The sequence below is a fragment of the Carettochelys insculpta genome, chromosome 4 (assembly GCF_033958435.1).
Source record: "Carettochelys insculpta isolate YL-2023 chromosome 4, ASM3395843v1, whole genome shotgun sequence".
In the NCBI taxonomy this organism is placed as follows: Eukaryota; Metazoa; Chordata; order Testudines; family Carettochelyidae; genus Carettochelys; species Carettochelys insculpta.
In genome coordinates, this window is record NC_134140.1 from 111,204,507 (window position 1) to 111,348,685 (window position 144,179).

At 42.6% G+C, this 144,179-nt stretch overlaps 1 protein-coding gene across 2 annotated transcripts; it reads right to left on the bottom strand.

Annotated features, from left to right (window-relative positions):
• Nucleotides 1–206: 206 nt before the first annotated feature.
• Nucleotides 207–97,905, bottom strand: TET2 (tet methylcytosine dioxygenase 2). Of its 2 annotated transcripts, XM_074993491.1 has the most exons (11): nucleotides 97,641–97,905; nucleotides 90,546–90,602; nucleotides 34,334–37,688; nucleotides 31,592–31,682; nucleotides 22,142–22,235; nucleotides 20,350–20,558; nucleotides 18,749–18,899; nucleotides 16,207–16,296; nucleotides 13,329–13,466; nucleotides 12,080–12,440; nucleotides 207–4,983 (listed from the first exon to the last, which is right to left on the bottom strand). In XM_074993491.1, the coding sequence occupies exons 3-11, from the start codon at nucleotides 37,641–37,643 to the stop codon at nucleotides 3,584–3,586; spliced, it is 5,844 nt and encodes a 1,947-aa protein (XP_074849592.1). In that variant the 5' UTR covers nucleotides 37,644–37,688; nucleotides 90,546–90,602; nucleotides 97,641–97,905; the 3' UTR covers nucleotides 207–3,583. The 2 variants fall into 2 exon arrangements, with proteins under 2 accessions (XP_074849592.1, XP_074849591.1); XM_074993490.1 differs by lacking the exon at nucleotides 90,546–90,602.
• Between the last annotated feature and the right edge of the window lie 46,274 nt (nucleotides 97,906–144,179).

The following is a 144,179-nucleotide window of genomic DNA, read 5'->3' on the forward strand; positions in this document are numbered from 1 at the left end:
TGATGTTCCCCCACTTAGCTGCATTTAATGCTAACTTCTCCAAATTGCGCATCCATTTTTATTTGGTTTCTTCAAATCCTTTTCAGTTTACTGACCTTTTCCTTGACCTCAGGAAACCAGAATTGTATACACACTATTGTTGGCTGTATGTGCTTGGTAAAAATTATTCATCATGAAACATGAGTTTTTGTAAGACAGACTTTGAGTGCATTAAATAAATATAAATTTTATTAAAAACACCCACATCTCAGAGTTATCAGGAATGATATAATAATAAACAGCTTTCAAATAACCTGCATTCATTACATTACAATACTTACAGTATTTATAACCATCCTCAGATTTTTATAGACTTATCAAACATTTCATGAAAATGAGGGAAACTAAAGTTTTTTTTTTTAAAAAAGGGAACAATGTAAGCATGGAAAACACACAGAGAAGTTCATTACCTTAGTGTCAAACTGCTAAAGTTTCCTACACAAGTTAACCACTAGCTTTATATGTGAACTTTATACCACTGTGCGTCAATCAAGATGAAAAATTCATTCAAGTAAAGTTGACACTACTCAAAAGCATCTTCAAGTATGGCTATAGTCAACCTGATAATCCTATACACAAAATTTTATGTCTGCTTTTTCATCCATTCTGAGGCAAGGTTCTGTACACCAAAAATTACAGTTCAGTTATTTACAATAATTGAATCCCCAACTAAGCCTTCTGCTATTGTTTGCTAGCAGTTTGGCAAATGACAGTAAATGGTATATAATCAAACTTCAACTATGAATGGCATGATGAATACGATTCAAATAAAATTCAAGAGATTAAATTTTAAAATGATTCAATTAATCTAATACATAAGGTAAGTACAGTTAAGGTTTTAAAACCTTGAAACTCCTGTTCCAATGAAAACAATGTTTTTTTTTAAATAATGTTTGTATTTACAGGGGGCAAAACCACATACTAAGAATTTAAATTGTCATAATATAAATATTTGACCAATAAAACCAAAAGGCCTCCTTTCATTTAGTAGAATTAGGTTGTAATTCTGCTAGACAAAATGTTTATAGATTAATCTCACAGTATATTGCACAACAAATAGCTAAGTTAAGAAGGTTTGCTTGCTTAGGAAAGCCCTCGTACAGACTGTACCTTTAAAAATTATTTTATTCATTACAGTATTCTGGAAGCTTTGTTTAGAGAGTGATTTGAAACACTCTAGCAAACGGTCACTTGCCAAACCTCTGACTTACAATTTTCCCTTTAATTAGCTCAGTGCATTCTACTTTCTTTCTTTGTTTGAAATAGGCAAAACAGTCAAACTTTTTAACACTTTCATTACAATAAAAAGAGCTAACAAATTTACAAAATTAGTTTGTTACATCAATACATATACAAGTAAAAGCAGAAGCGGGATTCAAAAGAGAAGAGTTAAATCCCTGAAAAAAATAAAATGAAACCCACAAGAATAATATATTTATTAACCTACAACAGCTTTACATATACACAGGTGATGTGTTGGCATAAGGATAAGATGAGCTGAAATATCCCTGAATTTGTAGGAAAAAATAAAAAGGTTGAAGTTCAAGTTATACTTGCTAAAATATCAAGTACTGAGAAAAAAAGGTATATTTTTGAAAGGCTAAAGGGTCAGGTGTATACAATATTATAAACTTTCACTCTCAGTTCAATATCCTACTGCCAAACTAGTGTTGAGGTATATGACAGGTAGGAACATCACTCAAATCATTTACTGTACTTTAGCTCACATTATGATATATTTGTAGCAGGCTGAGTAGCACCATGATGTGAATTCAGCTTCAAACCCAAATATATATATAAAGTGTGTGTGTGTGTGTGTGTATATGTATATATATATATATATATATATGTGTGTGTGTGTATATATATATATATATATATATATATATATGTGTGTGTGTGTGTATACGTATATATAATTTTACAGTACTAAAATACTAAAGCATTGAGTTAAAAAAGAAGATTTTGTTTACAATTTAATTTACTATACAACTTTTTGCTTTTTTTTTTTAATACAAATTAATGATTTAAAACCACCACAGCAAGCCAGCTGCCTTTTATCCTCCATTTAGTCAATGGAATCACACAGAACTAACCCTGCTTCATTCATTTTATGTAGGCATCAGTCTGCTTAATCTTCCTGGAAAAGAGGACACTTACACTGAGAAATGACATACACCACAATGTACATAATTATCAACACGAAAGCAATCTGCCATTCAATTATCTGAAGAGTGTACAGATATTTTTGAAATAGCAGAAGCCTAAGCTAACTAGTTGTAGAATCTGTCACATGCTGCTAATTATTACCTGTGGTTAATATAAAATTCTCTCTTTAAAACTGTATTCATTTGAGCAATGAACGTGTCATAATAATTGTAAAAAAAAAACCAAAACCTGTTACAGTATAGCTGTGAGAGATGAGCACCAATAAAACGTGTTTTGTATACTAAAGCACTCCCTTGTATCCAGTAAACCCCATTTTTATTGTAACTGACTTATTAAAAATGGATGTGTAGCCCACCAGCAGATGCATGGCTAAAGCCAAACATATTTTAAAGGTTTTTCTTCCAAAAATTAATCTTTGCTTTTTAAAATCAACGTAAACGTTCTTTTTCTTTTAATGTCTCAGTACCTTAGCACCATTCAAGTTGCCAAGCTTAGACAAAGTGCTTCTGAAACACTATTTTTTTAAAAAAATCTCTCTAAATATTAATGTCCCTTAACCGGGACTTGACTGGATGAGCAAAATCTAGAGATCTTTAATTCCCGTATGTTAAAAAGTAAGCATGTTTTAGTAACAGGCAATTTTGATACAAACATGAATGAAAAGGTCCCCCCCTGTTCTTCAAGGATATTTGAATACACCATTAACATTTTAAAATATTATAAAGGCATTAACTATTCAACGGTTATAATAAAGACACCATTTTCTTAGATAGCACCATGTTTTAGAATATCCAAACAAATTCAGTGTTTTGCTGTCTATTATGTTCTATATGTATGTATTTTGTTAAATAAAATCAAGAGACTATTAAGATTACAGTAAAAACTGCATGTTAAAAAGCCATAATTCCAGTATTTCAGTACATCGTAGATTCAGCACCAGATGGTATTTTAAGATTCCTGCTGTTGTAATACTACAGTATTTTAATTTTTTGCTCCTGTTCCATGACTACGCAAACGTGATATTATTAAAAGTGGTCACAGATGTGCAAAACTGTAAGGAAAAAATTACAGTTGAAGATTCTTTCTTCTAATAATGGAGCCAGTGTTTTTCAATGTAAATTGTGAAACACTTTTTTTTTTGCATAGGATGCTTTGGTCTTATTTCCACATGCCATCTGTGACCACTTACAAATCAGTGGAAAATAAGTGCGGTGGTAAAATTACCTCTTTTTGCTGGTGTGCTGAGGCTTTTCCACTGACAAGGCTAATGAAAATACTGTTTGTTTCCCTCCCCACCCCTCACTGCCATCTAAATGAGAACTATTCTATTGACAATTTTGTTTTTTAAAATGAGGTAACCAACAAAGGTATGAAGCTATATATATCTGTTGTAAGGCCCTGTAACCCGTGTAAAGGCATATGGAGATGTAGTTACTGTGGAGTTTGTGGTGACTGACATAGTTCTTTGTGCAAGAGACTTGACAAAACGCACATATGTTGGCTCTGAGGATTCGTGTGATTCAGCAGGCTCACGCTTTGATTTTTTGCCATACGATTTTTGAGGCACGTAGTCGGGACCATATTTCTCACACTCCTCCTCTTTTTCTCTTGCCTTCTCAGCCATCTTTGCCTCCCACAGAGCCAGACCATGTTTTGGCTCATTCATACTCTTGTGTTGATAGAAGACAAGTGATATCCTGGTAGGATGGTTCCTGTTGGGATTTTTCAAGGGGGTTGTGGCATGGAGCTCACGTTTTGCACATTCAATGAGAATTGACCCGTGAGATGGCGCAACTGCCACTCCTCCGATATCTGGATCCAGAAAACTATGCTCACTATCTGACCAAACCTCATCAGGATCTTCTGCCTTTTCTGGATTCAGGCTATCCATTTTATTTAAACCATGCTGGGGAGTAGTCCTATCGTAGTTAAGGCCTGGAAGCATATTGGACAACCCATTTACTAAGTGTGAAGTCATTTCACTATCCTTATTTTGGAGCTGTAGTGAATGAGGACCACTGAATATACTTGAAGCTGAGTGGTATTCATGCACTAGATGTGAAGGTGTATGTCGGTGATGTTCACCGTTTTTATTTATGGAAGTATAGTCCACACTGGGATTGCTAAAATTAGATTTTAATCTTGAGGCAACATCCATGAAGTGGCTGTCAGCCTCCTGGGTGGAGTAAGGGGAGAAAGACCCTGCATGGTGTACATTTGGTCTATTGGCGCAGTTACTGAAAGAGTCTACCTGCATATTTTGGTTTCCATAATTCAAGTACTTGGGACTAAAACTCTGGTTATTCCCAAGCCTATGCTGGTACAGTGTATGAATGGGTGGCAGACTTAATTTAGATAAAGAGTCTTGGCTCTGATACCTATACAAGTCCAAATGTTGAGGTTGTGAAGGGTAAGAACCCAAGTAAGAGGGGCAGTTGTCTATAGACATGTTTCCGTTGCATTGGTAAGGTGGATATTGATTATTCTGACTTAATGATCCTGTGTAAGGGTTCATAGGATTGGAAGAATTCAAATAAGACCCTGCAGACTGCGATGAGGTTGTATAAAGATTCATGGGGTTGGACCCTCCATAGAGATCTGAACTGTATGAAGAGCTTGGATAACCATTAGCTGAATTAGACAGCCTCATATAAAGATTTCCAGGACCTGAACCAGTGTAAGAGTTGATAGATTTTGACTGAGGGCTGTTAGCGAGAGTATACTGTTGATGTTGCTGATGTTGTAATGTGGCTGGTCCTGAAAGACGTAAAAGATCTGCAGGCATGAAAAGAAAAAAAATCATTTTACATTGACTCTTGATGAAAACCCCCAAGAAATTTCCATTACATTTTCCACATACATAAACGGAAGAATCCCTGTCTACCATCACAAATGCAATTCCTATTACAGCTAGAATCAAGAAAATTAGGGTAGGAAGAGGCCTCAGGAGGTCATCTAGTCTAATCCCCTGCTCAAAGGAGGTCTAATCCCAATTAAATCATCCCAGATGGGCCTTTGTCAGTCCAGGCCTTATAAACCTCTATTGATGGAACATTCCACCACCTCCCTAGGTAACTCATTTCAGTGCTTTACCACCATCTTAGTTTTTCTTAATATCCAATCTAGACCTCTCCCCACCTCAGTGTGAGACCATTCCTCCTTGTTCTGTCATTTGCTGCCACTGAGAACAGGTTAGCTCCCTCTCCTTTGGAACCTGCCTGTTAATTGAAGGCTGCTGTCGAATTCCCCCTCTCTCCTTCTCTTCTCCAGACTAAATGAGCTAAGTTTCCTCAGACTTGCTTCATAAGTTGTGTCCCAATCCCCTAATCATTTTCATTGCCTCTCTTGGACGCTCTCCAATTTGTCCACATTGCTTCTGTAGCAGGGACCCCAAAATGGGATGCAGTACTCTAGATCTGGTCTCACCAGTGTAGAATAGAGGGGAATACTCACTACCCTCCATTTACTGGCAATGCTTCTACAAATGCAGCCCAATATGCCATTAGCCTTCTTGGCAACAAGGACACACTGTTGACCCAAATTCAGGTTCTTGTTCACTGTAAACCACAGGTCCTTTTCTGCAGAACTGCTGCTTAGCCAGTCAGTCCCCAGACTGTAGAAGGGCATGGGATTCTTCTGCCCTAAGATCACTTGATCTTGTTGAACCTCATCTGATTTATTTTGGCCCAATCTTCCAATTTGCATAGGCCACTCTGGACCCTATCCCTACCCTCCAGCCTATTTACTTCTCCCTCCTGGTTTAGTGTCATTTGCAAACTTCTTGAGGCTGCAGTTCATCTCATCATCGGCAAAATCAGCCCCAAGACCAACCCCTGGGCCACTCTGCTTGACACTTGACTGCCACCTTGACATCAAGCTGTTGATCACTACCAGTTGAATGCAATGATATAGCCAGGTTTCTATCTATGTTATAGTTCACTCAGCCACATCATATTACTTAATCTTTCTGGCAAAAATATCATGGAAAATCACATCAGAAGGTTTGCTAAAGTCAAAGTATATCACTTCCACCGCTTTCCCCACATCCAGGGAGCTAATTATCTCCTCATAGAAGGCAATCAGGTTGGTCAGGCATGACTTCCCTTGATGAATCCGTTTTCTGTATCACCCTTCCTTTTCTCCAAGGGTTTCAAAATTGATTCCTTGAGAGTCTGCTCCATGATTTTTCTGGGGACTGAGGTGCATCTGTAGTTCCCCAGATTCTCCTTCTTCCCTCTTTATAGATGGGCTCTGTATTTGCCTTTTTCCACTCTCCGGGACCACCCGGATTACCACTGATTTTCAAAGATAGAACATTTTCTCTGCAATCACATCTGCCAACTCTTTCAGAAACTTTGGATGCATTGCACTGGGCCCCAAGAACTTCTTCCGGCCCAGCTTTTCTGAATAGTCCTTAACCTGTTCTTTTGCCACTTGCTCACCTCTATGCTATATTCTGCTGTGAAAACTGAGGCAAGAAAATCATTGGGTACTTTTGTACTTAGTACTACTTCTTCCACATCATCTGTCACTTGTCTGCCTTCCCTATTCAGCAATTCAGTGGACTAAAGACTTTTATTTTTCCAACTTTCTAGCAAGGTGATTTGTGAAAGCTTGGACCAAAAGTCATTGTGACCTGTTCTAGAGAAGAGTCAAATGCATAAAATCGAAGGGCTGAAGTTTCAAATGCAGCCACTAAAAGTAATCTATCAGATTTTTAAAGATATGTAAGACACTTAATATTGCAGGTGATTAACTCCTATTGAAGGAGAGTAATATAGGTGCAGCCAGGTGTTTGTTTGCACTTCTAGATAATTACTTAAAAATTCTGTGATCCAGAGAATAAGAGAAATATAGGGACCTTCTGCTGAGGCAGAAGTAAGTATATTTAGACCATCCCTGACACACATTTGTCCAGCCTGTTCTTGAAAACTTCCAGTGATGAGGATTGCAGAACCTCTCTTGGTGACCAATTCCAGAACTTAACTACACTTAATGATTTTCCTCATACCTAATGAAACATTCACTTGGTTCAGATTATACCGATAATGTCTTATACATTCAGTAAGCATGGGGAACAATTGATCATAGTCCTTTTAAGAATCCCTGACATATCTGAAGACTATTATCAGATATACTCTTGGTTGGCTTTTCTTCATGCTGAATATGCTCAGTCTTTTTATTCTTCTCTCAAAGGCTTTTTGCCACTCTTCTTTGGACTCTGTCCAATTTGTCTACATCTTTCTGTAAGTGTGGCACTATGAGTTGGAGGCAGTACTTCAGCTGGGTCCTCGCCAAGTTGAGTAAGGCAGGATAATTACTGTGTATGCCTTTCAAAGGACACGCCTGTTAATACAGCCCAGAATATTAGCCTCTTTCGCAACTGCATCACACTGTTGACTCATACTCAGTTTGTGATCCAGTATAACCTCCAGATCCTTTTCAGCAATATTACTGCCCATTACTCCCTATTTGTAGCAGGGCATTTTATTTTAATTTCCAAACTGAAGTACTTTGTGCTTGTCTTAGCTGAATTTTCAGACCATTTGTCACGGTGGTTTTGAATTATAATCCTGTCCTTCAAGTGCCACCAACCTCTCCCTGTTTGGTGTCAGCCAGACATTTTATAAGGAATAGTTGCCACTCCATTCTCCAAGTCATGAATTTAAAATATTGACCTGTACTGGACCCAGGATAGATTTTTGTTAGACCCCAGAAGTACTGATAATTACTCTGAATATGGTCTTTCAAACAGTTTTGCACCCAGTGTACAGTAGTTTAACCTGTATCACATTTCCTTACTTTGCACATGAGATATCAGGTCGGACTGTGTCAAAAGTCTTGCTAAAATCAAGGTGTGATGTCTGTTTCCCTTCATACCCTAAACCAGTTGCCCGGTCAAAGAAGGAAATTTGGTTGGTATGATATGAGATGATTTCATCTTGACAAGTCCATGTTGCCTATTCCTTATCACCCTATTTTCCTCTAGGTGCTTGCAAACTGATTATTAAACAACCTGTCCTAATAACTTGCCGGGCTTCAATTACACTGACCGGTCTATAATTCCCCAGGTCCTCTTTATCTCTTTTAAAGATAGATACTATGTTTGCCCTTCTCCAGTCCTCTTGGACCCCATCCATCCTCCATAAGATCTCAATCATAATCCCTAACAATTCAGAGATTGCTTCAGCCATTCCCTTAAGTACCCAAAGATGAATTTATCATGCCAGGCTGACCAGAATACATCTAAATTTCCTAAATATTCTTTAACCTGTTCTTTCCCTATTCCAGTTTGCATTTCCTTCCCCTTGTTAATATTAATTGTATTAAGTTGCTGGTCACAATTTCCTTTTAATGAAGATGAAGCAACAGAGGCATTGTACATGTCCGCTTTCATTATATCTTCTGTTATTAGCTCTTCTTCCCCTAATCAGAAGACCCACACTTTCCTTTGTCTCGCTCATACTGCTATAGGTTGCATCTCCTTTGTCTGGCACCCCTGGGATCTGACTGGTCCAGACAAGGGAATTTGCTGGATGAAGGGAGATGCCCTGCTCCAGCCACCCAGTCTGCTGCCTGCTCCTCTTCCCCCCCCCCTTCACCCCACTTCCAGCCCTGGGGCCCCCTTACCTCCTGCCAGACTCCTGCCAGCTTCAGAGACTGGTTTCAGCCTCATGCTGGACATGGCCCTGACCACATCCCCAGCCCCATGGGTGCCAACTCTGCTCCCACTGAGCTGCTGGCATGGTGCCAGAGCCACCAGCGTGGCTTGGGTTCTGCAGAAACCAGGTCCCTGCCCTGGCCAGGGTGCCAGGCACTGTCCCAAGCCCAGCCCAGAGGCTCGTTCTCATTGGCCATTTTGCCAACAGGGTCCCAGCCATGGGGGTGCCTGGTGTAGCCCTGAACAGGCTGCTCGCATAGTCCCAGCCCTGCAGGTATTTAAGCAGCCTCAGCCAGGCTGCTGCACAGTCTTGACCCCATGGAGACCGGCTCCGGCTGGCTGTCGCTGGGAGGTTTAACCTGTAATATATTCATAAGTCCTCTTATGCCCCTTGCTAGATATAAATTCATTTTGTGCCTTAACCTTTCTGATTTTGGCTCTACATGCTTGTGACGATCTTTTGTACTCCTTGTTATTATGTTTCCATTTTGTGTTGGATTCTTCTTCTTTTTCAGATCACTAAAGAACTCTTAATAGAGATGTTGGCCTTTTACTATTTTTTCCCCATTTCTCCTTCACAATGAGATAGTTTGCTGATGCCGTTCCCTCTCAGAGAACTGCCAGGTCTCCTGAACTCCTTTTTCTCTTCAATTTTCTTTCCATAGGCCTTTATTTTCTATTCTCTGAGTTTGTTAAATTCAGCTTCTTTGTGCATTGTCCTTATTGTGCTGCTCTTAGTTTCTTTTGAATCATAAAAGTCTGTCATTTTATTTTCACCTGAATTGCCTTCAGATACATAACCAATTCCTCACTGTTGGTCAGAACGAAGTCTGACATGGCCGTGTCCTTGGTTACTTCCTCCAGCTTCTGAACGCAAAGGTTATCCCATTACGTTTCATGTTTTGTTTTGCTGTGTTGCTTTAACTTCCCAGACATCTGCTGTTCAAGTCACGCATTACCATAGGCACTGACTCAATGTGTGCTCCAAACTCGGAACACCCATGGAGAAAAATTAGCTGCTGCTCAGCACCTATCAGAAGCTGAGCTTCCTCCCTCTTGCCCTCTCACCTGCCAGTGACCCTGCAGATCAAATTCTCCCCCTCCCTTCCCTCCTGCTCATTGTGAACACATATTTCGCGGCAGGCAGGAGGCTCGGGGAGGGAGGGGAGGAGCAGGGATGGGATGTGCTTAGGGGAGGGGGCAGAAAGGTAGGAAAGAGGCAGGGTGGGATGGAGCGGGAGAGGGAAGGAGGGGGTGTAGGGTTTACGGAAGTAATGATGTGGGGGGGCAGAAACTAGGGTGGAGCAGGGAGTCAAGCATTCCCTAGCTAGAGAGGAAGTTGGCACCTTATGACTATTTACTACCAGATCTTGTGTTTTGAAGAGTTTTGCCATTTGTGCTACAAAGGCCTCATATGCCTTTTCCTCTGGACTTGGTGGCCTATGGTTAGGTTTGGCAGGATTCAGTATAAATCAGTCTATGTCGGTAATAGGAATGTTAATGGTTAACCCGTTAGCTGGTAAGGGCTGGAGCAGCCTCGCACCCGGTGTGGGCATGGGGTTGCTTCAGCCCTGCAGGGTCGCAGCAGGTGAGGGGTACGTGGCTGAAGCAGGCCCCCCTGTGCAGCGGACTGAGGAGGGCCACTGGGGATGCTCCTCCAGCCCACCCCAAGGGAGTGCCCCCGCCCAGCTGGAGAACCTGTACCTGGAGTGCTGCCAGGCTGCACCACTGTGGCTGGGAGCTGCCCTGGAGCACTGCCCACCAATGGTGGCACCACAGGCAGGGAAGCCCCAGTCTCTGCATGCCCCAGGTGGGGGCCTCCAGCCCAAGGGTCAGACCCTCTTCCCACCACCCCTGTTTCACAGCCTGCCCCTCGAGTAACGAAGCCATGACAATTACCATGGGAGGTATTGGGGCCTGCCTGCACTCACCATGGTGGCAGGAGCAGAGTGACGCAGCTCTCCCCTCCCACACCTGTTTAATGGCTAACCGATCAAACCCAGCATTTAACCAGCTAACTCGTTCCATGGGGCTTTACATCACTAGGTGGTAAATCTTTCTTTCCCCACTTGGCACGCTGAAATTGACACACAACCTCTAGCTGAGCAATGGTGGGAAAGCGGCGTCGCCTGCTTGCGCCCGTGGCGATTGGCTGGCATGGCCTTGTTTGCCCACTCACTCACCCCATGGCACAGGAATGTGCACGCCATCCTCAGGCAGAAAATGTTCATCGATATGCAGAGCCTAGGGGCTGGCCTGTCCCTAAGGCAGTGCAGGGCCTGGGACACCATGCCCCACACTCCCATACGCCCTTGGAACTCAGCATTTACAACTACCATGGAGATTGGCGGGGAGCGTGGCAGCAGGCAGTGGGGACTGCCCATACTCACCATGCCCTATAAAGCAGAGTGACCCAGCAGCCTGCTCTGCTCCCCTGCCCAACTCCCAGCCAGGTCACCCTGTTTCACTGCAACATGGGCTTGGGGGAGTGGAGTGGAGTGGGCTGGGCTGAGGCCAGGTCACTTTGCTTCCTGCCAGGAAATGGCCGATTGCATAGCAGGTGTTCTGCTTTCCTTGACTTCTGCTGCCAGAGTGAGTGGCCCCCCAGGTAATCTCCTAGGCTTCCGTGGGCCCCTGGGATGAGGTTGGAGCTAACCTCAATATTGCAGACTGTCCCTCCCATAGGACAGTTGAAGCAGCTGCTGCAGGGAACCCCAAAGCAAGGTGCCCAGGGCTGCTGCCCCAGCTATCCTAAGGATGGGATGGTTCTGGCTGGTGACAGGTTCATTTCACTGCAGCCCTGACTGAAGGGCTCTGCTCTGGTGAGCCAGGCCTGCAATCTCCTCTGTGCCTTGCTCCCTAGTGTCTTGGCCCACTGGGTCATGTAGATAACCCCCTGCAGTCCCACTGTTTGTGCTGGGAACCCCCTCCAGGCCCTCTGTCAGTTCTGCCTCAACCCCTTTCCTATCTCCCCCTTAATTTCCAACAACTGTAAAAACTGTTATACAAAATTAGAAATGAACAGAAATGAGAAACCTCTCCCCGGGTTTTCTCTCTCCCCTTTGTATTTTTACCAGAGACTTTCAATTGCTCTGCCTCACTCCTCTTTCTGGACCTCATGGTTTTCTAAAGGCTCTTCAGAAACTACCTTTTCTATGGCCAATTTGTCATTAACAAGTAGAGCATCTAACAGAAGATGCCTGCGTTTACCTGCTAACTGTTTGGCATGACCCACAGCCTCCGAGCTGGCTTGTTTGTTGCGTGCTACTGCAGACTTGTCTTTTTCAGTTTTGCTAGAGCTGTTCTCCAAGGAGGAAAGCTTTTCTGCTGCTGCTTTCTTGGCTTCTAACTTCTTTTGCCTGCATGTCTTAACAGGCTCTGCCAGCATCCTTACTTTGCGCTTAAAGGAGCTGAGGACTTGGATGCTGCCATTCCTCTTTTTCTCTTCCTGGCCTTCAATACTTCCAAACTCATCCACATCAGAGATTTTGTATAATGGGAGTACATGCAGCTGTTCATCTTCTGGCATTTGGCCAATTTCACGATTGTCTTCTCTGGTTAGTGTGCATACCTGTCCAAAAGGGATGGTAGAAAAATGGTCTAAAACCATCCTGAGAGTAACAGAAAACTGGAGTTTTGGCTTATTTTGCACTAAGTTGTCAGCTCAGATAACTCTATAATAGCAGGTAGGGGGCAGTAACATCAGGTTACAAGCTCGATGAGGTAACAGATGTAACGCCAACTAGAGCATCCAGTGTAGGTACCCACTGAATGCGAACCCTTCTTTTTTTCAAAAGTTCTTTGTTAAGCCTTAACTTCTTTTTTGGCTTCTAGATTCAGCACCCAAGCATGCAACTTCCCTCCCTCTCTCTCCCTTTCCCATGTTTGGTGATATAAAGGAACACATTATTATAACACATTTAAGCAGGCTAGCCATGTGTTCCCAAAAGTTAAATGACTTCTTTGGCTAATGATTCCATGAGCTGGGATCTGAAATGCTAGGATCGCAGCTGGCAAGGTATCTTCAGGTTGTGGCGCAATAGCTAGCTATATATTGGCAATGCAGTTTAATATAAAAAATTCCCATGATATTACATAAACTTTCAAAGACCACCCTAATATTCCTGGAAAGTGTAACAACATGGCAGACTCTAGGACAAGGGTTGGCAACCAAAATAGCAAGAAGAGGCATTTTTTTCCAATTCGGTAAAAAATTCAATAATTCAAGAGCCACAATCCATGTGAATACGAGCCTTGAGGTGGATGGCAGGAGACAAGTCTCTTGATCATTGTCTTCGTTCCAACCCTTCTGGGTCACCTGACACTGGCTACTGTTGGCAGACAGGATACTGGGCTAGATGGACCTTTGATCTGACCCAGTAATGGCCATTCTTATGTTCTTAATTAAATGTAAGTAATCAGTGCTGAAACAAGGTGACCATATGCTGCAGTGACTTACCAGTGTACTGCCATTCTGCATGTTGTGCAAGTCTCTATGAGCATGAGCACAAAAATCCAGGCAAGCAGTGACCCCTGAGAATGGACGACCTTCTTTTAGACCAAGACGGCATTCTGGAGCTCTGTGTTCATACTCAATCTGGAAAGAAAATTCAAGTATCACTGAAACTTATCTGGACAGCCCATTATATGGAATTACTACAGAATAGCCTACCACTTTGGAGCATGCTGGCCTCCTGATATCTTGGCAATGGTAGAATAAAGTTTTTAGAGGCAAACAATTCCAAAGAAAATTACCTTTACAGTAATAAAAATGTGAATACAAGCACCTCTCTTTTCTTGCTACACAGTTTCATTTTTCCTTCTCCAAGTCATGCTCCACACCTGTGCCATTATCATAGCTGTGCATTTAGCTGACAATATTTCTTCAAGATTACTTTTCATTTTCTTGCCATGAGCCAGTTTCTTTGGATGATATAATAGAATGTATAGTTTGAACATCTAACATGTTGCTAAATTATAAACACGTGTTTAGAAATAGTGAATTACTTAGAGTGTAATTCCTTGGAAAACTGCCTTCTGATAGGCTGTATGGAAAAGAAGTCAGTGCAGAATTTGACCATTAGATTGTCACTGTGCCAAGAAATTAGTCTTTCACTATACTTGATATCAGTTGTCAAAAACAGATAATTGATAATCAGCCTAACAGTTTCTATTGTGTATTCACTACTACTTTTGTGAAATATGGACAATGAAACCACAAGTCATTCACTAGTAGTTTTGTGAAATATTCACAATGACACCACCAGTCACAAATTAAATCTTGGTTTCATTATTTTATTAGAAAGTTAAAATTTGGACCATATTTGCCAAAAGCTTCATGAAGATTCACGAACCTGTTAGGTAAGCACTGGCTCAATTTGGAATAAATGTATGGGTTGGCAATAAAATGTGAAATTTCAGTTCTGAATTCCATAACAGGAAAATCCTGGCTAGTTCAGTAATTAATTTTATTTTTAATTTGAAATATTTATTTCATTCAAATGTAGAAGTTGATGCACAGCTTGAGAGATGTGAACCTTTGTAATCTGAAACAAGAGGCACTGTTTGAATTTAAATCTGGATTAAAGTGAGGTTAGGGTTCTGGTTCAAGGTCAGAAGAGAGCTAGAGTTCATGTTCAGATTCCATGGGGCTGAACGTTCATGCGATGTTCTTGTAGAATTTCTGTCAAAACTAAATTGGAAAATCCAATAATGGATTTGCCCTGGGACTAGGGTTGCCAACAATCTAATCACACAAACTCAAAATCCTTTCTCTGCCCCCTTCCCAGGACACATTTCTGCCCTGTCCCTTCTCCAAGGACCCACAAGTGCTCACTCCATCCCCTCTCCCTCTGTCATTCACTTGCTATCGCACTCACCCACTCCCTGCCCCAGCCTGGTGAGAGTTGGTGTGGACTCTGGGATGAGCGGTTTAGTGTGTGTGTGTGGGGGGCTCTGATCTGAGCCTGGAGAAGAGGATGGAGGGGGTGCAGGCTCTGAGAGGGATGCTGAATGGAGCAGAGGGTTGGGGTGCAGGAGGTGGAGTGAAGTCTGAGGGAGGCTTAGGGCTGGGGTGTGAGGGGGCGTTTAGGGCTGGGGCAGGGTGGGTGGTATGTACTTAGAGCAGCTCCCAGTCAGAGGTACAGTGGGCTAAGGCAGGCCATCCCCTCTGCTGTAGGTGCCAACTCTGAGGATGCTCTGGGGCTGGAGCACCCACTGGCAGACAGCCAGCCCCCTTCCCCAGTGCCAGCCATAATCAGCTGTTTTGCAGGGTGCAGGAGGCTCTGGGAGGGATGGGGAAGAGAGGGAACTGGATGCACCTCTGGGAAGGGGACGGGGAGGGGAGGGATTTTGCAGAAAGGATGGGACTGAGCAGCCCCCTGGGCTTGGAGGAAGCTGCTCTCAGAAGCCGCTGGCATATCTGAATCCATGGTAGGGGGTGAGGCTCCCCATTCCTGGAAAACCACAGAGTAAGCGCTTGGGGCAGGGGCAGCACATAGGACCCACATGGCCCTCTCACCTAGGGGCTGCAGGGACATGGTGACAGCTTCCGAGAGCTGCACAGAGCCAGGGCACACAGTATCTTTAGCTCTGCTGCATTGATGGACTTTGAACAGCTTAAAATCTCTTGAATTGGCTTCAGTAGCCTCTGGGCAGAACTGTCAACAGACTTGCTGGGCTCCTGGGCAAGGTGATAGGTAGGGGGGAGAGATCTCAGCTCCAGGCTACAGGAAGGAGTGGGGCATCAGCTAGAAGGGGCAGGGCTAGGCTAGCCTCCCCCAGTCAGTGCTTCAACGTTGCCCAAACCACACCACACAGGGCTTTGGCAGTGATTGAAAGCATCTGGGGCTCTGGCTCCTGCTGCTTCAATAACTGAGAGTCCAGGGACATTTTAAATGGTTGGGCCTCAAAGCAGCTACCTCTTTCCCCCTCCCCTCACATCAGTGGGCCTGCCTCTGGGAGGTAGCACCTGATAGGGTTGGCAACCCTACTTGGAACCAAACATGTAAAACAGATTTGGATCGGAGCAGATCAGGGAAACTGAATAACTGTCTGCCTAACCAGTGAAAAATGCTGAATCTGAAGATCTGCAATATGAATTTTGTTGAGGCGGCATCAACCATTAGCTTTCATACAGGGCCATATAATGCTTTCTCTACTCTCTAAAGAAGTTTCACTGAAATCAGTATTTCTACTGTTTGAGAGGGATTAGTCTAATATAAGAGCAATATTGGTATGAACTATAAACAAGTATTTACAGCAAGGAGTATTGCATTGGAAAAGTAAAGCAAAGACCAGATTATTGTAGAGATTTTGCAAATTCTTTTCTGACCTACCTGGTTGTTATAAGCATCTGGCGCAAGTTTCTTGTAGGTAGGTGCCATTAGAGTTGATAGATTTTGTAGATTGGACTCTAGCTTTTCTTCCTGTTGTCAGATAGAAGAATCTTACCATATTATTTTCTAAGCACCCACACTACTATACAAGCAAACTGCCATCTTTAGAAGCTATTGGATCGCAGTGCTGACTGGTATAATAAAAGGCTAGTTTGCATTGTAAATTCCTTGCAGTTCTTGCTGAGATAACAGCCCCTATAAATCTCAGTTACAGCCATCCCTTTTACACCTTTTAGAAGTACAGCCTATGTCCAGAAACCTGACCTTTAATGATCCTTACGAGGAGACATCATGTAATATAACCCTCATCTGATTTTTAAGAAAACCATGTACGTTCCTATGGAAAGGTTAAACCCAAGCATATTACTAGATATTGCTTTTTTTTTAAATAAAAATATTCCTTTTCAAAACCTTGAAAAGAAAAAAAAAAAGAAAAATAAACCCCAGAATGCTCAATAGTATCAAATTTAATTCACCTAATTTGAGAGTTTTACATACTGAAATCATAACACTTCAACACACTGAAATTATCTCTCCATGTAGCAATTTAAAATTATTGGAACACTTCAGACTTTGAAAAATGACTTTTTAAGCAATCAAGAGTTGTGGGTGTGCCTTAGTGCACAGCAATTTGGGATACAATGACTACTTACTTTCTATTTTTAATAGAGGTACACTCTTTCAAAATGAAAGGCTTTTAAAAAGGTTAAGCGCTGTAATAAATTTAAGTTGCTCCATTATTTTCTCATGCCCAGAATCCTAATATCAGATCTACTTCTTCAAATAAAAATATAGGCCTCATTTCAAATGTTTAAAAAGAACAAAAGATTTATACAGAGAAAGGTAATCATTTTTAGGTGTTTTTATGTTGAAAGCCTCTGGAAAGTTGTGAAAAATCCATCAGTTTTGGTAGGCATTAATGTGGTTAAATTTTATTGACCTGCTACTTTCAATCTGAGTTCTGGGTTCAAAGGAAACCAAAATCAGAGCATGACATGGGGAAACTGCCTGCTAAGCTTGGCCTCAGAGCAAGGTGGGCAGGTGACGTGCCCTTAGAAGGGGCAGGCTTTCGGGTAGAAGGGGTGGAGGCAGGACAGCAAGCATACCATACCAGCTCTGCAGAGCTGCTTGGTGTGCAGCCCCTCCTCTTGCCCATTAGAGCCAATCAGTGCGTGCTGCATGGCGCTCTGGTGGTGATTTAAAGGGACTGGGTCTCTGGGAACTGTCGCTACAACAATAGTGGTGGTGGTGGCTGGGCGCCTCGGGCCTTCTTTGTTGTGGTCTCATCTACCATTGCTATTTTATATTAGAAGGGGGAAAGAGAATCAAAAGTTACAACTGTCCCTGTGATGCCAATGTTTTTAATAGAATACAAGTGTGCCAATGCAACCCACAGGCCAGATGATGCCTCCTAGATATAACACAAAGGCACAAAAATGTCACAGGAGCAGGAGACAGAACTTCAAAGTCAACTCGTTCCTGAGCTACAGGTGCAGCTGCTGTGGTCTGTGACGTGTTTTAATAAGATGAGCACGCAGTTCTGGGTCCAGCATTTAATGCTGCTTAAAGGCCACTCTGGGAAACCTTTCCTACGCTGTTGGTGAGGCAGTGGCACCCAATCAAATGAACCCCTCCATGCACTCCGACTGTATCTCACTACTCTCTCATATTATCTCCATGCAATTTATTTCAGCTCAGAGCTGCAAAAGTTATGTGCCTCAGCCTAGCACAGGGGTGGCCAACCCATGGCTCTTTGAGCCATTAAATGCAGCTCCTCCTCAGAGCTGCATGCTGGGAGTGCTGTCTACTGCTCTGCACATGTGCCCCACTGCTTGGTGGGTAAAAATGCGAGGCAGCAGCGGCTTCTCTGGGGCGGCTGCAGCAGTGGCAGCAGCTCTGGTGAGTCACCAGCATCGAGTTAGAGTTGCAGGGGTAGCGGGCTGGGGTGCCTGGCTTTGGGAAGGGGAGTGGGGATTGGGTTAGAGTGGGGAGCTGGGGGGGCGCCTGGTTCTGGGGGGAGGGCATTAAGCCATATATAGTGTATTTATTTATCTATACCTATAGATAGATGGATAGATAAAAATAAATATGTAATATGTGGCTCTCTGCACTCTATCCACGCGGCTCTCAGTCTCTAACTGGATGGCCACCCCTTACCTAGTACATAGTCTATTCTGCTGTTGTCTGTCCAACGCTCGTCTGTGGGACTGGCAAAGCCACAAGTGTTCTGGCTGTGCCCTTTCGTGCTCCTTCACAACACCTGCATAAAGGGTTTTATGTCTCATGGTTTCAATCATTTTGGCAGTAATTAAGCTCACTGGGGGCTGGGGAAAGTCCATTTTGACCAATAACTACTTTATTTCCCCATGAGAGTGGAGTGCAAGTAACATTCTGGTCTGATGTCCACTGTACTTCAATGCCACAAGATCAATAGAAACATTCTATACAATGAGGCAAACTTCACTTTAAAATTAACACCAACCTCTTTTGGATCATCCCCCAGCAGCTTAAACTTCCTTGGGACTTTGCTTCTGGCAAACTTGCACCCATTGTAGTACATGCTCCAGGAGCAACCAAAGGAAAAAGAAGCACCACAAGTCTCAGGGTCCAGCCCTTGACATGCACATGTCCGTCTAAGGAACAAAAGAATCATTTACGTGCCTATTAACAGCATATGGAGTCATACGTAGATCAAAGTCTGCATGCTTGAAAGTTCAAGCCATGTGTGTCAGCAATGAACATGTTCATGTACATGGGGGTTACAGTTCTTTTGTGTGACATTTCTCCTTATTCACCCATCATCAGTGAAAGATTTCTTCTTTTCGGTGTTCTGTGCTTGAACATTTTGGCCCATGTTTTGGCCCTGTAATATAAAGCTTTGTCCAATAAGTGGTCTCCTGTCTTTCTAGGACAAACTAATTAACTCATTTCTGTTTGCCAAGTAGGATAGGATTAAGTTTCTGAAAAAGGGCCACCCATACCCATGCTACCAAAAAGAGAAAACAGAGTTTAAGTAACAGCGGTGCTTTTTTGTGCTAATACTTGCCAGTACCGAGTACCGGCACCTCGTCAGCCCCAGCCAGGGGATTGGCTGAAGGAAGTGGGGTGGGGAGAGAGGGTGGGGAGCTGGTGGAGTACCGACACCTCTTTCTTTTTTCCTTTTTCTATTTTATTTTTTTTTAAACAAAAAAGGCACCGTGTAATAGTCTTGTGAATGGAGTTTCTTCCTATGCATGGCCATCAATGGGAGAAAGAGCAAATTATTCCTAGATGTAAAATAGTTGGCTCAAAAATTGTATAAATCATTAAATGCTTTTACAGTGTATTGAATTTTCATTGTCCACGAAACCTCCCTGTGTAGATGAAGCTTTGAGAGAATTTGTGCTCAGATCTAACTTTTTTTGTGGGTGACAGGAGATTTAAAATGAACCTTCATTTAAAAACCATAGCCACAGAATTTAAAGTTAGATAGAACTCAATACAGCTGGTTCTCTTTGTGTATTTCCATGAGCCTAGCATGGAAAGGACATATAATGAATGTCTGTTTTATATTGAGATATTTTGTAATTGTGAGTGCAGAAAGAGGTCTTCATTGACTTTAATGAAGCTTAATTTGCTTCCAAACAAGGACTAGTAGCATTTCAACATCTCAAATGTAGCTGGCTCTTGAGAGAAATTTCTTCAAGCCCTGGAGACATAACTTGAATTGGCCAATTTTAAAAGTGAGGTGTATAAAGACCTTGCAGTTTCTGAACCAGAATTCTCTCCCACATGCCCTTCCAGGATGAAAAAAAATTAAGAATTTGTCCGACTGGATCTAAACTTTTGAGAATCAAATTCTGCTCTCTATTAGACAAGGGCAATAATTCCCCCTGAAGGTAATGGGCTCTGTTAGGCTCTCATTTACACCAGACTAAATCAAGAGTAACTCCAGTGTGGTTCACAGTGAACCAGTGTAAACCCAGTGAGAGGAAAATCAGATCCAAGGCTTCAACGGAAATTGTGTGTGTTTGAGAGCAGTCTTTTTGGCTGGAGCTTGATTGCGTGCACAAGGGAAAAGCGAATATGATTTGTTTCACTTACTCTTCATTCAGGGCACACCGTCGGTTTGTGAGTGTGCCGTACTTCCTTAAAGTGTCAGTGAGTTCAGAATACAGCTTGTCTGCCAGACTTAGAGAAATCCCCTCCCATACAAGGATAAGGATCACTATCACTGCGGTTTCACAGGTATGGCCAGCTCGTTCGCGCACCAAGCAAAGCAGCTTTTCTTCGTCACTACTTCTACGAACTACCTGTATGTACGGCAACACATCCCCCCCAAAAGAGGCATTTCTTAGTGAAACCACGAAACCTCAACGGTAATGGTAAACAGTTACATTTGCCAATAAATACTTCCCCCTCCATACTTCTGACACACACATTCTTGCTTCCATTGAATAGCACACTGAAAGGGGCAAGGATCATTCCCTTTCATTTTCTGAAACAGGCAGAGACTAGGAGAGAGATCTTGTCCAAAGAGCACAGAGCAGTTGGGCTACGGTTACACTACAGCGCTCTGTCAACAGAAGTCCCTGTTGGAAGAGATTTCCTGACAAAACTTCTGTTGGAGTGCAGCCACACACAAAAGCCAATCAGGAGAACTCTCTGCTTTGACGACAGAGCAGCCGGACTGCCCAGCTGCTCTCGTCCAGCTGCTCTGTCGACCAAACAGGCACCTGGAAGCACAGCAGACAGGGCTGCCCTTTGTTGTGGATGCCATGTCTGTCAAGAGAGGCCCTTTGGGGGTGTTTGCACAACTTTTTTGTGGACAGAATCTGTCAGCAGCAGCATTCTGTCTCAAAGCTTTGAGGCAGAATGCTGATGGCAAAAGTTCTGTTTTGTTGAGATACTATTAACAAATCCCATTTTGTGTGTGCATGCTGCATGACTTTTGTTGACAAAACTGGTGTTTTGCTTGCAAAACTTGCTAATGTAACTGTAGCATTGGCATATATAGGTGCTGTACTAGGAGTAGGAGAAGTTAAGTGTTTCCCATGGTAGTTCCCTCTGCAGAGATGGTGGTAGATATCTGTACCCAAATAAACCCCCTCTAGAGCAACTGCAAATAATTTAGGCCTTTTTTCTTCAAGAGTCGCAGAGATTGAGGGAAGAGACTAGATGAGCTTCACAGAGGAGCCTACCCTGGTTTTTCTCTTCTGATTCCTTCTGTGCCCATATAATAAATTGCATATGTGAGTTTGGCCTCTGTGCTTTGTGACCTAATGTAATTATCATGTATAAACATTATAGCAACAAGCATGCTGTGGTAGGTGAAGTTCAAAGAAAGTAGAAGGACAGATCCTAGCCCTCTGTTCCCATATTACTGTGGGTATTTCTCCAGGAGGATACAGACTGGCATACAAAGACTATTGTTAAAAAAGCATACAATTGCCTTCATCTTGCCTCCTATCACCCAACTCAAAATACTCAGTAATGATCACACTAGAGCAGACAATGTTTACTAAGAGTGTGCTATGGCCTCTGTGGCTGAGTGTACACTTTCAAAAAATTGTAATAGTACTGTTGGGTCTCCTAATCATTCCTATGCAGAAAGAAAGAGCATCTAACATTCTGGATCTTTAAGCTAAAAGAAAAATCTCCTCTTTTTCATAACTCTAAGCCAAATTTTGCTTTCACACATGCAACTCAGCTGAAGGGACTGCACAGTTAGGAAGGTAGAAACTGGCTCAGACACTGGACAGCCTGAGATAGTTTGGTATTTAACTGTTTTAAGTGCACTTCAGCTAAAATAAATACGTGTGTCATTTCTCTTTACTTACATGAATTATCAAAGTAAACTAGATTATTCTTCAAGACATGTAGCCATCACTCTTACCCATTTAGCAATAGGACATCCCTGAGAACTTTTGCCTTCTTTTCCAGTATAGACGACCCTCTCAATCCTTATTGCTTTACCTTTCTGTCCAAATCTTAAACAGGGAAACAAACACACACAATAAGCAGTAGAACTTGAATACAGTCTGCACAGACACTTAAGTTTGAGCATATTGGTGAGTCTTATCTTAAGAAATAAACTCTTACTTCTAAGCAAAAAGGGATGAATCACAATGTTTCAGTCTTACTCAGTTCAGTACAATAATATGTTGCTATGGTGAAAATGGTCATTTTGTAAAATGAAGTTAGTGGGCCATAAAAGAGTAAAAATTGTCCATCTGTGCTAAATACATGAAAACTGCAAGCTCCTTTGTATAGTTAATTTGCAGTATTCCATCACTTGGAAACATATATTTGACAGGCATTTTAAACTTTTTTTAAAAGCCATTGGTAGTCATTTTTCATGTGTAACATGGAATACTTGGGATGCAATAGTTACACTTGGTTCACTTTCTGTAGTGATTTCTGCTTTAGACACAGTATAAGTTAGCAAAAAGGCATGAATTATTTATTTTAAGCCATACTCATTCTAGGTCATCATCCAGTCCTAGTCATCTGTTGCATTTAGTTAATTAGTATGGTTAAGGATTATGCCTGCTTCGAAACCTAAACAGGTCTACAGGAAGTACTAAAATAATGCCTTTGATAATGTGTCTGTAACCATTTGCAGATTTGGAGATCTGGTTTGAGTCTCACATAGCTTAGTGTAAATCAGGAGTAATTACACTTACACCAGCCAAACGTTGTGAGTGTGTGAGAACCAGCAGCAGCATGCGCCCTAAATGGGACATAATCAGCCCTCCAAGGCACTTCCTCCCCGCCCATACACCAGCTGGCAGTTTGAGGCCAGTGCTGTGCAGAACAATCACTGTATCCACAAAAGAACTGTGAGATATTTGTTGTCATTTTTAAACACACTTCCCCTTCAGCGTGCCCCAGAGGCATTTGCCTAAGGCTATGGCTGCTATTGTGGTGCCTTTCTGCACAACGTAGTAGCGTATCAAAGCTAAAACAATCACTTGCGTAGCTGTTCAGTTTTGAAAAGCACTCACTAAATGCAGCATCATGGTTCCATCAGCAACATTAACTGAGCCACATTTCACAGCTAGGCCAAATTCTGTTTTTACGTGCACTTGTGCAACTCCGTTGGTATGAATGGTGTTGTATGGATATAAATGAGGGTAGCATCTGGCCCCAGTCTCTGTCTACTACATATATAATATTTTAACCATAATAGAAATCATTACCTATGTGCTGTGTGGCCAAGTTAACTATGCAATTCGAATGTTAAGTTTTGCCTTTATGTGTTCAAATTAGACATAAATGTTTGTCTTTTTAATATTCTTCATCAGTAAAGGAAGGGGAGAAAAAAAAAAGAATTCCTAGTTGTAGTGCTATGGATTTGCAATTTCATATTGCCCTTAGGTAATTACATAGCTAAAATCCCAATCACGTTGGAGTACACATGCGCTAAAGGCAGTTAGTATATCAATTTTTTCCTGCTTTAAGGGTGATGTTAATTTACAGGATTTTTAAATGTACCATGTACAAAATTTTTAATAGGAAAAATATTTTTAGACAATCAATTAGATGATTAGATTTTCTAGCAATAATTTATATATTATTTTCACAACAGTAGGTTGCACAGTGAAGATATGATATACTTTTTATATCTTTTCAGATCTCTTTCCTAGAGTTGCTGAATAGGAGCTGATCATTCTATGTGAGCCGTGTAGAGGGAAACTACAAACACACATTCCCATGGATTCAAGTGAGGTATTTCTTCTCGTATAACTAGAAATTCCAGACCTAGATTGTTTTGTAGATCTAAAGACTTAAAAATAAAGCCAAATATGTTGCAAGCCTATTCAGGAATGTCAAAGTTATATATTTATATATAAAAAGCTCAGCAATTGCGTACTTGTGTTTTAGAATATTTGTATAAGTTATCTGTGTGTGTTCTAATGGAAGGTTGACTTAGGGATGCAGGTTTAGTAATAAGAGCCAAATAGCTTTGTAGTTCTTCAGCCATCTTAGACCACACAGATCTTACAATGTAAAAGACTCCCAGCTTGATGCTGTTCAAGTCATTTCAGAACTTTTGTCGTGAAGCCAGCTGAAGGTATGAAGGTTATCAACCAAAATATCTCTAGATTTTCTCCTTATGTCAAAAGCAGTGTAAACTAAAAGCAAAAAAAGTTAATACAATAACCTGTGAAATTAAGCACTCAAAAGTCAAAATGTTTTCAAAATAAAGGTTCCTTCTCTAACACTGCCAACCTATGCAGGGTTTTCTGTTTAACGGATTCAATGTGAATGTTAAGGCATAAATTTTGGAACTGACACCGTGAGCTGGGAATGCTGGGGAGTTACAAACATATTTCATCCAGAAGCAACTTCTGCACCACGTTTGAAAGGCGTGTGGGATGTGGTCTTCCCACTCTACAAGCCTGTTCTGCAATAACTCAAAAGTGTATTAATCACAGGGCAGACTGTTTGGACACAGGCAGAAGCCCTCAGCTGGTTGTGATTTCTATACAGGGGTGATGCAAGAGGGTGCATAGGGGGGTCACAAGTGCCCTCCAACATCCACACCTGCCCCTGCACTCATCATCAGCACTGCGCCACTTCCAGTGAGCATGGAGGGAGTCTCTTCCTGCCTTAGAGTGTAACCTGAGCTTCCTAGCTTGCACTGCTCTTGAGCCGTACTGCTTCGGGGGGAGAGGCTTGGGGACGACTGCCCCCTTGCTCCTCAGAACTGGCTTGGTGCTTCCCACAGGAAGAGGTGAGTGGTAGTAGAGCAAGGGTGGGGAGGCGGTGGGGCATGAGTGGGCTTTTATTCTCTTCCTCCCTTGTCGTGCCCGACTTCCCCCCCCACCATGACACCGCTCAGGGGACTGGTGGGGCCTGGTGTCAGCAGGAGGGGTCAGCCCCCCTGCAGTCACCAGCAGTGGTGGGGGCTGAGGAAGTGCACAGGAGCTGCTGGCGGTGTTGCTCTGCTTCCCACCAGTGAGTCCCATCCTGCCCCCTAGTGATGGGGTCAGGGAGCGTAGCAGCATTACCCCATTTCTCCCTGCCACTGCCAGTGCGTACTGTCCCCTGCTGCAGAGGCTCTGGGCCTGGCAGCTGCTGGCCCCCTGCCCCTCCTGCCATGATATTTAGGGAGGGGTCATGTACCCCCTCATCTCCTCCCTCACACATTGCCCCTGTTGCATACATCTTGGATGTCTCTACTGATCCTCCTTCCAGGGTTTGGGGTAAGGTCAGGTTGGGTAATGGTGGGCACACTTCTAAAACTGAAGCAGGATCTTGTGGTTTATTCCTTTCAGGTAACATCATACCAGGAGACACCCAGGGGCTTTTTGATTTAGCAATTGCTCCCATGTCTACCATGCTCTCCAGTTTCTGCTGAATGTGTCTTTGCACTTCAGCATTGACAAGGCACTGTAGTGTCAGTAGAATGCATTGCTTTCAAAATTAAACGCGGCAGTTTGGAAAATGACATTCCCTGCCTGTGGTATTTCAAGAGAGCTGGTGTCTCCTGCTTTACAGGGGGCTTCTAACCCTCTCAAATCTCAGTGCTCTCTGGAGTAGTCCCTTCCTTGCTCTCCTTGACCATATCCATTGAAGGGGAAGTAAGTGTTCCCTCAGCAGAATAACAAATCCTATTTATAGTCATCTCTCTTTCATGGTAAGCCTCTAATCTATTGACATGTACTGTTTGCACAGCTCCCTTTCTCTGTGGTTTCATTATATCACACATGACCTCATCCCCCCTCTCTTATCTCGAACAGTCCCTCCCAATAATCTCACATCTCCTCACTGGGATCAATACAAGTCACCTATATCAAAGCACTGGCTCTAGTCTGCCTATCATCTCAAGCTTTCTGAGACACCCCACTCCTTTCACAGCTTCTAATTTGTCTTTTGGATGAGAGGCCTGCTCCCCTACAGGCTTTCTAACTCCTCTGTGCTATCCTCCCAAATCTAGAGGTTCCCTGAACAGTCTCTCGTGAAGGAGATAAAAAAGAGGAACCCCTGTCAACTCCTGGGGTATGCTTCTGTAGGAAAACAACAAACAAGGGAGCAGACATCTCAGTCATTCTTCCATTGGGCAACCTACATTCTCCTCATAGACTTCAGTACCTGACTGAATCTTTCTGCCAGCATATTAGTTTCTGGATGACTGTGATGTTCTTTATAATGCCTCACTCCACCCAATTCCTGTAAATTTCTGAACACTACAGACCTGAAATTTGCAGCATAGTTGGACAAGATTTCCCTGGGAAAACCTAACCTGATATAACTGGTTATTAGGGCAGTAGCTACCACTTCAGCTTCTACATTAGCTAGAGCTCTCACTTGAGGGTACCTGGTGGCAGAATCTGCCACAGCCAGTATATATTTCCTTCCATTCCTGGAAGGTCTGGGCAGCGGTCCCACAACATCTACAACCACTTTGGCGTGCATACACTGTCTTAATGATGGCAATGAATGCCAAAGTATTCTGCAGACTCCCTTTAACCTCTTGCACTTCTCGCATATGACAAAACTCTCATGGTAGTCTCACACAGTAGTCTATTAGTCTCACACATGTGAAGCCAAAAGAAATTTTGTTGGAGCCTATCACAAGTTGCCTTCATTCCTAAGTGTCCAGTAAAGCGATGTTCATGAGCTATCCCATAATGTCCTATACTTATCAAACACCTCACCATGGTGCATCTTCTTCCTTATGGGAGTCTCAACAAACCTAGAAAAAGTCTATCCTTTCCTTCCCCAGTCAGGGAGCTGCATTCCTCTCATTGTGCAGGAAATGGTTGGCCTGCAGAGCCTCAACACATTTCTTCTGGACATCTCTTCAGTTAAGAGAAGACTCTGGCAGAGCCATGGAAGCTGCAAACCCTTTTTCTAGAGACAGCCTGTTACTCTAAGCTTATAATTGATTCTGGGCAGATCCCTCCTGCTCTCTCAGCCTCCCAGCTGTCCACAGACAAGCCAGGTGAAGCAGAGTGCTACACTTATGTCTTGAAATTATTACATTAACCTGCTTAGGTATAGTTAAAATATCATTACTTATTAGCACATCAATGAGAAGTAGATTCCTAATGCCACAGTAATGTCTCCTGTAAGATTATCAAACTTGAAGTATACCTGGGCCAAAGGCACAGAGTATTCAGCCAACCTGTTATAACGACCTCTGTCTTCCTCTCTCACGAAACTTTCCGTGACCAGAGTGACTTGGAGATCTGTATTCTAAAGCCCTTACAATCAGTGCCATTTATCTTTAACATTTTAAATAAATTATTCACTACCTATGTTCAGTCCTAATGCAGTTCACTATGATTTTCTTCTGATGCCTCTGAAGCAATGGTTGTGGCATGCAGGGATGTGGATTGTGAAGCTACCTTAAGTTTTGGGCAATTTGATTTTATATGGGGATTTTTATAAGGGGATTTTAAATCCTGGGTTCCTTTTTTATAAAAAAAAAAAAAAAAAAAAAAAAAAAGGAGTTGTGGTTAGGTCTACTCCACTCTCTGCTTTCCTCTTAACTTAGGTGATAGGAGGATTTCTCCTTCCGAGAATTTCACTTCCCATAGGCCTTTAATTCCATGTATTTATCAGCAATGTCTTCAGCCATGAAAGCTGTGGCTGGCTATTTGTCACAGATGGCTGCCTCTCTCTCATTTCTAACTATCCATACCAATTGCTTCTGAGATAGACCAGTTTTCCATATTCACCTTTAGCACAAATCATCACCAGTGTCCATGTTCTTGGCATCTTCCAAAGGCTATAACCCCCATTATCCATTTTCTCATTCACACCTTTTATGTACACATTCAACGAGTGACCCTGTCACACATTCTGAAGTTTATATACTTCAACTGGCAAGTCTCAGGGGCAAGCTTAATCTTTTCAATACATTTTCTTTAAATTTCATATATACCACAGCGTTGTTCTGCTCCATGTCATCAAAAACTTAATCTGGCTTTCCCAGTTTATCTTGTTAAGAGGGGAGACATCTGTTTGTCTGCTTGGATATAGCGTATCCCACATAGTCACACAAAGGTACACAGTCCATTTCTCTATAAGCTGGGCAGACCTTCTCCCCTTTGCTGGCATGGTAGTGGCAGTGGGGTGTATTCACTTGATGGAGAACCTCTTTTTGCTGCTCCAGTATTTTGAGCTTCAATGCTTGAGCTTCCATCAGATTATAGTGGGCTCTTGCTTCTGCTGCCTGGGCCTCTTTGATCAGTAGTTTGTATTCTTTCTGGGGTTGCAGGCACCCTTATGGTGGTATCCTCTGTGGCATCTCTGAGTCCTCTGATTCTACCACCTTTTCTTCCCCGATGTCTGGTCCAAGTTTATGAGCAAAAGTCTCAGAACCTGAAATGGGGCCTTCATTTCCATACTCTGAATTGTAACTTTTCAGGTTCGTTTCTCACAAGACCATTACATGGCCGTGGTTCACTCACTATATGTCTAATATTTTATCGTTAGAACTCTCCAAACATTCAGTAGTGCTGGGATTATAATCTATAATTTATTTAACCTGCAATATGTGACCTCTGGCACAGCTAGGCCAGCATCAAGTTACCCTGCAGTGACTTAAGAGTGAGAGTACCAACCTTATGGTAGACCTGTTAGGAAGCAGGGTACAAACCCCAAATTAGTTTGGAATTCTATAATTAGATTTCACCAACCAGTTAACAAGTGTAAACTCCTCAAATACTTTAACAGTGTTAACATGGAATCACAGAATCCTTGGGCACACCCAGAGTCACCCTGTCCATAGGATGAGGTGGGGTGTTGCCCCAGACCCCATGCTTTTGGGGGGCCCTGTGGCAGCTGCCCCACCCCATCCTATGAACGGCAGTGGGAGGATCGCCTGGGGTAGGGCACGTGTGGCATGGGTAGGCAGTGGCAGCAGCAGCCGTAGGGGATTGTCTGCCCTGGCCTCCAGCCACCCATGGAAAAGTGGAGTTCAGTGGGCTGGAAAGGCGCAGCTGAGTGCCATGTGGTGAGTGCGGGGCGGGGGGAGATTGGGTGGGGAGGCAATCCCTTGTGGCTCCTGCTGCTGTCAGCCACCCATCCCCTGCCCCAGGTAATCCCTGGCCCAGCTCGTCAGAGAGGGGGTGAAGTGGGGCTGGTGGCAGAAGGGAGGGGGCTTCCCAGGGCCATACACCTGGAGCATTAGAGGTGGGGGGGAACTGCCCAGGGCCCAGCCCACCCCTCTCTGGACAGCCCTAATCCTGCCTGTGTGATAAATGGTCCCTTACACCAGAGGTCACTGCAATATTCAGGTGACTCCTAGTCCCAAATGAACAGGCACTTACCTCAGGTCAATAGCAATATAGATCTTACACCAAACTATGCTTGTAGCCAATCCTATCCTCCTGTCTAAAGATTTATTAAATAGAAAAGGAAGTGAGAAAGTCATTTACAAGGTTATAGCATGTAAACATAGAAACGCACAATTTAGTTCCAATCTTAAGGTGCAAAAAGTAATAGAATAATAATTAAGGTCTAGATGTCCTTTAAGGCCAACCCAGACTAAGCACTGGTTATCTTCTTCTTATGCCCAGTCATCCTTTTCCACCAGAGTCCAAGCAGCATAAAGGCACAGTTCCTTCTTGTTAGGAGTTTTTGTTTTCTTCCCCACTTGCCCTTTCAGCTGCAAATGATGGGAATCATTCACTTGGATGTCTCATCCTTGTTGGGGGCAGAGGAGAGAACAGTCAAAGCTTTTTGTCCTTTTTAATGTTCTATAATAGTTTGTCCTGCGTTGAGAGGCCTTCCATTTTGGCCAGGAGGTAGCCTCTTTTGTTGGTGATCAGTGCTTTACACTAATTAATGTCGTCTTCCTGTGGTGATGTGCAGTCACTGGGGCTTATACAACAATCAGCAACTTACAACATGGGACTCAGAAGGAAAAAAGGAGGCAGGCAGTAACTTACAAGCATTCAATGCAGCCTATACAATAAGCACATTTTTATAATTCCAGTGCCTATTTTAACGATATTAACACACTGATGAAACAGACTGATTTCATCTTTGTATTTCTCAGTATTCAAGTGAGGCATGGGACTGTGGGATGAGCTGGCATCTGGTCAGCCAGCATCATGCATCCTAGCTAGAGTTGCTAATGCTGATTATCATGCTAGCTGGAAGAGGCACGTGAATGAGAATGAAGTCTCCAGCTGGGGCCAGCCCTGCAAAGGCATTGCAGGGCAAAGAAGCTCCTTACACTATACCACTTCTCTGTGCACCTGCGAGCTTCAACCTGGTCTTAATAGACTAGGTCCAAGTCCTGCACCCTTACTCAAGCAAACTCCAGGTAGCCTGGGTAAGGTCTAAATAAAAACAGAGAGACACCAGAGTGCAGACCTCAGGATTTGGCACTTAGTGTCTATGCATGCCATATAATGTTTTTTGCTAGGAAGTAGGGTAGAGTTTTAGTGGCAGGAGAACCTTACCATTGCATTCGGGGTTCACCACTTTAATACCCTAGTAATGTTAGTAGTGCTTAACATATAAATCGTTCTTATTTTTGTATAACTATCATATGCATATCCAAAGCATTTATTTTGCTGGTATTTTGGAGAGTAAGTAACGTATCACCTTGTGATACATAATTTTGGGTTACCACATTTGACCTTTCCGAAAAGGGGAATCCCCCATGAGGGAGTGTATCTATATCAGTATTTACCAACTGATGTTGTATTAATGTACCATTAACATATTTAATACAATATGAGTTTGTGAATACTGATATAGATACACTCCCTCATGGGGATATGGTCTTTTTTATATGGTAACCCTATTTTATTCTATTAACCTAAATAATCCTCTCTTGATACAATGTTCTGTTAAAGAATTGCATATTGAGTTTTAGGCCGGAATCTCACCTGGCTCCCATTAGTATAACTGAAGACCCTGCAGGAGTGAAGCAAGGAGGATTTAACCACCTGAGATGTCCTTTTATATTAAATGTTTAACTTGAAGTTTGCTTTTTTGGTGCTCTCATCCCTCCATCTTTTTTCCTACCTTGGTATGTGCACTCCCGCTGGGAATACCAGGTCTATGCCTGTTTTGGCGGCCATTGCCAACACACTTGCTTGGCAGGCTCATGAATGCTTGTCCCTGCTTGGTTTTGCTGGCATCTGTCTCAAAGTGGGCAGCCTGTGCCAGCCAGCAGACTATTACCCCTGTCAAATATTGTCACTCTCTGGTGAATAGCATAGTAAGTAATGCTGGCAGCAGCAGAGTAGCTAAGCCTATAAATAATTACTCCATTTGCAATTGTTTACTTCTCTATGTGCAAAGGCTGTAAAAATTCTGACATACACAAAAGGATCAATGTTAATCTGGCCTGTGCCTTTGCGCTAATTACCTTTCTTCCATGATTTCTCTAATAGCTGCCACATTAGGACCGGCTCCTAGATGGGTATAGAAAGGACCTTCGTCTTTTTCAATAATTTGCTCTGTTTAAAACAAAACACAGGTTATTGCATTAAAGCATAATTATTTAACAGAAGAAATTGTATTGTGAAGCTTACTCACTGGTAGCTAGGCAGGATCCTGTTATGAATTTTTGGGTAGCAAACATTCACACATACATGTCTAAGGTAGGCCCACAAATTACATCCATAAAACAAAGCAAGCAGTCCTGTAGCACCTTAAAAACTAACAGCTTTATTTATTAGGTAATGAGTAAGGTAATGGTAATTAGGTAATGGGTAAGACCCATGAAAGCTCACTGCCTAATAAATAAAATTGTTAGTTTTTGAGATGCTACAGGACTGCTTGATTTTGTGAAGATACAGACTAACACAGCTACCCCTCTGACACAAATTATGTCCATTTGTATCTGCAAAATGTGAATTTACACCTATCTAATAGGTGACATTGTGTGCAAGTAGGTATTGTACACCACTGTCCCTTCTGCAAGCACATATGCTTGTTTTATATTTGCAGTTATAGAAAAAGTAAAAAAAGTGTTTCCTGGTAATTACTGAACAGTGACTACCCCATATTTTTAAAAGAAGGCTTTTGTAGTCACGTTGGCAAACGTTTTTGGGGCATTATTAAGTAGCTGGTTAAACACCACTTGTGTGGACTCTTCTTGTTGAACTCACAATTGCTATATTAGCTGAACTAGCAAGTTTGGGGTGACGGGGTGGGCAGAAAACCAATGCAAAGCTGAGAAGAACGCTAGATGTTCTAGAAAACCCTCTTTGTGCCCAATACATTGGTGAAATTGCCTTAAAATATCCATGATGTGAAAAGGAAGTGCACATTAAGACTACTTATGAAGAGCTTTTACTTCCTCGTTCCATTTTGACAAGGTTTTGCATAGTGTGGCAAGGAGAAACAAGAAACCAGCTTCCAGTTTTGTATATTCCTCCCTGCAGCATGGTTAGACAATCATTTTCCTCTTCGCCCCCATGTCAGTTCTCCTGCGATGCAGTCAAAATGTTTTTAGGGAAAAGGTTAATTTTACATTTACAGAGAACTTGGTTTTCAACTTTATACCCAGGGGAGGGTGGGAGAAGGGAGGGACAGAGAGTTTGTGTGTGTGTAAATTAGAGAGAGAGTCACAATAAAGAACTGTACATTTTGTCCCAGTCCAACACAGCTGAGACTCAGTTCCCCAGAAAATGAAGACTACAGAATGTGTCCATACTAAGAGGCAGCATGGAGACTCACTTTCCCAAAACAACAGAGCATGCCTGATTGGAAAGGAGCAGAATGCCAGCTATTGCACTTCTGTTCTCCCTGCAGTGCCGGTCTTGCCCTTCGCTGACTCTTGGGGGGAAGCAGCAATGGAACATTCCCTGTGCTTCCCAAAGCACAGCGACTGAAATTCTGCTGAGCACTAGGGGCATCATATTTGACCTTTCAAAAAAAAAAAAAAAACAGAGAGAGAGAGAGAGAGAGAGAGAGGACGCCACTGAGAGGGAGTGCATCTGTATCAGTTTCCACCCACTCACACTGTATTAAAGCTGAATAATAACTGAGAGATAGCCGTGTTAGTCTGTATTCTAACAAAACAAAACAGCAGTTGTGTAGCACTTTAAGGACTTCATTTTTGTTTTGTTTTATTGTATTCATGTGTGACAGTATACATAGTACATTAATACAATGTATGCTGGTAGATATGGGTACAGATACACTCCCTCTCAGGGGTGTCCTCTTTTTTTAAAGTTCAAATATGGTAATGTTATGCTTGGCCAGACACTGGTCATTATCTGGAGAGTGAAAGGGAAGAAAGGAAAAAGGCACTTAAGATCATGCAAAATCCAACTCCCTGTTTTTAGTGAACCCTTACTCAGTCAAAGTCTCAGGAATTTGACAGTATCTGAGTAAAAATGGAACAAGGATCTCAAGTGTTGGCCCCAAGACATCTTTCACACAAGCAGTATCTCCTACCATGATTTAAACGCTACTATTACTGCTTAACCCTTGTACTGTGTGGAGCATAGGTCATCTACAAGTCCCTTCCACTTCACTTTGCCTTGGGTGAAAATTGCATAAAATTAAATTATGAATCTGCTCTTTTTATCAGATGTTTGCATTATATATGCCTGCTTCTGAAGGAGACCCGATCTCAAGTGTTGGCCCCAAGACATCTTTCACACAAGCAGTATCTCCTACCATGATTTAAACGCTACTATTACTGCTTAACCCTTGTACTGTGTGGAGCATAGGCCATCTACAAGTCCCTTCCACTTCACTTTGCCTTGGGTGAAAATTGCATAAAATTAAATTATGAATCTGCTCTTTTTATCAGATGTTTGCATTATATATGCCTGCTTCTGAAGGAGACCCAATACAAAAGACAGACTGAAGAATCTACTTTCTATTATCTCTAGCTCTGTGTGCCATACATTTGTGTGCTAGCGCACAAAACCAGACAGATAATTGCTTTGTAACAAACGTAGGGTAGTGCTCTATTTTAAGTGTAAAAACTAATGTTGCTGGAAAGAAACTGAACTGTTCCCTTGCTAACGGCTGGCATTCCCACAAATCAACCTAAAATAAAACTAAATCAAATAAAACCCCAAGAACTTTGAAAGCTATCTTCCTAATTGTGGATTAACAATGTGTTTTTAGTGTATTTCTTGTCACTTACCAACACAACTGCATGATGGGAAATCATACTGGGTTTTGACGGGAGTGTCCAATAAATTTTTTACAGGAGTATCCAATAACTTAGAAGGCGACTCTAAAAAATTATTGAGAACAGATCCAGCTGTTCTTTTAGTGGGGGTTTTTTCAGTAGAAGAAATTGCTTGTTGATCTATGGCTGAGGTATGGCTGTCAAATTCTGCAGCAGTAGCATTTCTTGATAGGATAGTGATAGGACCTGCTGTTTCAACCTTCACATGCTTAGGTGATTTGATAGTAAGAGCTTTGTGATCAAACAGTGATTTGACCTGAATCTGTTTCAGCTGCTGTTCCATTGTTTCAATGATACTCTTTTGTTGCATGTTCTCACAAGCAAAGTGCTGATTCTCTTGTTTAATTGTTTTTTTCCATGTTTTGTTTTCCAGCTGTCCAGTTGCTTGATGCAGGCAGACATTAGACTTTGAGCCAGCCTCAACTTTTATAGGCTTGCGCATCACAGCAGGACAAATTTCAGATTTGGGTTGCTGGGGTGTTTGCTGCTCTCGCTTTTGTAAGAGATGCCACTTGAGAGCAGCATGGTTTTGAAATTCTTTGTGGAGTTGAGATAGAGGAGGACACCCTCTCTGGTTTTGTGGGAGAGCATGTTGGCTGTGTGGTAAGTACCTTTGTTGAATTACTGTAGGTTGCTGGCTGGACACACCTTGTTTTAAATCACCCCCACATCCATCTGGTTGTTGGAGTGGTAGCTGTGTAACGGAAGCCTGTTGAGTCTGATGTACTTGTTCTTGAAAGCAAAGATGCCCATCTTGCTTAGGGGCCATGCTATTTGGATAATATGGTGTATACTGTAAGTCCTGCATTTTGTTTACTCCCAAGAGTTCAGCATTTAAGGGATTTTCTTTCTTCTCCGTAATCAAGTGCACATGGCCAGGGCGCTGCAAATGAGTATTGGTTTTCAGAATCTGAGTGTAAAGCGAACTTTTACTGTTTACACTTTGCTCCTGCTCTAGTCCCAGCTGAGGGCTAGGAGGCAGCTCAGCTATTTTTATATACCTATTCTCTGCTTGAAAACATTCTTCTAGTTTAAGCTGAGTGTAAGATGCCCCATCCAGTTGCTGTTCGCTATTGCTGTGGGGATGGGAAAGGGTCTGAGAGAGTTCTTTGCTGCTTTTCATTTGTAGGGCTTGCTGCTGCTGTTGCTGGTTGAGGGTTAACTGTGGACTGTGTGGCAGTTGTGCCTGTTTCTTCAGCATCTGTTGTAAAATGTTTGACTGCAAGAATTGTTCATTCTCTGTTGTCTGTGGATTCAAGGGCTGCTGTTTTAACTGGGTCCCCAAATGCTGCTCAGTTTGTTCTTGCCTTGCTTGGAAATGAAGCTGCTGCTCATGGTGTTGCTGCCCATGGGCCTTCACTAGAGAATTCACCTTAGTGAGCTGTGGCTGGGGGGAGTGCTTCTGGAACTGCAGCTGCTGGTCAGCTACAGGATGGAGTTGCCGCTGTGCTGCCTCACTTTTGCACAGCTGAGGCATTTGTTCCTGGTGTATTATCTTCTGGCTATGGAGCTGTCCTGAAGGACTTTTCAGTGTATCAGGATTCCCTGTATATTGGTTTGAATGCATCTGTTTCATTGGATTTGCTTGGAACTGAAGAATTGACCTCAGCAAAGCCTCGCTGGGCTTCTGTGGGGAGTCTCTATGATGAAAATGAGTGGAGATTAATTCTATCCAACCTGTTTTGGGATAATGTGTTAGCTGCTTTGCTTGGTCTTTTCCTTTCTCAGGAGGAATCTCCTGTTCTTTTTGTCGCAGGAACAGCTGAGAGTTTTGCTGCAACTCTCCATTGCTCCCAACTACCTGCAGATTTTGTATATGAGGTTCTGGTGTTGGCTTTATTTCTTTTGTGCATTGCTGAACGGAGGTCATCATGGCAGTTGGCAGATCACTTTCGTTGCCATCCTGTTGCGACACCTCAGGCTTCTGTGGTGGGTTAGGTGCTTGCTGGGCAAGGTCAGGACTCCTGGACTTCAGTTGCTCCTGTTGCCCTTCATTCTTCACTTCCCTAGGAAGAGTTTCAATATTTCTGTTGTCATAGGGGTGATGCCCTTCTGTAACCCCAGTGGACAAAGTGCTGTTCATTTCTGGAGTTGGAGGAGGAGGAGTGAAGGAATTCTTCTTGAACATTGAGTTGTGTTTAAACAAAGCACCATTTTCTTCTGCTTGCTCTGAAACCCCTTCCAGGCTATTGTTTTGAGCTTGCAGATTACTGCTAGAACTTAGAGCGAGATCTTGGTTGGGTACCTGCCCCGTATTTCTGTGAACACTACTGTTTCTGATGAGTAACTGGTATGTATCATAGCCTAGTTTTTGTTGCTGTAGTTCTGATTTTTGAAGTGAATAGCTATCTGGTAATACAGGTGGTTTACTGGAGTCTTGCATATTGTAGACCTCAGTAGCCACTACAGCTGGCACTTGAGGCAGGTCAGAGTTTGAGGTCTGTGGGGAAATGATCTGCCCTGAGGTATGGGATGAATGTGTTGTCTTATAGGACAACTCACTAGTAGCCTGACTGTTAATGGCATTTATGTGAGATGTGTTTTTCTGCATTGCAATGGAAACATGGTCTGGATAATATTGAGACAGTGTTTTTTCCAGGAGTTCACCACGCATGTTTTCCATGGAAGAGGCAGAAACTGTAGCACCATTAGGCATTGGCACTGCCTTGTTCTTAAGTAGTAAGACAATGTCCTTGTTGTGGCAAGTAATGTTTTCCCTCTCTTGCTCATTCTGAATCTGGAGATCGTCAGGAATTTCTGCACCATCACAGTTGTCCTTTGAAGATTGTGTAAAATCAGAAGCTGCATTTTCTCGTTCAGTAAAACTCACAGATTTCTTCTCAGTGAATGAATTGGAGACGTTTGTTTTTTCACTGTTTTCTCTTGGCTCAACTTGTTCACCATTTACCTCTTCATCTTGTTTAACTTTCTTGTTCTGATGAAGGCCATACAGAGAAGGCTCACTAAAAGTGCGTTTTATCCCACCATTTTGCATATACTTGGAATACGCTCTCTTTTCCTGTAGGAGGTCAGGGCTGGTTCGGTTATTTGGGTTTCCCTTCACATGAGGTATTCCATAGCTGTTCTTAAAAAGTAGGCTCTTATGGTCACCATTTACTTCAGCAGGGGTGTTCTCTGTTAACGGACTTCCATTCTGCAGCTTTACCATCATAGGCTCAACATGGCAAACATGAGAGGGATGTGGTATTAAAAATGGATTCAATCTATTGCCATCAACATGGTTGGTTCTATCCTGTTCCATCTGGCCTGCTCCGGGGCCATCCACAAGGCTGCCCTTTTAATGTACCTGAAAGGAAAAAAGGGGAGGAAAAAAAGTGTGTATAGTTTTATTTGATACACCTCAAATCACTGACCAGACACAATATTCAAGCACCTGCTCTACTGGGCTATCTATATACAGCATACCGGGTTATTGTTTTCTCTGCCTGTTTACTAAAACTCAATGTTTTCTGATGGTGTTTTCAATAATATTGGACTTCAGTATTATAAAGTGTCACTTTCATGCCCTGATATATAATGTATTTTTAATAAATTAAGGGTGAAATTTCAACTGATATAACATTAGATTGCCTGGTTCAATTTCACTCTGCTTGTATACCATCATCAACTTTGTATATTCAGGCGCAATGTTTTTGCTATTGGAAAAGGACTTGTTTTTATACTGGTGCAACAAAAATGCTTGATTTGTTAACTTGAAACCACTGAACCAATGTCTTAGTTCATATTTTAATTTGATGTGCATTCTAAAATTCAGCACGATTAATTTCAAGTGTGTTTTCAAACTTGCTAAGAACATTTTCAGCACAGGGTAAGTTCCTAACAATAGATGTGCAGGGGAGAAACTCAGCCAGGTGAAGAAAAAGGCACACACAATAAACTGAGAATGAGAAAATGTTGTTCAAACAGATATTTTTCTTACCACTGACTCTCTTGCATGATTAATAATGATCTTTAATGAAAATATAAGCATTTACTGCTTGCATACACTTCGCCTGAGTGTTTCTTTGATGATTTTTCTTCCAAGTAAGGTGAAAAATCATGCAGAAACTGTAGTTCCCAGACTTAGATCTAATCCTGTTATTTGATTGTAGTATGCCAAGCCTCTCTTGATTGACTTGAAGGATAATTGCCACCAAGCTTGCCAGTTAGAGAGGTACCCCCGCCCCTTTACTTGTCAGCTGTTTGACAAGGTCATTTAAAGTTGGTTTTTCAAAGATCTCACCCTTAGCAAAATACATGTGCGAGAAAACAAAATGAAAACTAACTACTCTCCATTGGAATCCCTACACTTGTTCATTATTACTCCAGTACTAACGTCCCTTTTATTTAAGGGAAAAAATTAAAATCATGCTACATATTTGTATGGAATTGGCTTTATTTCGTGGCCATTCTCAATACCGTATGTGAGCATGCCTTTAAAATTATATTTTTTGCTGTTGAACAGCAAAGCCTAAAATCTGTATGTCTTGGATTTAAGCTGTGCAATTTGGAAGTTCTTCTCTTACGTAAAAATAATATTTTCATTGGATAAAAGTTCTAAGGTGTAGTGAACAAATTCCACCTGCCCATTGTTTAATTCTGGGTAGGCAGAACCAATGCTTTTTTTGTGCCAGGACGTGGAGCTGGTCTCAGGGGCGGGCAAGCTGGGCAGTCGCCTGGGACCACCAATTTCAAGAGGCCACTGAAATGGACTGGCCTGTGTGGGGCCAGAGCCAGCAGGTGCTTGCCATGTGGGGATAGGGGAGGGGCAAGGCCACAGCTGAGCAGCTTGGATGTGCTGTGGGCGGCCGGGGTGCAGCAGGGCCAGGAGGGAGCATGCAGCATCCGGGAGGGCGCAGCAGCCACGAGGGCACACGCACACACCCCTGCGAGAGAACACAGCAGCTCAGAGGGTGCACCCGCCACCTCCCTATGCCCCTGTCTGGTGGCCCCCATTTGCCCAGGGCTGCCAATTAGTTAGGACCAGCCCTACCAGTACTTTTGCCTGTACTGAGTACTGGCACATCAGCAGCCCCAGCTAAGGGATTGGCTGGTGGAGGGGGGAAAGCGGGGAGCCAGCTGAATCCTGGCACTTTTTTTAAAACAAGAAAAACGCTGGCCAGAACCACTGAATACCAGTAAATGTGGAGAAAGCTGTTGTTGCACTCGCTACATAATTCATTCTTTGTTGTTTTCATCCTTCTCTACCAACACCTAAGTGACTGAAGACAGAGCACCTGGCAAATATTAGAAGGATTTCAGACTGGGAAAGTTAGGAAAATGAGTCAAATAAAACATAACGTACGAAAGGTATAAAATCAGTGTGAGGTAAAAGTTTTGACTCAGGCAAATCTTTGCAATAAAGACATTACCTCTAGTTTGCATAGAAAGGGAATAAGAAGGGCTCTTCATTATTAATTCATACTTGCTTGGACTACTAAGGAAGCCTGAACCTTACAAGTGGTTGATATTACCATTCTGCAGAGAGGACTATTACATTTGGAAATTTCTCATATCACAGTAGATTTGCCTCCAAGAGCACAGATCAGGATTATTTATCCTTCTCTAATTTTTTACAATATCATGTTACACCTAATTTATACAATGTGCACTGAATTCAGGGGTATTATTGCCTTACTGAGTTCAAGTGAGTCACAGAATTCTGAAATGCTCTTTAAATAAGAATTGCTCGTGGGGCCACGTAAAATTGCTATAAGCAGAATTGATAGTACAGGGATGTCCTTTCTGTTCAAGGTGCTGACTTCAAAATAGGGACAATGGAAGCATCACAAGTACATGCCAGTCAGAACTTGCAGCTGGACATATATTACCCACATCACCCTCACTTGTTTTTAAATGTGCTTTTAATTATTAAAACTCCTTCCTCCGTGTGCTCTGATTATTCTACACACAGTGAAAATATGCTGCAATTGCACTGCTTCCCAAAACCAATGTCTAACAAAGTGACCTGTTTAAAAAAACAATTTGAATAACTAGAGATGGAGAAGATCAGTTATGTCATCTTGTCAGCCCCTCTCCTAAAGCAGGATTCTTCTGCATACAATACATGTTCTTGCATCCTAGGTGATAAGGTACTTGCAACTTTTCTGGGGAAATTATTCCAAAGCATAATAGACATAGCTGTTACACTTGCAAAAACTTTTTAAGTTACCCTCAAGCCATATAGTTATTTTAAATAGAAATGCAAAGTAAAGGATGCTGCAGAATTACATTCCCTCCCAGTAGGGTTCAAGAAACAGCCTTTCACCTTAACTTAAAATTCCTTCCCTTTAATTTCCCCACTTGTTCTCTTTCCATACATTAGCTTGCATGTGAAAAATGAGCGTGTAAGCTGCTAAATCACAAGTATCCTAGCAAAATACAGCAATTAACACCATACGATCAGATTTTTTTCCTATCAAAACAAGATATTAGTCTGTGTGACTGAGCCATTGTCCTCTCTATGGTCCTCAAAGCACAACAATATTTTAACATAGGTGGTTGATTTCTGCTTTATTGAAGAGGGTAAAGTTTAACTCTTGTTAAAAGTTTTCAAAAGCCCCTTTTGCTCTGAGTTTTGTAGGTTGACAAAAGAGCCTTGCTACTTGGAGTGTGTCCCCTGTATCTGAGCTCAGCATGCCAACCTCTGTGCAGGTGTGTCTGTGCCTCAGGAGGGAGACTCATGATCCTTGAAAGCCACACATTTCCTTCCATATTATATGACAAAAATACATGCTCTCTTCACAGGCTTTTCCAAAGCCTCGCACGACAAATCAACCAATCCCTTGGATTCTGATTGACTCTAGTGTAAAAGAAGGGGGTGGAAGGTACTCCAAAACAGGATTAAACCATTTGACTCTTCAAAGCCTAGTATGAACTCATTGGTTTAAAAAGCGTTATCCTTCCTTTCTTCAGAATACAGTAAACTCTTTCATATCCAGCAGCCCCAGGACTGGGAAGGTGCTAGATATGCAAACATTCTGGTTAACAGAGCAGCTGGGGGGAGGCACAGGTGTGTGGGGGTGGGTCAGTGACCCCCCAATAACAAAGTCCAGCTCTCCCCACACTGCAGTGCTGGCTCCTGCTCAACTGCTGCCCCCCCACTCATTGGTGGGGACAGCACGGAGCCTCTTGAGGATGGCGACAAGTGGCTCATGGCATGGGGAGCTGGTCTGGGTGTTGGGCATAGGGCAGAGAGCAGAGGAGACTGGTGACTGCGAACACACACCCAGCATAGAGCAATGAAGGGCAGGTGCTGAGTGTGCTCCATAATTCACAAACCCCAGCCAGGACTCCACACTTCTGCCTGATGCCCACTGCCTAGAGCTTCAGTTGGGAGCTGTGCCAGTCAATTGGATATTCTGATTACTCAAATACCAGATAAAAAAAGAGTTCATTGTACTTGTAGATGGGGGTTACGTTGCTTTACTCTTGGTTACCCATGTATGAACTGAAAATCCTCCTGAGTCTTGTCTTATTACAAATCACATTAATTGTTTGTAATGCAATTAAAAGGTAGGATAAACCAAGCAATGGTAATCTCTCTAGTATTCATTTTTAGCTAGAAACACCACGACGTTCTTTAAAATCCTACTGTTGAATCGAATTGTTCAAGACTGCAAAATCTGGAATCTCTGACCTTTTTTTCATTTATGGTGGGGTGAACTACATTTCTTTTAAAGAAACCTCACCTTTACTAAAGGATAGTAGTTTATTTTTTCTCCTCCAGTAGTAACTGTTTTGGCCAATACACTTAGCAATTCTACATATTTTTCCACAGCCACAATTTATTAGAAATTCAAGTCACATCAGCAGCATCTACGAAACAATTACTGCTTCTAGGACTGACTCTGCAGTCTAATCCATCATAATTATTACTGGTCTCTTTGAAGATGCCTTGATGCATGACTTAAAAATAGCACATTACTGTGGAAATGGATCAGTGCCTCACATTCCACTGCGTTGTAATTCTGCCCACCACTATTTGCCTTCTCGACGTATCTAGGGATGCATGTGTAATGCTTGTCATGTACAGGGCACAAACAATAGATAAAGATTAGAAGTCTGTTTTGTTTTGTTTTCTTAAATTATGTGTGAATGCCTCTTTAGCATGCTCCTGCAATTTTCACAAGCACAGAAAACAAGTCACTCATGTACAATTCAAAAACAAGAAAAACATTGAGGGTCAAAAGTAACTTTATTTTTGTAAATTTGCTTCCTTCTGATAATTTCTCTTATTCTGAGCCAATTCCAAAGGTATCTATTTGTACTGTATTACTGAGCTAGCTAGGGACTTTGTGAATGCCAAGATGTTTGGCTGAGTAAACATCCATGATCAAATTTTAACCAGGCCGTTCATGCATCTAGCACAGGAGGAGTAGGAAGAAAGTTGGTATGAGTCCCCCTCTGCTTGGGTGCTTTTGCAAGGGCCAGAACCCTATTAGGAAGAGCTGTGACTCTTTCCTATTAGGGTATCCATGAACATTTGCTATCTGAAGATGGGTGGTTCTATAGCCTTTCCATATTAACCAGAAAGAGCAGAGAACACACTGCATCTTCTCAAAGTTAACTTGCTGGTAGGCCGGCCATTTACAGCCTTATATCTTTGGGCTGGAATCTCAAATTTAAATAGGTTTGGATTTGGTCAACAGCTGGCTGGAACATCACAAAGTAAGAGTCAAGTAACTATAACCAGTGTGCCGTGAGAACTGTCCAAGTATGCTGTGAAATTTAGTCAATTTCCCCTCACCACACCTCTTTGCAGAACCACTGTGAGGGGAAACGCCAACCTCACAGGACCCCATTTGTAACGGGGGCGGGGGGAGGCAGCTGAAATGCTGCTTTCTGGCCTGAATGAGCAGCTGTGGCGCAAGTGGGAAGTAAGGAGAGTTTAAATGTCACATCATGCATGGCTCCACTGGGATAGCGGGGAGTGGAGTCCGCTCTCCGGAGCCACCTCACCTACCCACAAGTTGGTGAGTAGCCGCTGAAATTTTCAGTGGTTACTTGTTTGCTTAACATCCCTAGCATGGCACTGAGCCGATTTTGAAAATGTGTCTGTGCTTGCTGTCTAAAATGGTACATTCCGTGGTGGACTTGAAACTTTAATATATTTGATCCTTGTTTAGCTTGTTGTATGCACTACCGTGTTGCAAACATCTCTAGGAAGTCTGTCACCATAGTAACTAAATGTGACATTTATAAGTAATCGATTCAGCTGAAAAAAATGGGCGTGCCATAGACTTGTTTGTCTCACTGAAGTGTGCTGTCTTACTGAAAAGGTTGGGAACCACAGCTCTAGGTAATAACAATGGTGTGACAGTTGTCCTGTGTTATTCCATAACTACTGCCCTGACCTCCTTGGGGTTACTGTACTGCGAGAAAGTTTTGGAGGAAACAAAGGTCCAAATGATTTAATTCCCATGGCAGTTTGGGTAGTTAAATTCTGCCCACTTAAAACTCCTCTCTAATATTAACTGAATACAATAATAGACTCACTTCCTGACTTAACTAGTTTATTATTATTCTAAACAAACAGTGGTCTATCCCAGGGATGAGCAAACTTTTTACGCTGGGCCCCACTTTTTGAATCTCCCCTCATCAGGGCTCCCAAACTTGTGTAATGTAATGTAATCCAAACAGACAGAAATTTCGGTTACGTTTATGTTAAAAAAAACAAAAACAAAAAACCTTTCAGCATGTGTAAGAAAATACGTATATAGAATATAAAAACTTCATTAATCAGTATATAAATGTGAATACACATACATAAAAAAGTCATATTTCCACATTTTTAATGAGCTGGATGAGCCTGAGACCTAGCAGCCAATCTTGCTGTGCCCCCCTTATGAAATTTTATGACCCGTGAGGGGGCCTATCCCTGACTTTGTGCTCCCTGGTCTAATCCACCCCAGAAGTGGCTGAATTTCCATAGTGGCTAATCACATGCCTTTGTCTAGTTTGAGAGTCTTCTGGTTGAAAGACACCACAGAAATAACAATTTATGAATTTCAGTAAAGAAAGGAAAAAGCTCAAAACAGCACCTTTTCTGGAATATCATCAACTATTAAAAACCTTGGGCTAAATCCTGACGTCTCTACTTGGGCAACAAAACTCTTGAAGCCAATGGGAATTGCTTGTCGAATGGCACTTGGTACGTGAGCTAATGCAGTTTTAAGAGTCTTGATGCAAGTTAACTTTGAAGGTGGTGCTACCAAGCAGTCAAACAGCCGCAGTTTGAACTTCTGAGCGGTCCTCAATAGTAGTTTTTATACATCACAATGGATTACTGTAATCTACAAGCAACAAGGGCATGAATTATGATGTTAAATTCTGTGTCTCAGGAAATGACCACCTTTGCCTTACCAGATACACAACAGATGAAAAAGGGGTGCTTTTAATCACCAGCATCCCCCAAGACTCCACAAGCAAATCAGATCCAAAAACTCTCCAAGCAAGAAGATTCATTGAAAACTTCCCTGAAAGAAACACAGCTCCAGTCCCTTTACACCTTCAAGAGGTCAGCAACATACCCCATCCTATGAGCACCACCCCTGAGTTCTCTGGACTGAACAACATTTTCATCCAAGTTCCTGTCCAGCACTTGGAAAAACACACACATCACATTATTCAGCTTAATTAAGAGCCTCACATCATCCATATATTGATGATATCACAACAAAAATTATCCTGCTCTCTCCTCAGCAGTCTTGCGTGCACCATGAATAAACTGTGTGCTAGAGGTTCAGCAGGCTTCTTTTCTGAGGTTCTCATTAACTCCAGTGGGCTTTGGTAACCAAAATAATTAAAACCACCATGTTTATTTCTCTCACGCTATCTCTACACCACAAAAATAACTTCAATGTTGCTTACTTCAAAGTACTTCAGTGTAAGCAACTTCCAAGTTGAGTGTCTACACACACCCTACTTCGAAGTTAAACTTTGAAGTCGGTCACTACTCCTGTCCTGGGAATGGAGTGAGGACTTCGAAGATAACTTTGAAGTAAGGAAAATGCGTGTAGACTCTCTTCTGGCTACTCTGAAGTAGCGCCTAACTTCGAAGTTAACTTCAAAGTTAGTTCCTAGTGCAGATGCAACAGAATTAATATACATACACAAATGTGGTTCAGCATATTCTATATGGATTTCTGGGTCCCAAATCCCTTTTGGATTATCAAAATTCTTCTGATTGATCAGTTTTAAATTTTGTATTTGCACCACTTATTTAGCAGACAACTCCTTAGTAACTACATATCTGAGGAAGCACCAAGGAATAATTTATTCCTTCCTAAGTAAATTGTACCTGATACTTGCTAAATTTTGTCTAGATCCATTTTTTCAAACTATAAAATGGAAACAGCTTCGCAAAACACACTGTCTCTTGGAACTCTACCATCAGAAATACAGAGGTTATGTGGAACTGAGAGAGGGATTTTTTTGGTATGGATATTGTCTTTACTTCAAAGATCTGACATTTTCAGGGTCTACAGACTATAATATAGATTAAAAAGGAGAATTTGGTCCTAAATCTTAATCTTATTTTGGACTAGCTGATATACTAGTTTAAGAAGATCTCAGGCATCAAATTAATCTCAAAGTAAACAACATGTACCCCAAATTGTACACTAATTACAAGCCAAAAGAAGCAATTTTCAAGTTAAATCAATATTTAACAAGAAGCCACAGTGTGACTCCCTCAGGGCTGAAGGAACATGGAAACCTTGTTTTTCTGAGGTTATATTCTGGCAATAGCTTTTTATTATTCCAGGAGCTGGAACCCCATTTTATTCTTATTCTTCTTCTGCAAGGCCATTAACTAAGCCATTGTACTGATCCAGGTGTGGAGTTAGAGCCACAGACATCAGAATGCTTCTGCAGCACTCTGACAAATTATTTGAGTTCTCCCTTGCATTCCGCTTACTCCAGGACATAAAACTTGTTTTATTTTCATTGACTTTTAAAACTGTGCAACTTTTCAGTAAGAAACTGACAGTGAAAAGGCAAATTGATGGCATGAAACATTTGGTTAGAGTGTTTTTAGGAAAAAGTTGGAGGGCGGCAGGTGGCTGGCCTTTTTATGGAAACACTTCCTCAGTGGTGAACGAGGAAAAACAGTAGTCTTTATAGGCAGGAAGTCTATTTAAAGGTATTGTCTTAAAGTGAAGCTTTGCTCAAACCACCGATTTATAGACCAGCATAGAAATTCAGCACTACTGTGTTGACAAAGGATATGGGTCAGAGTCCCAGGATGAGCTGACATTTTAGCTTTTCATCAATTTCCTATGTCAAAGCACATTTCTCCCTCACCTCCCACCCCATGTTAAAATGTTCTCTTTGTGGCAAGATGCAGCATGTGGAGATGGAGGACTAACTAGAAGAGAGGAAAAATGGCAGACTTTGTTTCAACTCTACTTAAGGCTTTTAGGCTGTAACAGCAGATCCTCGTAATGGTGATATTTATACAGTTCTATAGGGAACTTCAATACTCCTCTCAGGCACCTCTTTTAAAATATTTTCAAAGCTTTGAAAACAGTCAGCCTTTCTTCATTCTGGCTGACTGCCATTCACTGCCAACTCAGTTCAGCTCATACCTTCCAAGGCCTTCAATCGCTCACATGGATTTAAGAGAGTTTTAAATTGCTGAAGTACTAAGAAGGATGTTGAGATATGTGGGGATAGTAGAGAAAGCATATGCAAAATGGACAATTAAAACAAAACACCACCATAAACTTTTGTCAGTTTTCTGCAAAGTTTGCTTCATATTCTGCCAAAGGAGTCACAAGGTAGTAGTTCATTAATTGATAATGTCCGGGACAGAAAACAGACATACTTCTGCTGTGGAAAGAAGCACTGTAAACATATCACTCATTTTTAAGCAGCAATGCTAATTGTTTTAGTACAGTGGCTCTCTTTCCAAGGGAGGGTCCTTCTTTCAGAAGTCTGATTTGTCTTGGGTAACTCAAGTCACTTAAAAATACTTGCTTACAAAATTGAGCATAGAAATACCAAAGCATCACAGTGCATTATTACTGAAAAATTGCTTACTTTCTCATTTTTAACCATGTAATTTTAAAATAAATAATTGGTATATTAATATTGATTTCATTTCTGTATATAGTATAAAGAGCAGTGTAAACAGGTAATTATATGAAATTTTAGTGTGTACTGCCTTTGCTAGAGCTTTACCCATAGCCTAATGTAAAACTAGGCAACTATCCAGACGAGCTGATGTACCATCTGGAAGACCTCTGGGTACCACCAGGGTACAAGTAACCCTGGTTGAGAGCCTCTGCTTTAGGACACTTGCATATACTTCTTTGGCAGAGGCTTGGATGCTGTGCTGGGTTTGATTACGATACGTCTAGCTAAAAAGTTTGAGCCTGGAGAAATCTCAAGTTTAACAAGTACTTTATTAATCAAAAGAAAAGAGACACTGAATAGTCATTAAACTACTTGAAACCTCCATTCCCTGTTTGTTTTTTCATGAAAGGGCAGCAGATGTACTTTGTTTTTCCTTATTTAAATATACAAATCCCACCTGGAAGACATAGTGGACTCCCTCCCATTTGTAAGCACTACCATCAGTGTTTGCAGGACAGGGTTTTCAGCTTGTAGTCTGATAAATATGGTCTCCAGCTAAAGAAAGAAGTTAAAGGAATATCTTGCGTCTATTAGGACACATTCCAATGAGAAACGTGCATGCGTGCACGTGCTTAAAGCTGCTGTGTTCCAGTCCTGAAAGAACTATAATTGCATGCAGCTTCATACCACAGCTGCTCCTTATGCTGCCAGCAGCAATCTTCAGGTTTTTGTGCTTTAAAGGCAGGTGGGGACAGGGAGGAGGGCAGTCAGGCTTTAAGCTCCAACACATACAACTGGTTTTCCTCAAAAGAAAAAGTCCTGCATTTGGTCACATACCGTCTATAGAGCCTTTGGGAAAAGGAACAGCTGTTTTTTCTTTAAAAAAAAAAAGTTGGCACAAAGCAGGGAGGGGAGAGACAGTTATCAGGATACTTGTTTACTGTAGCCATTTAAACTGAAATGCATACTGCTGACAAATCCGTAAAGCAACATTACATTTTGGGTTTCCTAAAAATATGATGGCCAGCCAGGCTTTATTATGACGAAATGAGGTAATGCTTTCCCTGTGTGTGGGGGGGAGGGGAAATTGACAACAGGAGCCCAGCAGACAACCCATCATAAAAATATCCCACCTAGCTCAAAACAAATATTTGTTATTGATATGTACCAAATCAGAAACCTATTTCAACCAATAACTTCATAATTCATGATAGGTACTGATGACATGACTAAGAAAATGTTCTGGAAAGCTAGATATGCCTAAATGTGGAAGACTAAAAATGAGAGAGCTCTGCTCTGGGGTACAGCAGTTAATTTGCAATAAAGTAGTAGTATATGGGGATCCAAAGCGAGTCAGACCAGCATTAAAATTTTAATGGGAAATATCATCTGTTTCACTGTGCGTTTTAAAGGGCACAATTCTGCAAAACACTGTATACGTTGATGAAGTTATTGCTGCTTGTGTTGTGGTTCTGCTAGGTACTACACAAGTGTTGGAGAATGGCCCTAAAGAGTGCTGAATCTCCCGAGATCCCATCAAAGTCAATGAGAATAGTGAGCTGCTTTCTCATATGTTTAGTAACTCCTACATTTAGAATTTTAAGATGAAATCCAAGATCTGTTTTCTGGCCTTAAATGGCAGATGCTTAAGAACTTAGGAATGGCTGTTTTGGTGTATCAGGTCTTCTGCCAGCAGCCACAGCTGGGTGCTTCCGAGGGAAGAAACAGAACTGGACAGTTATCGAGTGATTGATCCCTCCTGTCCTCCAGTCCCAGAATCTGGCATTCAGGATTAGGGATAGTTAGGCTACAGGGGTCCTTGACCATTTTGGCTAATAACAACTGATGTATCCTCCATGAACTTACTGAAAGGACAATTAATGACAAGCAGTCCTGTAGTACCTTAAAGACTAACACATTTATTAGGTAGTGAGTTTGAGGGTAACACCCGCTTCTTCAGAAAAAACTCATGACCTAACAAATGTGTTCACCTTTAAGGTGCTACTGGACTGCTTGTTGTTTGTGATGCTGCAGACTTACATGGTTACCCCTCTGAGTGGAACCAATGTCAAAGACACATGAAAATGAAGGGACATGTTTCAATGCAAAGCACATACTTACATGCCATTGCCAATTGTCTCTCTTCAGAACTTCTGGGTCCACTGCCCAGAGAGTCTTTTTAACTTTTAAGGATGTACTCATATGATTTGGGGGTCTTAATGAATGTTTATGTAGCACTAGCCCTGTAGTTATCTACTCGACTCAAAATAAGAGCAATCTCTATTTCTTTGATAAGGTATGTGTGCAGCAGAGCTCTCTAGACTAGCTGTATAAATAAAATCATGCAGAATACTGGTTAAGTATAAGCAGTACTCAGGGTCAAGTTTTCCTGACCCCATACAAAAATACAGAAAATGGTCAGAAACACTGAAGCAGAGCAGCTGTAAATTACATGGCTTGGATTTGGAGCCATGACTGTTGAACACAGTAACATAAGGAATATACATTTAAAACATCCCTACAGGAGTGCATGGCACTTGACAGACAGATCAGTGACACAGTCCCTCTCCATACCCAAACAAGCTTAAATCTGTCTTGCAAAAAGAGCATGTTCTTGGTTGGTTTGTAGTGTATGAATCTTGATGGTCCTGCATCTATTGGTTTGCTTAATTGCATTTGTTTGCAAGCTTATTATTAAAGTTATTACACATAGTGAAGGCCATTTGTATTTTTTTTTAAAAAAAATTATACTGATTGTGCATACTTGCAGAGAATAGGGATAAAAATCTCACTGTGGATTTTAAACCAATAGGTTAATCTGACTATTTTTCATTGTAATTTGTTAGACACCAAAGGTGTGTGTCGACTATACAACAGCATCAGCCCTGTCTCCTTTAGTACAGTGTTTCTGAAACTTTGAGACTATTGAACACCAAACAATAATATTTTAATGTGGAACATTATGAAATTTTTGTATACATCCATCACGGTAGGCAACTTAGAGGCACACATGGAATAGGTAGAAGAAAAAATGGTCTTATTTCTCTCATTTTTGTTTGGTCTTTGGGCTGAAAACACTGGATTTTCAAACTTCCTGCGTGACACTGAGAAACTCATGGGCTGTGTCTACACTACCACCTTCCTTTGAAGGCAAGATGGTAATTAGCGTGCTGGGAGTTTACTAATGAAGTGCTGCCACTTCATTAAGCAAATTCCCCCCCAGCGGCAGCTTCAAAGTACCGGCACGCATCTAGCTGCAGTGCACCCACCGGTACTTCGAAGTGCTGGGGCAACTTCAAAGTCCCCAAGGAGTAAGGGGACTTTGAAGTTGCCCTGGCACTTCGAAGTATCGGCCGGTGCGCTGCAACTAGACATGTGCCGGTACTTTGAAGTTGCCGCTGGGGGGGAATTTGCTTGATGAAGTGCTGCCTATGCACGGCAGCACTTCATTAGTAAACTCCCAACACCCTAACTACCATTCTTCCTTCGAATGACGACGGCAGTGTAGACAAGCCCATGCAGAGTATGGCTCTGCTGCAATTAAACCCTTCCAGCTGGTCTGTGTCAGCTGGCTCAGGCTTGGGCTGCTGGGCTGTCAAATTGCAATATAGACATTTGGGGTCAGGCTGAAGCCAGGGCTCTGGGATCATCCACTGTTGCTCATATGAATGGCTCTCACCATGTGTATATACAGTGCTTATCACAGCAGGACTATGCTGTTAGCTGAGGCCTCCAGCTGCTATCACAATAAGCCAAAGGGAGGGAATAGGGAATGGCGAAAGAGGAGTAAAACCATAAATAAGTGTGTTCCTCCAGCTTCTACTTGGAAACTTCCAAAGTTCTAAGAAGCATTAAACTAGGTCCCTGTTCTCATAGAAAACCCAACTGGTATGAATGGGACTGATCAGAATGCAGGTTTAGCACCTTGGTTTCTGTCTGATCCAGTACATTTTATTTCTAGCCTATACTTTTTTAATTAACACATAACTACTGGCCAAGGCAAATAGTGTGTGACCAGCAAACTTGAACCTGGGACCTCCAGAGCTTAGTGTATGAGTCTCTACAGTTGACCAAAAAGCTAGCTGGATCTCAGCTAAGGCTGTAGAGGAGACTTATTCTTTCACTCTATAAATGGTCTAAGTTCCACTACATGAGACAGTCAACCAAACCCAAAATGATCTCCCTTTCCATGTCACGATACACTAAGGAAACTAACCTTGATTATCTTTTTCTGATTTGTCCTCCCTGCTTACTGTTTTTGGTTCTCTGTCTCTTAAATATTGAGTCTGTTCTGGTCTGGCTATGGTCTGAAGAAGTGGGTCTGTCCCACGAAAGCTCACCTAATAAACTATTTTGCTAGTCTTTAAAGTGCTGCTTTACTGCTTTTTGTTTTGATAGTGTATAGACTAGCACGGCTTCCTCTCTGTTACTAGGTAAAAGGTTTCTATCCCTGTGATTTCTTGGCTTTATTTTTTAAAAAATTAGTATGTTTGAGCAACAGCCAGCATTTATGGAACTGTGGATAGCTAAGCAGAAGTGGGACATGCAGATTCTGTAGGCTGCGCTTATTCATACCTCAGGAGTTCCCTGCGTCTCAGTTCTACTCCAGAAGCTCTCTGTGTGCCATCCTCACATTCTCCTCTATTTCATAGACTCCCTGCAATTCCCCCTAAGATCTCTCCTTCTGGAGGTTCTGTCTGTCTCTCTCACTCCCCTCCCATCACAACCAGGATGCACATTCCCTTCTCCAGAATATTAGCAGCACTGAGTGTTTCTCTTTCTCACCCTGCTAGGGACTCTGTGCCTCCCTGTTCCCACCTTTCTCCCATGGCAGGGATTCTGTATACCCCTCCTCCCAACATACTTGGGGTCTCCAGTCTTCTTCCTGCTCCCGACAAGGGGTTCTGTGCACCCCCATTTCCTTCCTCACGCTTCCAGGGCTTTGGTGACTGGAGCTCTGTGTGCCTCTCCTCTTCCTCCTCACCAACGTTCCCAATCTTCCCTCTGCAAATCTAGGGGTTCTGTGTGTACTACCTTCCCTCTGTCAGAGGCATGCCCCTATTCTCCCCACCAATATAATTTGTCTAGAAGAAAAGACATGCACAGTGTCTACATATTCAGCTCTGGTTGGGAGGACGGACAGATAAGAGTTGTTATGCCAGAGTGTGGTGATGGGGCTATCAACCATTTGTTGGATACAAACAGTTGCAGAAGCGATTGAAGCTGTAGTTGTGCTATACAGGATTCCTTCTCTCCTCCATTTTCCTCCTTTCAATTTTCCAACTTCTCCCCAAGGAAAGGGTTGTAGCCAACCGTGTATAAAACACACCTAGAAATTCTGGGATTCCTTGGATGTGACATTCAAAAGGAATCATGTTCCATACAGATAAATACACAGTGCCATCAGTTTGAGTACGCTAGAACTGTTATGATGGCTAGAAACTCCTTTGCAAATGTCATGATGGCACTTTGTGTTTGTCTATATGGAACATGATTTCTTTTGAATACCATACCCAAGGAATTTCAAAATTTCTAGGTTTGAGTGTAAGGCCTTTACAAGCCCTGAATGATTGTGCAGCTGATAGATACAATGATGTAGACCCTACCTGTGCTATATTGAAAACCAAAAGCATTCAAGACAGGGCACAGTAACAAGAAACAACAAGGGATATCAAATTGAGATAAGAAGATTATAAATCTTGACAGCAAGTCTTCAGAGCTGAAAATACTGAGGGATCATCAAATGATCTGGATTTCAGTTCTTCATGAGGAAAATGCTCCTGAAGCATCCATGCAAGTTAATCTATTACTTTGCAATGGAAGACAAGGAGAAATACTTGCATTTCACAGATGAGCAGAAGATGCTCCATTGCATTGGCACAGTTAATGCTTCCATATTGCTGGTTATTTTGACCTTCTCATAACTTAAAGGAGAATCAAAGGACATATCTGTGCATTTTGAGATTCATGGGGAAAACAAATCAGTGGCATATAGCTATTATGACAGTTCTAGCTTAGGAAGTACACAAGAGAACACTTTAGTGGCCAAACTGGTTGGCTCAGTGAGTCAGAATAAAGGGGCTGTATGGCAATGATAAAATTTCTCTCTAAATGTGTTTTGTGGTTTTACCATTGCTGTAAACAGACCAATGATTGAGTTCATGAAGTGACTGCCATGATGGTTTAGTTTGTATTTTGAGTGTTGTTTTAATGGCAAAAATGTCATATGTTTACTGCACCTCGAAACCAAAGATGACATAGCATTTTAGCACTCATGTGGGGTGGCCATTATATCTGGTTTTAAAAAAGTGGCAACCTGAGGCACAGAAAAAGAGGGTCTCTTTCTTGGGGTTACATAACAGAGTGCTGACATGAGAACCCAGAAGCCTCATCTCTGAATTCTGCTCTATGTATTCAACAATGCTCCCACCTTAGCACGGCAGGCAGTGCTGCGAGACTGTTCAGAGCCGTCCGAATGGCCACTTACGTACCTCTGGGAAATACAGAAGGCTGGGGAAAGGGTAGTACTGAGTGCACAGGAAACATTTGTACTTCCTGAGGAAATACTATAGTGTGTAACAGAGTCAGGAATAAAGAATGTTACTAACAATTAACTTAATCCCTACTCTACTCCAGCTAACTAGCCTGCTAAGTGTTGAGCCATCGCTCATAACCAATGCTCAAAATGTGGGGAAAAGAGTAGGGGGCCTGGGTGAATGTCAGTGTTCTAATTTAAACAGCAGTGAGAAGTAAGGAGGGCATAAGCCAGAAGCAAGATAGTCCCTATTGGTAGCCAGGGACTGACCCCTACTGCCATAGCTCTGTTTGTAACCACAGTAACAGGCTGCCGCAGTTGTAGTACTGCAGCCCGGTTCACCAGTGAAGGCTGGACCTTCAGGGTACATACCCTGTGCAGCATTCTGGCCAGAACCTTTCATTACCATGTGTAGCTACATACCACAGTGAGGGCACAGGCTGCTTTTCACCATGCTGGGTAGTTAAACATACCTTGCACATAGCTGCCAGGGTAGGCAAGGCCTATACCAGAACAGCATTACTCTTTGCAGTATTGATAACCCTTATCTTTCTTACACCAGAATACTTTCTTCCCATTTTATCTACTTCGTTACTTTGGAAGATAGCCTGACTTGAAGTACTCCTCTCCTGAGTCACCAACTGCAGGATGTACAATGCTGTAACACTAGGTCTGATTGCAGCATGAAAACCTTCCTCCGTGCTGCAGTGAATGGGGGTTAGTAAATGGTTCTGTTGATTAAGAGCATGTCCTGACCCATGTAATTTTCCAACTAAAATAGTTAATTTGACAGAATTATTTTTCTTATAGGTTACAGAAGTTACAAATTGGTTACAAATTGATATTATTATTGGTTTACCGGATAAGACAGTACAAAGTTTAGGTAATATGATGAATTTTGGAAGTGTACATTACCACCTGTTGTGCCTTTTGGATTAGAATTTATATATAAATGGAATATTGTTGATAATCAGCAAAACATAATGCCAAATTTAGCCAATCCCATTTATAAGCTTGGACAAAGGAAGTTGTAACATTAGAAAAATCATGCAAAGTTATCATTGTTTTACATTTGTGATGTCTCTGTCACGTAGCTATAATTTTGCAACAGTGAGTCTTTTCATTGTTTGGCCATTTTTATTTGCATTCTTTGCATAATTACTTCCCTTCCTAAAAAGAATATAAATTTGTGAGGGTTTTTAAAAAATACAATTTTAGGGCTACATTGCACTTTTCTGATCTAGAACGGGTAGAAAGAAAAATGTAGATTGGATGCAACAGGTATCTATAAAGCAAATAGACCAGCAAACTGAAAAAGAACAGTTTATTAAGAATGAAGATCAATCTCCTTCCCTGTGACCACCTTTTTATGATACTTGAGTAAGTTTGATAGACTTAAGCGATCAAATAGGTCACCTGTTAGCAAATTTAATACACCTGCCAGCATTCTGTCTCATTCCTTATTAACTTTCAGTTTTGATATAATTTCGAATAACAATTACATCACAAGATGTATTCGATATGAGACTTTGTAACTTTTTGCTACTTGAAGAAACTGGATGATTCCCTGAGCTGGGCATTTGCAACATAAATCTCACAATCCAATCAGTCTTCATTACTATCTTACTGTATCTCTTCAATTTGAGATTGAGGACATAATCCAAAGCCCAATGAAACCAAAAAAGGCCCCAAATACTAGCAAAGCAAAGATGATGAAGCAAACTGCTATAATGCCACTTAAGAGCACTATCCATAGGCCAGAAATTTCTAGTGTACATACTTTAATTTCCTATAATATCTTTGTTACATTCCAATAGAATCCAAAAACACTTCATTGTTAAATACAGGGCTTTTTTTGTACCGGTATGGGATGGAACACCGTACCGGCATCTCCGCAGCCCCACGCAGGATCCCCAGCCAAGTGGCAGTGGGGGGACCCTGCCAATCCTGTGGCTGGGTACTGGCTGGGGTGTGGACCCCCAGCTGTGGGAACCCTGCAGGGTGTTGGGGGGACCCCCAACAGCCCCAGGGCTGACAGCCCACTGGGACGCAGAACCCCACGAGAATCTTCAGCCCCAAAGATGCAAAATCACTCTTTGCATTAAATAAACTGCCAAATGTTAAATTATTTTTATTTTCTACGAGTTTACTGTAAAAATAACATTTATAAAAACACAAAATTTAAAAATATTTTCCATACTGAATTTGTTTTGCATTTCTATTTCATAAAAAGCATTTTTTAAGCTTTAAGGACAGTCCTTTTTTGAACAATATTGTCCTTTCTATTTTTGTACAAAGTACACTAACTATCCTTCTTTCTGCTGTTATATTGATATTTTGTTCAGGGTTTGTACTTAATTTTTATTTTTTATACTTAATTATAAGGTTGCTAACTATCCACCTATCAGAAGGACAGTTGTTCATTTAGATAATTTTCTCTTGTTATTTTTTGTTCTTTGTAAAATAAAAGACATCTAAAAACTTTACTTTTTTTAAATCCACTTTTAAGCATTAGGTGCAACAAGTTTTTGGTATGAAACCCTCCACTTCACCCCCTCCCCCTGTCCAAACCACCATGTATGTGTTCCGTCAATATATTTCAAGCCCCAAAGTGTTCCATGGCCAGATTAGTTTGGGAAATGCTGCACTAGATTATATGGAAGGACAGATTATACATAGAGATAATGAGAAGAAAAGACAGAATGAGGTAAAATGAATTGATGGAGCTGGAAGGCACGCCGTTTTTAACTTCCCTTGGAATGAATGGGGAACAATCAGAGAATAGTAGGATGATGAGAGATCTCACTCGGAGGTTTGCGGTGGCAGGTGGTAGTTTTCTGAACATGCTGACTGCAGCATGGGGAGCTGGGGGTTGAAGACCCCAGTAAACTGAGGGGTTTTGCCAGGGAGAGGGGTAAGGAGGCATAGAAAAGTATGGAAGAGGAAGGTATATACTTGTATTTAAGAGGCAGTGTTGGCTGTAGTTAGTACAGGGGCAGAGAACCTTTTTTTTGGGTTGGGGCCTCTCACAGACAGGAGAAAAAAAATCAGTCAGAGGGCACACACAAGTGAGAAGGAAAAAAGCTCCTCACAGATGTGGCCCCAACTGATAACCAGGAAAGAAAGGGAGACACTCACTTCACTCAGGGTGCCAGAATTCCCCTCGCACTGCAGCCCCATGTGGAGGGATGCCAAGGCTCATGGCTTCCCTGCAGGGACACATTAACTCTTCTAGGAACCTGAGGCGAGTAGATTTTGTGGCTCTGGGGTAGGACCAAAAATTAGAGGTTCCAGGTGCGGGAGGGAGCTGCTGGGGAGCAGGCTGGAGGTGATGGTGTGGGGTCTGGATGGGAGGAAGGATGCAGGAATGGGCTGAAGGGGAGGATGTGGGGTCTGGGTGTGAGGAGGGGTGCAGGAGAGGTGTAGGGTGGGAGTTTGGGCAGGATGGGTTGCAGGAGCAGGGTGGGGGTACCTATCTGACTCATCTTGGAGGGCCCACAGGCAGCTTCGTGCAGCCCCAAGCTGGATTGCAGGCTCCACCTTAGTAACTCCAATTAGCTGGGAATCGTGACAAATGGAAGCAATTGGTTGGAACCTGGAAGCCAGCACAGGGAACAGAGCTTGTCTGCGTTGCTATTCCAGTGCAGGGCCGCTTCTTCCCCCTTGCCAGGCAGAGCTCACAGGCTGGATGCAGCTGACAACTTGCCTGGATCTGGCAGGTGAGGCTTGAGGCTCTCCCTGACAGCAGTGAGGAGTTGGTGCTCCAACCATGGGGGAAGGGGGAAGTGTACTGAACCTCAGAGCCCTCTAGCAGGGGGTATCAGAGCCCCAACCCTCAGAGGCCAGATCAAGATAAGCTGGAGGCAGGATACAGTCCATGAGCAGTAGGTTCCACACTTCTGAGTTAGGGTCTCTAAGAAGGCAAGTCTGTTTAACCTGAGTAGCTAGACCTTCCTTTTACTCATTCTCTGGCAAAAAGCCCTAATAATGATAGAGAGATCTGGCTTCCCAAGTTATTCTTGTGATAGAGGCTGAATATAAGAAACCCTGTATTCTATGAAAGAGCTAAGAGGACACTTTAAAGACAATTTAAAAAACAAGGAAGATCATTCTGGAAAGCTGCCTTTTCATTTACACTTCAAACATTGGTTCAAACTTGCCGGACTAGGAGCTTCTGGCATTATGAAAAGTAGAAGCTTTTTCCCTATGTAGTACTGGTAATACTGGACAAAATTATTCATATTTCAGGAATGAACTCTGCTGAGGCGCACAGAATGTGAATCTCTTTGTTTTAGGGAACAGGGATTATCGAAAGGGGTAAACTTTGTCAATATTGATAATGTTTTTCCTGTTTTTTGGGTGTTTTTTCCAAGCAGTAGAGAATCTGCTTGCTCATGCTATGCAGAGGCAAGATAAAAACTGTTAGGGGAAGTGTCTTTTGAGTAAGTAGGCTGTTATTTAAAGGAGAAGGGAAAGAATGGGTTTCAGAAGATACTGTATGCTTTCCTCTCTGTTCCTGAGCACTTTATCAACGAGACTGGCAGGACTCTAAGAAAAGCAGATGAAAATTAAAACAAATAGTCAAACCAAATTAAAAAAAAAAATCCCTCAAAATTTGGAAGAAGTGAATTTTATCCATGTAGAATTAATTGGAAACCAAAAGATAAGCATGCAGATAGAAAATCTACTTGAGCTTTAAGGGAGAAAGAGGAAGAAATACCTTTTCTCATCTGATGCAATGTTTTTGGAGAAGGGAGGGAAAGGTAAAATGGAAGAAAAAGTTGCCTATTCGTTGACTACAGGAATTTAGTAATCTCTGTTAAGAGTCTACCTGTTAAAGGCAGGCATGACATACAATTCTCTGCGGAAAGCAGTTGATTTGAACTGATGTTTGACAGTTCCTACAATGTGACTGTGAAATGGTACCATTTCTCCAAGACTACAAATGGAAGTTTATCTGAGGACAAAAAGGGAGGGATTCTCTGCAAAAGGTCAGTTTAAGAGGGGTTCCTAGCTAGAGCTGCTATCTGCACTCTAAAACCTCTGATTTAGGATAGAGAACCACTTCATTGCATTGCCTCCCTAAAACACAGGTTAGATTGCACTGCTATTGCAGTATCAAGCATTTAACATGCTTTCTGTTTCAATGCCTTTTGTTTTCTCCCCTATTCATATGTAAAATAAAATCTAGAGGATTTCTGAATTGAGGTCATCTTGCTTCTTTTATAACAGCACCACCACACTCAACTTTGCTGTCACCCTGAGGGCTTTTTTTCAGCATTTCCCAAGAGCTCTGATGATGATATATTCATCCAGTTCTTCACCTCATAGATACATTTTTGTGGTCTATTTAAGAGAACAGCCTTTGAGCATTACGTTATTTCAATTTTTGATGCAGCCTTCTCAGTTTACTACAGAAACATCTCATTTGTTCTCAATCTGCATTTCAGCTCCAAATATTAACAAGGAATGAAGCAAAATGGCAAGGAGTACCTTGCCAAATACATGATGGCAAGTTCCTGGTGTTAGGATGGCTTTGAAAACAAGGAATGTAATGAACATTTATGTTTTACTTTGTGTGCCCCCATTGGTGTATGAGGATGACAACATGATGAGATTAATTTTCTGCTGAACATGTGTTTAAACTTCATCTTCGCCAGCTGTATCATACCCTCCTACTTCTCCATCAGGTCAGTTTTGCTTTAAGTAATCACTGTAGTCAAGAATACATTTAATTCCTCAGACCAAATGACTGTCTTAAAGTTACAGTAAACCCTCAAGTTATGTTGGGGGTTGCGTTCCTGCAACCTCAGCATGACTCAAATTTTCATGCAAGTTGAGGGAAGATGGGAACCACACTGCTGCCTGCATCCTGGCTTCCCGCAGCTTGTCGGAGCCAGGAACCAGGGGGCAGCCTGGTTCCCTGCAGCTTGCATGACCCAGCAAGCTTACCAGTCACCATCTGGTCAGTTTCTCTGGTCCTGCAAGCAGGGGTAGCCAGCTTGTCCTGGCTTGTGGGACCAGGAAACTAACCACCCATGGCTGGTCAATTTCCCAGAACCGCCAGCGCAGGGGAGCCAGGCTGCTGTTTGGTTCCTGGCTCCCTGCTGCTTGTGGGACCCAGGAAACTGACCAGCTCAAGGCTGGTCTGCTTCCTGGTTCCTGCAAGCAGGCAGCTGGGAGCCAGGCTAAAGAGCCTTCTCCCTCCCTTCTCCCAGTTGTGCAGCTGTCAGACAGCCATACAGAGAGCTGGAGGAAGGGAGGGAGAAGGCTCCAGCTGGGGGCTGCAGGGTCTCTCCACGCCCTGACTGGGGACCCTGTGCAGCTGGCTCCACCCTTCTGGCTGTCCCTGGCTGGGGGGGGCCTCACCACCCCCCATGCTGCCCCCCCCACCCCTCTTGCATAAAAGTGAGATACGCACATGTTGAATGTGCTTATCTTGAGGCATTACTGTACTTTAAAGTGGACTATTCAGCTCCTCTGCTGCTCAGTTTAAAATTGACAGCAGGGCACAAATTGAACACTTGACTGCTCTGACATCAGTAGTTACTCATTGTTCTTTGTAATTTTTCCCATTCATGGGTGTAATAAATTTTATGTGCACCAAGGCCTGTGTAGATGTGTACCACCAACAGAAAACACACTGTGCCAACGGAAGTGTGGGTGGCTGTGGGTGCTCTGCTAATTTGCTGGGAGGCATCTGAATCTCTCCTAGGTGGCCACCCAAGCGCTCACCTTGCAGGTGAGCTGGTTAGACTAGATATATATTTGGCCTATGACCTGTACATTATGTATAGGGTTGTCAGAATTTAGCTTTTACATCTTATACTTTTTTGAATTTTTATCCACTGAAATTTTCATAGTTGCAATAAATAAAGTGGAGGCTGACATTAATTAATGACATTCAAAAAGCTAACTTTTGTAACTGTTAACATTCTAATTGTCAATATCAGATGTCCAAATATCCGGAGTAAATATCTTTAAATCAAATCCTAATAAATTCCTAGCAGTATTTTTGTCACTTTGCCTTTCTGTAAATTTTTATCATCAATGGAAATATTTTTGTTGGTGTGTATATATAGTGAAATCAACATTTGCTGAAAAAATTTTAATCCTTCCCAGCCCCACTTTGTACATATAACAGTATATTAGTCATTAACATCAGGAAGTCAAAAGTTTTATTTATGTTTACTTTGCGATCTGCACGGTTATGGCAGTTTCAGTATTTGACAATCAAGATGGAGCAGTCCCCAAGCTGCTATTCTCTTTTCACTAACATACACAGTTCTTCACCAATCTCTCAAACTCATTCTTGCATATGGCCTATCTCATGCCCCAGGATCTGTTAAATTGGTGGGAACAAGAGAGAGGTCCTCTGACGCTTGGAAAATGCATTAGCTTTTGCAAAGAAGCATTGATCCCCGAATAAAGCTACCCACCTATTTCAGCTCATTGTGCTGGGATATATTTAATACTGTGTTGTCTTGAATCTTTCCTTTCCTCCCTTCCTATCTGTCTATAATTCCTCCTGCTGCAGCAATGTATGAGCTCTGAAGCGCCTTCTAGGCACAGAGTTCCCAGGCTGCTCATTAGGGCTGTGGTGAAATCCCATTCCAGTCTACAAAAATCCATGCCACAGTTTACTAACAGCTGATCACTGGCCACACTTAGCTACACCCACAGGACATAACCCCTCCCCTCACTAGTAAGTGGGGGAAGCTCTCTGGCAAGCCAGAGATTCTGGCTGACCTAGGTCTGCCCACAGGGAAATGTTAATTGAGAATGCTGCTTGGCAGCAGAGACTTTGTCCTTGCATTAATGCTCACAAAATGACCAAGCCAAACAGTACATACCAGCGTAAAAAGCACGTACCTTACAACCCCTCATTCTCACTGCAGGAAAGGTAACTCTGAACACAGAGACCTTCCCTTTGTTTACTTTGTGACTGAAAGGAAAGAAAGAACCGGAGTAAAGAAAGGACCCGTTAATGGGCACTTACATCTGAAAAAAAACAAACAAACTAAAACCTAAAACATTACTTTCCAAATGAAACATTGCTGTGTAGGTTTGTTCTGATTTTTTATTAGGACAGGAAGGCAGGCAATGAGAATGACGGGGTTCTAGACACAAGCTTTACTCAAGTGTAAGAGAGGGTGCATTCAGGATAGTAACTGTTAATTAGAACAATTAAAACCTCTCTTTTCAATGTTAGAAGAAAAATGACACCTTCTGTACGTCACAGAATAGCAGTCAAGAAAGTCTCTGTGTTATTTGGGTAGTTTCTCAGAACTCTCGTTCAACCTAAGGGTTTGTGACCTCAGATCACTGTTTAGTAATTAGAATACATTGCAGAAAAGGAGTGGAAAATATGCTGCATGTTATGATTCCCTGAGAAGCATGAATGGTGCCAAATGGACGTACTTCTTAATTGCATTGGAGATAATCCTACTGCAATCACAGAAACATGTAAGGAATGCGACTTTTATTTCATGAACAATAACTAGATTGTGTAATGGGAAAAATCATCATATACAGAAGAACGTAACCCTGAAAGGGTCAGTGATTAATAAGGAAATCCTTATTTTTAGTCATTAATCTGAGATCATGGGGCAATACAGAGGCTCTTCAGATATACTTTCTTACATACATACAGTATTGTACATATTTCAGCTGTATGATAAAGAGCTAGGTGACACCTCGTTGTTTAGAAGCTACAGGCTAACATGGCTACCCCTCTGAGAACTGATTTGGATTTCATGCTGGTGTAAATCAGGACTAACTCCACAGTTGTATGTGATGCAAAACTGCTGCGAGATCAGGCCCTGTGCCTGCTCCGCGTCCTATGAAATAGAAATCTTTTAGTGAGTATACACTAACAAGCATGCGGTGCAGAGAAGATGAATTTGCTGATTATAGAAGCCTTACTCAGCAGGGTGGAGAGAAGCACAGGTGGATGCACTTTTCAGAGGAAGGCATCTGTGCTTCCATGTGCCATAGAGGTGGTCTGCCTTCTGGCTCTGGACCCGCTACGAGGAAGGAACACGTGGAGAAAGTGAGTCCAGTGGTCCCTTTCATGTCAAATCTGTAGTCAGGAACCCCCATTGCGGGGTATGGGAAGGCAGCAATAGCAGTAATAGGGCTGTGCTGCACTCTCATGACTTGCCCCTGAATTGCAGGTAGTTTTTTTCCCCTCCCTTTGAGCACTCATTTAGGGCTCCCACAATGAAATTATTTCAGCAGTTTCAAGTTTTTTTTTCTTTGACCAAAACTATTAGCCTTAAGAGATGAATTCACAAACTGCTTGTCACCACAAATCTGCATTTACTAGTGAAAAAATGTGTGATATGAAATTTCCACCCGCTCCAAGCTGAGGTTGAATTGTTCTTTTTTTTCCTTTAAAGGCGGCAGCCACACCACTTTACGCTGCGAGATCAGTTCTCACAGGCATAGGAGAATCAGACTAATTCAGGAGGGGAAAAAAAAAGCCAGATACTCCAGGCTGATGTTTTGTTCAATGTGTGGTTATCTTCCCTTTGTGCCAGTGCTAGGCCAAAACCAGTGTAAGGTCAGCATAAAGAACAACTGTTCATTTCCACTTTGCACAAAACCATAGTCATGTTCCAACTCTGAAGTGGCTGCATTTTTGTCCTGGGAGAAAGCAATCCCCAACTGTGTGTATGTTTTCAATATTTATACGAAGCGTATATTCCTGAAATTCATCAGAAAAAATCCTTTGGGGCTAACAAAGTGTAAGTTTTATTACTGAGTTAAGGTCAGAATACTGTCCTGGATTTTTCATCTCTGTTGGATTTTGTTTCTCGCTATAGTTGTCTTCAGTTATGTTGTCATTATTTATAATGTTACTTCTAGTTATGGGAGTAAAAGTCTACGAAAACTGTATGTGCTGAGTCTTCCTCAGTTGCCCAGTTGTTCTGCTGTTTCTACTGAACAATTACCTAATTAAGACTGATTTATTTTAGGTTGCAGCTCAATACTGGGAATCAAGTAATTCTGCAATTAGTAGGTTATTGTAAAAATAAGCTCTTCAAAAGAATGAAGCCATTACTGTGTATTGTATTTGTATCACTGTCCACTTACTCAGTGGATCATTAAACCAGTAAACTTTGATGGTTCCGTTCAGAGCTGCCACAAGTCTATTGCATCAAAGATCACACAGAGAAAATTTTTGCTCTTGTATCACTCGCCCAATTGCAAACTCTCAAAGTCAATGCAATTCACTGAATTAATATTCATATTGAATGTGCACAAGTAACTTGAGAGCTACACAACAGTAAACCCTGATATGCGCAAGTTAAGCACAAGTCGAAATCCTAGGTTTCCTGGGGGCTGGTGGGAGCACAGATCCTCCACCAGCTTCTTGCTCCAGCCCCCGGCACACCCGTGGTGAGAGAGCTGAGGGGTAGACAGCTGTGGCTTTGTGGCTTCTCACCATCTCCCCCGCCAGCTGGGGGAAAATGAGTGGGCAGCTGCAGCAGTGCAGCTACTCTCCCAACTGAGAGAAGCTGCGCTATTGCAGCTGTCTGCCTGGTTCTTGGCTCCCTGCTACTTTGGGAGTCAGGAAACTGACCAGCCCTGGTGCACTGGTCAGTTTCCTGGCTCCCAAAAGCCCAGGGGTGCTGGGAGCCAGGCTGCTGCCTGGTTCCCGGCTCACCCCCCAACTTGAGCAAACTGTCAGTTAAGCAGGGGTGCACGGGACCGCAACCCTCACCTAAGTTGGGGGGGGGTGTCCTACTGTATATGCTCAGGAAAGACTCAAAAACTCTAATCATTTAATTAATAAATTTTACTTTATTCAGAATGCAACTGATAACTTCAGTAATCAGCCATAAATGCATATTCTTTAAAAATGTTTTAATTGAAACAAGGGTGAGGCATGAAAAAATGATAGTAATATCCCTGGGTAGTGGTATGAATGATAAAGTCAAAGAACAGCAGTCTTACTGGAATGAAAGGGTTAAGAGCCATACAAAGAGTAGAAGAAAATACACAAGGGACAATGTCACAACTGTAATTTTTTTTCTTGGCGTATTAGAGGAGTGGAGACCAGACAAGATGAAATATGGGAACAATATTTGAAGGGAGGATTTCAGGGAGGGGAGAGAGAAACAGAGAGAAAGTAGTAATAAAGTGCAAAGCTAGCTACTACTTCCAGAGACTCACTGACTTTGTGAAACAGGGATATTAAGGTTGCAAGCAGGTTTGTTAAAGGCAGCGTAACTCCATGGCTGTATCAAATGTCACAATGGTAACAGTGCAGTAGAGGACCGTAATCTTTGGGTACAGTGAGATGGGGAAGACAACACATGGAATGCAACAAACAAGCCTTTCTGAGGCAGGGTCAACTTATCCTTTCTAATTGACAGATCTAAAGAATGAAAACCAGTAGGTTGCTTTGTGACAGAGGTGGTCATTTGCGTTGAGTGTTTTCCTCTTGTAAGGAGAGAAACTTAGCAACTGTAGTGCTTTGTGGAAACCACATAACAAAATTGTTTGGTCCTACAATGGCAGCACTGATGACAGGAGAAATGCAGACTTGGAGTAGCACATTTTAGAAAGATCTCGTGGGCTCATGCATATGCAGTTGATTCTGTATGAATTTCATATTGTGATCATGGGTTATCTCAGAGAAACATTTAAAAAGCTTTACAATGAAAGACATGAGGTTCTCAAAGCCAAAAATGGAGAGGAAATTGTGAATATGTTAATCTAGAAAGGGACAGTCTAATTTGACCACCTTGGGTGTGGGGGGAAAGTAGTTTGCCAATTTTGGTTAAAGGAATTGAAGATGAAAACAATGAAGGCTGTTGGTCAACGGGATTGAGCTGTAATACTACTCAAAGTAGATACAGGAGCACAAATGCTAAGTAGAAGATTAGAGGGAAAACATGCCAGTCAAACCTAGAGCTATAGCAGCAAGCAAACTGCAATGAATTAAGCAAGGGGAAGGAACTGTACATTTCAAGATCTAAATTCAGGTCTTAATTAGATTAGAGAAATCAAATGTGAGGCCCTCTTTGGGCACAGAAAAAAAAAAGATCAAAAGAAGGGACCTGAAAGGGAATGACACAGCTGAATGAGACTATGAAACAAGGAAGGTTAGATTTAAAAGAAAAGAGGTTACAGATACAGTGAAGGCAAAAACCTATGAAGGCAGGTTTTGAAATAAACCAGAGATCCTTTTCACTCGGTGGGAAGTAAGCAGGGAACGGAAAAGGTGAAATCAAGTTTACAGTTCAGAAAGGAGACCCTACAGATATTAAAGACCTCCTTGTCTCTCTCCTTTTAAAGTTGTGGCACTAAGGGAGTTGTGACTTATTCACTCCCTTTAGTTGGTGGCCTATTCTTGCCTCATCCTAAGCAAATGTATAGTGACCCTTACCATCGGGGCATGCTACAAATACTTGTAATAACTCAAGGCAAAAGGTTTCCAAACCAAATGAAGACAGTTTAGGAGAACTTATAAAAGAGGTTAGTTGTGTAGTGACCATGCGGTTTTCATATTCAGAATGATCACCAAGCAAATACAATTCTCCTCCATCACCAGTGGAACTGAATCTGTGTCAGCGTAAGGTCACTGCACTGGCAGTTGGCTGACAAACCTAGCTGAAGAGCTGAGTAGGGCTTTCAGCCAGTGGATGTGAAGCATGTCACAGAAATGACGCATTCGCTGGAAATTTGCCATCTAAAGAGCCCATCAGTTTTTCGTAGCGCCTGTGTAATGAGCTGATTCATAGAGAGGCAGTTGCGCCATCCTGGAAGATGGTTGCTCGGCTGACCATGCCGATGGATGCACGCAGTCCTGGCCATGGCTCCATTTCCATATAACAAAAGAAGAGTAGTTAATAGGTAGGCACTGTTCGTATTTAGCTTCCTAAGAGGTCTGAAATTGCTCACTGTAAATATCCTGTTTGCCTTGGCCAGAGGTTTCTGTTAATTTTGTGACAAATGATGATAATCAGCCAGATGTTCAGCTGGTACTAGACAGGATAGTGTCATCAGTCAATAGATTTATCAGTGCGCCTGTACTATTGCATCAAAGTCTGATCTCTTGTACACCTGTCATTAATCCGGATTAACTCATAGCTTTTTAGGTGTGTTACACTAGAAATACAGAGGTGCAACTAAGATCTGAATCTGTCCCGCTATTGTTAATGCTGGTACGTTGGGCTCAGATTTTGTTAGTGGTTACCATAAATAAAAGTGACCTTGGCTGGTGTTCAAGCTGCTAAACAATACTGTGACAATTGTACAGGACTCTGCCTGTTGGGTTCAAGTAAGGACAGAGGCATGCACTTCAGTGCTGGCACTGCAAATGAGGTAATGCTTTATCAGCAGGCAGGTCAGAGGCTGCATATATCAACTCTTATAGTGTACAGAGACTAAAATAACTGTGTTACAAGCACCCTTTTCCTGAAGAAGGAAATGCCTTTATTTTAACACCTTCCCTCATATACAAGAAGGAAGGGCTTATCACAATTCCAATACCCCTTGAAGAGTAGGTCCAGCTAGATTAGGGGATAGAGTTTCTCCTTTCACTCTAAGACCAGAAATCAACAGTAATTTATGGACATAAATTAAATGAATTTGGTAATCCTAGCTCAGTTCCCATCACCTAAATACTAGCACATGTAATTTTGCTGTGAGATATCAACATCATCTGTCTCTGTTCAGGCAATGGTCATGACTGAGCTGGTGAGATAATTAACTATTTCTCAAGCCTGCCGAGGGAGGTATCTCCAGGTCCAAGACCAGAAAAAGCATAAGCAAATTCACATGGCAGCTGCCTGACTGTACCTGCATTACAGTAGAGAGAGGACTTCTATTATTTACTGTCATAGTCTTGAGTATTTAATTGTATTTGACAAAGGTAAATAAAAAGATCTTGAACAAACAGTGTTACTATCTAGCATAGAAAAAGATTTCCACTTTCAGTCTACATATCATACTCTGAAGTGCACATTTTGGGAAGGGTGTCCCTGGCCTTTCTGGTTTTCCCTTTGTTTGAAAAAAACCTGTATTGTACAGCATGCAAAGATGGTGGGCCTGATTCTGAAGTCACCAACTCCCAGTGCTGGGTAGGAGTAACTCCAGTGAAGTCTCTGGAATTATGCTGGTGTAATTCCAGAGTGCGACCCAGTTTCTCTAAGAATTCAGGCAAAATCTGGGTGCCTAAAGCAAAATATCCAAATCCATATTAAAGGCAGCTATGATTTGGGTGCTTAATTTAAAACGTCTGCAGGAAACAAGTTCTCTTTTCTGTAGGGCTCTAAATAATAAAGGTCCTGTATCTTTCCGTTCCTCATCCTTTTTCTACTTCTTCTTTCCCCACTGTTCTCTTTACGCTAATAATTTACTGGCCATTCTAATAACAAGGATGTATGGAAGAGTTATGACTCAACAGCACTACAGCAAAAGGCCAATATAGGTTGCGTCGACACTACCTCTCCCTTTTGGAACGTTTATGTAAATACAGCAGTTAAAATGCTAATGAGATGCTGATATGAATATTCAGTGCCTCATTTGCATACTTGGGAAGAAGGGTGCTTTTGAAAATGGGGCATCCTTTTAAAGGAACCCTGTCTACATGCCTATTTTACATTTCAGAAGCAGCACTTGCAACACTCTGGGTGGCCACCATTACGCTAATGAAGTGCTGAATAGTCATATCAGTGCCTCATTAGCATTTTTGAACTGCTGCCTTTACATACCCCTTCCGAAAGGAAGGGGTTGTGTATGCAGACATAATCTTTTCCTAAAGATTACGCTACTAGGACAATGCTGAATGGAGGGGCAAAAAGTTAAGGAAAAATAAAAATAATTTTATTTACTTTAAGACAAGCACTATTTCATATGGTTGCCTTGCTTATCAGTACAGTATCTGACATTAAATGACATAAGGTGAATCCTTCAATACCAGAAAATCACATAAACATAAAAACTCAGTAAATTTGAAATATATCTCAATACATATCGATGTATTCTGAAGCCTTTAAAAAAAAAAAAAAAAAGTAAATTGGTCATACATACCCCAGGGACTGATTTCAGCCCTACTGTAGGCAGGCCAAGTTGCTCCACTGAAGCCAGGCCTAGATTTGGTCCATAACTAACTCTACAGAAGAAATAAGTGCTACTACTGAATAAGGTCCTTGCCCTCTGTATTGCACATCATGGAGGCATGTCAATTTTATCTTTAGTAGCAAGACCTCCTATATCTCCCTGTCTTGAATTTACAGTCCCATCATCCTACTCAGGCAACTTTCTCTAATTTTGCATTAAAAATGTTTATCCTGACAATTATCACATGGTTAAATATCACATTGCAAATGGTCATTTCATTTTTCTATTCCTTTCAAAAGTTTAAACAGATGTGAACATTATTCTTTGTATCATGGTATTGATGTGCCTGAGCCAACTTTATGGTGAGAGCAAAAGCTATTCTTGGGAGACCGTTGACTATTTTTGTTCATATCATTTGTTCCCTGAGGAGATATTAATCAGGTGAGGGTGAGGGCAGGGAGAAGCAGCTTTTAAACCTTGGTTTGCAGGAGTCATACAGAAACAGCTAGCTTCTTGGCTCTACTGGATAAATGGCAATAGTACCTCACAAGATACTGTACAGCAGTGCATATTGCCAGAATAAGAGCCAAGGCAAAATTAGAGGAAGGTAGGAGAACATAAACTGATTTTGGTATTGAGGGATTTTTATTTGGTATTGAGGGATTCTCCTTAAATATGCATTACCAGCAGCCTTGATTCACTGAGTAAATTGCTTTGTGCCATGTGTGCACTTTACTCCTTAAGGCCTCAACTCAGTAAGATACCTAAAGCACATACTTAACTATAATCATATGACTATCCAACTTAAAAAAAAAAATGAATATTCACATGCTTGCTAAATCAGAATATAAGGGCTTAATCTGAAACCTGTGGAACTCAATGATTTCTCCCCATTAATTTCAGTGGGCTCTGGGTCAGGCTCAAGAAAGCACCAAGATTTTCCTCAGGCCAGATCTGCTCTAGGAGGCCAAAAAAAAGTTAGATATGCAATCCAGCTGTGAGAATTGTGTAGTTGGCGTCAACTAAAAGTTGATTTTTGCCACTGTCTCTAGAGCGGAAGGCCTACAGGAGAAACTCTCCAGTTGAGTTCCCTTACTCCTCGCAACTGACAGGAATACTGGGGTTGAAAGTGGCACTATGACAGTTCAGTTTAGCACATCCACCCTAGGCGTGTTAAATCAAACCCTGGAAGATCAACCACCCGACTGTCAGTCTTTCAATAAGTGTAGATGTACCCTTAATGCATTAAGAGGATTGGGTTTTTAATATTTAAACCTCAAACCCAAGAGTTCGTTCATGAAGTTTCATCCCATGAGAGAAATATACAGTACTACCTCGATTTACACTAGGGTCGTGTTCCCATGCAGCCTCACGTAACTGGAATTTCACATAAGTCAGGGATGGCTTTTTGCCTGGTGGAACTCAGGTTCTGCAGCTGGGAAGCAGCAGAAGCACCTGCAGCTCCTTTTGAAAGGTAAGTCCTGGGGTTGGAGGTGGCAGCTGGGGAGAGTTAAGCCTGGCAGCGGGTTGCTGCTATGAGACAGGGGTAGGGAGGTTAAGCCTGGAGTAAGTTAGGGCTGCAGGGGAGTGGGAGGTAGAGTTGAGCTGGAGCCATGTGGGGGTGGGGTGGGCAGTTGAACTAGGGTGCGGGAAGGTTGAGCTAGAGCCAAGCTTGTGGGAGGTGAGCCGGGATGTAATCAGTTTGAAATGGGGTTTGGTAGGTTGAGCTGGAGCCACGTGTTGGGAATTTGAACCGGGGCATGGGAAGGTTTGAAGTGGGGCCGCACATGGGGGACTGCACCAGGGCTATTTGAACTGGAGAAGGGGGGGGATGACCTGTACTTGCATGGGGGGATTTGAACTAGGGCTGCAGAGGATTTGAATGGTGGGGGGGTAGAGCTGCAGCCCAGCGTGGCGCGTGAGCTGGGTTGTAGGAGGTTGAACTGGGGCTTGGAGGGATTGAACTCGGGTCGTGCAGGCTTGGGGAGGTTCAGCCAGGGTGGGGGGGGGAAATTTTGAGTTGCACCTCACTCACATTAACACCAGTTAAGTGCAACTCCAAATCATGCATTTCGAGGATTTACTGTGTACATGCTGACACCCACCATTGAAATATAACACCTGCAATTTAGAACATTGCTCACAGGAGATAGGGTCACACTCCTCAAATACATCAGGAAGGGTTGTGGTACAGTCCTTATGATGTCATAAATTACCAGCTATCATTTCAGGCCTTTGTTTCTGACAAAGCCCTCTTCTGGAATATGAATCTCTGTGAACCCTCAAAAATAATTCTTTTAAAAATTTGCCACATGACCTCTCTCTCTCTCGCTCTCTACTAGCCACCAGCTTTAATGAACAGGTCACAGATTGTGCGTTCAGTCTCACTTCATATTTAAGGACTTGCTGCTCACACTTTTCACAAGCAATAAATAGAAGGCTAAATTCTGCCTGCCTTACTATGTAATTTCTGTTAGGCTCCTCACTGGCCTAAACATTAGATTTTTAAAATAAATCTATTTTTATACCAGAAACATGCAGAAAGAATGAAATATACCCTTGTGCAGAAAGTCAGCAAAATATTATGCACTGAAGTACAACTGCTGTAACTTCATGGGGCTTCAGTAGAGGATAGGCCTTACAGACAGTCCTCTGAACTAGACTGAATGTCACTCAGCATCAACTTGCTTTGAAAATTATATTGGATTCATATTGCTTATCGTGAAGATGGCATACAGAATGCCAGTATCAATAGTGTGGCACTTTTGAACCAATCATGCAGGCCTTACTCATGTAAAACTTCCATAGCCTGGAGTGACTGAGTGCTATTTTTGTTAATTTTGCAGTGTTTATTTTACTTGTGTTGAATCAGTGCTGGTTCGAAGTGGGGCCCTACAACAGTTATTGCTTCTACCATCAATAAGAATTCTGGACGCTAGAATTTTGTCGATTAAAAGTGTACTCTGCAAATTCCATACACACAGACAAAACATATGCTTGTTACTCAGTGGTAGATTGGAAAATAAATGAGGCTATGCATTCTGCTTTCACTGTATTTCAAAGAGATGTGCATATGGGACATATCATCATAGATTAAGTGGAAGGTTAAATAGACTGTAAATTCCTACCTACTTCCCTAGCCTAATTAAAGCCATACGTGTACGGCCTGAAAGTTGAGAAATCTGTGCAGAGAAATCAATGTATCAGAATTGTCAGATGCCAGAAAATGTTAGTAGCACAGTGCTTTCCTCATGTTCTCATACTCTTCAGATACTGTGGTTTGCCACATCTATTTCCCAATTATAAACTATTACTTGTGCCTGTGATATATCTGTTTTCACTTATCATGAACAGGTATTGAAGATTCCAGTTATTTCCTATAATCTCTGTGAATCTGGTAATGAGTTACTTGTTCACAGAGTATAGTGGGAGCATATGTGGTTAGAAATTGATAATATAGCCCCTTGAAAGGAACACGGGTATCTCTGTACCTGTGTGAGATAATCACACTATTTGCCATCAGTCTTCAATGCACACTTACATTACTGCTTATACTATTGTGAATGACAATTTATATTACAAACAGGGAGCATCTGACTATTGCATATTATGCAAAACTTTTTTTTTTTTTTTATTAGCTCCTGCCCCTGCCATCTCTTTGATTCATCCCTACCTGTTGTATTTTTTCCTAAACACCTATTTTAAACTCTTTGGGGGCAGTAAATTTTTAACTAAATGTTCACACACTGCCTAATATGACTGAGCATCAGCTAAGAATAGGGTCTTTTTGTGCTAGGCATTGTACAAATGTATATGGAGAGTGTTCTTCCTAAGGGGGACTGCAATTGTAAACTGACAAGCGGACAGAGGCCAGGTGTGAAGCCCCAGGCACAGAGATGTAGCCACTTGCTCAAGATCATAGAATTTTGCTCACAGAGTCTAAAATAGAACCCAGAGGGCTATCGACTGGATCACTTGGTGTCCCAGGACTCCTTGTGATACAATACTAGGGACAAATTTTTCCTGTCGAGCCTTGCCCTCTATGAATCCTTCTTTCTTGAGAGCTGCCCTGTAATTACCTAAAATAGCCTATAATACATCTATCCTTAGCACAGCTGGGAAAAGTTCCTTCATACTATCCGTCATGGATAAAAATATTTCTGTTACAAAACCAGACAGTCTACTGAAGGTGGGAGGAGAAGAGAGAAGACTATGTCATTCTCAATCCAAGTTAATTAGTTCAGAAAATGTGCATGTTCTACTGAACAACTATCCAATACAATGAGCACAATAAGGATTTTTTGCGTTAGTTTCAATGATTTTTCCATATCAGATGCACTTCTGAAGTATGAGCTCCTCTCTGGTTTGCTACTTATTATTTGGTTGTTTATCAGAGGGACAGTGGGTAAACTAGTTAGATAGCTCTCTTTTGAGCAGGGGGTAGAACAGATGAAATTCTGAGGCCTCTTCTAACTCTCATCCTCTATAATAAACAAGAAAGGCGTTGCCATTACTTTACATGGCACTTGTTTTCCAGATGAAGTTTAATAGTGTGCAGTACTGCCCACTGTATCACAGAAAGCTTACTGAAATGATGCAGGATACATAAGTATTTAATCTAAAATGTAGTGGAAATGGGCCATGGAGTCAGAATTCTGTTATGTGTATGAAATAAAGTTACCAAGTAAAGTGATTAAAACAAAGAATAAAGATGTGGCCAAGAAACACCTTGATCTGTCTCTGGAGACAAAAGATGCAGATAAAAGATAAAACAGGAAGTGAAATTCGGATCAGCCTCAAAAAGAAGAGGCATTTTGAGTCAGTTTTTCTTCCCTACTAACTTTGTGTTCTAATATAAGATAGATGAATAGTGTAGGGAATGTGGCAGAAGGAACGCAGTGCTGCTGAAGGCTGGGAGGAATGAGTCTCCCAGAGGTCATTTGCATGAGAATGCAAAAGGTGTGCATGTGTGATACCTTTTCAGGAAAAAGCCTAATGGGTAGCAAGTAAGCCATGAGATTTGGTCTATTGCAAACATGTAGTTGTAAAATCACAATTTAAGCTGACACTTAAGGTGGGAGTTGAGATCTCACCAATGCTCTGGGTTGTTGTGGGGGACAGGGCAGTTGCCTTAGCTGTGTAAGACATTGATTACACAGGGCTCCCTGGTTTAAAGCATTGTGAGAGAGCAAGGGGAGGGTATGGGTTGAGCCAGCTTGCTGAGTGCCTTGGCCCTGCCTATGCCTTGGCCATATAGCTATAAGCCTGGCTTGACTAACCCTCCCCACCTGTCCCACTTATGTAACCCTTCTGTTAATGCCAGATGCCTGCCAGAAGGGCCGGGTTCAACTCTTGTGGGGTTTTCCTATTAAGGATACAATCAACCGGCTCGAGCCCCCACCCAGTGGCCTGGGACAATTTCACCCCCGTGCTGGGTGCCTGTAAGGCGGTTCTCCCCCCCCTCGCAAGCACAGAGTCTGAGATAGAAATGGCTTGTTTAATGACCGTAACCTACCCCAAGGTTACAGTGACAGATGCAGTATATCTCAGCACAGAAGAGACAAAACCCCTTTTACCCAGATACCATCCCCATATGAAGTAGAACCCAGTCTCTTGCTGGGGCTCTTGGCCCTTTTCCACACACACACAGTTACAGGGTGTACCCTCTGCGGTGCAGTCCCAAACTCAAAGCCCACAGATACATCACCAGGGCAATACTAGCTGTCCACTTGTCTGTAGCCTCCCCTTGCTGTCACCAGCCGCCTGCCGGTCGCCGTCGTCTACCGCCGCCGCTCCTACCGGCCGCCTGCCGGTCGCCGTCGTCTACCGCCGCCGCTCCTACCGGCCGCCGTCGTCTACCGCCGCCGCTCCTACCGGCCGCCTGCTGGTCCTACTGTTGTCCACCAGTCCTAACCCCACTGCTTGGGACTGCCCTAAGGCAGAACCCAGTGATTTCAGCTCTGTGTGGCCTCAGCTGCCACTCTGTGATTTCAGCTCTTGGTATCTCTAGTGTGGGGTTTCACAAACACCCTAGTATCCAGCTCTATCTTTTAACAGGTGGGGAGGGTTAGTCAAGCCAGGCTTATAGCTATATGGCCAAGGCATAGGCAGGGCCAAGGCACTCAGCAAGCTGGCTCAACCCATACCCTCCCCTTGCTCTCTTACAATGCTTTAAACCAAGGAGCCCTGTGTAATCAATGTCTTACACAGCTAAGGCAACTGCCCTGTCCCCCACCACAACCCAGAGCATTGGTGAGATCTCAACTCCCACCTTAAGTGTCAGCTTAAATTGTGATTTTACAACTACATGTTTGCAATAGACCAAATCTCATGGCTTACTTGCTACCCATTAGGCTTTGCCTGAAAAGGTATCACACATGCACACCTTTTGCATTCTCATGCAGCTGACCTCTGGGAGACTCATTCCTCCCAGCCTTCAGCAGCACTGCATTCCTTCTGCCACATTCCCTACAAATAGTAACAGAGACATAGCCATCTTAGTCTGTACTCCAACAAAACAAAGAAGCAGAAATGTAGCACTTTAAAGACTAACAAGTCATCGTGTTAGTCTTTAAAGTCCTATATTTCTGCTGCTTTGTCTTCTGGGATAAAAGATGTAATCAGATATTGTCAAACAAATAATTACAGGTAATTAAAGGAGTGAAATTGAAGGTGGAGAAATAGTCCTATTAATCGGGTATCTCTGTGTCAGTATGATATCAGACAGACTACAGCCTTGAAAATATTAGGTAAAGCAAGAGAATGTGTTTGGAATGGGAGAGTGGGAAAATGAAAAACAAACAGAAACAGGGAAATGGGGGGGGCAGAAGTGGAGGGAACTGATTGGTTAAAACTTTCAAGGGGTATTGCAAAACTGATTTGAGAGATTCTAGGAACCTGTGTATGTCAGGATCTTCCTGCAGATTAGAGATTTATGAAATTGTGTGTTTTGGTTTTTTTCCCCCAAATAATTGTTGATGGAATTTGCAAGTCAGATTCACGTCTTTTTTTTTTTTTTTTGGGGGGGGGGGGGGTCTTAAAATTAAAGTACTACTTGATTTGTTTGGGGGGGATTTTTTTTTAAATACTTACAATGGACTTCTGTCTTTTTTCTGACCTTCTCATCACTCTTGAAAGAGAATTCTCCCATGCTACAACTGGAGTGCGACCAACATACAACTTTCCAATCTTCTAGACAGTCAGAAAGGTTTGCTCACATCCAGATAAGGATGTAACGTTTCCATGTGAGTTTTACTCAAAAAAATTCACCATCCACTAAAAAAAGACCCGCTGTTTTTATTACTAATAAATTGGTACCTCTCTTCACTTTAGGACACTTAGAGCGAGACAGCTGTAAAAACTCAGCTACCCATTTTTTTTTAAATTCTCCAAATGGCACTCAAACTAATAAGCACAACACACAAATATGAAAAATAGAATAACGCATCAAGTATGCTGGCATGATTCTCTACAAAGAGAAAGGCAGGTGCATTCAGTCTATCTGAAGACAAACAAGAAAACAATGAATCCAATGTCTCTATGACAGTAGAGTGTATATCCCCTGTGTAATAGGCTGCAACAACTCAGAGAATGAGGTTGTTGCACTCTGTGTTGATAGGCACAGTTCTTAGTGATGCAAAGGTGTAATAAAAGTACTCAGGGACCATAGTTTCACAGCTACGCATCTAAACATTGAATTTCAACATTTTAAAAGCCCATGGTGTCTGGTTTATTGATTTATTTAGATTCCAATGTATGTCTAATAGAAGTTCATTTTAAAGTTGTCCATGTTTCCTGTAGAGTTTTCAGGAAATCTCCTGAACAAAATTAGGTTCTTGCAGTTTGTTTACAAAAAACTATCTTTGCTTATCTCCTCTCACCCTGGGTGCAGTTTCAAACAGCATCTCTGTAAGCCACAAGAATGTTAACTATCCAGTTCACTGTAAGTGGGTCCCAGGTTAAATAAATAATCTGCACAGACATACTACCTTTCTTTTCTTTTCTTTTCTGTTTTAGTCCTGAATGCATTCCCTTCAGACAGATCCACAGCATTTAAATTGTTTAGTGAGGAGACCATGCACTGCAGAAACTATTGCTTTCATAGTGCTGTGTTTCTATAGTAACCATCTTAAAGCGCAGCCACCATCTGCTTTAAATATTCACTTCACAAGACCATCAGGACTAGCTTTAAAACAATATCACATGTTCATTAAATATTAAAACTAGAAACAAAAGGCTGGAGGAGAAAGCTTTCCTGTTCTTTGAATTTGCTGTTAAAAAAAAAAAAAAAAAAAGCTGTTGCCTTTAAAAGTTAAACAACTTAAGTCTTTGTTCCACTAGTTTCGAAAGAATGGTTTAGATGCCTCTTCTAGCTCATGTTTCCAAACCTTATGCATAGTTTTTATAGCTACTCACCAAACGACTGAAGAAAACAGTTTAATGGATTGGCCCATTTACACATACTTCTTTGTAATAATCAATTTTATTCACCATGTTTTCATAGTACAGGTTGATCCTCGCTTTCCGGGATGCTCTATTCCGGCAAACTCCATAATCTAGCATGATTTTAGTTAGCCAGACAATCACTTATTGTGGATGTGGCCAAGTTTCTCACAGTCCCATAAAGTTTGTTTACAGCCACCAGTCTTGGCTCTCAGTGGTCTGTGCTGTTTTTTTAGCTGTACTTTACCTATAAATGTCCTCCAAGAGCCAGTAGCAGTTGAAGTGTTGGCAACGTGCTAGAAAATACTGACCTCCAGTCATCTGGCACATTCTCTCATCTGGCACTGGACAGGTCCTGAGGGTGCTGGATGAGAGAGGTTCAACCTGTATCAGTCTACTGAATCTTGAAGTAGAGAATGTTGTAGGGGCTGGATACTTCTTGTGTACTTGTGAAGTGCCATACTGAAGCAGAACAATTGTCTGTAATTCTGATCTGCTACAGTGCACATGCTTCAGTGAAGATACAACTGTAATGTACCTGTCAAGTGAGCAATACTGCTTTCGCTCTCATTGCATCTAGAGATTTTATATCCTGAAGCATGAAAACTGAAAACCCCTATAATTTTTATGTTAGTCAGTGCAATGGCAGGGATTATTATTTTACATGAATGTTTGCCACTTTGGCTATTTCAAAAACCCCTACTTACTAAATTATTTGCCTTTAGTAATATCCTGTAGCAGCAAGTTCCTTAAGTGATTGCACTAATTTGTATTCATTTCCTTTTGTCCTGTTGAAATGCATTGCCTTGTAATTTCACCAAGTACCCTCTCTTTTTCTCATAACATATTATAGGAATCAGTAAATGCAAAATGCCTGGCTGGTCACATATAACTTTATCATACTGTGCTGCTCTTCTACATCATTACTTCCTCTGCTTCACCCCAGTTGCTTGCATTGTCCTTTACTTCAGGGGTGAGCAAACTGGGGTCAGGCCCCCTCCAAGGGCATGAAATATCATAAGTGGAGATGCAGCACAATTGGCTGCTGCGTGTTAGGTTCATTCATCTCATTAAAAATGTAGAAATACGTAACTGTTTTTATGTATTTGTATTCATGTCTACATAACAATCACTAAAGTTTTTTACATTCTATATATTTATTTTCTTACATATGCTAAAAGGGTTTTTTTTTTTCCCATATGAACATTACTGAAATTTCTGTTGCCTTAGGTTACATTAGACATGTTGTGGCACCCCTTCTAGTGTCAGGGATGAAAGTGGGTCCCACTGTAAAAAGTTTGCTCATCCCTGCTTTACTTGATCTTGTCTATTTCCACTCTCTTCTTTGTGAAATCATGTTGCCCAAACTTGTATACTGTATGCGAAATAATGAGCTGTATGGCCATCTAGGACTTCCCTGTGGTTGCTCAGAGCTCCATGGCAACAAGGCAGGGACACAGTTCAGATCCTCCTGCTCCAGCAGTACAGGCCTCTGCCACTTGAGATGAAGAAAAATTTTTTGTAGCGTATGTCCATGGACACAGTCAAGCAGTTCTAATTCCATCAGTAGAGGTCGATGACACACACAGAACCAACAGTACATTAGAAAGACAAGAATTTTAGCATTGTACTCTCACTGTGCTTAATTCAGCCTCCCGTCTTTCGGTTTGTTTGTTTGGGGTGTTTTAATCATTGCTAAAAATTGAGCAAGATGCCTTCCTTTAGCTGTTTGAAATACTATCTAGACCTTTTTCCTGGAGAGATTGTTTTTACTGAGTGCCAACAGTGAGCTCAGCCTCATACAGTTGTCCTTTCCCCAAGAAGTTTAGTATTATTTTCAGAAAAGTCAAAAATAACTGAACAGATTACAAGAAATTCAGAGCACAGTGTTTCATGTTCTTTAAAGTTTCATCCAATATACACTGTGTACTTCTCAACATTGACTGAATCTGTTCTCATGCAGTCTGATTTTTTCGTCGGTGCTTTTGGAGTTTCTTGGACTCCTAACCTAAATAGCATGTATAATCACCATCAGATCTTACCACTTCACTCAGTTATCACACCATCTTCCCCATTTTTGGTCTTAGCCCTGATGCAGAGGGAATTCTTTTAGTCTTTGCATCTTTCTGTAGGAACTTATCCAAGTTTGGTTCTAATTAAATTTGTGGTTTCGTAGGTCACAGACCCTGAAGTTCAGAATGATCCTGGTTTAAACGAACCTTATTTTCCCATGGTCAAATCTTCATGTACATACATAGACACTGTTCAGTTTGAGTTGGTTTGCATGGATTTTTTTTAATCAGTTCTTGTGAGATTTGTAGGATTGGGACAGCCTTCTTATCAGTAACTGCCAAGCTACTACAAGAAAAACCCATCAAATTTAATGTTGCCCAGTACACTAGGCCTGATGTATAGCTGTCTGACATCTATAAGTGTCTTATTGGTTCTCCATCAGACTCATTGCATTATTTCTACTCTGTTCTATCCATAGAAAAAGAGTTGTACATGCATTAGGAGAACTAGTGGACAAATCTCCTACTTCATCCACAAGGCCATAACTTCCATCCCTCAAAGATAGAATTGAGTGGAAAGGGCATAAGAGAAAAGTCTCTGTCGCTTCATCTCTCTGTTCCTGGTTGGTTACAATTTGTTCTAGGGTGTCCCCTCTACTTGCATGCTCCAAAAATCAACTGTTCCTACATGTAATTATTTATTGTGCCAAGAAATGTTTTCTTCCAACCATGTGACTCTCAACCAGCAGATTTGTACATGTAACAGAAATTAGAGCACAGTTCAAATCTCTTCTCCGACACTTGGGTGCAACTCATTCACATCAGTAGGAGTTGTGCCCATGAATCTGAGGACATAATTGGACTTTGGGTGTGGCTTCTTTCACTAAAACTTGTTAGACAGGATTTCCTTTACCTTTTTATCTAGATGACAAACTCAAGACCGAGTCTTGCATTCTGAGATAATCATCTAAACTGACGCAGTATCAGTACTTATTTTTTTGCCACACAAAGCTAATCTCACATCACTCTCCCCCCAGCTCCTCCTGTGCAAAGTTAATTTTCATCATCAGCAAGAGCTGTTTTATGACACTTGCTTTAGGGAGCAACTTAAACGTATTCTTTCACCATGACAATTCCTATGAGAAAAATGTCGCTAGGTACGCTTCTGGTGTTATTCAAATCAGTTTTTAAAATGCACTAAGTTAGAATAGCTGTATGCATATTTATGTTAATTACAATCAGTGTGTTTACCTCACCTCCACCTATGTGTATCTTATAAGCTAAGTATGAACTTCCACCCCAAACACAATAATATGGGTGTCATTAAACCCATTAATGAGTAAAAGGCAATTTTGTGTTTCATATAAACAACCTCTGGAGTCTTTTGGTTTCTAAGCATTTTCAAAATGCTTTCAGGTTTTCTTGCAGGGTAGGAGGGTTAAAGAGTTCTAATATTATTCTTTAATAAGAATTCTAGTGCAGGACATGCCTCGTAAAAAATGGTGTTATGTTTCGGAGAGATTTAAAGGAGGGCTTCCATCATATTTGCCTATAACTGCAGAGGTTCACAATGACGTCTAAGTGCTGTGCGACTGATTCTATTTTCATGATACATACAGACTGACCATGAGGTCTTTAAGTGGGCAGGCAGGAGTTATGTATTTTCAATAGTGCTGTTGTTTAATAAAGCTATTAATGTTGAGATCTTATAGAGTGTAAAGAACACTTACAACTCTCATCAGTAAAAAGACATCTGTAATTGGGGCCCTTCCAAATTTACAACTGTGGAAGTGTTAGATTGTGACATCTGATCTCCCCCTGTGAAATCTGGTTTCTACCTATCAAATCTGGCTAGTCAAAGGGAAGGGCAAGGCTGGGCGCTCCTACCTAATGCCTGTCTCCATATTCTAGTCTCAACTGGGATGGGTAGAGAAGGGACTTCCTCTTCCCTTACAGAAGTCTCTCCTGGGGCTCAATCAAACCCTTCTCTGGGGGCTTCCTGCTACTGCATGTGGTTCTGTGGATGTGAGAGTCCAGCAGTGCAGAACTCAAGGTGACAACACCCCCATGTTAGCCTTTTAACCTCCCCCTGAAGATTCCCCTTTAGGGTGGGACCATCACAGTTACAGCACCATGATATTTTAAATATCTGCAACCACGAAATTTATGATTTTTAAAATCCTCTGACCATGAAATTAATCAAAATGGACAGTGAACTTGGTAGGGCCCTATCAACCAATGTGAATATCTTTGGTCTCATGCTGAATACAACTTAAAATGAGCTAAGCCAGGGGGCTGGGTGTATCCAATTTCACTTGAGGGCCTAGTACACAAAGCATTTCTCCTCCCACTGTAGTGACATAGCCCGTATGAAATGAATTAGATGTTAGTTCAGAACTGGTGCGTGTTAACATAAAAAGTTACCACAGCTGATACAGAAGTTGGCAGACTCAGCAAAGGTGCCAAGGTTTCAACAGGTATGGAAGTGATGGATTGAAAATAAATGGGAAAACCATAGGGAAGATGAACTATCCTCATACTTACAAGTTGTTCCTCCAGTGGTGATTTGGAGTTATATTGGCAAGGTGGTGTGGGGAAGATTGTACTGAACCTGTCTTGAGGAATTCATTCTCTAAGGCTTTCAGTCAGTCATGTTTTGTAAGTACTAATGTCCCTTTAAAGATAAAGGGTTAATCATATATAACTCAACATAAATGGATTTAGTTACAACTGTTTACTAGATCCTGAAGTCATTTTTAAAGTATGTATTATACATATTATTCTACACTTGCAGAATGATTTATGGCTATGCAAACCCTTAAAATATTCATGCAGTTTATGTTCTAGTCCACAATGTCCAACCAGTTCTGAAGCTGTAGCCACCATAGCGAACTAGCTACATAACTTGTAAAATATAATTATTGTTCAATACAACTAGCTACACTCAACTGGTCAAACAGCCACATGTGGCTGGTGGCTAGTGTGTGTGGATAAGAGTAACACCAAACAACTTGGGACTATGTACATTCAAAACAGAGAAGGAGAATTACTATCATTAGCCATAATGACATTAGTTTGAGTCATATGATGTAGTAATGCTGGAAAAAAGGTGTGAGCCAGTTATACCTGATTCTATATTTCATATAGTTTTATCACTAAACAGAAGAGGAAACTGGTAAACTTTCTTTCTCCAAAGTAGTAAAGTCCTTCTTCAAATAATTGGGTGTTACAAAATTGTTTGATTTCAAAACTGAAAACAGGAAGTGGTTTATTAAAGGGCAAGAATTGTTTTCAGTTAATACAGCAGCATTTTCAGGAAAGTCCTGTCCATTTCTGGCAACCAGTCACATATACTGCTTTCCTTACAAGACAGAAAAATAACATTCTCCCAAATTATACATTTTGTCAGATCTTACACCCCAACAGTGAGATTGTGTCAAAAGTTAATTTGCTGATGGTTTCCTTACAGTTTCTAGTGAACTACTACTAACAAGCCTGTCATCATAACAAAACTTAAACAGTTATTTAAAGTTAACTTTGTGATATCTGATGTATCCAAATCTCGGAGAACTTTCTTGGCAACAGAATATGGAGCATGTGGTAAATTAAATCTAGGTTCGTTGCTGGGGCAACATGATTGTATAGCAATATTCCCTCGAATTTTTCCATTCACATGTGGAATAAGTTTTATGTGCACCAAGGCACATGCAGATGTGTACCAGCAGTAGAAACATATGCTGCTGGCTGTGGGCAATCTCCTAATCAGCTGGGCAGCATCTGACTCTCTCCTACTCCTCAGTTTACAGGGAACACTGTACAGCACCCTTCTCCCATGGGTTCTTGGAAAACTGCCTGCTCAAGGACTCCATTGTATCCTATTCGGCAGATCCAGGTATGTTACTTCAGAATATGGAAGCTTTTCATCTTTCCACAACTGAATATTAACACAGAAAGTTTTCTACAGAACATGCACAAAGTATCTCATGAAATGTCTGAATACAGAAGAAAAAGAATGGGGAGACTGTGGCAGTCTTTTTTTTTTGTCTTTTGTTTTGTCTTTTAAAAATTGTTTTGTCTTTTAAAAATATTTTCTGAGGTTAATTTGGTTAAGAAACAAAATTGCAAGGCTTAAGAACAGTCACTTTTAACCTTGCATTACTAAAACACTTACCCACCACTACCAAGGAAGACCTTCTATTTTAAATTTACAGTGGAAAATACTTCTGACTTGTTGGGAAATGTCACTGCTGTCAGAAGAGAAAATTTATCTGCTTGAACATCCACCGTCTTCTCCAGTTTGCGTTTTATACCAGCATCTTGCTATTTTCTACCACACTCAGAATACAGGTCACCAGGCCTGGCGAGATACAGCACTGGCTGCCTGTTTCATAACAGACCTTATGAATTCTGGGCTAATGTTTGTAAACACTGTAACCATGTGCGCGCGGCCACGTGGAGAGGCATCAGAATGACCTGGAACTCCTACTTCAGAGGTAAACCTTGGCGCCAATACTAATGTAACTAAGCCAAGTAACTCTTTTTAACTCTGTCGTCGGTGTACTAGCGTTGCAGCTGTGTGATATAAAGCAGGAGGTTATTTGAAGGAGAAAGTGAATTTTTGCGTCCATATAGCGTATGTGAATATATATTTGTTTGTGTCCCCTCCTCAGATGTTAAATTAACAGGGCTGTGTATTACATTATCTTTTTCTAAAACCCTTAGAAATACTTACTTCTGCTCACAGAGAGACAATGAAACTTTGAACTTGCAGGTCTCTCTAATGCAGCCCTTTCAAAAGATAAAAACAAAATACCCATCCCCATCCAAAAATCCCCCAACATTCTAAACAGACAAAAAAAAAAAGGCAGTAAAGTAGCCCTTTAAACACTAACAAAATAATTTATTAGGTGAGCTTTCGTGGGACAGACCCACTTCTTCAGACCATAGCCATACCAGAAAGTTTCCATGTCAATTATGGACACAGATGACACATACGAAGTCTGCAGCATGTTGCTGTCTCTATGCTGTTGAAATTAAGACCACAGTTTAGGCGTTTGAGGAAGTAGCTCTAAATTATTTCTGTTTATCAGCAGAAGCTGCAAGAAGCTATAGCTATGGCCAGTACAAATGAAAGTCACAATAATTTCATTTCCTTTTAATGAAAGAGAAGCAATTACAGCTTCCCAAAGAAAGTTTCTTGGGCCCTAACCATGTGCTCAATCTTTTCCAATAAATAAAAGTGTGTGTGCACAGAGGGGGAGGAGGGACAAATAAGCAGTGTCCCCCCCGTAGTGACTCTGTTTCAAGTGCAGCTGTGAATCTCATTTGCCGTTGACCTTTGCTATGAGAACTGAGAACAGGACAAAGAGTTAAACTGTTACCAACCCCTGCTGAGTTTGCACTTCTCAGGCAATTTAAGTTTCTGTGGAGGGCTGGGGAAGGAAGAAAGAAATTAATCATGCTCCAAACCAAACCAAGGGGAAAAAAATTAAAAAAAAAATATTTCTCATTTGTTTTCTTGTAGTTATATCTTGTTATCTTAATGCAAAGTACAGTAGATAAATGAGTCCTTGAACTATGAACTAGTAAGGAGAGCTGTAAAAAGTCAATACCATTTTTAGCTCAGTAACTGGGAATAAGAGTTCTCTGTCTCTCTGCATAGCCTACAAGAGAGAATTTAATCCACTGACAGACAGCTATTTAAACCCCTGGTGTGTTATATTCCAATGGCCTGCTAAAATAAAGTAAGATGATGGCATTTCCATCCTAGCAATAAGGAGACTGTGGTGTTAAATGTTAGCATTCAATATTAGCAGCTCCAAACTAGTTACACTTTTCTGAAGTTCATCACTTTGAACATGAAATGCTCATCCATTTGCTAATTAAATAAATGGAAATGGAAAAAAGCATCCATTGGTTTTAGAATGTTTTTGAAATCTTGCTAAATTGTAAAGGTTACTGGAATTCCTAGTAGTCCTTGTGTCAAGCATTAAAGAAATCTTACGCGCTATCACAGGTAAATCCAACTAGCGCTGTCCAGCTCCCATTCTTTGTCAAGCAAGGAAGCGTCTATTTTTGGTTCACCACGGATGACCTCATTCTAAGCCCTAGTGTGAATGTTGCTTAATTTTAACATGAGAGATTAAAATGGAATTAGTTCATAAAATACCCTGACCAGTCAGCCCTGTAATGCGCAATGGTAGCTATCAGTAATTGGAAACCTAGACTGGAAATATGGATTTTGGGAATCAGCTAACACGGCTGACACTTGAAATACTGCACCCTCCCAACAGTTCCGTAACAGCCCCTAGGAATTCTGGGTCCATGTTTGTAAACAGTGCAGCCATGTGCGCACAATTCACGTGGTGGCTCAAGCCTTGCCAGATCTGAAAACTCTTACTGAGAAGCGGAGAGAAAAGTCTAAGCATATTTGTCTCAATCTCTTTCCGAAGGTATTGAAAGCAGAAATGGATCCCTAAGTCTGTCAAGTGAAACCCTTTTAACCTAGTGACCATTGACCTGAACAGCCTTTGTAGCAATAACTGTATGACTCATTCTCTACTTGAAAACTGTTTAAATCCTAAAGATACAGGAGACGCTTTTATTTTGCTTTAGGACACATTTCAAGAGTAATAACAATCTCTTGATAAGTGCAATGCAGACTAAAGTTTACAGATTAGACTAGCAGGATTACACCAAGAGGGTATATCTCCAAATTAAAACTAAAGAAGAGCCAAGTATCAATGTGGTGGATGAGTGGAATGAAGAGAGAGAGAGAAATGTGCCTGGGGCAATTCAGATTTCAGAAATAACAGATGACATTTAAAGGCCATTAGTGCTTTTAGGATTATGTTACAGACCCCTCCCTCTTACTCCTAGCCAGACTTGTATATGCTGCCTCCTGCATCAGAGAACATTTTTTACAACAAATAGAACTTGCTCTTTTGATGAGCTCAACTGCAAAGTATGACATTTGTGTGACGGTTCATGAGCTCCACTTGGCCTTAAAATTGATAAGCCAAGTCATGACATTCACATGATACCTCCAAGCAAATTCATGGGAACAGTGTGCCGTCTGGGAGACATTGTCTTGAGGGGAGGATTTACAGCTTTAAAGGTTAACGGGAATTATCGGTGTATCTTGATCATTGAACTGACTATACACTCATCTACCATACACTGCAATTAGCTGACACAACATGCTATTTTTAACTCAAAATAGCTCACTGAGAGAGTTTTTTTTTGTTATAGGTGTGCAGAAGCACTGGCAGTGAAATTGTGGTAGTTTTCTCTCCCTTCCCACCTCTGTTATCCCTGCTTCACCCAAAATGGGTTATTTTAGCTATTTTGCCATGCAAGTAATAGTCACCAGCAACCCCTCCTCCTAATGAAAAACAGTATTTAAGTACAACTTGCTGCGTCATTTTGTTTCAGAGCACTGCCAGCTTAAAACCACAGAACTTGTTCACTAAAGAATGCTGTGCTCATTCATGGACATAAAGAACTAATAAAAATTCACTTTGGAAATATGTAAAAAGTCATTTATTTCTGCTTCTAGTCTCCAGTTCCTAAAATTGCTAGTTCTGTTATCTCAGTGAGAACAATCAGTTATTTGTTAATGTTTGCTTGGACAGGAAGGAGGGTTAAGACAGTGGGACTCGGGAGATCTGGGTTCAGTTCCCTCTCTGCTACAAACTTTTTGTATGTACTTGAGTGAGCCATTTGGTGTTTAATCCAAAGATTATTGAAGTGAATATAAAGACTACCATTGGCTTCAATACACTTTGAATCATTGCCTTACCATAGTTCCCTTGGTTCCCAACTGCTGCCTATAAATTGCATCCCTTCTTTCCTACCTTTTGTTTGCTTTGTCTATTCATAATGCCAGAATTTTAAGACAGAAAGTTCTGTGATGTTGTTTGGGATTTCTAGGCCTCCTGTATTACCAACCTCAAGTGATTTTACTTTACATTTTGAAAATTTTCCAGAAAGGGATTGTCTGAGTCTTCCTCTGTAGCAATGCTTCTGGTGGGCTCTCCCCGCAAATTACTGAGACTCTGACAGTTTCATTGCCACCTCTCACTTTTTGACATCTACTGTATTGTATTAAGCAGGCCAACCCTTAATATTTACAGGGTTTATTTTTAAAGGAAAACCATGAACTTGAAATCTAGTCCATTTTTTAAAGTACTATAAGTAGTTTGAGCTACTACACCTGCCCTGAGTCCTTCTGTCCATTTCTTATTGACTAACTACATTTCCCCCATTTTACCCAAACAGAGTAACTTTTTTCCTCCCACACTGTCCTCACTGCTGAAGAATACAAGCAGCTGACTAAATAATGCCTCAGTTCTCCAAGCTGCTTTGCCTTTATGTACTGGTGGAGCCCCTCTGACATCAGTGGGATTCTGTGCAGTGTCATGTTTACTAGCACAGAACAATGTGCAGAATCACAGCCTGACTATACAGAGGAGACAGTACAACCATAGACTAGACAGTAGAAACCACAGAGTGCTGTCCATTGCAAAAATGCATTTCTTTCCCGCCTCACTTCTCTTTTAGTTATAATTCTCAGGTGTGACTTGTGAGCAATCGTAGACACAAAACATTCAGAAAGAAGTGTAATGGGAAGGTCCCACTTCCCATTATATGGACAGTGATAGAAGCTACATCTGATTTACTCTTCTAAAACCTCTTCAAAATCCTTACTATGACAAAGGTGATATACAAATAGAAAAGGGACAACTTTCATTTAATTAAAAAAAGCGACCTCTAAAGGGATCTGTTTCACTAACCCCCCTTAAGAGGAGAAAATGCATGTATGATTTCTCTTATTTTTGGTGGATGACCACCTGGATATCTCAGAGGAAATGCCATGTGTGCTTCCACACACTAATAGGTAGAGTGCTGAACATTTAGCACAAACTTCCTTTCCCCAAACTGTCTTAGTCATAAGTTAAATGCGTGTTAAAACCGGCCTAATTTATGATCCCTTTCACTCTCAGTTGTGCAGCTTTCACTCTCTAGACTTCTGTGATGTTGTCATTTCTGGACAGACAAGATCTGCATAACTGATGTTTTAAGAAAAGCAAGAACAAACAAAAAACTTAGTTAATTTAAAGAAACAATTTCCAGGGCTGCTTTAACATACTAAAAAGGACCAAGTGAAAGACAAAGTCCAATTTATTTTTCTTTTGCAAGTTCACTTTTAGGGAATTCTAAATCTAAATTCTGCCTGCATTTTAAACTTAAAGGCTGTCACAATTCTGTGGCCATTTTTTGGGGGAAGCAACTTCTGGTTTTAGTTCAGCAACAGAACATTTTCCTCACAAAATGTCCTTGCCATGCAAAGGGAAGTAAAGCAATTTTTACCCAAGAAGTAGTATGTAGTCATGCCTTTTTTTTTTTTTTTTGCTTACATAACAGCTGAAAGAGCTTTGTATGCTTTGGCAAGTATAAAAATTGTATAACTTCAAAGTATGGGACTTCAAACAAAAATGAAAGGGTACTGAAAGAAAACAGATTAAACAAAAGAAGTAGCAGAAACAAGAAAGCAAGGTAAGATCCAGGAGCCATTGCTACATCTAGCTCTAACTTGAGATAGAACACCAATAATAAAAGAACTGGATTATGCCTTATCAAGGACAATGCCATCTAAAACCATGATCTGACTCAATATTAAGACTGTACTCTTTTGCTTTTCTCTGCACTGGTGGCTCAAGAGGAGGAATTCAAATGCAGTACTCGCTCAAAAGAGAGATTTTCTATCTGCCCTCCTCCATAATCTTTCCCCTTCCTGCCTTCCTTTTCTACTCAGCTGCTGTGAAACTAACCTTGGCTGAAGAGAGACTAAAAAAGAAAACAAGACAAGCTCCTCTTCATTCATTGTGAAGAGTCTGAAGGAAACAGAACCAGAAGTTGGATGCTTTACAGAAAACTGAGCCAAGGAAATGAAGTGATAGATCAAAAGTATCAGTATGTAATGGTAAAGCACAACCACTGTAATTAAATTATGCAAGATATAAGCAACATAAAACAAATGAGGACATGCCACTAACTAACAGCAGAAATGCATATAATACTGAACATGGATTATTATATGTAGTCTGCTTCATGACAGCAAGACCCAGTCTCATCTGGATGAAATCAAAATATGCAGAAGGATCCTGCTGCTTGTAGGTTCAAGCATCAATTGCTTTCCTGTCCCCAAGAAAGAAAACATGCACCCTCGATCCATTTCCCAAAGCATGATATGATTTGGTCCCTCCACCCAGCCCACGCTCCTTGAGTGCTTGCTTGTGGAAAGTGGTCATGAAGGCTTTACAATTTTATCAGACACTAAAGACTAAATCCCTGCTTGAAGCTGGAGCTAATGTTTTCAGGATGAATGATACTTTAGGAACCTCAGCCAAAACCACTTAACAACATGCATGGTTTCACCAAAAGGCCTCTCTCTATTCTTCTTTAGACCATCACCTGTTTGGTAATTTTTTTTAAATCAAATATACAGTGAAATACAGAATCATAGGACTGGAACAGACCTCAAGAGGTCATCAACTTTAGTCCTCTGCACTAGTAGGACTAGTTATTTTCTAGATCACCCCAGACAGATGCTTGACATATGGGTGTATGTGCTATATCATCAATTTGGGGGGCTTTCAAAAGATTTATTTTTGTCTGCTTTTCTGGTAATCATCCTGGCAAACCAACAAAATAAGCACCACCTCTTTTAAAATATACTGAAGGTACTGTTTTTTTGGTTGAGCAAACAGAGTTGTCTACAGAACTTCTTTTGCTTTACTGAGAACTGAAACTTGCCTTACAGTGGTATTCGCTTTCGCAACAATAACGCTTCTCTGTGTGTCAACATGTCTCTAAGTAATAACTCCTTCCAAAAAATTTGATTTTATTCATTGTTGGTATCACTGAGCTCTTCATTTTTGTTCTGTAAAGATGGGATAGTTCATTCAAAAGCAATGAGTCATTCCAAATTAATGAAGAAAATATAACAATTTACCTTGGGATCCATGGATTGTTAAAAGCAGTACGTGGTGAAAGCTTCTGATGATGGAATCTTCACAGAAGAGGGAAGGGGGAAAAAATAGCCTCAAATTTAACACCTCTACAACATTTTAGGTCCTCTTGAATCTAAATATCAGCCAGCCCCAAGCAATTGTGCTTGCATGGCCTGAATGCAATCAAGACGGGGATGTTAGGGGGGGAACACATTTGGCCAAGTCTCCAATGTTACACAAAAGGCAAAGTTCAGACAAAGCCAACCCATTGTACTGCCCCACCCCCAGCAGATTCCAAAATTTACAACCATTATTTCCTTGTGAGGAGCAAAGATATTCCCGAGCCTCTGGCTGCAGTCACTGACAGTGCCAGGGCACTTTCTAGGAATTCTGGGATAGTATCTGTAAACACAATAAGCACGTGCACAAAACCACCTGGAGAGCCATCAACCTAACCTTCAAATATGTACCCACCTGACAAGCCAGTACATCAATGTTCTTGCAATGAAGCCAAATCAGTGACCAATATTGTTCTACTTATCGTGTCTCATGCCAAAACATTTGTAAGACTGATGGAATGCGGAGTGCTTAAGCATTATAAGCAGACGAGTCATTTTAATCTTAAGAACTGAAATGTAATACAGGTTGAACCTCTCTAATCCAGAAAACCCTAGTCCTGCCACACCCATAATTCAGCACTATTTTAGTTAGACAATTTATGGGTGTGGCCAAATTTCACGTGGTCCCATAAAGTTTTACAGCCACCAGTCCTGGCTCTCCATGATTTGTGCTGCAATTTATCTCAGTGTCTTCGAAGAGCCCAGTGAACAGTGGAAGTGTTGGTAATGTGCTAGACAATACTGACCTCCCGTGGTCTGGCAAATTCTCTCCTTTGGCACTGGTCAGGTCCTGAGGGTGCCACATTAGAGAGGTTCAACCTGCAGTGTGTTCAACGTGCACAGTAAGGAATACAGAGATAATTTTCAGGTAATTATCCTACTCTTACATACCAATGAAAAATTCGTGTCTAAACTTGAAGGGTCCCCTAGGATGTTTCTCTGCCAAAAGTACAAGTTTTCAAGGGCTTGTGCCAGTTTCCAAAATTGATGCAGGCTTAGAAATGGTATTGTTCAAGAAAGATACTTCTTACAATTTGATTACATCAACCTAGTTATTTAGAAACATTAAGGTGGCTGACCGGCACGCAGAGAAATTTCTTACTGAGCTTCTTAAAATCCACGTATAGTTATCTAACACATTCACCGCCTCACTACTTTTTCTCTAACACAAGAAGAGCACAGAATGCTCTTCCCAAACACAGTAGACTTGTTGCAAACTCAGCCCCTCTGGATCATTCTTTTAACTAGGCACCTCTCAGGTGCTATCACTCAAAAGCCAACTGTTGTTCTCACTTCCCCAATGTGCAAAGCATGCTTTTGGTGGTAAAATCCAGAAAGGTTTTCCAGTAAGTGGAGGTGTAAGACACTGTAGTGGAGAACCGGGAAACATTAACTTCTGCTTCATTATGGAAGCTTTAAGTCATCTCTTTGCTCTTCAACAAGGTCTATGAAACAAATGCAACTTTCGTACATTACATTTCTATGGTAATAGTATATGCAGATACCTTCTTAAAGCACACACAAATATGCTTCTGAAAACTTTAAAATCCCATTTAAAGTACTTACTTTTCCTTTCCTGTTAAACCTGACAAGATGGGCCTGTTACATTGCACAGGACAATGGAACTGAAATAATTTTCTTCATATATACAATTAAGTTGGAGGCTCAATCTTGCAAACCATTACTTGTGTCTGGACTTCGCTGGGTCTTCCCAGGGTGGCTATTCCACACACTACCACAACATACTATCTCTTTAACAGAGAATTCTCATCCCCACAGAACACTTTTCAAAAAAAGGCCTTGAAGTCTGCTAGGAGTGATAAGCTTTTGGAAGATGCATATGTAACCCACACACCTACTGGGTGTAGTTCACTGTCCCATGTAGTGGCACTTAGACCACTTAGAGAGAGAGGGAAAATGAGTCTCCTCTAGAGTCCTAGCCGACAGCCTGGCTTCTAGCTCAAGCTGTAGAGGCTCTTACACACTAAGCTCCAGAAATCCCAGGTTGGGTTGTGCCTGTCAGCATCAGACATGGAGAAAAGTATATGCCAGACTTTGAAAGTAACAAATCTAACTGTTGCTTAAGAAAATCCAAGGGAGCTTTAAAGCATCACACTTTAGAACATTTTAAAGTCCAAAATTCTTCATTAAGTGATTGGTTGGGCTTTCTTCTAAGTCAGTGCACTTTTTAAAAATGTGAGCCAAACTGGGAGTCTCTTCTCCCCCACTTTTAAAAACTGAGTTCATTTCATTGGGATGATCTTGAAATGAAACACATCAAAACTTTAAGAAACTTTTATTCCTCACCCCACCCTCACACCAGAAGAATTTCTAGTCTTTTGAAAATGAACAGCTCTTTATTTCTAGTCAGTGGATCCCTGATTACCCTTGGGATATAGCCCAGCTGCTATTCAAGTTCATAGTTTCATTTCTTGTCCTCAGCTGTCCTTGTATGCACTGAACAATTCCCTGAGATTATGGTAATTGACTCAACCCTATCACCTTTGTGAGATCCCAACCCTTCTGTCGCCTCCACCCCACATGGGTCACTGAGAAGACCACTACTCTTGGTACATTCTAGTTCTTGTTCCTTGTGTCAGCAGTATACTAGGCAAGTTATATATGCACTCAATCATCTGAAAAAAAAATATACCAATTGAGCCGCGATTTATTTCTCAAAACACATTCAACATACTAAAGGACATTTTTTCCCCTGAAGAAAGTTAAACAGATAAGTGGGTGGTTGATGTAATAAACTCTACAGGATCAGAATGCTGCTGCAAATGATTGAGGCACATAATTCCTATTTGGCTGCCAGCCATGATGCAGTCCTGTGCTGTATCTCTGGTTCAGACAATAGTCTTTTATTTTCCCTTCCCTTCTGAATCATAGTACATCCCACTCCACTTTGGAATCAGAGACTCCAGCACATAGCCTTTCTAAATGATGTCACAACACTCACTGCTGGCATAGCGCCTTAACAACAAATCGGAGAGCTGAGCTATGTAAATATTGTATATTATTTGGCAAAATCATTTGTGGTTGTGCTCTCCCGCACACTTTCCAAGATAACCACCAACTTTACTTGACACTTGGCAACTTTATTCAACCACTTCAGTGTTCCAGTTGTAAAGTGCTGGCTTGCAAGAAGTTTTGCTGCTGTTACTACAACGCTGGAGCTACTGTGTGGCACTCAAATGACTGCAGAACAGGGTTAGGTTGATAAGCCAGAATTTGAGCTCCTCCAAAGTTTTAGCTTGAAAAATAGGTTCTTTAATAAGAGATCACTTCACATGTAACTGATCAAATGATTTAAACTGAGTGTGTACACATTCTAAATGGCAGCGCAGTGGTTTTCTGATGAACAAAAGTAATTTAGAAGAAATCAAATACGAAACGTTCCCAAAGCACTAAAAAGTTTTGGTAACATTCACTCAATTTAATAAAACACGTATTGAAAGTATCTATGCACATTTATTTTGAAACATGCTTTGTTTTTAGGATGTTTTAGAGATCACTGTTTATCAATGATCAGCTAGGGAAGGAAGTCCAAAGAGTTCAAGAAGAAACTGCAGTATGCCATGTGACAACAGTCCAGATTAAGTGTAACTGGCCCCTTTCTTGTTGTGGCCACTGAAAATTCCAGTTTTGTGTGTAAATAAATAAATAAATTCTGAAACTGCCCTGATTTGTCACATTGAAACCAGACATTTATGGCCTAACACAGTAGTAGTGACAACAAGAGACCTTGGAAATCTCTCTGTCATAACAGTGTCTGGGCAAGCACACGTTACTTGCTCTTTAAACAATGTTGATGTGCCAAAGTCTAGGACCATGCGCACCATAACAAAACAATACCAATTCCTTTGGCTCTTGGCCAGGAACCAATACACTGCCAAAATCCTAGTACGTAAGTCTTACTATTAACCACAGTGTGGTAGATTTATGAATCTAAGTAACAAAAATGCCTCTCTTCCCTTCCACTCCTTCCTGCCAATATTTTTTAACAATTAGTTCAGTATGTGAAAGGTTCTGAACTGGGCAACACACACCACTAATCTCAGAGGTCCTTGAAGTCACTGAGATAATTCTGAGGAACTCTTCACCAAACAAAATTGTTTTACACTGAAAGATTTTTCAAATGCAAGGAAGAATGAAAAAGACAACCAATTCAACAAATTAATCACTAATTTTCTCCCCAGCCTAGCTGGTGGATTTAGACTTTTGTATGGATTTCTCTGATTTTTTTTAAATAAACATAATATTCCTTTAGCATGTAGGGAATAGAATTAATGTATTGCCCATTGGAGAACTATTTTTCCCCTAATTATTTTATTTTACTTTTTCTCTAGGGAAGTAACAGTGATGCCTGTGGGTAACGTGTGTGTTACCTGTAGATTATGTGCGTTATCAAAATATAATGTTCCACACAAAATAATGAAAAAAGCTTTATTTGCTTGAAAATTAGATACTTTCGTAACATAGAAATGAAGGGAATAATCTGCAACAGTAGAAAGCTTTCAAGGAGAGTAGCGAGCACATTGAAATATTATAGGCCTGAGAAGTGAAGAGCTAAAAGGCAGCATTTCTTTTTGACGTTAGATTGTGCATATGTGCAGTTATCAGAGGGGTAGCCATGTTAGTCTGGATCTGCAAAAACAATGAGAAGTTCTGTGGCACCTTGCAGACTAACAGATATTTTGGAGCATAAGCTTTCGTGGGCAAAGACCCTCTTTGTCAAATGCAAATAACATATGAACAATTGAATGGATTGTACTTTCTGTTTTTTTCCTTGGGTGGAATATGTTGCTTAGGTGTTGAGAAAGATGGGGCAATACCCATTTAAAAATAAAACTATAATTGCAAGCAGCAATAAGAACCTGTCAATAACTGTGCAAACTTTCAGAGAGGTAGCCATGTGTAGTCTGTTTCAGCAAAAATAATGAAAAAGTTCTGTGGTACTTTAAAGATTAACACATTTATTAGAGCATAAGTTTTCATGCCCACACAAGCTTATGTCCTAATGAATTTGTCTAAGTTGCCACAGGACATCTTGTTTTTGCTAATGACTGTGCTTATCTTCTGGAGACATAGCATATAGCATCCCGTTAATCTGCAAAAGCAGCTCATGTGATGGGTATTCACTGTGTAAAACACATTTGCCTAACTCCTCAAAGATAAAGTAGAAGAATGATTTACAAGTGAATTGTTCAAACAAACAGTTTTGGGGGTGTAAGTTTAAAAGGTGGCATATGTGGGTTTCCTCTCACTTTTTGATCATCCACATCACCTAACTGAAACTTATTCATGACTACTAACACCTCTCTGAGTTTCTTTTACAAACATGCCCTGTTTTGCAATTCACAGCCTCTAATGCAAGTGCCATTGTGGAATACACATGCAAATACACAAATACTATACATGCTATGCCTTCCACTGCAGTAAGTCAACCTGCCATTAAAATGCAAATATAATGGCCCCATTAGCCAGTAAACAACCACCATGCACCTGCTTTTACTGAGAATGACTCTTCATCTCTGAAATTCGTAAGTTTCTGTTTTTAAGATAAATTATACAACTACAGTGCTGTTCACTGTTCCTTTTTTCAGTTGCTTATGTAGTGGTATCATGGTGTGCATTTACACACACTCCATCGTGGGGAGAAAAAAAATCTCATTATGAGATCTTTAGTTACAACATTTCAGTGGAAGCCTGTTTTGTACACCTCATCACTTTTCTCCCCTACTTTACACATGGAAAAGGAAAACTGCTAAGTGGAACAAGAGCTAGGTCAATTTCCAAGAATCAGAGAGCAAGCAAAGAAGCCACCTTTTCACCAAGGGTAGGAAAATGACGGCTGGTTGCATGAGTAATGGTCTGATACTGATAAATACATCAGCAGCATACAGTGATGTCAAGTCTCAAAAATCACGTTCTGGGTTTTTTCTATCAGCGTAGGTACCTGCCTTACCTCGCTAAGGGTAATTTTTACCTGATGTGCCTCATAAAGCATTTTGTCTTAGTTACACTGTGTAAGTGACTCCGATCAGGCGATCTAACAAGGCTGGCAACGTGTGTTGCAGATAGCAAAGAAAAAGGAAGGCCTGGCTACCCGCTCTTCTCCATTTCTCTCTTTCTCCCCTAGGATTGGGTTTTATTTGCTTCAGCGCCGCTGACCTTGCAGTCCTCAAACTCCACATTTCTCTGCCCCCCTTTTCTCCGCGCCTGCCTTTGTGTCTGCCTGTCACTCACCGGCAACCCCAATGAAAGCTCATTCACCAGAAGCACAAAGCTAGAAACCAGACTTTCCACGTACCATTCCTTTCCCAGCTAGTCCCCCCCACGAGCCAGAAAGCCCGGGCTGTAGGCACCGGCTCTGCTTTGAGCCGAGTTTTCTTTTTGTCCAAAGAAACTATTCCTGCCCCCCACAACACCCGACGCTCCTATAAACAATAGGCTGAAGTTAGAGGCAGCAAATCCACCCCGGCTCCCACAGTCCCCCCGGGGAAACCCCCCTGAGCAGAACACAGGAACCCACTGCAGTCCCACAAGCCTGGGGGGCGCCGGGGGAGGGGGGTCTCTTTAAGGAGCACAGTACAATTCAGTGACAGGACAAGGAGGACACCCGGGGGCAGGGGGCAGTAGCCCCAGCAGCAGCTGGGAAGCGGGCTCAGCCTGGAGTCTCTCGTGCAAAGATGAGGAACACGTTCCTGCTTGGGCAACTGAGGGAGCCCGCTCGCCCGGCGGCCGCGGCGCGGGGGAAAGTTTGGGCGGCGCGGCGCGGCCCGAGGGGGGAAGCCCCCAGCCCGCTCGCTTGGAAACATCTTTTAAAAACTCTATTTGTCAGCCATGTTGGAGAAGCGCCCGTAAAAGAAACCTGTCAGCCCCCTCGCTCTGCCTGGGAGCGCGGCGCCCTGCCTGCCGCTGCCCCGCCGCAGGCCGGGGAGAGTCCCGTGGCGCGAGGAGCCCCGCTCTGACCTCTCGACGTCCCTCAGCCTTGCAGCGGTCCGGCGAACCCAGCCTGCTCCCCGGCTGACAACTCCTACAGGGCAGCCATCTTGCTTCCTTCTGCTCCTTTACGAAAGCAACCCGAGCCTCCGCATCAATATTCATAAGGCCCCGCTGACGTCTCTTCGCAGCACTCCGCCAAGCCCCGTGTCGCTGCTCCCCGGCTCCTGGCAGCGGGCGTGACTCGCATGTGAACGGGTTCCGCCGCGCCGTGGGTGCTGCGGCAGCACTGCCCCTCCCGGCGGGCTCGGGCGCTCCAACTCTCCGCCGAGGCTTCCCACACAAAGCCTGGCAATGTTTTGGGGGCTGTGCAATTGGCTGAGTAGTGGCAGGACAGGGCTGCCCTGAAGGTGCGGAGTGGAGTCCAGAAAGAGAAGGGCCTGGATGGTTCATTGTGTGCGTGTGTATGTACCCGCGTGTGCGCACGTGTGTGCATGTGCGTGCATGCGTGTGTGCATGTGCATATGCGTGCGTGTGTGTATGTGCGTGCGTGTCCATTCGTGTGGCTGTGTGTTGTTGTTGTTGTTGTTGATGATGATTTCCCGGATCGTTGACGTGTCCCTTTCCAAACCGGGTGGCCGGAGAAGCTGACACCCCACCGTCCTGTGTGGGTGATTGCATCCCTCTCCCCATGCCTTGTTTGGGGACCTCTCTTGGTTGGCAGCCTACTCCCCAGGCTTGTGGGGAGGGGTGCTTATCTGTTCCCCCTTCTATTTCCCCTTCTAAGGCATTAGCTCCTGCTTCTGTGCCTTTTCGCTGGATGGCGGAGGAGCCTACAGGAGGTGCTTCCTCCCGGTTGATGCTGTTGCCCTTCTGCCCTGTGGCTACAACTGTGACTACCACTACTGAGTCTATTACCACTGCAGCAGGCATGGGTAGGGACCCTGCTGCTGCCATGGCTTCCACCTCTACCGCCCTCCGGTGGGTTGGGGAGGGGGTTGGAGCTCCTTAACTGGAAGAAAGGGTGAGGGGGGAAAAAACAGGTCAAGAGCCTCACCTGGCCCGCTCCCCCCACCCGCCTTGGCCCCCTGCTATTGACTGCAGCTTCTCTTCCCCTGCTGTTCTCTCCACCAGCTCCAGGGGCTCCTATCCCCCAGTCCCCGCAGTGTACGCCCAAATGGCCACAGTTTCACTGCCTACTCCCTGCTGGCTGGTCCTCCACTACCAACGTAGGGGGCTGGGCACTTGTCAAGGGAAGTAGAACAATCAGAATGGGCTCGGCAGCTTTCCCTTGGTATGGAAAGGGAGGAGGTCACTGAGCCTTTTGCCTTGCTCCCTGAGCAAACCTAGTGGGTAGAGCCATGGCATGCCAGAATACTTCCCTGAGGAGTCCTTAGGGGGGTGCCCTTGGCTCTTTGTCATCTGTGCCACCGATCGGTGTGGAGGTAGATACTGCTTTGGTTGTGTAGAGAGTGGACTCTGTGTCAGTGTGTAGGGACTTTAACTCCATCTATAAGACAGAGGCCCTGGATCCTCCCAAGAGGAGGATAATTCTCTGCCTGTGGGCCTCAGTTGGGCTTGTCATTTTATTATACTGCCCTCTCTCCCTCCTTTCCTAGGTTTCCACCCCCGCTTTTCACCTGTGGTGTGGCCCTGTTTTTCTTCCCTTACCGAGGTGCAGATAGCACCCCACCTGAGGCCAACAAGCGCGTTACTCAGGTGCTGCAGGTGTACTGTCACTCCCTGGTGGAGGTCTGGTGCAAGTACCCAGGTGATGTATCCACTTTCACTTTTCTCTGGGTGGATGTTGATTGGTTGTGCTACTCCTGGTTGGGCCGCGTGTATTTATCTCATTTCCACCTTTTGTGGGCCCACTCCACCAGTGTCTGGCGTCCCCATTCTCAGACCACCATTTCATGGCTGTGACAACTTCTCTCTCCAAGGAGAGGCTGGGTCTGTTTTATTGGCATTTTAATAACCACTTGCTGGAGGACATAGGCTGCATGGCATCCTCCTAGGAGTTATGGCTGGCCTGTGAGGGCAGAGCAATGCCCTTCACTTGACGGTAGAATGTGTGGAAGGTCAATGCCCAGTTCTTCTCCTGTGACTATAGCAGGGGCCAGCCGGTGGAAGGATGTGGTTATACAGCAGCTGGAGAGAAGAGGTATCTGGCAGCCAGCCCTGCAGCTCTGTCCCTCTGCTGAGCATGTCAGGCGAAGCAGGAGGCACTCCTAGCTTTCCAGGACCATCAGGGTTTTTGTTCAGTCATGCATCTCTCTCTTTTGGGAGATGGAATGAATCTCCCCCTTCTTCTATGCCCTGGAGAAAAGGGCGTGGCGTGGAGGTGTTAAGGAGCATGTCACCTGTCTTTTGGCAGAAGATTACACCTCTGTCATGGATCCAGTGGCAATGCGCAGGAGAACTAGAGCTAACTAAACCTGCCTTTTCTCCCTGGATGTGACTGATACTGATGCCTGCAGGTTGCACTGTGATGGACTCCCAATGACTAGCATGGGCAGGAGCAAAATGTGAGGGGAGGAAAAGGGGACATGTGGCCACCACCAGACATCATGGGTAGGAGGGACAAGAGTCCCCAGATGGCCTGGGAGAATTCGTAGGGGTGGCGGGAGCTGGTGCCCACAGGATGGATCACTCCCCCTCCCCACAGTCACTGGTGGTGTGGAGAAGTGGAGCAATGAGGCTTCACTTCCCTAACTGCATTGCTTGTGGGAGGGGCAGTAAGTAGAGTTTTGCTTCTTCTTTGCCCACTGCTGCTGCAGCTTGCCAGGGGGGGGCAACCCCCACTGCTGGCATCAGACCTGTGCTAGTCATCTGGGCTATGGTGTGGGTGGGGAGGAGAGACAGGATGGGCTCAGAGCAAGGGCAGAGAAGGAACCAAAGAATGGAGGGGGCAGGGAAGAGTTGGGATATGGGGCAGTGGGGCAGTTGCACCAGCACTCCCATGGATGGGGTGGGGCAGGGAGGACTCACTTGAGGGGTCTGGTCACATGGGCAGTTCCCCCCCATGTCCTTCCTCACCAGTCACCCCAGTGCATGAGTGATTGGGACCAGCTGGAGCCGCCTCTCGCTCTGACCAAATCCTCAGAAGCCCTCCATCTCCTGCCCACTAATAAGTCACCAGGTGTGGATGGGCTGACAATGGGGTTCTACTGTGCATTCTGGGACATCGTTGACCCAGAACTTGCCATTGCCTGGGCCAAGGTCTTATGGAGCTGAATTCTTCCCCATCATACAGGCAAGCTGTGCTCGCCTTGCTGCCAAAGAAGGGAACCTCTGTGGTGCCTGTCCCATCTTGGTCCTTAGCATGGACTACAGGGTCATAGGAAAGGCCATCTTGCGCACAGGGGTCTGTGCTGGTTGACATGGTTCACCCCCAACCAGACCTACGCCATCCTGGGCTGTGCCATCTTTGATGATCTTCATTTGATTAGGGACCTCCTAGAGTTCAGTAATAGGGATACTCTGTCATTTGCCCTCCTGTCTCTGGGCCAGGAGAAGGCATTTGATAGTGTGAACTACTGGCATATCCTGGGTACTCTGTGGGCATTTGGCTTCATACCCTGATTTCAGGGTTTTCTCCAGGTACACTTCCACAGAGCTCAACTGGACCCTGACCAAACCTGTCAGCTTCAGGGGTGCAACCAGGCTGTGTGCAGTAAGTCTCAGAGGCTGCTCCTCCCTCCCCAACTCATGCCCTCTCTTCCTTTCCCTGCTCTGCCAATGCCCTGCCTTCTCCCCGCCCCCGCTCGCTGCTTCTGGCAGAGGTGCTGCACCACTTCTGTTGGGTGCAGGAGCAGTCTTCCCCTTCCCCTGCAGCAGCGCAGCCTAGGAGTAGCACTTTCAGGCTGCATTGCTGTGTGGGAGGGGCAGGACTTCTCCTGTAGTCATCAGAAGCAGTGCAGCGCTCATGATGGATGCAGGGGTGCATGTGCACCCCCGCACCCCCCACATGTCACCTAAGGTCAAGCTAGCTGTGTTCTGTGGCCATGGAGCCCCTCCTCCTCCATATCTTTTATAGGACAGGAACAATGACAGGGTTGGTGGTCTGAGAGCTAGAGTTGAGGGTGATCCTACCAATGATATTCTTCTCTTGGTGCAGGACCCAGGACCAGGGGTTAACTAGGTCATGAGCTCTGGCCTTATGGCTGGGGATGGGGGGCAGGTGAACTCCCTTCCACCCACACATTAAGCTACTGGGTGGAGCACAGATCCACTGCTCCAGCTGAGCATTTATCTTTCCACCACCCATCTGTCCCCGCCAAAGAACTGGCAAGATTTGCAGGGCAGGGTGCCTGAGTGGCTACGGAGATGGTCAGGCTGCTTTCAGTGCAATTTCCTGTGAGGGAAGGTGCTGGTGTTCAACCAAATGGTCCTGTCCATACTCTGTCACTGGCTCAACACTCTGAGTCCAACCCTGGCTACCTGGACCCAGCCCAACAAGTTAGCTCTAGAGTTCTTTCAGCCTGGACTGCACTGGATTGCTTCAGGGATTTTTAGTCTTTCCCAGGAGGTGGGAAGGCGGGGCTTGGTCTGCCTTCGAAGTCAGGTCTATATCTTTCACCTCCAGGCCCTGCAGAGACAACTTTATGGTGCTTCAATATAATTGGCAGCTCTCTTTAATTCATCTGAGATGTTTTCTGAGACCTCCCTGAGATGCTGTTCTTCTACCAGGTCCTCCTCCAGAACTGGAAGTTGATTGTGATGACAGCTCCATGTTAGTCACTGAGGGGGTAGCTGTCCTCATGGAGCCTCTGCCACACAATCCTCAGCTTGGTATGTACTCGCATTAGTGCATTGGAGGTTGGTCCTTGGAGGAACTCTGGAATCTGAGACCCCCTGATCTAGGACTGGAGAGACCCCCTGGTGCTTGATTTGCATATGGGGCTCTCCACCTCTCATGCTCCACAGTACGTACACTAGTAGCTGAGGGAAGCTGTACCATACCTCCTATCTCCCTGGCTTTACTTGACTGGATATGTTGGAGGGTGTTCCCCACCTACCCCCACCCGTGGCCTTCAAGATCTTTTTACCAGGCCCCCTGCCCTGAGAACCTCCCCTCTCCCCAGCCTCATCCTCCCCATAACCCAAGCCAGCTGTGCAACGTGCAGACAGTTCACTTCCAAATTGCACCAAAGATGCATTTGTATGTGCCTGTGCTCCACACTTTTCATTTCATCACCCTTTTGCCCCACTCCAGTTCCAGGTGTATGGGCCATTTGTGGAGGATGGGAAGCACTGATGGATCAGCCTCTATTCCAGTTTGGTTCCACAGCCCATCAGGGATATCAGCTGGTCATTCCTCCATGGAGCCGTAAGTATGATCATGTACTTGGTGCACTTCAACCCCATCCCTGATGTCTGACTTTTTCACAGTGTGCAGGAGACCCTGGTACACTTCTGTCTGAAGTGTGCCAGGATGCAGCCCCTTTTTCATCTCCACCAGGACTCTCTCCTCAGGTTCTGGCTTCACTTTTCCCTACATCTCCTGATTTATGCTAACCCTGTCCATGGTCCCACAGAGAGGTGAGACCTCCTCGTCAGCCTTCTCCTGGTGCTTGCCAAAGTGGCTATTTATAAAGCCAGGAAGAGAATGTTAGATCAAGGAGATGCTGTGTGACTGTGGGACCTACCTCCAGTCCTCCCTTTGATCATGCATCCAGGCGGAGTTCCTCTAGATACCATCCCCTGGCTCCCTGTGAGGAGCAGTGGGTGCTGTCTGGGGTTCTCTCTTAAATGTCCCACTCTAAGGCTACGTCTACACGTGCCCCAAACTTCAAAATGGCCACGCAAATGGCCATTTCGAAGTTTACTAATGAAGCGCTGAAATGCATATTCAGCGCTTCATTAGAATGCGGGCGGCCGCGGCACTTCAAAATTGAGGCGGCTTGCCGCTGCGCGTCTCGTCCAGACGGGGCTCCTTTTTGAAAGGACCCCGCCTACTTCGAAGTCCCCTTATTCCCATGAGCTCATAGGAATAAGGGGACTTCGAAGTAGGCGGGGTCCTTTCGAAAGGGAGCCCCATCTGGACAAGACCACGGTGGCAAGGCGCGTCAATTTTGAAGCGCTGCGGCCGCCCACATTCTAATGAAGCGCTGAATATGCATTTCAGCGCTTCATTAGTAAACTTCAAAATGGCCATTTGCGTGGCCATTTCGAAGTTTGGGGCACGTGTAGACATGGCCTAAGGCACATTAGGCACATTAACCTCACTTGTGCCTGTGTTTTCTTATTAGTTGCTTTTTCCCCAAAATCACATGTGGCCCTGGTTCAGTCTCTCCTTCTTTTAGGAGCTGGGGGGGAGGTCCTTCAGTGTGTGGTGAAGGGGCAGTGTCATTATGCTCCAGCTCCCAGTGTGGACTCAGCTTGGATGTGAACTGGCTTGATTGTGCCGAAGGTGCTTCTACATTGCTAGATGTCCTAGAATGCTCAGACACTGTACATCCCTACTGAAGATTCCCACACAAAGTCTGGCCGTATTTTGTGGGTTATTCAGTAGATGAGCAGTTAGAGAACAGGGGTGCCCTAAAGCTATGGAATGGAGTCCAAAAAGAGAAGGGCCTGGATAGTTTGCCTCAGTATTTTTTTTTGGTGGTGGTGTTCAATGCTTTGCTCCCTCTGCTGCACTGCAGCAGCACTGACAATAACTGTGGAGAAAGTCTCATGTCAGCTCCTTCCTGGCACTCAGAAAAGGCACATCAGGTGCCACAGAAAATTTTTCTCCTACCCGCATTCTAGATCATGCTAGATGCTCTCATGCTCTAATTAGGACTATCCCATCTTTGTAACTTCTTGCCAGCCTCATTGCCTCTCAGCTATTCCTCCCCAAAATTTCCACATGCAGTTTTCTTCCAGAATACATTGGTCATAAGCATGGGCAGTGTGCTTGGTTTTAATAACCGTTAAAAGTCATTGAGTCATCCTTTCCCCCCACACACTAGCCAGTGCCCACCTCCTGTTTACTCTGGCCAGCTGATCTGCAGAGGGAGGATGACAGTCACCTTCCAAATAACAGAACTTTAACGTCTTCCCTCTGACTTTCTCCTTAAACATCTTGTGACCACAATAAAAATAATAATGGCTAATGTGTTACCTTGCCTCTTCCACAAAAAAGCCTTGTCTTCTCAACATTCTGGCCCCTGTGCTAAAGTGATGACTCTGGAGATAATTAAGACACAGAGAAAACTAGACAGCTGGCAACATTGGTTAAATACACAGTCGCTTTCATGCATCTTTAAAATCTGTAACTTAAGTGACATTGGTTGCTTTCTTTGTGAGCAAGACTGATTGTAGCACTCAGAAATAATAAGTTTATTTTTCACAGCTAGAGGAAATGATTCCATGTGCACTGATTGCTTGAATGCTGGAGCCAAATTCTGCTTTTGATGACTTGTGCAATACCACTTACATCAATGGGCTTCTGTAGGAGTAATCAAAAATGAAATTTGGCCCTTGAGGATTTCTTTTAAAAGAGTAAGTCCCTGATTACTTCAAGGCTCAATCCTGCAAACACATAGCCATGTAAGACTTACCTATCACATGAGTAATCTCACTGAGTTCATGTCACAAAAGCAGCAGTTAGACCTCCTGTGAGGAAAGGCCTAGTGATACGTGGTACTCTGGAAGTGCTGGGAGGATGGGGGATGGGATGGTTAGTGGGCACACTAGGGGGCAAGAGGCACTGGATGGAGAGAAATGGAAGTGCAGATAACTGGCTGCCGGTGTATGCTGAGCACCCACCAGTTTTCCTTCCTGGGAGCTCCAAGGAAATCTGGTGCTAAATCGTTCAAAGGCAATCTGATTTTTGGTCATGGTTTCATATGTAGCAGAGAAGCTACCTTACTGTGATCTATTGAAAGTCAGTCCTTGACATAAACTCATTGCTTGGCACTGTGATGGATTTTTAAAAACACTTCTGCGCTGTGAAAATCTTTTTAGTGAAATGTTTCCCTTGAAAGAAAAGAATAATGAAGAAAGATGTCTTCTTATTAACAAGGAGAAACTTGGTCCAATGTATCACCATTTTTGTACTGGGTTTTCAGAGCACCTAGCACAATGGAATCATGGTCCATGACTTGGGCATCTAAGGGTACATCTACACTTGCCAGGAGATTGACCAAGTCGGGGTCTATCTGCTGTGGTTTGATTTTGCGAGCCTCGTGGGGATTCGCAAAATTGAACTATCAGGGCTTGACAGTTGACCTCTGAACTCCTCATTATCATGAAGAGTAAGGAGGGGTCGGTGGGAGAAACTCTCCTATCCACCTCCCTCAGTGAGGACAGCCAGATAAGTCGATCGTACACATGTCAATTCCAGCTGCGCAATTCCCGTAGCTGAACTTGCATATCTAGGATCAACTTTAAGTTCTAGTGTAGACCTGCCCTAAGCAGTATGATGGTAATAATCCTGCTGAAATTGATTTTCAAACAATGTCAGAATAGTGTGTAATTTTCTTTTTTAAAGTTAAAAAAAACCAGATCAACAAAAATAAGGTAAAATTCTTAGTTCTGTGCAACATGAAAAGAAAATTTTCTGGACAATGCAATCTGTTTGTTTTCAAAGCCTGAACTCGATTCTTCCCTCACACGGGTTTGATAGTGCTGTGATATAATTAACTTCAGTTGAGTTTCACACTGTTTAAATCAATATTAGTGATATCAGAATGAGGCGCTGTGCAGTTTATCTGAAGATAAGTTTTTCATTTTGTTTTTCATCAGTTTTCGTCCTATCTGTGCAGGCTGCTGTTGCCTAGAGTCTACCAGGCTTTCACCAGTATTTCAAGATGTTTAAATTCTACATATTTAATAAAACCTAAAGGTCTTTTCTTTCATGCTGTCTTTTTGAGGCAAATGAGATAAAGAAGAGAATTATGTGTCAGGCTACAGGCTAGCTGGTGAACACTGGTGTCACTTCATTGAGATTCCAGGCTTTATCTTTTGTATCGCTTCAGTTTGCCTAATGAATATACAATATTTACATGTTTAAATTAGAAAGGCAAGGTGGGTGAGGCAATATCTTTTGTTGGGACCAATTCTGTCTATGAGCAGGAGAAACTTTTGAGCTTACACGGAACTCTTCTCCAGGCATTTCTATCGTCATTGTTCTTTGGTGTTTGCATTGTGCTAGGTAAAGTGATCCTTAAGGTCACCTCTTTTTCATTTCATCTTTGAAATCTTTCCCCACCTCCCTCCACATCCTTTTGTGTTATAACAGGTGGTTCTTGTCGGCCTGAAATCTTCCCTGGCTTCCATTCAGCTTGGAAACAAGCCTGACTCCTTTCTTGCCAATTCTCCCCCTTGCTTCCACTATGACATTTGTTGATTTAAAAAAAGGGAGAACACCTCCCCCACTCTTTTCCTCCACACTAGTAGGCCACTGCAAACATAGATAACTTGAAGTTTACAAAGAAAACAGCAGGTTCTGTATAATGAATTTGGAGTTATTTTTTCTCTCTCTGCACTTAGGCCAAAAGAGTAACAAAACACATGACCTATTCCTAAAGCTAGTTGCAGTAAATGTGTGCATTCTTAAAATGCTTTCTCTTGTGTGGTTAACTGCTCTTCATTTATGTGTGTGTGTGTGTGTGTAAAAGATAATGTACTGCTATGGCAACAGTCTGTTATAATCACGTTCCTCACAGATGTGATAAGGCCAAGATCTGCACTTCTGATGAAACAGCGACACTGTCTTTCTCCACAAAATGTAGCCAGCACAGTATCCTCTGCTCAGTTCTGCTGCTCTAAACTACCTTGACCTGCAGGCCCCCGGGTTGACCCTGTGCCCTGTTGTAGTATTGTCACATTTTGATAGGCAGCAGCTATCATTTGGCTTTCAAATCTACTGCTGCCCATTACACATGCAGCTGTCAAGTGCAGCTTGCTTTACAATGCAAATCTCCTGATTTCTATTAGCAGCTAATAGGAGGCACATAGAGCCAAAATTCTCCCCTGGAGTAGTTCCATGGACTTCAATGGATTTATGCAATCAGAACATCTGACCCATGTGTCTTGACCTATTTTTACTTATAAAATGGGGATAATGCCTCAGCTCATATACCCTGGTGACAGCTGACCTTATAAAAACCTAAATAGATCTGAAGGAAAAAGAAAACAAAGTCACAACTGGTAGCCCGGTAGACTTGGAAGTCAAAATCGAAATCATAGTGCAGTGTATTTGCATCCACACCTAGATTCCAAATGCTGATTTCTGAAAAGCAAGAGACTCAAACATATACCACATTTATGGGATAAGTGACCTTTGTACAGTACATCAGTAGTTGTTGTGAAGAATGCCAGACTGCTTGTTTCTTTTGTCTAATGGCAGCAGTGCCTGCAGAGTTAAAGAGCATGTTAAACTCAGCAGGAATGCTGGAGGTCTCAGAAAAGTTATTTTTAAAGAAAACACACCGATCTCATTAAACTTTTACAGTTTGGGCAAAAAGTTCTAGCCTGAAGTTATAAAAAATCGTCAAGAATATTTTTCAGACAGTGTATATACTTGTTAAAAAAGGGGACACAACTTTATTTGGTCCTGAAATTGACTTAGCTGGAAAGCTGTTTGTTCTATAGTTCTGTAGGCCTATCTTTTGATCCAGCTTTTTCTTCTGAATAATTGATCCTTTCAGTTGTGAGAAATGTGAATGATTAAATATATGCATCCTTGTGAGTTCTACAGAGAAAGTGTCTACGCATACACTGTAATAGTGGTATGGAACATATTTTGCTCATTTTGTGATGTAATAAATTGGATAATATGACTTTTAAGACAAAAAGTGATCTAACGGCCTGAGCACAGGACTGCAAACTACAAAATTCAGAGACATGTTGAGGCACAGCGATGGAATAATCCCGGGGTCTTGGGCAAGTAATTTTAAATTAGCATTTTAAAATTGGATGCTGAGCTGTGAGTGTATTTGCACAGTTTGCAACTGTTACCAATAGTTATATATGCAAACTGCATAACGGCATGCACAAAAGCTCAATTAGAAGCATTATGGACCTTTTGTATGGCTGATTATGATATTTGCCTGTACCAGGGTTGGCAACCAAAAGAGCAAGAAAAGCCATCTTTTTCAATTTCAGTAAAAAACTCAATTCAAGAGCCATGATGCACATGAATACAAGATGGTCCTTAATAAATAACATCAAGCTCTCATTTTAAGAACAGCACACACACATATTCCACAAGGCACGGCACATATTAAAGGGGTAGTTATCCAACGTTTTCAGGTCACATATCATTTGCTATTTAGATATGAATTGTTCTGGGCTTTTAGATGTTTCTCAAAATATCAAAAATAATCAGGAGGGACTTGTTTGTTTGTTCGTTTTCACTTTGCAATTATAGCATTGGGAGCCACGAAGAAGTTCTTAAAGAGCCACATGTGGCTTCAGAGCCGCAGGTTGCAGACCTCTGGCTTATACAGTTGAAGTAATTGTAGGTACAGTTCAGGTGAGTAAGTGTGGCCTAGTAAATAGTGCACTAAGCAGGCATGTGAAATGCCTTTTCTCTTTTCTCATCTCTGCTGCTGACTGCCCTTAGGAAAATCTCTCCTTTTTCTGGCTCAGTTTTCCCATTGGTGAAATGGGGATAATGATACTGCCCTACTTTGAGATTTGCTGATGAAAGGTGTTCTATAAGTGCCAGATGGTATTTTTTCTAATCTCTGATCCAGCCCTCAGTGTCCTTCCCACTTGTATCCTTTTATGAATGGCAGTGTTGGTGAAGGATAGCAAAGCAGTTTGACAGAGATACAAATTGAGAGCTGTAGCCCAAAATTCCCCAGGCACTTCCAAAGCTTCAGTGAGCAAACCAGGCTTTAACTTGTTGAATGAACGCTTTCAAAGGGGAGGTTGGCACTGGTAAATGGATTAGATTTAGTGCCCAGGACAGAAGTTCCCATTTGACCAGTTAAGAGGGTGAAGCTACAGTAAGCTCTTTCATATCTGGCATTCTATCACCGAGAACTCTCAAATAATCAGCATTTTAACCATAAGTAAATTTTGTTATGTTTTCCATAAGTACAGTACAGTGCAAGTAAATACAAATAAATACAGTATAAGTTCACAGTGTACAGTGCTACTGTTGCTGGTAAATAAAGTACTCTGCATACTTTTTTGTTTGTTTCTTAATATCTAATCTTGTTTTTCTTCAGTGTTATGCATTGCTAGGTATACTTCTCTATTATCCAGAATCTTTGAATATCCGGAAGCCTTCTGGTCCCAGGGCTGCCAGATATGAAAGAGTTTGCTGCATATAGGATCATGGAGAGACCTAAGCAAAGGGAATCCTAGTGAGTCAAAGCTGACTGGTTCAAACAGGAGCAGGTACAGGCTGCCAGTGACCGGAAGAGAGTTCTGGAAAAAGCAAAGTGCTTCCTGGAGGAAAACTGAAGACAAGAAAAGCAGATGAAGAGCCCAGGTTGAAGGTGGCAGAGGGAGCAGCAGCATAAGGCATTATCTGCTGGCTCCGAGCTTCAGAACTGGACTTGAGGTTTGGAGACGGCTCAGGGCCTGGGAGCAAATAAGGATCTTACTACAGCCACCTTGTCAAGTGGAGATCTGAATTCTGAAAAACAGTGCCAGGGCTGTCGGGGGTGAGGGATGCACAGAAGATCTCCCAGCAGGGAGGCTGTGAAGAGCATGGTTGCACTACAGAAAGAACCTTTTCTCTGGCTGTCCTGACAAAAGGATATCAAGGGATGGACAAGGGACTAAGGTTGTCAGAGGACACTGGAGGATGGTGGGAATGCACTCCCAACAGAGAGGCTGGGGGTGTTTCTCGCTGGGAATAGTCGGGATTTAAGGAGTATGTGCCCTGAGACTATGTTCTGGGACTCCTGTTATGTGTTGATTTGTGTACGTTTAGTTTTCCAATACTGTGGCTGCCACAAGGAGTATTATTTAAGCAAGAGAGTTGGTGTAGAATTCAGGGATTATATTAAAGGAGAAACTGAGGCAGACATGCCTGTCATACTGTGGACAGCTTCAGGTGGGTGCTCCAGGTGGGGCTGCTTGATGACACATACTTGGGTCCTAGTGGAGCTGTTTGTTAATTATGTGGAAAGATAATTCTTTATATGAAGTGAATTGTTTCCCCACACCCTATATTAATGTAAAACATGGCTTATTTTAGCTGTATACAATATGCTCAGTCAAATTCTGCCTATTATAAACTTCAATGCAAACCTCTTTGACCCTAGTGAAGATGCACAGAATTTATGTCAAAACAGAATTTTGTTTACCTTTAATCAGACTGTGTCCATTGTTCTGTACCTGGGTCAATTACTGTGTTATTTAAAATAATAAAGTGTTTGGGGGGAGGAGGAATAAATTAACCAGCAAATACTGATATTCTGTCTCACCTAGCAGAAGTGCTGGGATAATTTGCAGAGTGTGGTGCTGACAGCCATTGACTGAAACTCTAAATCCTGTACAGTATGTGCTAGAGATCACTTTTCAAGCCAGGAAGCATGGCAGCGTGTCTAGCAGCCTGACTTCCAGCACCCATGTTACCTAATCATTTTATTCTCTGGAATCTAAGAAAATGGCCAGTGTAAACCAGCAGACCTTTACATTTGTACACTGCCTTCTTCTCTTTTCAGAGATTCTATCTACACTGCCGCTGAGGGTGACAAACCCATGCTCAAGCCTGACTTAGGAGGGGTAACCCAGGCAAGCACCACCAGCTGATGGGCTTGGAGTGTTGTTTTTGTTAGTAACAAAAGGGAAAACAGACCTTTTGAAGTAATATGTTTCAGGTATTCCAGATGAAGATTCATTTCTCACCAACCATCTAGAATGTTCTACACCTTTGTATTACCTCATGGAAACTTCCAAGCTTTTTGAGAACTACATTTCTTTGAACCACATAGAATCTTGCAAGAATCTATGCTGTCTGAGCAGGGAGCAAGCAGTTACAGAAAGAAGGGTAGAGCAAGCAGCCAGAATATCTGCTCTCAGAGGATGAATTCAGCTGCCAGTGGTTGTTCCACGAGAAATTCTGTTCCTGTTGAAGAGGCCTTAAAGATGGCCTATACTCAACAGTTTGCAAGAGTAAAAGTTGGTGTCATGTATCATTTTCAGTTCAGTTCACTTAGACATTAATCATCACTGAAGAACTTCACAATCACTGACAATTCCAGATGTTCTAAAGCATGGGTGTCCAACCTTTTGGCTTGCCTGGGCCTCATTGAGTGAAGAAGAATTGTCTTGGGCCGCATATAAAATATATAATATAGTTAATGTATATAAATCACATAATAATGTTAAAAGTTTACGATCTTGTGGGGCCACATTACTAGCTGTCCAGGGCCGCATGTGGCCCGCGGGCCGCGGGTTGGACATGCCTGTTCTAAAGAACCTTCTAGATGATCCCACAATGTAGTGCAGCTAGTACGAGTATCACATGGGTAGGCCCCAGCTGACATAAATCTATCTTCTCTTTGATGTGTATTGGGTGTATGTAGCCTTTTGTTCATAGAGTTTTTTGAGAGTAACTTAGTGTGTGACTACTATTAAATGACTCTGATATTGGGTCAAATGATTGCATCAGTCATGAATTGCATTATTTTTAGATTATTTCAAAATCTGCCGATGGTTTTTGACAGCTGGAGATTTTTAATGCTGGATGTTGGGGTGCGGAAACAGGTGCCTGGTGGAAATGAGCAGGTAAGCAACTTTACTCACAATCTTAAGACTGTAACCTGCAGTTCAAAATAGCATGTCCAAGATTGTCTTCCTTTAGTGACACTTTTCCCGTGTCTGCTCCCTTCCTGAATCTGTTCTGGGAACCTTCTTCTTCACTGACGTTCAGGCTCTTTCTCCTCAACTTCAAAACTCTCCATAACTCCATTACTGCCTTCATCTTTGTTCTCATCTCCTCCTCTGTTTTTTCCTATTTTTTGCACTATACTCAATCTAGCTTCTGTTGTGATTGCTCCTGGCTTCATGTCACTGTATCAACCTGCCATAGAATCGTAGAACACTAGAACTGGAATGATCGTTGAGCCCCGTCCCCTGACCTCATGGCAGGACCAAATACCATCTGGACCATTCCTGATAGGTGTCTATTTAACCTGCTCTTAAATATCTCCAGTGATGGAGATTCCACAACCTCACTATAGAATTTATTCCAATGTTTAACCACCCTGACAATTATGAAGATTTTCCTAATGTCCAGTCTAAAGTCCGTTGCTCCTTATCCTATCCTTAGAGGCCAATGAGAACAATTTTTCTCCTTCCTACTTGTAACACTCTTTTAGGTACTTGTAAATGGCTATCATGTCCCCTCATTAGCTATGTCTACACTACCAGATAAATTCAGTTTTATTAAATTCAATTTTGTAACGCTGGGCCCGGCTGCAACCCCCTCCATCGCTCGCAGCACTTACCCTGCTGCCTGGTTCCTGGGTCCCCACAGCTTGGGGGAGCTGGGAAACTGACCAGTGCTGCTGCACCTGGCTTGCCATAGCTGAGAGCCAGGCACAGCAGGGAGGCAGGTGCAGCAGCACCATTCAACCTCTAGAGCAGGCATGTTCAACCCGCGGCCTGTGGGCCACATGCGGTCCTGGACAGCTAGTAATGCGGCCCCACAAGATTGTAAACTTTTAACATTATTATGTGATTTATATACATTAACTATATTATATATTTAATACATGGCCCAAGACAATTCCTCTTCACTCAATGCGGCCCAGGCAAGCCAAAAGGTTGGACACCCATACTCTAGAGGCTTATGAATTCAGTTCAAAGACATGGTGCTTCCACACCAGCCTGCATTCAGACTTTTAAATTCAAACTTGATGCTACACCTAGCCAGTTTCAACGATGTTATGATATCGATACTTGTGCTCCCTCAATCAAGCTAATGGTATTTACAGTGAAGGAAGTCACTTGGTACAATCGACTAACTGCCTTAAATTTGAATTTATGTGGTTGTGTAGATGTAGTCTCAGTCTTCTCTATTCTGAACTAAGCAAACCCAGTTCTTTCAGTCTTCCCTCGTAGCTCATGTTCTTTAGACCTTTAATCATTCTTGTTGCTTTTCTGTGGACCTTCTTTGATTTCTCCACATCCCCCTTGAAATGTGCTGCCCAAAACTGGACACAATTCTCCATTTGAGGCCTAATCAATGCAGAGTAGAGCAGAGCAGAGGAATGACTTCTCATGTCTTGCTCACAACACTCCTGTTAATGCATCCCAGAGTCATGTTTGGTTTTTTTCTTGTGCATCCCTCAACTCATATTCAGCTTGTGCTCCACTATGACTCCTAGATGCCTTTCTGCAGTACTCCTTGCTAGAGGGTTGCTTTCCATTCCATATGTGTGAAACTGATAGTTCCTTCCAAAGTGGAGTACTTTGCATTTGTCCTTATTAAACTTCATCCTAATTACCTCAGACCATTTCTCCAATTTGTCCAGATCATTTTGAATTATGACCCTGTCCTCCAAAGCCGTTGCAATGCCTTCCAGCTTGGTATAATCTGCTAATTTATTAAGCATACTCTGTATGCCAATATCGAAATTGGTGATGAAGATATTGAACAGAACTGGTCCTAAAACAGACCCCTGCAGAATTCCACTTGTTATTTCCTTCCAGCATGATTGTGAACCATTAATAATTACAGTTATCCAGACAGTTATGAACCCACCTTATAGTAGCCCCATCTAAGTTGTATTTGCCCAGTTTATTGATAAGATGCTCATGTGAGACCATATCAAATGCCTTACTAAAGTCAAGGTATAGCATGTCCCCTGCTTCTCCCTTATCCACAAGACTTGTTCTCCTATCAAACAAAACTATCAGTTTGGTTTGGCATGATTTGTTCTTTACAAATCCATGCTGGCTGTTGCCTATCACCTTATTTTTGACTTCCAGATGTTTGCAGATGAATTCCTTAATTACTTGCTCCATTATCTTTCTCGGAACAGAAGCTAACCTGACTGATCGGTAATTTTCTGGGTTGGTTTTATTTCCCTTTTTATAGATGGGCACTATATTTTCCCTTTTCCAGTCTTCTGGGATATCCCCTACCTATTTTGATTGCTTTTGGCTTCATAGCACTATACTAACCTGCCATTACAGAATAATACTCAGGAAGCTGTTAGAGATCATCATCATCATTATCAACAGACATGGGCTCAGCGCCTGTTGGTGTCTGATGCGTCTCTCATGATTTCCTTCCATCTTTCCCTGTCCAGTGTGGAGAGGCGTAGCTTCTGTAGACTACCGCTGCACCAATCTACTATATCATCTACCCATTCTCTGTGGGTCTGCCTCTCCTATTTGAACCTTTGATTATGCTGAACACCAGGGTCTTGATTTTTATTTGTATTTCATTCTGAAAATATTCCCAAATAGCTGTAACTTGTGTTGTATAACCTTCCGCAGTAGGTTCTCTTTTGGCTGTATCTTTCCTATATAATTCCTCATTGGTAACCTTCTGCATCCATCCTATTCTCAGGCTCTTTCTATAACAAGTCCTCTTGAATGCCAATATTTTTCTCTTCGAATCTTTCGTTATCACCCATCTTTCACATCTGTACAACATACTTCTGCATGCATACGTTTTTGAGATGTTCAGCTTTGTTCTTAAGCTAATCACTTTGCTTTTCCAGATCTTATCCATTGCCTTCAAACTCGGTCTTGCTTTCGCGAGTCTAGTTGCTGTTTCCTTCTTACAGTCTAGCTCATATGTTATGTTGCTCCCCAGATATGTGAACTTCCCTATGTTATCTAGTTCAATCCCATCTACACTGGTCTTCCTTCCTATTTCTTATCTCCATATACCATTGTTGTTTTTTATCGATGTTCATAATCAGCCTGTACCACTTCCCTTCCTCGTTTAGCACCTGCACCATTTTCGCTAGCTTCTCCTCATCTTCTTCGATGATAACTATATCATCCACAATTAGACAGCAAGGGATCAATGACAATGCGGTGGGTAAATAAGGGACCAAATTGGTAGACTTGCACCAGTTTCCCAGCACTGGACAACTGCTGTGACGCAACTCAGTCAAATACAGGACAAGAAATGATAGCCATGCTCCTATGTAAGGGGCAACTGTAGCACTCTGGTTCTCTAAGGACAATTTGGGTACTATAAGACATATTTGACTTTTCAGAATTTTGCCATTATTTCCATGAACTGTGACATTGTCACTGTGACTTCTGCATGACTTTCTTCATAAAGTCCCATAAGGCACTGACAGTCCTCACCATAACTTAAATGTATTATCTCTTCAATTTAACATTATCAACCAGCAGAACCATATTGCATTGTGAAGAGAGAGTGACATACTGGTCTTCTCTGAATGAAGCACTTGTGTGCTTCGTCCAAAAGAGGAGGTGGTTGTATTTTAGGATGAGTGTTTTCACTTTCTTTAAGCTCAGCATTGTTTTTCAGAGATCTTGTTAAGAGCAGCCACTGCGTGCTATTTGTTTGTTTTTAATGATGATTGTGTGGGTGTGGTTTTTCCCTTTATTAGAAGTACTGACGAAGGCTTGAGGAGGCTGGGTGTTTCAGTCAGGGTGCTAGCCTGGCTTTTTGCACTCCACTATATTGCCTTTAAAAATAAAATAACACATGACATGTTTATACAGTCACAGAGACCAAACAAAAATAGAAGCATGGAGCATTTAAGTGGAAGGTCTGTGGCACTTGGGATTTGAATATGAGCTTCAGTATAATGGTTATTCTGTTAGCCCATTGTGATGTGGTGTACAAACCCCACACTGAGCCACAAAGAGTTAAGGGATCCTTTTGGGCTCAGCCAGCCCTGTCCCGCCACACCTGCAGCAACTACTCCATCTGCTGGAGTAATTGAAAGGCAGGGAATTAGATGATGTAGGTGTCAGAGCTGGAGGTGAACAGAGCAAAAGAAAGCCTAAAGCTCTGACACAGTTGCCCAAAGGGAGCCTCCTGAGGGGAAAGATCCTTTGACTTTTGACATTGGTAACTGTTTCTTATTCCTTTTGGTTTGGATTTCCCCACTAGGTGAAGACCTTGGACTGAGCTAACCATGGGGGCAGGTAGGAGAGGAAGAGTACCAGGGAGGATGGCCTTAAGCAGCCTTAGTTGCCAGTTTAGTGGCACTAGGTCCAAGTATGCGGAAGTATGAAGGCCTGGACTCCCCTTCCCATAATCTTCTTGGTGGTCTGAGGTTATGGCCTTGACCACCAGACCATGCTTCTGCTGTACTATTTTAAAACAAATTGCGGGTGGTGATGGTGTGACTTAAAAATGTCATTCTGTTGCTGAACCTGAATGTCACTTCTCAGCTGTATGTAACTGAAAGGGGAACTGTTAAGGTTCCTAGTTCTAAAAGTGACTTTTTTATAGTGTTCCCACACTGTGAGTTGCTCACTTTTCTTACTTGATCTAGGTGCTTTCTTTGAAAATTAATGTATGTTAATATTAATAATAGGAATAGCATTGACCTCATATGGCCATACTGGCAAACTTAGGTGCCTAAGGTTAGGTTCCTAAATCTATAGTTGCACACCCAGCTAAATGTGGCTTTATTTTCGGAGGTACTGTCCCCCTACTAATACAACTGAAGAGTTGCAGGTGCTTTTGACATTTGAAAATTGGGCCACTTTTTAATTTGATTGCTTAAATATCAACTAAGACCCAGGATTTAAATTTTGGTCAGAATAAACAATTTGTCAGTCACATACTTTGTCAGGGCATAAAAGGCTCGTCATTTAAAGGGAAGTGCCAACATTGCAACACAATCTTATGAGCCACTGATTGCAATACAACCTATAACTTCCTGGCACATGTGATGGCTAGTTCCTTGTAACAGAGTTAGAGAATATTTGGCAAAAGAGAAACTGAATAGGATATGCAAGGAGAGATGAAGAGACCTGGAGACCCATGATGGGCTTCCTCTCCAGGATTGTTTTTGCCAGATAAATAATGGCATTGAAGAATAGCCCATTATAAATCTGCCAGGCCTCTGTAAACCCTCCTGTTAGTTTTTTTTTAAATTGTTTTTGTTGTTTAGGGTGTCTTGAGAGCACAGCCTAGAGGCACAGGACCTCTGACTGGCTCTAGGGATTGGGAACAGGCTTTGCCTTTCACCTCAAGGTTATCAATTCAAACCCAAATGTAACTTTGTAAACAATTTAAAGTGGATTTTGTTGGTAGCTTTTCCTTTGTCCTGTCCAATCAGGTTACAAAGCTCTGAGTAGGAGTTGGTAGCACCTATCTTCACTTTCCTTCTTGCTCTCTTTTTTGGCGTCTGCATTAGAAATCTTGCACTGCCATAACTAAAATCACTTATTTCATTGTTTAAAATCCTAATGCAGGTTGCCCCTCCCTAATCTGGCATGGGTGAGATAATTTGCTGGAGTGGGGGAAATCCAGGGCTTTTGCTGCCAGGCAACACAGTGCTCCTGGGCCTGCTGCTGGTCTCTGGCTCTGTCCCCCATACTGGGGAGCTCCGGCTCTGGTCAGGATGCTGGCTGCCACTAATGTCTAAAACATACTGTGTATTTCAATGACTTCCTCCCTCCCCCTCAAGATCTTTACTTTATTTGAATTAAAAAAGTACAGTGGCCAAAACATTCATATCTGGATTTGGATCTGAACGGTGTGTTGTGAACAAGACACGAGAAGTCATTCTTCTGCTCTACTCTGCACTGGTTAGGCCTCAGCTGGAGGTTAGGCCTCAGCTGGAGTATTGTGTCCAGTTCTGGTCACCTCAGTTCAAGAAAGATGTGGAGAAATTAGAGAGGGTCCAGAAAAGAGCGACAAGAATGATTAAAGGTCTAGAGAATGTGACCTATGAAGAAAAGCTGAAAGAATTGGGCTCGTTTAGTTTGGAAAAGAGAATATTGAGGGGCGACATGATAGCGGTTTTCAGGTATCTAAAAGGGTGTAATAAGGAGGACGGAGAAAACTTGTTCTTTTTGGCCTCTGAGGATAGAACAAGAGGCAATGGACTTAAACTGCAGCAAGGGAGGTTTAGGTTGGATATTAGGAAAAAGTTCCTAACTGTCAGGGTGGTCAAACAGTGGAATAAATTGCCAATTGTGGAATCTCCATCTCTGGAGATATTTAAGAACAGGTTAGATCGATGTCCATCAGGGATGGTTTAGACAGTACTTGGTCCTGCCATTGGGGCAGGGGGCTGGACTCGATGGCCTCTCGAGGTCCCTTCCAGTCCTAGTATTCTATGATTCTATGATTCTGTGAAAGCTTCAGGGCGTTTGGATTTGAGAGGTTGACTTAGCTCAGCTAACTATGAAGTCTATCTAGCTTCTCGAGAGCATTTTATTGACTTGTATCTGTCTCTTATTTGTCTAAGATGAACAACCCCAATCTTTTCACTTTTTCCTACAGTAGCACCTCAGCCCTAGACCTTTAAGCAAGCAAATTCTATAGCTGTATAACATACATTGAAAAAGATGATTCCAGAAACTGGCAATACGCTCCATAGCCTTTGACTTCTAGGTCTCCAGGTCATCAGAGACTGGAAATTGTTATCATGTGAAAATTGTTTGATGGCTAATATGAAAGGAGTTGGTGATCTGTGGTTAGCCTCAATTAGGTGTTCACATCACAACTGGCACTAGCTGACAGTGTCAAGACCTGAGTTATGTTTTCACTTCTAAAGGGCAAGCACTAGAAATATTATTGTTCTAATAACTGATCATTTGTATGATTGTGATACCCGGTCCTGCTATGCACTTTACAGATATCCAGGAAGATGCATCTCCTGTCCTGTATAGAACCTGAAGAGACCTGTAACACCATGATGGGGAATGGGGAGGAGAAGGCATAACGCATACAAGCAAAAGAGGCCCGGCTAACACACGGTGTTAGTTCAGTATCTCGGGTAGGTAATATTTGTGCTTACCTCTGTACAATTTCTTTTCAGCATCACTGAATTTGGTCTGCTACTTGGATCAGTAACTTCCCTGGCCTGAGCTGGGTTTTGATTGCCTTTGGGATGGAAACTCTGATTCATGCTCTTCCTCCACCCAGAGAAGGAGGCCTTAACCACTTTGTATGATAGGACCCTGAATCTAGCATTTTCAGTCATATGGGGCTCATGTACAGGGCCAATCACTGAGGGAGTAGGAGCGCCATTTGGCCTAGGCCTCAAGCTTAAAGGGGGCCTCAAATTTAGGTATTTGTTAACTTTTTTGGCCTTTGATAAGTTTCACAACTTATTTGTATGCACCTCCCTGAATAGTTAGTTCATTTGCGTATGAAAAGACTAGAAAAGCATTTGTTCAATGAAAAAATTCAAATACTTTTTTTTTGTGCTTTATTTTGTTTTCATGTGTTAGCTTTTTTTAATTTTATTATGGCTAGAAGCCTCAAAAGCTGGAAATAGCTCAGCTCTCTGTGGACCGTCTGCTCATGTAGTGTTCCTGTTAATTTCACTGAGCATTAGTTCGAGGCCCTAATAAGCTTCTATTGCCAAAATTGCACTAACTTTAAAAAGCTCCGAGTTTCTAATGATCAGTCTGACGTGTTACATAATTTCATAGTTTGCCCCTCAGTAGCTCTCTTGGACCGGTGATTGGGCTCAGTCAGAAGTAGCTGGTAGGCCAGTATAATTTTTAAAGATAAAATTCTATGTCAGAAGCTTCTTTTTAAGACATTTAAGAGTGGAAAAAATTCATCCTCTGTGTCTAGTGGCAACACTGGTAAAGTTACTAGTTTCAATGTGCAATACGTCCTGCAAAATTCTGTATGAAACTGCTGCCTCTGCATTTCTGTGTCCCTTTTCTCCTATCACTGAGGTGCTGAGCTGCCTGGCAAATGAATAGGACAGCTTGATAACAGTAACAGGATGCGAACAAACACTGCCATGCTATTCGTGCTATTCACTATTGGTGGGGACAAAAGCCCTCAAATTCTGCATCTGATATGAATCACTTTCTCGTTATTAACTCAGCAGATGTGTTGAGGCATAGTGGATACCTTGACAGTGAAAAAAGAGAGCAGTGGCAAGCCTTTAACCTATGTCATGGCACACTCCTTTACAGGTAGTGCTTGAACTGCACTATGCGGCTGGCTGTTAGACTGCAAACTAGCAGTGGTCTTATTGAGGAGTGACAACCTGTTCTGTCTCCTTCTCCATGAAAGACTGAGAAGCTGACAGGAACCAAACACTTGTAGTAGTGGGAAAGATCCATGAATAGCTAATTTATTCCAAAACAGTCTGTGGCAATGTTCCCGCTAATCTTTTCCATCCATGTACGAATACAATTTTTATGTGCACTGAGGAATGTGTGAATGTACACCATGAGGAGAAACAAACAGAGCTGTGGGCACTGTGCTAATCAGCTAGGCGGCATCTCAATCTCTCCCAAGCAGCCGCGCAAGTCAGTTCAATGGCTTTCAGCATTAGGCTTTATTTTAGTTCTCTCTGAAACAGATGTGATGTCCCTTCTTCCCTATTTGATAATGTGTGTCCTAAATTTTCCCATGACTATGAATTCTGTATGTCTTAATTTTCATGTCCCCAGCTTGAGACACCTTAAAGCGAACTGATTTCGAGAGGGGATTACTCAGTACATCTTGATAATCAGGCTTTTAAGTGACATGACCAGAAGTCACAAGTCACCTTGGGAAGTTTGGGCTAGTATGTGCCAAATTCATTTCTGATATTTCCACATGCATTTAAATAGCTGCTGCTAATAATAAGGTAATGCCATTCATAGAATTCTGGGGCTGGAAGGGACCTCATGAGGTCATATAGTGCAGCCCCCTGCCTAAAGCAGGATCAACCCAACTAAATCATCCCAGCCATGACTATGTCAAGTTGGGACTTAAAAGCCTTTAGGGACAGAGATTCTACCACAATAACGCTTTCAGATTTTATCAAAAATTGCATGATATTTGGTGTTTTTTCTTAAAACTCCCAATTCCTATGTGTCTTTTCTTTTTTTAAATGTCAAGTGCTCATGATTGCAGAGAGACGGCTGAAAACATAACCTGATTTTAAAGGATTAGAAGACAAAGAGGAGTCGCCCTACTGTGACACTCCCAAAGGTGATGCTGGAGTGTGAGTAGTGACCTCAGGGCAGACTGCTAAAAACATCAGGGCACAACCCCAAATGGGTTGCAAGTTTGAAATTTGGGTTTGAGAAACACGTGTAGATGCCTCAGAAATGCTACTACCTCTAACATGGAGTCACAGACAGTTCGCTAAATTACTTTAGTCTCCTTTGCCAGATGTCTACCCAGGTGAGTATATCTCTCTGACAGATGGTCCTCTTCACCAAGCATCTCTTTACTATTCTGGTTACTCCTAATCCCAAAGGACCCGTCGCTTACCCAAGGTCAGTTGCACTTTAGATCTCTCACCAGGGCAATGCTTGTAAACAATCATGTAATAAACTATATGAAATATTATTAAAAGGAAATTAGTTATTCACAAGCGTAAAGCAAATGAATATAGAAACACAAGTGAGTTACAGTCTCAGGTTTTAAAAGGTGTTAGAGGATTCTATAATCAGCAAGCTGTATTTGTTCTTTGGGGCAGCAGGCTAAGCATTTGGGGATATTTTATTTATGGCTAGAAATATCTTGCCCAGCAGGAGCTCAAGAAGGCAAAGAGATAATTAGTTTTGTCTAGTTTAGAGGCTTTATTCCCCTTCTGCCACGTGTTCTGAGATGTAAACAGATGATGTGAGGAATCCTTTTCACAAGCAATAGAGTAGAACAACAGTGTGAGTCTCTAGTGCTCAAGATGATGGTTCTGCAATCCAGATGTGGGGCGTTTTCATTTGCAAGATTCAGCCATAGCAAGTCTAGTATTAATGGGTTTCCTGTTTCAAGAGGAGCATAACAATTTCTATAAGCAGCTCTTCATGTTAATTAACATCCCTCTCTTGTAGGATGATTCAGATAGACAGAGGTTCACAGTATGCACCATTCAAATTTAATGTTTTTATGAAAGCAAAGTTAAAATGATATAATGCACAGTTTAAAAAAAGAATGTCTGTACACTGAGGCATCATGCTTACACTATCCAAAATATAAAGGTTGGTTGAAAAGTAATGCTTTATATGTAGTACATAATCGGCAATAACCCATATTACAATACAGTATGGCACACAGATATTACAAATTAGATTAGTACATGCAGAAATTCAGAAACATTTGATACAGTCCAAACACTAAACACATTCTTAGAATTCTAATACCTCTTTTATCAATATTAACCAACAAGCGAGCCTGACAGATTCCAGCTATGCATCTGTAAGCATCCAATTGAGACATGGGGATCTAGACATGAGCTGGCATACACCCAGCCGACACTTATTACTCTTTGGCTTAAATCACGATATATTTCAATCAACCTGATATTTTTTTGAGGCTGACCTCTGAGTTTTGAATGCTTGGGGCTGCAACAGTGTAATGAGATTTTGTATTTGCAATTGCATAGCAGCTCACATCTGAGTAAAGAGCTTTACAGTGATGGATATGTATTATGTTTCTAGGGAGGGTAACCGAACCAGAGGGTGATTGTGGTCAAATTATGAATCCTTAATACAGACAAGGTTAGGTCCCAGAACTACTATCATACACCTGCTCTATACCTAGACCATGTAGTCTCCCCAATCCATCTACTCATCCTAATCATCCATCCTACACTACATGCTAATGGCTTTTCTTTAGGGCAGTGGTGACAGTTGCTTGAAAAAGCACATGTGAGCCTTGCCTACTCATACACTGATCTCAGATGTAGTAAAGCCACTGACAATGAAGTAGAATGAAAGTTTTGTGTCATTTCAATGGATTGCAATGTGTAAATAGAAATTCTCATTCTGGAGAATTTTCACTTCTAATATGAAATTCCACATACCTTACTAAACCAAAGTTCCCATTGTGTAAAAAGTTACAGGAGCTGGCCTTCATTGAATTGCTTTCTGAAGTGCACATGATTTTACTAAAAAGGGTTCCATTGCAGAAGAACCTGTGTCAGTGGGAGGCAATGAATGTGCTACCAGGAAAACATTGCATTTTAAGATAATATCTGCAAATGTTAATAATGATTAAAATAATGGGTTTATTTTAAAATAGAAACTGAATGTCTCATTTAAATTATGCAGGTGAAATACCATGAATATTTTGAATCTCATTAACTGATGTTGTTAAGTCAGACCCCTCTCTGGGTAGTATAAAATGCATGTATATTTAATTTTTAAATGCTAGATTCTTTTCAATTAAGATACCTTGTGGTGCCAGCTGTAACTGTACTAATGGCATCTTTAGGAGACCCCTTGGATTGAAAGTAAAAATTTCAGTTTCAGCAAATACCAGAAATATGGTTTGTATTTGTTCTGTTTAATGAGAACAGATTAAAATGGCTGAACAAATGGGAAAGAAGCTAAAATGGTTAACCATATGAGTCAGCCAGATTGATTTATTTCATAAGTCCTGCCCTTTTTATAAACTTCTTAATCACACTGGCCTTCTTCAGATCTAGTCACTGATTCTTAATTCATTCCAGTCAATTTAAAAATTAAGAGGATCTTGAAAACCAAAGGAACCTTCAGATAAAATGGCCTAACTATTCCTAACTAAAGTGGTAGTAGAATATAAGCGTTAGGAGCCTTTGGTTCCTTTGGAAAAGCCAGCCTGAGTGATACTTTAAATAATAGGTATAGTTAGTATATCTTTTCTGTGCCATGCCTTACTTGCATGTGTATTCATTCTATTTCACTTAAATTCTAATGATCTGAAAGGCACTCCAAAACCAAGTTATGAATAAAAATTCTGGTCATAATCGCGTTGGTGATATTTTAATTACCGTAACAGACCTTATGACTTTGATAAATAGATGGTAAGGCCAGAAGGAATCATTATGATCATCTTGTCTGACCTGTGTAACAGGGGCCTTAGACTGTCACCTAGCAATTTCTGTTATTAAGCCCCAAACTTTTCTTTTAGAAAGAGGCCACCAGTTTTGATGTAAAGATTCCAAGTGACCTAGAACCTATTGCCTTTTCAGATAAGTTGTCTCATTGATTAAAGAGTCCTACTGTAGATTTTTTTAAAAAATCTGTGTCCTTCTGATCTGAATTCATCTAGCTTCAGCTTCCACTCACTGGATCTTTTTTTTGCTAGATCAAAGAGGTCACCACTGTCAGAAGCCACCTTCTTGCATAGGAACTTGTCACCTAGGCAATGTCTACACTACAACATTTGGTTGGCACAGGTTAAGTTAAGATAAAGCCAGTTCATTTAGTGTATTGCTTAACTGTGTGCATATTCTGCTCCTTATGTTGGTGCTGCATGTGCTCCCTAAGGCTATGGCTACACTGCAGCCCTATTTCAAAATAGATATCTTATTTTGAAATAACACAACTACACACAGTGGCTGTGTCTACACTACAGTGATCCTTCAAAAGAAGTTCTTCTGGAAGAGATCTTCTGAAAAAACTTCTTTAGAAAGATCACATCCACATACAAAAAAGTGGATAGAAAGATCAATCCACTCTTACGCTAGAGAGCATCCACACAACCCCTACTCTTTCGAAAGAATGGGACAGGGATCAAAAAATCTGGTGCCATGAGGATTTCTCTTTCAAAAGAAGGGTCCACATGCTTTTTTTTTTTTGGAAAGAATCTTTCAGAAAAAGTTGCTTTTCTTCACCTGGGAGAGGAAGAGGGCCACTGGAAAAAGGGCCACTTTCTTTCAATTTCAAAATGCATTTTGTTTGTGGACACGCTGTGCATTTTTTCGAAAAATGTCCAGCTTTTCTGAAAAAAAAATCTTGCTAGTGTAGAGGTAGCCAGTATATATTTTGAAGTAATACCCGGCTATTTCAAAATCTCATTTCCAGACACACAGTGTTATTTTTAAATAGTGCCACGGGAACACATTATGGCTTATTTAGAAATGGCTCTGTTCCATATCTTAATAGTGCCTATTTCAAAATAGCAATTTTGAAATAGGCATTTTTCCTCCTGTATTGACAATTACCAATTTCTAAATAACATACTCGCTATTTTGATTTTATTTAAAATAGTGTCTGTGTAGTCCAGATGCTAGCAAAATTATAACTCCGTAGTATAGCCATAGCTTAAAGAGTGCTTGTGTTGATGCAGAGTGTGGTGCACCAGGAGTAGATATCCCAGTGTACTACCTATTGCTGTCCAGTGTACTGCCTTTTGGGAAATTTTATCAATGCATGCTGGGGCAGAAATGAATCACACAGGGATAAGTGGTAGCAAGAGGTCAATTTCCAAGAGGGCAACTGTCCCATAATGACATCTATATCCTATAATTTTCACACTTCTCTAAAATGAAAGATGAGGATCGAGTAAATCGTGGGAAACATGACCCAGAGATAGGTAGTGTTGGTAGAAACAGGTGGCAGAACCAGTGAGTGACAAAGCACATTTTAGACTTGGTAGCAACAGACGTATTAAGATTGAGAGATTGTTAAGACCTGAACCACGCTGCAGGGAAAAAAGGCTTAGGAGGAGCTCACAGTGAAAAAAGCCTCATGTCTAGGGTACACAGGATTTGTTATGAGGAGAGGATAATATGTTTGGCTATAGTTACTGAGGCACAGTCATTCCTGAATTTCCCCTAAGGACATATGACTCTATAATTCCTACTTGGGCCAGTGGCTAAATGCCACCGTTCGGCTTTTCATGTGCAAAGGTAACTGCCTAACTCATATTCCTGCCTCAGGGAGGTAAAGTGGAGTTTCCCTTTGAAAGCAAGAGGATGGTGCTTTAAAAACTGGTGACATGAGGTAGCCTGCTGCATTGTGGAAATGTTTTCCTAGTCAGTAGAATACAAAAATTAAGAAAATTAATTTAAGGAAATAACTTGAGGCTGGGGTGGAGAAAAGGCACTGAGAAAGAGATTCAGACAGAAACAAAGGCTTATGAGCTGGAAGTAGAAGAAAATAAAACAAACCAATACTGACTGGAGATTTTTTTTTGAGCTCCCAGAAAAAAGAAGGGAGAAGGTCATCCCCTCATCCACTGAGCCTACATTTGTTCAGGGAAAAACAAGCAGAGTACAATGAGAAACTTTCTGTTAGCACTGTGGGCAAAAAAGTTCTGATTGCAAGCAGATGATGGCTTGAAAGTCCCTGCTGAGTTAGAGCTCAGCCATAGAGATGCCAGGGCAATGTGACTGAGATGGTACAACTTCTCTAAAGCCCTGGCTGATGGGATTTTATCAGATGATAAAAGGAAGGAATCCCTTGTGCAAGGTCAGAATGAGAGGTGCTCAGAAGCAGAGCAGCTGTGTGTACTCTCCGGTGGCTAATAGAAGGTTTCTGTTCTACTACACTGTTATCTCACTGAAGAATCCAGTACAGCCTATGAGTTCAACATGGAGAGTGTCCACATATGACTTTAAGAAAAGAAATAAATATTCTTTGTTAAAAAATCATTGATAGGCATCTTTCAAGATTACGTTCTAAATTTCCTGTCCAAACAAATACAAATATAACACTTAAGAATCCCTTGGGTTGCTTGAACACAATAGTAAGATAGTAACAGAGAGGGAGCCACGTTAGTCTGTGCTCCAACAAACCAAAGCAGCAGAAATGTAGCGCTTTAAAGACTAACAAAATTATTTATTTGGTGATAAGCTTTCGTGGGACAGACCCACTTCAAATTGATCTGATGAAGTGGGTCTCAAATTGATCTGATGAAGTGAGTCTGTCCCATGAAAGCTCATCACCGAATAAATCATTCTGTTAGTCTTTAAAGTGCTACATTTCTGCTACAATGGTAAGATGTCTTTTAGGGTGTTTCAGCAGTCCTTGTGAACTGCTTAATTCCAGATCCTTTTTGGGCAAGTTCTTGTTGGTAACAGACTCTTCAGTGTCACAGTCAACAACAAGAAGGTCAATTTGGGTGCTTGTTCTAACTTCACTTGTCTCTGCCAAGTCCTTCATCTTGAGTAGATACTTATATCTCCTTCATAAAATTCAGTCTTCAGTTGGGACAACTGGGTATAAGTGAGGTGACTCTCCTTTGGTAACTCTAGCTGTGACTGATCAGCGTACAGGCCAAACAACCAAATCTTTGTGTGGTGTTTTCTTTTTTTTTTTAACCGTGGAAGAAGTCTTGGGTCTTGTAATACTTCATCTGCTTATACTTTCCTAGTTTCTTCCTCACTATTATAGACTTCTTAATCAGATTTTTTCCCTATAATTGGTAATTGACTATTGATGCATCCGTCGAAGTGTTTAGTAGGTGACTTTATAGCTGAGCAATGTTTGCTTTGAATTTTCTCTTGCATCTATGTCTTTCAGAACATTTTTCACTACATGTACTCCACATTCAGGTAATCCATTGCTTTGAGGATATCTGGGACTAGATGTCTTATGATGGTATATTCTAGCAAAGCCCAGGAATTTCCTATTCTTAAACACTAGTCTGTTGTCAGCTATTGTATTTTTGAACTTCCATAATGTCCAAATACAGATTTAATGTGCCTGACAACTCTTGTAGCAGTGGGGGTCTTCAAATGTGACCATTTCAGTGAAATTGGCAAAGCAGTTCATTATAATCAGGTGATCCCATGTTTCCCCAGGCTGAGTATGTAGATTTTAACATTGTCCCATGGAACAATGAGATGTTGGCGTGGCATCATTTGTTCTTCTCACAGTGAATTTCTAGGCTTTTGAAATGTTCCATTTTAGCTCACCATTTCTTTGTCACTAGACATCTGTGGCCAGAATATAAAATCTCTAGCTTTTCTTTCTGATGTCTTTCCCAGATGAACTTTGTGCATTTGTTCCAATATTTTCCTTCTCATCACTGTGGGACCCATGATCTGTTTCTCATTCAAGAATGTTCTTGTGATTGCTGAAAATCTGCATGTGGAAACATGCGGTTGTAAAGTATTGAGTTTTTCCTCCTTTACTTATAGCTTGAATCACTGTCTACAGCATTACATCTTTAGCTGTTTTTCTGCAATTAGTTCCATGTGCGTGGAAATAAAGTGTATCATGCATTTATGGAGATCACATGTATGTTTAGTGTTTATTCCAGATGATCATGTTGTGTACCGAAATATGGAGCGTGTGCTTTTGAGTATCTGCTTTGCTATAAGACATCCAGGTTGGACCTGTGGGGCTATGTCACACTTCTATTTTCAAAATCAGCTGGTGTCGTCTTGGTGGTGGCTGGAGATCAGTTTTTGCTTTGAAGTGAAGACCACAGAGAAATTAATAAATTCTTGTACATCTGTATGCCATGTCTCTTTCTCAATTTGTTCATGCATTTACTCTGTAGTTGTCATAGCCCTTGATGGGTATGGTATTGGCAACCTATCAGTCCTTTCAAAGGATCAAATGCTGCAGCATTGGAGCTGATCTAATCATGTGCTTTAGGTCATTGATTCATACTTTGGCATCTGTTTAATTTGGAGACTTGGTGGGGGAAACATCTTGGATCAGTTGTGCAAGGTGGCTAGCTAGGTATGAACCTGTTGACATAATACATCCTATCCAGCCACCTTTGAATTCCTGTATTATCTTCAAGTCTTGGCATGCCCAGTATTGCCTGAATATTTGGTTCACTGGGCAAAATTCCTTATGAGGTCAGTCTTCCACTAAGTAAGTTGTTTCACTTGTTTGATGTTTGGCCGTATTCAGTTTAAGGTTAATAGCTTCCTCTCTTTCCAGTACTTGCCTTAGTCATTCTTGACGACCATTGGCAGTGTTCTCCCAAATTACTATGTCATCACTATGCACTTTCACACCTTCTGTGCATTCTAGCAAGGGCTCAATTTATGGTGGATTACTTCTGGAGTGGAAAACATTCCAAAAGGCAGTGTGCGGAAGACATATCTGCCAACTAGTGTGTTGAAAGTACAGATGTTGGATCTGTCTGTGTCCAAGGGACCTGCCAAAAATCTGCAGATGAATCTAATTTACTAAAAAATTGGGCTTTTCCATTTAACACAATATTTCACTTCTTGAGTTCATTTTTTTTTGTTCAGCTCCACTTTGTTTCATATGTAACCAGAGCTCCTCCTATTTATTCTACAGTTACTAAGGCTTGAGCCTTTTGGTTCTTCCAGACTCCAAATGACAACACGTGCTTTCTTGTTTCACAGATCTCCTTCTAGCAACGTTCTCTCTATTTTTTTTCCGTCCATGGATGGAATAAATTTTGTTATATGCACTAAAGCATATGTGGATACACACCACCAATGGAAACACATGCTGGTGGCTGTGGGCACTCTGTTAATCAGCTGTGGCTGGCACTTGAATCTCTGCTGGGTGGCCACCCAAGCACTCTGCTTCAGGGAGCACTTCACTGAAGATTCTTGACTGGCATACAGTAAAACTAAACTTGAGTTGATCAGACATAAGTATAAGGGGCGAGTACAGAGTATAACATACCTCTAGCATACATAAATAGTGAATTAGCTTATGTGTACATTTTTCTCTAATACTATTGGTTAATATTTCATATCACACTTCATGATTTGGCTAAGTTTTGTAACCAATCCCATGGACTGTCCATGAACCGCAAATTATGGTTGTAAGCAAAGCTGCAGCTGTAAGCTTATCACGCGCTATTGGTCTTACCATTTCCGTATCTACTAGCGACACCTAATTTACAAGACCACTTATTTGTCTCTTGTTAACCTATTTCCCAACTTCTCTTCCTTACTACTTTGCACATTGTTCATGCAAGGCCTACACACCTGGCCCTTATTTCTTTTTGATAGAGTGGGACAGGCTTCTATGCTGTTTGTGGTGCGGCTGAATAAAACAGCAAGTTTCCAGGCTTCAGTTCTCAGAGTAGGCTTTACTGTCATTCTTTTTCTTTTTGCACGGAGTGGAACTTTTCAAAACTAGGTCTGGCATATTTGTGTATGTTTAGTAAACATGGTTCTTTGGGGCCCAACTGCGTTCCTGTGGTTGCCTCATGTTTATTGTGTAAAGAGCAAAAGACGCATTATCCTCCCACCATTCAGGATGCCTTACTATTTGTCTTTGTTGTGGTGTGCCCTCTCCCTTTGGACACCGATCTCAGACAACTTCTGCTGTTGCTTGAACAGCACCTTCATTTCCCGCCCCCCCCCCATGTTTAATAAGATCAATGTTTGATCAGTAGTCATACCCTTCCCACCTCTGTTTTTCCCCCTGTATATTCCCTCACCTTTGTTTGCAATTCTAATGATGAGAGTTAGGTTTATTTGTTAAAATATTTTACTGTTGTTTTTACAGAGAATCTGAATAATTCCATAGGAGGGTGTAACATGGGTATAGTGAGGGGGCACACATTACAAAAACAGTTGCTAAATCCTGACATGGAGTCACCTTGGACTCAGCAAAGAGATCAGTTTATTACCTTATGCATTACAAGGACAGTTTCCCCATCTTTGATAGCTGTTGACCCTTGCAGAAACTATTTTTCTCCCCAGCCACCTTCTGTCCTATTTGGCTGATTTGTCCATTTTTATTTCATTTTTTTCTATCTTTTTGTTACATTCTCTTCATGCCAGTTATGATTTATCAGGATTGTCCAGATCTGAAGAAGTGTGTCTATCCCACAAAAGCTAATAAATGTATTGTTAGTCTTTAAAGTGCTACAGAACTGCTTTTTTGTTTTGCTGCTCCTCAGTGATCTTTCTAATCTGCTCTTCAGAGAGAAAGGTGTTAGGAATTCGCACAGATTGCAATTTGGGTTTTCAGTAACCTTCTTGTTTGGGAAACGGAGTGTATGGTCTCAGATAAAACAGTGGAATGAAACCTAGAGGCAGCTCTTCATAAAGATAGGCACATTTATGGGGTGTGGATGAAAGATTTAGTAACAAAGCAGAGAGGAGTAGCCAACTTTTAAAGAACAGGCTACATAAACAGCTGTCAGGGATGGTCTAGATTTAGTTGGCCCTGACTCGATGCAGAGGGCTGGACTTAGTGATGTCTCGACGTCCCTTCCAGCCCTGCACTTATATGGTTGGGTACTTATGCTAAGTGGCACTCCCCAGGCCAGCTAATATTTATGAACTTATGCTAAGGCTACTTGTACTCTGTCAAACAGGTTGAACCTTTCAAAACTGGTACTCTTTGGTCCAGCAACCTCCTGGGCCAGCAGCAGGAGGACTTGCAGCCCTGCTGGGGCTGGTGGCCCAGAGCTGGGTGGCAGACAGAACACAGCAGAAGGCCAGTGGGGCTGGCAGCCCAGCACGGTGGTGGGTCTTAGGGCCAGCAGCAAATGGCACAGTGGTGGAGCCAGTGGCTGAGGGATCTGCTGTGGTCCAGATATGAGTTGGGCCAATATAAAGGGGGAGCTGGCTGGGAAACTGGCAGCTGAGCAGGGTTAAGAGCTTGGGCTGGGGCAGAACTGACGTCTCCTAGTCCAGCAAACTCCCTCATCTGGGACTGGACAGGTGTCAAGGGTGCTGGACCAAGGAGGCCCAACCTGTAATTTGGGTTTTACAGGTCGTCATCCTGGGGGTATGTTGATAATAAGTATGACAACAAAAGTGGTACGTTTTAGGCAAGAACTTTAGCATGTCGAGAAGCAGACTGATGCAGGACTCAGTAACATGAGTCAGGAAGCAGGGGCCAGATTCTCTCTTGCTCTGCACCTTGTGTAGTCATTTGAAGTGCAAAATAGTTAAAAATGCTAGCCAGTCAGAACGATAGATAATTTCACATGCTTTCCTCTCACTCTGCAGATTGCAGAAGGATCTGGTTAATGGGGAATCTGGCCCCTGAATTTTATTTCTGATGTTGCAATTGACATCCTATATGATCCTGGGCAATTCACAAAAGCTCTCTGTGCTCTGTATTTCCCCATTTTGCAATAGGGGCTAAGATAACACTTGCCTAGCTTTGAGTGCCTTGATTTTCACAAGTCAAAAGTGCTTCAGTAGCCACAAGTATATTATTTTCTTCCTTCTTCTTGGCAGTACTGCGATAATGAGTAGGACGTCTTCATGTCACCCGCCTATCTGAGTCCATTGATGGCTGACCAGCATGATTCTGGATCCTAAAGTTTTATCACAGAAGGAGCAGGTGCTGGTAGCTCTTGGAGGGACAGGGGGGCATTTTTGCCACTCTTTTCTCCTTCTCTGTCTCACCTTGTCTGTGCTGCCAGGGGACCTCTCAAATTGCACCATCCGCTCATGGATTACCACTCTCCACTGAGGAAGGTCCTGGGCAAGGTTCTCCCAATTGTCAACACTGATGCTGAACTCTTTCATGTGTGCTTTCAGCATGTCCTTAACATTTTATTATTGCTAGGGGGACAACAGTTCCACTCAATGACAGCTTTTCAGGTTTTGAATATTTTTTTGCTTTGTTTCTGCACTGGAACAAAACCAAAACCATTTAAATTTTGTAGAATTTGAATAATATACGTCTATCTGGATCAAAACCTGAGCTTTGCAATTTGGGAAGGCATGTGTAGCCAGGTGCCTAAGGTCTTGGCTTGCGATATGAGAGGCCCAGCTTCAAGTCCCTCCTCTCCCTCACTCAAACTTTTCTTCCCAGATCATTCTCAATCATCAAGAGGAAGGACTTGAACTGGGTCTCCTATTTCCCAGATCTGTACTCTGCCCCAGAGCTGCGGAGTATGAGAGCATCCTTTGATCTCCTATGCTGTGCCTCACCCTAAATGTCATAGAAACTGATGTCTCTGCAAAACATCTTCTTTGATGAAACAACATATTTCAGCGAAAGGAAATAGCACTAGAACTGTTCTGGCCAGTCCTATGGCAAGACACTAGAGAAGAGGATCAGGCAAGTCTGTCACATCTAATTTCTGTGAATGAAGTGTAAAACACAGAGCAGCAGCTTTGCAGAATGCACCTTTCCTAGTTCAGACTAGGTTCTAGACCAGCTAGCCGTTCAGGGGCACGTAACCAAAGATTTTGTTTCTGGGAACATAGCAGCTGTTGCTAATTTAGGTTTACAGCCTAAGACAATGGCTAGCTTCAAGCCCTAGGCAACCCAAGAAAAGCACCAGGGACAACAACGGCATTCTGGAAGGACAATTCAGTAATTAGCTCTTGAGATACAGGAGCTGTCAGTTCCAATAGATTTATTATTGTTTTCTGTGCCTTACACCCCCGCTTAATTTTTGGGTTGTCTTTCTGCCAAGGTATTTTGAAAATATTCTCAAATGCTGCCTGGTCTCCTCCCAAAGGAAGTGCTCAGTTGGAATTAACAATTAGCTAATATATTTGAGCCCCCAAAGAAAGTGTTGATGCTTTTCCTGCTGTTAAGCAACAGACAATAGAGGCTGAGCTGTCATTATTACCTCGTGTGCTGTAATTACACTCAGTAGCTCATAATGGGCCTACAGAGTAAGCTCATCTGCTCGGATGAGGGGTGGGACAGGAGAATGGAGGAAAGAGGAGTGCTCAGCCAGCCAGATATAATGGCCGTAGGCACAGAGGATTTGCAGTTTGACTTCACTTGGCATTGTGAGAGCTTAGCCCATCAGAGGAAAACACAGAAATCTATAACAGATCCTCAGCTGCTGTCAATTGTACCCCAATTTATGGCAGCTGAGAATGTGGCTCATTGTTCAAATGAATACCTCTACCCAACAGAACAGTTGGCTTTCTTGGCTAAGCTACATGTAGAATTGATACTTTTCCTCAGTCTGCTCAGCAACATGGTGTTTCTTGTAGGATCTTTGCAGCGAAATCTCCCTTTTCCCACTTGTTTCAGATCATCATTCTTCTGGAACTTCTATTACAATCAACTTTCTTCCTGAGGAAGTTCCTTTTTGAAGCCCTGGAGAGAAATGCAACAGAGTCACTAGGAGGCTGAGCTTCCTGCTGATTCACCTCATTTTTACCAGTCTGAGGTACAGAAAGACTCAGTAGCGAATTTTAGCATATCTGGCCAAGTATGACAGAACTGGGAGACGAGAGGGTTCATGGGTAAGATAAAGAAACTCTGTATTTAACAAACCCCACAACAAACATGGGAAATGTTAGGTTTTCAGCAACCAAATACCCCCAAATCTTCCATTTTTCAGCTGCCAGAAGTCACCATTTCAATTTTGTGGCTGAAATTATTGGTTATCAGATGCCACATTCTTGTCCTTTGTTTTCTTCAAAGGAAAAATTTTAAGGAAACTGCAAATGTTTTGTCATGGCAATTCATCTCCAGGACCAAAAACTGGTTCCTAACCAACCTGCTCTACCAAGGTCGAAGCCAATGGTTTTCAATATGCTGTTGCAGGGGGTTGGGCAAAATGATGGCATTGTGCCACCAGCTGTGGGTCAAGCTGCAAGACTGCCTCAGTCCCAGCTGGTGTGGGGTTCATTGATTTAGAGCCACCATTAGGGAAAATGCCAACCCAGCAGGGCCCTGTTCACCCTGGGAAGCAGATGAAGTGCTTCTTCCTGGCCCAAACAACCTGGTGGGGACCTCACCTTCACCCCCTGCTGTGGCAAGGCAGAGGGAGGGAAGGTGGGAGCCGGTTGAAGCTTGGACATGGCTTAAATGATGTACCCTGGCTCCAACTGGCAGGCGGTTAAGGGAGCCTGTTTTCAGTGGTTACTCATTTGCTCGACACCCCCAGCATGGCGTTGAGCAGATTTTGAAACTGTGTCTGTGTTTGCTGTCGAAGATGGTGTGTTCTGTGGTGGTTTTGAAATACGAATGCTTTTGATCCGTGTTTAGACTGTTGCATGCATTGCTATGTTGTAAGTCTCTCTAGGAAGACTGTAATCATAGTAGATGTGATGTTTATGAGCAATTGATTCAGCTGAAAAAAAGTGGGTGCGTGATGGGATTGTTTGTCTCATTGAAGTGTGCTGTGTCACTGAAGCGGTTGGGAACCACTGGACTAGCTACACATTTCCAGGCGTATCCCTTTACTGGGAAGGCAGAGTTGAATCGCACTGCAACAGGGTAAACTTGGGGAGAGGTTTCCCTTGGAAGAAATACAATCTTTTCACGAGCATGTCTGTTGCACAAAATGATTGGGTAGTATCCTTGTTTGTTTCCTTCTAAAACCACTGCTTACCCCAGTCCATTAAAAACAGTTATTCATGTATGAACAATACTGACCCAAGTTACAGCCCTGTTGGTGAGCTCCCAAAATAGGATACAGCTGCTGCATCTGCAATGCAGACACTGGTAATGTGCACCTTTCATGCTTAGACAGTGCTCATGAAAGCACACTTGTCTTTTTATAATGCTCAGCAACTGTTTGCTAAGTCTGGTCTATAGCAACAAGGTTTCTATAGAGCAGCTGAACAGAAACCTTTTGTCACTCTTGTTTTGCTATTTTTAGCAATATTTAGTCTGTACTAAGTCTTAAAAAATCAAGGTTTATTTCACCTTCCAGAACAATGCTGCATGATAGAAAAGAGAGATTTCTGGGAATCGTCCCACACAGAAAATTGGTCCTATTTTGTGTGAACAGCTCAGAGACTGGCATTTTTCTTTTCATTTATTTTTTAAGGTAAAGTGGGTGGTAAAATACATATTTTTTTAAAGCAGTCTTTTCAGGCACAGCCCATTCATTGACAGTTTTTCCCAGTTTTAAATAGCAAGTGTTGCTATCTGCATATCAATACGAGCACAAACAATTGTTAATTCATTAGCAAAGACTATGAGAGCCAGTAGTCCTAATATTAAGCTGTCTGGTGCGCTTCCCTGGAGTTGTTTGCCTTGATTGCATCACGTTACATTTGCAATCTGTTTTCTACTGTTGTCAGATAGGCTGACAGCCTTTTAAATTCTTATTGAGAAAAATCTGAGATCACTCGCCTTTTGCTCTCAAAAGGATGTCACCAAAATCAGGGAGTGATGCAGGGCAATAAAGAAAAGGTTCCATTTCTGTGAGGTGCTGAGTACCCTTGGCTGAGGGCAGAACCTCAGGAGATCCTACTCATAACCAATGTGAAGGGATAACCAAACAGAGCATCTTTGCGGGGGTAGGGAGGGGATGAGGACTGTGGAATTCAATGTGCTCCATCCATTTTAAATGGAGCAGTTTCTTCTTTCTGGATGCTTATTAGTACAGTGCTGAGTGATGTGAGACAGTTCCTAATAAGGACAAGCATGAGTGAATAGTTCCTGTGCTCTCTGAAGAACATACTGCATTTCTTCTCCACACACCCCCCACGTCCCCATTGCAGCCATTCAATAGATAGGAGGAGAAGGAGCCTTCTTGGTTGCCTTTCTGTCTCTGTGGAACCTTGCAGGGGCATATCAGAATCCGGGTTTTAGTCCCAGAGAAAGAGAGGTTCATATTTCCATTCAATAAAGATTTCAGCCCTTGCCTGTGGACACATCCTGTGTCAGGTGAGAAAAGCAACAGCCAGAATAGGTCATTTTCACATATATCGATTTCCTGACTATCCAAACAGACTTTCAGTTCCTTATTTCACCCTGATGATCCACTTGACATAAAACAAACACAGCCTATAACAATCAAGAATGTCCTAGTTTTGCACTGATTTCTTAGACTAATTGAGATATGCCAGGGCCACAGTGTAAGTCCAATGCACACTTTAGAGCTGGTAACACCAAAACTAACTCTACTAACTACAGTTAACATTTCTGCAGTTAAATCTTATCAGTCAGAGATGTGCTTATTGTATTCTTACAGTGGTGAGATGTCTGTGAAGATCATTTGAATTGTGCACTGGATTATAATGCCCCAGAAATACAGTATGCTCAGGTGGTTCCCTTTTTTTAACCTTTGTATTACCTTTGAAGCACCATCTTCCTTTCTCTGCAGCGAAAGGTCTTCAGTTGGATTGGGTAAGGAGTGGGGAGAAGGAGGGGACTGGGCCGGGACTGGGAAGGTACAAAGAATACTCACCTTAACTCTACCAGTGGGAGTAGAGATTGAAGGGAATTCCTGTAGGCGTCAGGAGATGTTTCAGTAACTTGGATCTGTTGGAATCACCCTGTTACAGAAGTGGAGGGAGAACTAGAGTCCTACGCCCAGTCTTTTAGCACAGTGCAGTCAAACAGATGGCTTGGCACTGATGGAAGATCTGCTTGAATTTGCACATCTGCATGGTCATCCTGTGGAGCACTGGAGTGGGACAGGTTAAGAATGTGAGAACATAAGAATGGGTCAGGCCAAAGGTCCACCTAGCCCAGTATCCCATCTGCTGACAGTGGCCAGTGCCAGGTGCCCTAAAGGGGCTGGACTGGAGACAATGATCAAGCGACAACAATGATCAGGTGACTTGTCTCTTGCCTTCCATCTCCAGCCTTTGACAAACAAAAGCCAGGAGCACCATTCCTACCCCTTGGCTGATAGCCTTTTATGGACCTAACCTCCCTGAATTTACCTAACTCTTTTTTTTAATTTTGTTATTCACCACCTTCTCTGGCAAGGAGGTCTACAGGTTGACTGTGCACTGTGTGAAAAAGAACTTTCTTTTTTTAGTTTGAAACCTGCTACCCATTAATTTCATTTGGTGTCCTTTAGTTCTTATGGTATGGGAACAAGTAAATAACTGTTCTTTATTCACCCTCTCCACATGCTCATGATTTTATACACCTCTATCGTATCCCCCCTCAGTCTCCTCTTTTCTAAACTGAAAAGTCCCAGTCTCATTAGCCTCTCCTCATATGGGAGCCACTCCAAACCCCCAATTGCTTTAGTTGCCCTTTTCTGAACCTTTCTATTGCCAAAATATCTTTTTTTCTGAGGTGAGGAGACCGCATCTGTACACAGTATTCAAGATGTGGGCATACCATAGTTTTATATATGGGCAGTAAGATATACTTTGTCTTATTTTCTTTGTTTTATTATTCTTTGTCTTATAATAATTCCTAGCACCCTATTTTCTTTTTTGACTGCTGCTGCACACTGTGTGGAAGTTTTCAGAGAACTATTCACGATAATCCTAAGATCTCTTTCCTGATTGGTTGTAGCTAAATTAGCCTCCATCATATTGTATGTGTAGTGGGGGGTTATTTTTCCAATGTGCGTTATTTTACACTTATCCACCTTAAATTGCGTTTGCCATTTTGTTGCCCAGCCACTCAGTTTGGTAAGATTTTTTTTTGGAGTACTTTACAGTCTGCTTTTGTCTTGACTATTTTGAGCGGTTTAGTATCATCTGCAAACTTTAACACCAGGATCTTGTTCTGTTATGCTGGCTGTAATACAGTGGTCATTAAGTGGTTAACTGGCTCACTCAGAATGTAATGACTTGGAGCTAAGCGCTATGCTGCCTTTCTTCGCTCCCTACTTTGTCATGTGCTTGAACAAAGAAGCATGTTCCCAGCTTGCAGCACTGTAAGTAGAGCATGCATGTTTTGTGCATATGTTTTGTGTGATCCCTTTATAAAACTGACAGAATTTTCTGGCGGGAGCCCTGATGAATTTTTCTCACCTACAACTGTGTGCCAAATCTTGTTTCTACCGAAGTCATGATCAATGTTCCCTCTAATCTTTTCCATATGTGGATTTTTTTTTCCATCCATGAGCAGAATCATTTTTGTGTGCACAGAAGCATGCGTGAATGTTTCTCTCAGAATACGATATGAGAGCCCCACTTCTAGACATAGTATGCCTTTTAAGTTAGAGTAACAATGCTAAAGTTTTGAGACTGTTTCAAAACCAGAAGTAGTCATGCTATGGTCAATCGGCTTTTGAGTCTGGCCAAATGGCCAAAAAATTACAATCTTTTAAACATCTGGGCAGCTCCATTAATCTTGGTGTAGATGTAATGTATACCTGGATTTAGTCCCAAATGTTCTCCATATATGAAGGAGAGTAACGAAAGAGACATTGGCTATTGTTCTGTCTTAATCTGCCATATCAAAACCTGTGCCTCAAGAAGAAGCAAAGTCTGAAAGAATAAATGTCAGTCTTGTCTCTTGGTACTTTGTCTTTCTGCAGCTAGACCAATAACTAACTGTTAAATGAATGTATGTTTTGTTCATTCTACCAGAACTGATTGCAATTGTGTTAAACGTTTTAAAATCCTTCATTCCCAGTATAACCAGCACATAAGAAAAGTTCTCTCAGTTAAAGCTGCAGACAGTTCTCCCTCTTATCTGTTTGAACACCAATAGGCCAGACAATTGGCATTTGGACACATGTTGTGGCTCATGTTTCATCTTGTCTGTCTCATACTTGAGAAGCAGCCAAGCGAGATGAGCAAACATTAGAGAGGGCTAAGAGTGCAGCTGAGGTAGGTGGAGGCGAAGGCTATCTTAGTGGTTTGAGACCTGGCCTCCTTAAACCTGGGGGTGTGAGCTCAGTTCCTGAGAATGACATTTAGGTGTGTGGGGTCAAATTTAAAAAAAAAAAAAACCACCCACAATGTTAGGGATGATGGTTGGTCCTGCCAAGAAGGGAGGGGCCTGGACTCAACGACCTCCTGAGGTCCCTTCCAGCTCGGTGAGAGGCATATGTATAAACATAACAGGTGGGTGGGGCTGGCAATAACTGTGAAGACCAGTTGTTCAACAAGGAAAGGGGCAGAGTTCTTGCATACCATTCAGAAGCTTTTCAGAGAGTAAATAAATCTATTCTTCTTCCAGACTTTCATTTCACAAAAAATTACCTCGCTCCTGCTCTAGTGGAAATGAATAGCAGTTTTGTCATCGGCTTCAATGGGAACATATTTGGTTAATATACAACTATGTCCTGAAAAATCATTTTGCTTTATGTTTTTGTAACTCTGTGTGGGCATATTAACTTCACAGAGAGGTAGCTGTGCTAGTCTGCGTCTTCACAAAACAAAAAAAGCAGTCCTGTAGCGTTTTAAAGACCAACAAAATTATTGATTGTGTGATGAGCTTCCATGGGACAGACCCACTTCTTCAGAGCTGGAAAATTCCGAATTTGGAATTTAAAATGGTACAGGACTGCTCTTTTGGTTTTTACCCAAACAGTATTCATTATGCAATAGCTAGTATTCCTAGGTAATGGTGAGATCCAACTGCCAGTATATTGCATGAACCAGGTCTACCTAAAGTCTTCTGACATTCTCTTTAGGTTTGTATAAGCTAGCTCCCAAGTGTGTCTGGAGACAAAATGATATTTATTATTCCAGCACCAAAACTGAGCTAAGGACTTTCGTACAAAGTTTAAAGGCAATTGCTGTCATCGAGTGCTTATGATATAAATATCCCCTAAGTGTAAGGAGATCATTAACAGTACAGAATGTGTCTGGGGCATTCAAAGTGGGCATCAGATTTTAAAAGAGCCTCGGAGATTGGTGATGGCCAATGCATTTGCACAGTGTTCCCCACCAGCAGAGTGCTTGGGTGGTCACCCAGGAGAGATTCAGGTGCTGTCCAAGTGCTTAGGAGAGCACCCACAGCCATTCATTAGCTGCGTCTACACGAGCCAGCTACTTCAAAGTAACCGTGCCAACTTCGAAATAGCTCCTGCCACGTCTACATGTGGCAAGCGCTATTTCGAAGTTGAAATCGACGTAAGGCGGCAAGACGTCGAAGTCGCTATCCCCATCAGGAGATGGGAATAGCGCCCTACTTCGACGTTGAACATCGAAGTAGGGCACGTGTAGGCGATCCGCATCCCGCAGCATCGAAATAGTGGGGTCCGCCATGGCGGCCATCAGCTGAGGGGTTGAGAGATGCTCTCTCCAGCCCCTGAGCTCTATGGTCGCCACGTGCAGCAGCCCCTTAAAGCTCCCCGCCCCCTGTGTTCCGGTGCAGGAAGCTGAGAGCGCGTGCAGGCAGCAGCGTTGCCACGTGGTCAGCCTGCATGTCTCACAGCAGCCGCAGCCCAGCAGCCTGAACCCATGGCAGCCAGCCAGCCCCGCAAGCGCCCCCACAGCACCCCCCTCCAAGGGGAGCCAGGGCTCCCAGGCTGGCACCCAGCAGAGGAAGAGGCAGCAGGGCCCCTCCTGGAAGGAGGCCGAGATCCGGGACCTGCTGGGGCTCTGGGGCAAGGAGGAGGTGCTCCAGGTAATGGGGAGCAAGAGGTGGAACGCGGATGCGTTCGCTCGGCTGGCCAAGGGCCTGGCTGCCCGGGGTCACCCTGTCCGCACTCCTGACCATGTCAGGAGTAAGGTTAAGGAGCTGCGGCAGGGTTATGCCTGGGACCGGGATGCGGCCAGCCAATCTGGGGCCGCCCCCACCACCAGCCCCTTTTACAGGGAGCTCAGGGCCATCCTGGGCCCCCGGCACACCTCCTCCCCGCCAGCCACTCTTGACACCTTGGCCGACGAGGCCCAGCAGGCCTCGGCGATGGAGTCCACCCCGGAGGCAAGCCCTGCACCCCAGGAGCGCCCCCAGGAGCCCACCCCTGGGATGCCGGAGGAGGAGGAGGGGGGACTCATCCAGCAATGGGGGGCTCCACATTGCCCTCCTGTCCTGGAGCTCCAGCATGGCGTCCACCCAGTGGGTGTTCCCTGACTGTGGGAGCGGACCGTCAGGTATGCACCCCCCTGGTGCACACCTCCGGGGTTAAGGGGCGGGGACAAGAGACATGACCAGGGCCCTCCACATGCCCAGATGACCATGGCCCCAAGGACAGCAGTGGCTTGTCCCTCAGAAGAGTGCATCAGCCCCTGTCCCCCAGCAGGACAGCGCCATGTCCCATCCCTGGGGATGGGGGGAGCGGAACCTAGGGTCCGCTGTGGGGCTGGGGGGACACCCATCATCAGCAGCAGCATCTCCCGGGGACGGGGATGGGGGACCAGCAGTAGAGGGGTGGGGGGACAAGGGCCACGGGTCAGGGCCCACACTAACAGCTGTCTCCACTCTTTTTCCCCCCGTGTTCCGCAGCTGCACCATCGGAGGGCCCGGAGAGTGCCGGCGAGGTGTCCGTGGTCCCGGAGAGTTCACTGGGGCCATCCCAGCAGGCCAGCCCCTCGGTGGAGCACTGACCAGCCCCAGGACGAGGCCAATGGTGGAGCCACCCGAGGATGGCCAGAGATCCCCAGCTGCTCGCGACCCTCTGGCATCAGCTGGAGGTGTCAGAGCGGCACCTGCAGGTGGAGGAGCGGCAGCTGGAGCTCCAGGAGTGAGCGCTGGCCTGGTGGCAGGAGGCCTGGGGGGCCTTCATGTGCACCTTTGAGTGCATAGCGCAACACCTGGCCCCCCCGCCGTGCCACCTGCCACTCTGCACGCCGCTCTGCCTGCTGCTCTGCCCGCTGTACCTCCACTGTCCACCACCCTGGGGCCTGACGCTGGGGGGGACCTGGGGCCTGCAGACACCGGCCGGCCGTATTTGCCGGTTCTCCTGGCCCCCACCCACCCTCGCCCAGGGCTCTGCCAGAGGCGAGGGTCGTGCCCTCCAACCCCAGGTGCCTGACATTAGGGGTGCGGGGCCGAGGATGTGGCCCCCCCTCCTTTGTACATATCCCCCATTTGTATATAGTTTGTGCTGGACCCCTATTCTGTTCTGCTAGCTGCCCCCCCATGTAAATAGTTCCCCCCTTTTTTTCTATATGTATGTTATTGATAAGAGGTTGCACTGTTTGGTTTGAAACAACATTTCCATTTATTTCCAAGAAAACTGTTGGGGGGGGTGCTCTCGGGTGCTGTGTGGTGTGGGTGTCGGGGCAGGGAGTGTTGTGGAGGATGGTGGGGTGCAGTGGGTGGCTTGCCCGCAGCTGGCCCTGCCACCGTTCACCCTGCAGCCTGGTCAAAATGGGCCCGCAGGGCCTCCCGGACCCGGATCCCCTCAGGGTCGACCTGGCGACTGGGGGCAGCGGGTGGCTGGATGTCGGCCCTGCCAGCCTCCACAGCCCAGCCCTGGAAGAAGGCCTCTCTCTTGCTCTCCACCAGGTTGTGAAGTGCGCTGCACGTGCCCACAACCTGGGGGATGTTGGTGAGGCCTGCATCCAGGCGGGTGAGGAGACACCTCCAGCGCCCTTTGAAGCGCCCGAAAGTGCGCTTCACCACCTGGCACGCATGGTTCAGGCGCGTGTTGAAGCGCTCCTGGCTGGCTGTGAGATGGCCCGTGTAAGGGTGCATGAGCCAGGGCCGGAGGGGGTATGCCGCGTCTGCGATGACGCAGAGGGGCATGGTGGTGTCCCCCACAGGGATCTCCCGCTGGGGGATGTAGGTCCCCGCCTCCAGCCGGTGGCACAGGCCTGAATTTCTGAATACCCAGGAGTCGTGGATGCTGCCAGGCCAGCCAACATAAATGTCCAGGAAGCGGCCCCGGCTGTCCACCAAGGCCTGGAGGACCACGGAATGGTATCCCTTCCTACTGAGGAAGCATCCTCCGCTGTGCTCCGGGGCACGGATGGGGATATGGGTCCCATCCAGAGCCCCAAAGCAATTTGGGAAGCCCAGGCTGGCAAACCCCGCGATGGCAGCATCCGGGTCCCCAAGCTGTACGAGCCTGTGGAGGAGCAGGGCATTGATTGCGCAGATGACCTGCAGGGGAAGGACATGAGAGAGCTCCAGTGAGGTGTGTGCAGGGTGTGTCTGGCCCTCCACCCCCGGTCTCCCCCAGGGCTCCCTCCCCCCTGGGTCCTCTTACCTCCATGAGGACAGCTCTGAAGGTGGCCTTGCCCACGCCAAACTGCCGCCCTACGGATCGGTAGCTGTCTGGAGTGGCCAGCTTCCAGACAGCGATGCTGACCCGTTTCTTGATGGCGAGGGCATGTTGCATGGAGGTGTCCTGGTGCCGTAAGGCAGGGGTGA

What these genes read in the sequence shown, in the direction of transcription:
- TET2 (XM_074993490.1), bottom strand. Translation starts at nt 37,643, where the DNA reads ATGGAACAGGATAGAACCAACCATGTTGATGGCAATAGATTGAATCCA. An exon ending in CCCATCATGCAGTTGTGTTG is followed by an intron (nt 31,683 to 34,333) that starts GTAAGTGACAAG and finishes TGTTTTAAACAG; the next exon opens with AGCAAATTATTGAAAAAGAC. An exon ending in CGGTGTGCCCTGAATGAAGA is followed by an intron (nt 18,900 to 20,349) that starts GTAAGTGAAACA and finishes TTTGTTCCTTAG; the next exon opens with ACGGACATGTGCATGTCAAG.